Here is a 128,668-nt window from a genome sequence, read left to right on the forward strand (position 1 = left end):
TACATCAAGGTCGACTGTTATTTCATCAAGAAGAAGGACCTAGATAACCAAGGAGGCAGACTAAGATACATTAGGAGATGAGATTATTAAAAAATAAAATAAAAATAAGACACATCATACATGATTATGAAGAACTTACCCATAATGAGGTGTGCATAAAGAGGAAAAAGAAGAAGCTGTGCATAAAGAAAAAAAGGGTGGGAAAATATTGTGGTTGTATTCAGATATCAATACATTGTGGAAATACCTTGAATGGCTTGAGAAGACCCATACAAATTTGCACTCGTCTTCTCTGACCATCAGATGCTTTGTGCATCCTCCATGATAGATCAATATCGAGTACCTACATTATTAAGGAAACAAGTTCCATAAAGAAAACCCTGGCATTGGGCAACAGCACATTGTGAACTCAGAAATGCAATTTGCACAAGTATTCTCTGAACACTAGCTACATTGTGCATCCTCAGAACAACAACTCTGACGCCTGAATTTTTAACACAACAAAACAGTGTTGCTCAATCACACAAAGTAAAATTAGTGTCTCTACGATCTAGGCTACAAATATTTACAAAAAACAGCACTGAATGAAACTATTGACTTTTACACCCAAGCCAATGATATGAGAAGATTTAGAGGCATAAATCTGACACAGGATCCCGTCCCACCTAACAGCTTGTATAACTGACCAAATTGAATATCAGGGCAATTTTTTAGGAAGTTGCATCACAATGAAAGAACACAGAGCATTATACCTTGATCAACTCAGCTCTTCTTTTCGGATCAATCCCGGCAACTCCATAGATCATTTTTTCTGCAGAAACATCCATTTGTATTGGAACCTCAAATCCTGCAAAAGCGACTTCTCGCCTCCACTGCAAAAGAATAATTCCCAAAGAAAACTAATTTAATCTGATTACAAGATGTTCTCCAACCTATCCAAGTAATGGTAACATAAAATTGCCGAGCACAATTGGGCATGTAAATTCAGGTTCAAATGAAATTGTACATGAACATAATCGAGCAAGGATGGATGAAAGTTGCGAAAAATATAGGATTACAAAAGCTTGTATGTTTTAATCTTTGGAAACTTTGCCTGAATGTTCAAGTAAAATTTGGTATGTTGTGTAAAATTTAGCATGTGCGTGTGTAATGGAAATTTGGATGAGTTTGATCCCAGATGGATTGATGAATTGCCTACATGTGTCCGGTAAAAATTGTTATGCCAGATTTTCATTGAATTATCCATGTGACAATCAAATAGATTTAGTATACTAGCCAATCATGCACGTTTTCCTCAATATCTAATTCAAAAGACCAAGAACGTCTAAGTAAAACTCACAGGTCAAGCCACAAAACAGATTAATCAGCTTTATTAAATAAATTAAAAAAAAAAATAACAGCATATGTTTTATGGTATAACGCATAAATTTTCTAACACAATAACTAAATAAATGAAACACAAACCTCGCCACCAAGATAGCTGAGATCACCAGAAGAGGTCAACGAGGTGTCATGAAAAGCCGATCTTCCAAGTACGCGTACCATATGGGGTTCCACCATGTGCTTCCCACCCAATATCTTCAGAATTGTAGTTTTACCTATATTAACAATTAATAAACACACGCACAAACCATCAGAGTTTTCATTCAGAACCGTTCTAGTTAGGTTGCTAATAAAATGAGATGAAGGGAAAAAATCTCTTGGGACTTTATTTTGCTCCGTCTACTGAACAACCAAATAGAGGCCAACGAAATTCTTCTTTCTATGATAGAATATAACCATTTTGCAAACGAACAATCGTATTGGGGGCTCAATTCTGTCCATCTCCTTGCCGATTAAACCCATTCCAAATTAACTACAGAATGTATTGACTCAGTGATATAGCTTTGATTAAATTGTCTTCAGTTTTGTCAGCAACCGATGAATCAAACAACAATCTGAGCTAAGGATCGTATATATAAGTATATTGCAGAGAAAACCCATTACAATTTAACGATAAGAAACATTAACCTTGATTTAAAAAATTTTCCTTATTTTTGCATAAACCAAACGGAGAGAATAAAGAAAACAGAGTATGAAAAGAAAGCTCCGAAGGTGGAAAACAAAAGGAAGTGAAACGAACCAGCGCCATTGGATCCTACAAGGAGGCAGCGATGACCAGCGCGAAGGGTTAGAGAAAAGCCGTCAATAAGAGGAGTGGACCCCGGCGGAGGGTGGCCGTCGATTCCGGGGTACGTGAACCTCAAACCGTTGATCTCTATCGTTGGCTCGGAAGTTTCATCCTCACCCATTGCTTCAGAGATTGAGTTTCAGAGAGAGAGAGAGAGAGAGAGGGAGTTATAGGGGGCGAAGTTAGGGGAGTTTGGTGACTCGGTGGGTGGGTGAGTAAGATGCAGAGAGAGGGAAGCGATGTAGGCGAGGCGTGGCGGAGTGACATTCACTTGTCAAAACACAAGCGGATCCCATACGTGTAATGCTTCCATCCACAGTTGAAGAAGTGAAAGAGGTCAAAGTCAAACTCTTGGTAAAAATTAGGAATTTTTTTTTGAAAAAATTATTAGAAACACAAAAGAGATCTCACAAATAGACGGTAGTACGTTAGTTAAGTTCATTTTTTTAATTCAATTTCTTCATTCTCCCTCGTGGCCCCAGTTCCCATCTCTCCCTCCTCAACGTTCCACTGTATTCCCAACCAAACCCTGCATTTCCATCCCCGTTCATCAGCTCCAATAGTAGATCTAGTAGGTCTCCAATTGCAAATTTAGTTAATTGGACTCTTAATGCATATAGATGTCATATGTTTTTTGTTTTGTTGGTTCTAAAACAGTTGCTATGATATGGCTTTTAGTTGTGATACGATGGCATTTGGGGTAGGGATCCGAACGGTAAACTAAGCCACTCGCCCGCCTATCGAACGGAAGGGGGTAGGGACAGGGTGCGTAAGAAAAACTGACTCCTTGCCCAAGTGGGAGTAGGGTGTGGGAGGGGTGACTGCTTGCTCATGTAGGGCGAGTAGCAACCCTAATAGAAATGTTTAGTCTACATGCTTATCTTACACAAGATAGTTTACACACTTGTGTGGTTTAATATGATCTATTAGATTTTAAGTTTTTTTTTTTAATAGTAGATATGTCGTATTAAATTAAATCACGTTAGCGTATAAACTTCATTTTGTAAGATTTACATGTAAATCTAGCACTTCTAGTGAACAAATTAGCATTAATATATTAAAATTAATCATATTTAGGAAGAAAAAATGCCTCACCCACCTCTGCCAGTTTTTACAAAATCCACCTGTCTAAGTCCACATGAAGCAGGATTGGTTAGGAGGCCTCATTGTCCAATCCTACACTAATTTACTTGGAAGGGCTCATTTATCTTCACAATACGAGCCCAATGATACTGAATGAGGCCCATTCAAGGGAGCTCTTGGATTGAAAGACCATGGGCATACCGTACGCATGCCACCACAAAATCGCACCACCTAAGGAGATCAATATGGTAACCATCACCAATTAAAGATATTATCTCTTAAAGAAACAACAAGACATTCGCTTGCGATATGGTAACCCCTTCCTTTATCAAATATCTCGGGAACATGATAATAAAATCCTCGAGATTTGGGGAAAATTAAACTATCCTTATCAGCAATAAGTTACATCTATATAAAGAGCCCGTATTAGAAATCCAAGGTAACTTTTTGATCCCTCATTGCAAGCCAATAAATATATTTCTAACTTAGGCATCGGAGGTGCACCATGCACATCGAGTCACCATCGTTTCTTGTCACAGGTTTGCGGTCGAGATCAGTTGGCAATGAAACATGTCCAAATTAGTGGCGTCGTCTGTGGGATCTGTACAAAATTTCTAATGACATCTCAATGTGGTTTTCACATGCCTGCTACGACAAGCTCCCACACAACCCGTGACCAGGAAACCACTTTAACAAATATGGAAGCACGACTTTTGGAGATTGAAGAACAATTGAGGAAGATGGGTGTAGCAATGGAGGCTCTCCAGCAAGAAAATGAGAGCCTTAGACAGAAAGAGCAAGAATATAGTGAGGGTGCCATGCCAAACCACATAGCGAACAACCAGAGGGAGAGGCATACAATGCAGGTGGAATGAATACTGAGGAGGTGGACAAGAAAAAACTGCACGACAAACTGCACAGTCTGGTCGATAAATATGAGGAGATGGGGGGGGGGCTCATCCTCGATTGACCAGGTGCTCAACTACATAGATTTACCCTAAAGAGCATAGGTGATGATCGTACCGCTCCTGCCAAAATTCAAGGTCTCGCAGATAGAGCTATACGATGGGTTCTGAGATCCAGTAGATCATTTGGAGAATTTAAAGCACACATGACCCTTCACGAATTCCCCAGAGAGATAGCATGTCGAGCTTTCCCATTGACGTCGAAGAGTTGCCAAGCAATTCCTGAAGCAATTCATGGCTAGCAGGAGGTGAAGACGACCTGCAATATACCTCCTGAGCATCAAGTAGAAAGAAGAAGAGAACCTAAAGGCACAACTCACTCAGTTCAACAAGGAGCGATTAACCATTGATGATCAAGACGGGAAAATTACGTTGGCTGCCCTTCTGGGGGGCATATGACTTTGAAGCTCATTCATGGTAGAGTTAGCATAGAGGACCCCGTCAATATAGATAGTTCATGGACAGAACCGATGACTTTGTCAATGCCGAAGACACACTACAAACCCTAATTACACCACAAAAGGTAGAGATGAAGGAAGAAGGTAAGGACCCTTAGAGATCGAGCGACTGAAGAACCTAGGAGAAAACTGGGGGAAGCCAACATGACAAAAGGCTAGAAAGGCGAGCGCCTCATCGCGAACGTAGTCCAAGATTCACTCACAACAGTCTAGTCACCGAACCAAAAGGGAGGCGACCAAGCGAGAAGAGGGAAATTTTCTTGTAACTACCATCATCCAGACAGTCACTGGATGAAGGACTACTATAAGATGAAAAGAAGAGTCAAAGAGTTGCAGGGAAGCTGCGAGTTGGAGCGGTTGCTTGCAGAACGTTCGAAGCCCCTGAAACAAGCACTTGGGTGGAGACGGAGAGAGATTGAAATGTCTGATGAAATAAGAGCCCATAAAAGCAACGACCAACAAGGAAAGATGATTGAGACACCCCTCGCCAGAACCCAAGTCACAGTGAGGCACCTTTGGGGGAAATTCGAATGATAGCAGAGGGTTTGTTGGAGGAGGGACCTCTGCATCTAGCAGACAAGCGCATGCTCGTAGGGCAAGATACGAGGAGGTTTACACGACAGACAGACCTCCCAAGCAACCAAGGCGTAAGAGCTCGAAGAACATCTCCTTTGGGGAAGAAGATTGCGAAGGGGTCCTGTACCCCCATGATGACGCACTAGTAGTAACATTGCTGGTCACCAACTACACTACTAGACAAATTCTGATCAACAACGGAAGCTCAGGTGACATCCTATTATGGGAGGTCTTCACCAAAATGGGTATTGATCCTAGTAAATTGAAACCATCACCCATGCTGCTAAAAGGTTTCTCCGGGAATGTGGTACAACCCCTAGGCACCATAACCCTACTTGTCATAGCTAGGAAAGGAGCATACATTGCCACTACCATGACCGACTTCCTAGTAATCAGAGCCCCATTGTCCTACAACACTATATTAGGGCATTCAACCTTGAATAGACTTAAAGGTGTCACTTCTACCTATCATTTGAAGATAAAGTTCCCGACAAAGGTAAGAGTAGGAGAGGTTCGCAACGAGCAAGCCCTAGCTCGGGAGTGCTTTGTGCAAGAGCTTAAGTAAGGGGGGTGGATGTCTATACCATGGAAAACTAGAATTAGGGAAAAGTCCCACCCTCGCCAGCTGTCCTCCTTGATCGTTATGTGGAAACGAGTGATGAAGAAAGCTTGTAGCAAGCAGAAGCAAATGAGCTACTGAAGCTAGTAACGCTACACCCAAAACAACTGGAGACTACAACACAGATTGGGACCATGCTCCATCCCAAGATTCGAGAGGCATTGAAGCAGCTCCTGGTCAAACATAAGGATGTGTTTGCATGAAACTATGAAGACATGCCCGGGATAGACAACGCAATCATCGAGCATCACCTTTGTGTTGACTCTGCCAGTAGGAAGGTCTACCAGAAGAGAAGATCGTTTAGTACAGAGAAATATGCGGCCATAGCCGAAGAAGACGATTGATTGCTCGTGTAGGATTCGTTAGAAAGGTTCACTATCTCGAGTGGTTGTCCAATATTGTACTAGTATAAAAGTCCAACGAAAAATGGAGGATGTGAGTAGACTTCATTGACCTCAACAAAGTGCTCTCAAAGGACAGCTTCCCACTACCACAGATTAATTTGATTGTTGACTCTATGGTGGGACATCGGATGTTGAGCTTCATGGACGTTTACACGGGATACAATCAGATCCAGATGAACCTAGAAGAAGAGGAGAACACCTCGTTCATAACAGACCAAGGATTGTATTGCTATCAAGTCATTCCCTTTGGGTTGAAGAACGTTGGTGCAGCGTATCGAAGACTCATGAATCGAATGTTCAAGAGGAGATTAGATGAAGTATGGAGGTTTACGTCGACGACCTGCGGGTTAAACGCAAAGAGCCATCCCAGCACTTGGAGGATTTGAGGGAAACCTTTGCCTTGTTATGCGACCGATTCCTTTGTAAGGTGACGACCACTTGCACGAGAACTATCATGCATCACTAACAATCGGTCAATATGGGCCCTCGTCAACAGGGCCTCCATCCAAATAGCTTCTTGGTTGTGCTTGACCTAGGAATAAACCCTCTCAACGAGGACTTACTCTGTTGAGAGAGAGTAACGGCTATCACTGTCGGCGAATTTTTTTGGCACTGTTTGGCATTAGAATGATGACTTTCAAATCTAGTGAGAGGATATTGGGGACGAGAATGAAAGCTGCAAATATTGCCTTCCAATGCCCTGACCAAGTGGGTAGGAAGGAACTCCCAGACAGTCAAATCAGGATACTCCAATAGGTTCCAAAACCATTCTCCAAGAGTTGCAACAACACATTATAATTCTCCAAGCATTAGAGTGAAGCTGAGCTGATGCCAACTTCAAGTAGTCAAGAACGTCATGCACTGGCTGACAAAAAGAGAGCCGTAACCCATGAGAAAGGGCATAGGTTGTGAGGGTCACCTTCTCAGCAAAGCCTTCGAAGTCGAAGGACCCTTGGGGAGGAGATTTAAGAACCATTGAATCAGGGATTCCTCAACTTCCTGAGGTCGGCTATAGTGAGGACAAACGACCAATTGTAACCTTCATAATAGGGCACGTTGCTGACAGAGGAGGACTCTGGTGCTAACGAGGACTTCGTAAGAGGGCGTGATCCATGAAAAGGTAGTCAAAGGATTTTCTGGTGAGCCATTGACACAAACAATTGATACGAGGAGGAGAAGAATTTCCCCTATATGGCACGGATTGGGAAGTCCCCCTTCTCGCCCTCCTTACCAAGAAACTCCCATCCTTGGCCAAAATAAAAAAATAATTTTTTTTTGTCACTGTGTGGCATTAGAATGACGGCCTTCAAATCGAGTGAGGCGATATTGAGGGCGAGAACGAAAGCTACAAAGATTGCCTTCCAATGCCCTAATCGCATGGGTAGCAAGGAACTCTGAGGGCAGTCAAATCGGGGTATTCCTCTCAAGCGAGTTCAAAAACCATTCTCCAAGCATTAGAGTGAAGTTGAGTCGGCGTCAACTTCAAGTAGTCAAGAATAGGGGTGTAACCGGTCCGGTTTTGGACAAAATCTAAGACTGAACCGGAATGTACCGGTTTTGTATTTTTCAAAACCGGTTACTCTCCTAAACCGGTACTTCCGGTTTTACCGGTTTCCGGTCCGGTCCGGTCCGGTTTTTCAGTTTTTTTAAGACTATTGGTATAGTTATAAGTTATATATTAGTATTAGTTATAAATTATATATTTAATATTAGTATTAACTATAAACTTTTAGTATTAATTATAAGTATAACTATAGTCTATAGTCTATATTAGACTATTAGTATTATTTATAAACTTATATATTGTATTAACATTTAATGTATAAATTTATAATTATACATTATATATAAAACTTATATATATTAATATTTAATATATATAATATTTTGTATAAAACTTATATATAAAAATATTTTTTTTTTATATTTTTTTTATCAACCGGTCCGGTTCGGTCCAAAAAATCCCTAAACCGGAACCGGACCGGAATTGACTGGTTTTCACATTCTAAGAACCGGTCCCGGACCGGACCGGTTCAAAACCGGTAAAACCGATCCGGTCCAGACCGGTTTTCTAGTTTGAATTTACACGCCTAATCAAGAACGTCACGCAACGATTGATAGAAAGGGAGCTGTAACCCATGAGAAAGGGCACAGGCAGTGAGGGCCAGCTTCTCAGCGAAGCCCTTGTAGTCGACGGCCCCAGGTACATCGGGCCACCATCTTTTCTTGTTACAGGTTAGTAGTCGAAATCAATTATTAGTGGTGAAACATGTCCAAAACATTACTGATAAATCTTTCTATATCCTAATTATTGTTTTAAAGTTGAATGGAAAATATTTTTTCAAATTAACATTTATGAAATTCAAATAATTAATATTTATCATATATAATAAAATAGCAATTCCATAAAATGGGTAAATAATGGCTAGGATTCGAAGAAAGCCGCCTACTGTTAGAAATGTCTATAGAAATTAAATAAACTGATTTATTCTCCACCAAAATCACTTAAAAAATGATCTCATGACTACTACATAAATAGTAAAAATAATCATTAGAACACTAATACTTTGCCATTGTGAACTCTCTAATTTTTCTTCATGCATGGGATATTGGTGTTTGATTGACATATTCAGCTGATCTATTTATGTATTTTGATGTTGCCACGGATGGATAATCACAAGCTTATCTAGTGATAGGCAGGCAGGCCAACACCTTTATTTGCAAATTTTCAAACGTTATTCTTTCATTTTTCATTAATACCAAAAAAATAATGTTTCACCAGTAATTAGCTATATTTTAAATTATTCAAGAATTTAATATTATGTAATATATATATAATTTAATATATATTTTTTTAGTCATAAAACGTGGCCATCCAAGTCTTCTTAGATAGGCGATTGATGTTTAGACATTTTAATAATCAGTCCCTGCGTGTGATGCCGTGATAGGTTTTGAGTAGTAATGCGCTGTGTGGTAGGTGAAATCAGCGATGATCTCTTTTCTTGATGGTTGAATCCAATCTAACAGTAGGACTTTTATGAAAAAATGAATAGAACAGAAAGAAACAGAGAGGAGCTTCATTGTCTCCGTTTGATCACATGCAGCTTGCTTCATCGGTAGGTTCATTTATCTGTCCGACAGTTTGAGAAATTAGAGACAGACGGCGACCAAAAGCGAAAGCGTATGCAGTTTGGGTAAGGAAAACACTCACCATGATCACCTTCTTTTGCTTTCTACTTCTTGAATTTGTTCGATAATCTCGTATTTTAATTTACAGCTTATTGAGAATCATTAATTTTTTATTTTTTATATCAAGAAATTACTAGGACAGAATGATAATTACTAGATGATGATGAATGATATTTTTTTTTTTTTTATATATTTTTAGCGCGCTAGGCTTAATTACTAGCTGCATGCAACCCAAGAGCAACATCTTTCAAATTTTTTTTTTTTAATTATTATAAAGACGAATCAATCATATTGAAATAGATTATCGCTTTATATATGATTCATCTCATGTACGCGAACGTACTGTTGTTCGGAGAGCCATTTGCTTTGCATTAATTAATGCCATTCACTGGATGCTCAGAATAAACAAACTCAAATTAAGCTCAATGTTATCCCATCCGTGATTTACATGATGTCCAGTGAGATATCAATATTCTCTTTGCATTCAACATTTGATTGCTTGATTTGGAATAATTTCCGATTTACTGTATGAAAACAAGTTTGGTCAAATAGGATCTAGACTAGTTTTCCATTTTTTTAATTATCATATTTCTTTTTGCTATATGGACTGAGAATGGATCAGCAAAGTAGAAAAGTAGAGGAGATTAACAGTATTTTGTGCGATGAGGTGATCTCAGATAAGTTGAGTTGATTTGTGATTTGTAGCATTTTGTGTGTTCCATTGATCAGATGTGTTTGAATGTATGAAATAACTAGGTTGAGATATGTTTAAATTTTTATGGAAAGTTGCTTCCCTTTATTCTCTGAAGCTAGAAGTAACACTTTCTGTGAATATGTATCTGATCATCATGACTATCGTGATTGGATGATCAAGTCATCTATTAATTCTTACTTATCTTTCATGCATCCATTTTACCATTAAATTAAGTGGTGAAGCTAGCATTACTTGGAGGGCATAACTTTAATTTTGATAGTTTAAAGTGCATATTAAACGCGTGTTAGTTATATGACCTAAAATTCAGCAGTAATGGAACATTGCAGAAAATTGTATAACGGCATGGAGACGATTTATCAGAACACTATCGCTTTTGAGCAATGGCGTTGTCTAGATGATGCACATGTTTCTCATAGTGGATTTACTCCTTTTAGTAAGTACTGGGTAGAGTACTACCCGTCCGGTATTAGCGAGATGAGTGGCAAGCAGGTTAGGTTACCCGCCCGCCCATATACGTAGTGTAGAAGGTTAAAAACCTAATTCTCTCTTCTTTCTCCCTCAATTTATCCTGCTCACAGGGCTGCACCTTCTCGCAAGGTACGTTACCCTTCTCAGCTTCTTTTCTTATTCAAGTACTTAGTCTTAAATTGGCCCATATTTTTATAATATAATTGTATTGTAGTCAGTACTGAGTCATAATTTGTGTAAGCTGTAGGCCGGGAGCTGGAAGCCAATTAATTAATTCAGAAGATTAATTGTGAGATGGAGAAATCAACTAGAAATCAAGAAATTCAACATAAAGTGGAAACTGTCACAAATGGAAATCAAAATCATGCTGAAATTCATCAATTGGATCAGGAAGCTACAAACACTTCGAGTCATGGAATTAATGGAAATCAACATAGAGAGTTGGTAATTAGCATCAAAGAAATGGCTGAAAGTTGCTTGGAGCTGCCTCCCTTATCATCAAACAAGTGTTGTATCTACAGGATTCCAACTTGGCTTCGCAAATTGAATGAGGAAGCCTACACTCCTGAGGTTATATCAATAGGGCCTTTCCACCATGGCAACAAAAGATTAGAACCCATGGAAAAGTTGAAACTGAAATATTTTCACAAATTCCTGCAGCGGGTTGACTTCAACGTGGAGATTTTAGTAAACACCATAAAGCTAAATGAAGAAAGTGTGCGTAGTTGTTATGCAGAAACCATCAAGTATAGCAGTGACGATTTCGTGAAATTAATTTTGGTGGATGGGATCTTTATTATTGAATTTTTCTACGAACTATGCCTCCAAGGACCATATAGTGTTATTCGTGAGAACCATATACTGTTAAACCCAATATCGTGGCTGGCAATTATGTTGGACTTGAAGTTACTGGAAAATCAACTTCCTTTCTTTGCTCTTGAGATATTATTCCGCCATGCACGTGTACCGATTTGTGAGCATCCTTCCTTCAATTCGCTTGCAATTCATACCTTTGAGAGGATTAACGATCAGAAATTGCATCAAAATCATGAAGCGTATGAAATTAGACACTTTGCTGATTTGGCCAGAGCATTTTTTCTTCCATCATCCAGAAAGCTGCCACCATATAGAAGAGATCCTGCTTATGCTGATCATTTATATACTGCAAGCCAGTTGGACGAGGCTGGAGTGAAGTTTAAGGTGAGCTCAAGCAAATGCTTACTTGACTTGAAATTCACCAACGGAACGTTCGAAATTCCTTGCATAAAATTGTATAATTCGACTGAGAATACTTATCGAAACGTCATAGCACTTGAGCAATGCCATTATTATACAAATAATCCACAATTTACAGACTACATTGTGCTATTGACTTTCCTAATCACCACTCCCAAAGACGTGGATTTACTTATTAGAAAAGGAATCATCATTAATGGGCTTGGCAGCAACAATGCAGTGGCTTCTTTCCTCAATAATCTGGGCACAAATGTCCCATATGGCATCAACTCTGCTTATTGTGATTTGTTTGAAGATTTGAATGCATTCTATGAGAACCCTAATCATATTTGGAAGGCTACCTTGAAACGTGATTATTTCAGCACTCCTTGGAGAATAGCTTCTACTGTAGCTGCTGGTATCTTACTGTTGCTCACTCTCGGACAATTTATATGCTCCATCATCCAAGTTGTGAAGATGTGAAGAAGCTTTGTCCATGAAATGTTGGTAGGACATAATTATTTTACTCATCATGTTTAGAAATTAATTAATTTGTTAGATAATTGCTAGCAATAGCTTGGAAAATTTGAAGATAACATGCACAAAGATAAGTATTGTTTGAGATACTATGACTTATCTTCACTTTCTTCATCTATTAGTGCAGAGCCTTAGCTCTAAATGCTGTAAAAATACACCCTCATATGTACACAATAGAATATACGCAACACTAATATCTTCAACTTCAACACATTTTCATTCTTTACTCTGTTCTTCATTTGCTGAGTTACCGATTGCTTTGTGCTTTGCCAAACCCCTTGCATTTGATAGCACCACATGTGAGGTCTTGGATTCTATGGTGATTTCTTTGTTGTTAAGTTGTGTTTTCCTCATTTTGCTTACTCAGACAAGTTCTCAAAATGAAGTACAAAATCATAGCTCGATGTTATCCCATCTGTGATTTACATGATGTCCAGTGAATTGTGTGATATCAATGTTCTCTTTGCATCATTCAACATTTGGTGGCTTGATTTGGAACAATTTGTGATTTACTATATGAAAACAAGTTCGGTCAAAGATCAGGATGTGGACTTGAGAGTTCAATTGTTAAATTATGAACTTTTTTTCAGGAACATATACGGGCTGATATTGGACAAGAGTAAGTGATAGATGATATGAATTTCATGCAAGAAAAGTAGAGGTCATGCTATCAACCCGAGGGATTTGAATGAAGTGATTTTTGTGTCTTTGTTTCTTATTAACATACAATTTTATAGCTTTGTTGTTATAGATACTATTGGAATATTAATGGGCTTGTACTCACGAGAATTTATTTATATTTCTCTCATAATTAATTATTGTGCTATATTTCTATATAATATAATTCTTTTTTTATTGTTAATGATGGATTGGCAAAAATTACATTTGAACATAAAAAGTAGTGAGGCCATTCAAATCTTGGCTAAAAAACCATTCGAATGTTTATTATCATCTAAATTTTAACAATAAAATGTTCAATGTAAAAATATTCGTACAATTACAATATCTATTTGCATAAAGCTTTGGGGATGAAATTATTATATATTATTATTATTATTTTACGAAAAATATCTATTCAAATGGAATTATTGAAGAAATTTCATCTCAATAAACTCTGTTTGAATGGTATTGTTGGCGTTTAAACACATATTAGACAATAAAATAAATTCATCCAAAAAAAAATCCGTTCAAACGCTTTTTGAACGGGTTCAACAATATCCGTATTGAAGAAATTTTTTTGGGACGCATAAGAGTTTTTTTCTTTAAAATTCTAATTTACTATAATAGCAATTAATAAACCCGCGTATAATACTTCATCATTTTCATTCATATAAATTGTTCAAAGTCAAGACATTGCTGATAAAATGAAACGAAATAAGGGAAATAGATAGAGGGTGTAGGCCGGACCAAGTAGGGTGAGGCCCCACAAGGCTATGAATAAAGTTCACAGATAAAATTCTTGCTGTTTAGATAGTAAGATGAGATGAGATAATTTTAGATGAGTTGAATAAAATATTATTGGAATATTATTTTTTAATATTATTATTATTTTAAGATTTAAAAAAATTGAATTGTTTATTATATTTTGTGTGAGAATTTAAAAAAATTATAATAATGAGATGAAATAAGATAAGATGAATTGAGATTACTTCTCAATCCAAATGGGGCGTATTAACTTTTGTAAAATGCATCTTTTATTTTGTTTTTGAATTTATTTTTCTTTCTTATTTTTCACTCACCTCTTTTTGTAATAATAATATTTTATAACTATTTTACAACTAACTAATGTGACAATACAACTTCCTAAACATACTTAAATTTAAGATGCTCCAAAAGTATCACTCGATTAAAATTGAAAATTGAGTTGTGAAAATAATTATATAATAAATTATATGTATATCATTACTCTGTTATTTTAATTGTATCCCTAAAAAATTACAATTGAAGAAGTTATTTCCTATCTAAAATATGCGCCCCCTCAATTATAATCTTGGCACTTATATAAAAAAATATATAATCTTGGCATTGTCTCTAATTGGGGGTTCAATTTTTGCTCGTGATCTCATTTCCAAGAAGACTTGTTACAAATTACGAAGTGACTTTAGTCTAGATGGGATGCAAAATCCCCCTTTTACACTTGCCAATTGAAAATTGACACATAATATTTTCACTGACTTTCTCTTACAATGTGACTTAGGCCCAGTTTGGTTTTACAGATAGTCTCAACCCATCTCATCTAATTTCATCTCAACATCCAAATACCATTCAAACACAAACACGACCTTCAAATTGAGTAAGTTGATATCAGGGGCGAGAACGAAAGCTGCATGGGTAGTAAGGAATTCTCAGGCAGTCAAATTGGGGTACTCCTCTTGAGTAGGTTCCAAAACCATTCTCCAAGCAATGTAACAAAACATTGCAATTCTCCAAGCGTTAGAGTAAAGCTTAGCCGACACCAACTTCAAGTAGTCAAGAATGTCACGCACTGATCAATAGAAAGGGAGTCGTAACCCATGAGAAAGGGCACAGGCAATGAGGGCCACTTTCTTAGCGAAGCCCTTGTAGTCGACGGCCCCAGATACATCGGGCCATGCACCATCTTTTCTTGTCACAAGTTAGCAGTCGAAATCAATTATTAGTAGTGAAACATGTCCAAAATATTACTGATAAATCTTTCTATATCCTAATTATTGTTTTAAAGTTGAATGAAAAAGATTTTTTCAAATTAACATTTATGAAATTCAAATATTTAATATTTATCATATATAATAAAATAGCGATTCCATAAAATGGGTAAATAATGGCTAGGATTCGAAGAAAGCCGCCTACTATTAGAAATGTCTATAGAAATTAAATAAACTGATTTATTCTCCACCAAAATCACTTAAAAAATGATCTCACGACTACTACATAAATAGTAAAAATAATCATTAGAACACTAATACTTTGCCATTGTGAACTCTCTAATTTTTCTACATGTATATTGGTGTTTGATTGACATATTCAGCTTATCAATTTATGTATTTTGATGTTGCCACGGATGGATAATCACAAGCTTATCTAGTGATAGGCAGGCAGGCCAACACCTTTATTTGGAAATTTTCAAGCGTTATTCTTTCATTTTTCATTAATGCCAAAAAAATAATGTTTCACGAGTAATTATCTATATTTTAAATTATTCAGAATTTAATATTATATAATGTATATAATTTAAGAATAATGTTACTCATCATCTTAATTTTTATCATCTTCTCATCATCCCATGATGTAGTATTAGATGATTAGAGATAAGTACTTATTATATTTTAGTTGTAAATTTATTCTCCACTGTCATATCATGAGATGATGATAAAAAAAAGACAATGAATAAATTTTCTCACAATTTAATATATATTTTTTTAGTCAGAAAACGTGGCCATCCAAGTCTTCTTAGATAGGCGATTGACGTTTAGACATTTTCATAACGAGTCCCTGCGTGTGATGCCGTGATTGGTTTTGAGTACGTAGTAACGCGCTGTGGTAGGTGAAATCAGCGATCTCTTTTCTTGATCGTTGACTCCAATCTAACAGTAGGCTTCTATGAAAAAAAGAATAGAAAAGAAAGAAACAGACAGGAGCTTCATTGTCTCCGTTTGATCACATGCAGCTTGCTTCATCGGTAGGTTCATTTATCTGTCCGACAGTTTGAGAAATTAGAGACAGACGGCGGCGACCAAAAGCGAAAGCGTATGCAGTTTGGGTAAGGAGATTAACACTCACCATGATCACCTTCTTTTTCTTTCTTTTTGAATTTGTTCGATAATCTCGTATTTTAATTTACAGCTTACTGAGAATCATTAATTTTTTATTGTTTATATCAAGAAACGAGGAAATTAGAATGATAATTACTAGATGATGATGAATGATATTTTTGTTATATGTTTAGCTAGATTTACTAACTGCATGCAACCCAAGAGCAACCTCTTTCAATTTTTTCTTTTTTATTATTATAAAGACGAATCAATCATATTGAAATATCATTTTATGATTCATCTCATGTGAACCGCGTGTTGTTCGGAGAGCCATTTGCTTTGAATTAATGTCATTCACCGGAGGTGGTGCTTAATTTCTACTTATAACTTACCGGCCATACAGTAGCATCAATTATCTTTTATCTTATTCACTTAATTTGATTTTGTAATTATCATCAGACTATTCATCTAATCTGTTCAAGACTTAGCCATGCTGCCAAGGTCTTTTCGATCAATTGACAACACTTTGATTTTTCACTAAAAGAACCAAGGATCCAATCTCCTTGCTCAATATATATATAGAAAAAAACCTTAGCCGAGCGTTAGCGAATCTATCTAGATTCTCATAGCGAGGTGCTTCTGAGTTAGCCAAGCAATGTAGTAGCGCCCATTATCATGATCATCCAAGTACTTAGTTTTAAACCCGTCTATACATACATATATACATACATAGTGGCTTTTCTGACCCTAGCTGATCTAATTTCATGCATGTTATGATTGGCCATTTTTATCATGTGTAGTTCATCAACTAATGATCAACTCAACTCGTTACATACAAAATTGATGCATGCCTGCTTGCTTATTTGGGTATTATTTTTCTAGCTAGGCCTATATATAATATGATATGATATGCAGGTTAAAATATTACTTTTAAAGACTGATAATGTGGTTTTTGGTCATGGTGGGTACGCTTAATTAATTTGTTTGCTGTTAAATAAAAATTAGCATTAACGTACTATTAAGTTGCCCACAAAATTAATTGTCCTATATATAGATTTTTTAATCGATCTATTGTAGTCACTCTTCTTTGTGTAAGCAGGCCGGGAGGAAGCCATTAATTAAGAAGCTAACTGTGAGATGGGAAAATCAATAAGTGATAATCAAGAAATTCAACCAAAAGTGGCAAGTACTGCTTCAGTACTCACAAATGGAAATCACAATGCTAAAATCTATCGAAGGGAGGAAGTAAACACTCTTAGTAGTGGAAATGGAAATCAGCATAGAGAGTTGGTAAATAGTATCAAAGAAATGGTTGAAAGCTTGGAGCCTCCCTCAATATCGCACAAGTCATGTTGTATTTACAGGATTCCAACCTCTGTTCGCAAAATGAACGAGGAAGCCTATACTCCTGAGGTTATATCGATAGGCCCTTTCTACCATGGCAGCAAGATATTAGAACCCATGGAAAAGTTGAAACTCAAATATTTTCAGAGATTCCTGCAGCGGATTGACTTCAACTTGGAGATTTTAGTAAACGCCATAAAGCTGCATGAAGAAAGTGTACGTGGTTGTTATGCAGAAAGCATCAAGCTTAGCAGTGACGATTTCGTGAAACTTATTTTGGTGGATGGTTGCTTTCTTATTGAGTTTTTCTATGGATTATGCTTCCAAGGATCACAAAGTGCTATTCTTGAGGACCATATACTGTTAAACCCAATATCATGGCTGGCAATGATGTTGGACTTGCAGTTACTTGAGAATCAACTTCCTTTCTTTGTTCTTGAGATATTATTCAGCCTTGCATGTGCACCGGATGGTGAGTATCCTTCCTTCACTTCACTTGCCATTGATTTGTTTGAGAGATTTCATGCTCAGAAATTACCTCAAAATCTTGAAGCGGATGCAAGACATTTTGCTGATTTAGCTAGAGCATTTTTTCTTCCATCATCCAGAAAGCTATTGCGACAAAGAAATTTTGCTGGTGCTGATCATTTATATACTGCAAGCCAATTGTACCAGGCTGGAGTGAAGTTTAAGGTGGGCTCAAGCAAATGCTTACTTGACTTGAAATTCACCAGTGGAACGTTGGAAATTCCATGCATAAAATTGTATAATCAGACGGAGACTAGTTATCGAAACGTCATAGCATTTGAGCAATGCCATTATCCATATGATTCACATTTTACAGACTACATTGTGCTATTGAGTTTCCTAATCAACACTCCCAAAGACGTGGATTTACTTATTAGAAAAGGAATCATCATTAATGGACTTGGCAGCAGCAATGCAGTGGCATGTTTTCTAAATAATCTGGGCACGAATGTTGTATATAATGGCAGGAACTCTGCTTATTGTGATTTGTTTGAAGATTTGAATGCATTCTATGAGAACCCCAAGCATACTTGGAAGGCTACTTTGAAACGCGATTATTTCAGCACTCCTTGGAGAATAGCTTCTACTGCAGCTGCTGGTATCTTACTGCTGCTCACTCTCGTACAAACTGTATGCTCCATCATCCAAGTTGTGAAGATGTGAAGAAGCTTTGTGCTTGAAATTCTGGTAGGACATAACATTTTATTTTACTCCTCACATTCAGAAATTAATTTGTTAGATTGCTAGCAACAACTTGGAAAATTTGAACTAACATGCACAAAGATAAGTTCTATTTGAAATAATACGCCTCATCTTCACTTTCTTAATCTATTTGTACAGAGCCTCAGCTCTAAATGCTGTATAAATACAACATAACATACACTGCACTAATATATTCTAACTTCAGATAAATACATGACCCTCATATGTACTAATATATTTTAACTTCAGAATAAGCAAGGCCGTCTACGTAAACTGTTCGACGCAATGCCTGAACCAAGGTTGTGTACAACATACGCTCAAAATAAACAAACTCAAAGCTCAATGTTATCCCATCCGTGATTTACATGATGTCCAGTGAATTGTGTGATATCAATATTCTCTTTGCATTCAACACTTGATTGCTTGCTTTGGAATAATTTCCGATTTACTGTTTGAAAACAAGTTTGGTCAAATAGGATCTAACTGGCTTGTTTGGAAAAAGTTTTTATTCCAAAATTCTTATCTCATCTCATCTCGTCCTATCTCTTTTCCAAACACTACTCAAATACAAATATTTTCAATCTAAGTTTTACAACTTTATCAAGCTAATCATTACAACTTTTCCAAAATTTCAAATAAAAAAAAAATTCAACTTTTTCAAATCTCTAAACAAAAATAATATTATAAACCATATTCTAACAATATTTTAACTTTATAATATTTTTTATTTAACTTTTTCTCTCACCTTTCTCAAAACCCAAAACATACTCAACTCAAACTATCTCACAACTATTTACAAACTATTTTACTATTATTCATAAAATTCTTATCTTATCTCACTCTCCAAGCATTCCATTTTTTAATGATGATTTTTCTAAAAGGTTATATGGAATGAGAATTGAGCAAAGTAAGAGGAGATTAGGGTGTGTTTGGGTGCTGAGGTGATCTCAGGTGATTTGAGTTGATTTGTGATTAGAAGTGTTTTGTGTGTCCCAATTAGAGATGTGTTTGAATATATGAAATAGATTGAGATATGTTTAAACTTTTATGAAAAGCTGAAAAAATTATAAATTTCATCAATAATTAATTTAAGATAAATTGAGATGAGTTTGATCCGATACATAGCCTAAGCTAGTGATAGATGAGATGATGTAATGACCCGGCCCAGCCCAAGTATTGGAGGTAAACATTGCCTGAAGTGTTCAATGAGTTTGATTTGTTATTCACACTCTCCCTATTTCATTTCCTCCGTTCACCTCATTCTCACCATTTCTCTCTCTCTCTCTCTCTCTCTCTCTCTCTCTCTCTCTCTCTCTCTCTCTCTCTCTCTCTCTCTCTCTCTCTCTCTCCCCTGTGATTTACGTTTTTCGCTTCACTCCTCCACCTTCTCCTTTGATTCTTGGTGTCATTGTCCGACAATTGAGGCCATACCATTAAGCCTTCCTCCATCCCTTTCTCTCCTCAGTTTCTCACTCCTCTCTCTGTGTCTCACGGTTACTCCCTACACCACAAGCCGCGTCGTCACTACACCACCCCATGTTTTCTCTACGTCGCCAGTAACTCCTCCTGGTCTACTTCTCTTTAACCATATGTTGCCCCTTTGTCGGTATCGCAACTCTGTCTTGCTAGCCCACAGCCAAGGCAAAACTAGTAACCTTGTAAACAGTGGTGGACCTATGTTTATCTAAAGGGGCATGGTCCCCCAAAAGTTTTGAAAAATCAAAATATACCTAGTTTTTAATCATAATTTTATAAATATAGAAAATGACATCCCAAAAAATTTATAATTTCCATGTGCTCTTCAAATTTTTATAAAATTCCAATATACTTAAAAATGTCGCTCCAATTGTTTTTTCTATATTCCCGGAATGTCTTATAATTTCTATATATTATTTATTTTTAAGAGTATGGTCTCACCAAAATTAAATCAAAACTAATTCTAGGAGAAATAATAGACATATTAATATGGATCCCAAATTTTTTTGTTATACAATATTAGGCTTCTTAATATGGAATCCAAAGTGAAAATATAAGAAAAATCATTTAAGGTTGGTGATCTATATAGAAAATAGTTGGGAGGTTTTGTCCTCTAGAATTCATTGAGCAAAAAAAAAAACTTATTTGATGTCTCAATTATAGTATTATATGCTTAATGTGACACAAAAATATCTAAAGTGTACATGACACTTAATAAACTAGCTTACTAACTAGAATGAAAGATAACATTCTAAAAGATCACTTTATAGTTTCTATGAATTAAATAAATTTCAAAAATCTCATTACAAAAATAATAATGGATGAATATTATTTCATGAAACATTGTCATAAAAAATCCGAAACATATATTAAGATGTTGTATTTTTAGAATTTTATTTCTACGTGTATATTGTAAATTATCGATATCTAATTTTATATATAGTTATATTTTTATGATTTTTGAATCTCAATGTGTCACACACTAGAACATTTGGGCCCCCTCAAAAAAATTGTTGGTTTCGCCATTGCCCTTACAAGGGACAATTTGTCTCCACCACAACCTAACCACCAAACCAGTTGCACTGATCCTCCATGAAACACACCTCACTGCTTGCCATGTTGCGACCTGCAGTGGAGCCACTGTGAGTCCCCCATCATTGCACCAAGCACTTCCTCCATCAACAACCCCTACTTTACACCATAGAAAATAGAGCAGCGCTTATTTCCTCCACTATAAACGCAAACCACGACAATTCCTCGTCCATGTCAAACAACCCCAACCCACAAGAAAATTGCCACAAACCACCGTGCGCTACCGTGTTTCCGTGACCCAGACACTTGTACAAACACCCACACCCTGCCTAACCTCCTTTAACAGTTGCAAGATGGCCATACTACGAAACCAAGACCGCACCAACGTGCACCCATACCCATTATAAACGTTAACAAGATTATGGAATGTTCTGCTCCCTGGAGCAGTGCAATGTGTTTTCTTTATATAGATAATTGGTACAGTCCTATACAGTGTGAATCAAAGCTGTAAAAATATGAAAAAAATAAAAGTTGTACAAAATATGGACAATATACACAACATAACATTCTCCTATGATCACAGGTCAAGGTTCCCATAATCATCCAAGCTATCCCTTAGAATCAGCCTTGTCTTTAGCATCTGATATGGTCTGATTGCCTTCTTTCACAAGAACGTTGAGTTTGGTACGAAGAACGTGGCAACAAGTGGCTTGGTAAGGTCATCAACAAGCTGGTCTTTGCTAGATATGAATCGGACCTCTAGTGATTTTTGATTGACCTTTTCCTTGACAAAGTGGTAGTCAATTTCTACATGTTTAATCCTTGCATGGAAAACTGGCTTGGCAGTGAAGTATGTAGCACCAATGTTGTCACACCAAAGTACCGGGCGTTTGGAGAGGAAGATACCAAGTTCATGAAGTAGTGATTAAAGCCATAGGGACTCTGCAGTGGCATGGGCTACAGCACGATACTCGACCTCTAAGCTAGAGCGAGTAACCGTAGGTTACTTCTTGGAACTCTAGAAAATTAGGTTGGGTTAGGTTGGGGTCGAAGTAAATACAGTACCCAGAGGTGGACTTCCTGTCATCGAGGCACCTTGCCCAGTCGGCGTTTGAGTAGATTGAGAGTTGAGTGGAAGGGATGGGTCGAATAATAAGTCTGAAATCAATGGTGAACTTCATGTACCTTAAGATGCGTTTGACTGCGGTCCCATGTTCATTAGTGGGTTTGTGCGTGAACTGACTAAGCTTATTAACAACAAAAAAAAAATATTTGGCTGTGTCAAAGATAAGTACTGTAGGGCCCCAACTATGCTGCGGTAGAGAGAGGGATCTTCGAAAGGAGCACAAGTAAATATAGATAGCTTCTATGATGAAGACATAGGAGAAGACACTGGTTTTGCTTCAAGCATGTCGGTATGTTGAAGGATAGTCATTATATATTGTCGCTATGACAAGAACAACCCTTCACTACAAATTCTCGGCTCAGGGTTGTAATGAGTTGAGAGATGGCAGTAAGGACCTGGTAATGAGGATGTTGTCCACGTAGACCAAAACAAACAATGTGATGAAGCCGTGAATAGAGACAAACACAGAGGCGTCCGAACTGGAGTTGACGAAGCCGAGGGCAAGGAGATGTTCACTAAGTTTGGAATACCAAGCTCATGGCACATGTTTTAGGCGATATAGAGCTTTTTGTAGTTTGCAGACATGAGTAAGAAAGTTGGGATGAACATACCCCACTGGTTGACTCATGTAGAGATCTTCAGACAGAACCTCGTGAAGAAAGTCATTTTGGATGTCGATTTAGAGAATAGGCCATTGATTACAAATAGAAATATTGAGGACTAGCCGCACAGTAGTTGGCTTGACAACGAGTGAGAAGGACGTGTGTGGGCAAGTCACACGATGTTGAATACCAATGTTTCCAAAAAACTTGTGGAGAGAGCGGTATTCCCCTCCCCAATCAGTTTGAACGGATTTGATCTTGCAATTGAAAGTACGTTCAACAAGTTTTTGAAATAAACAAAAAACATGATAGACATCTGATTTGTTGGGGATAGGAAAAAGCCAAGTGTACTTACTAAAATGATCCACAAACGAAATGTAACATTTATTCCCATTTGTAGACATAATAAAGGAGGGTCCTCAAACATCCAAAAATATAAGTTCAAGAGGATGATTAGATTTAGACATAGAATAAAAAAAATAGAAGACGATGGCTCTTTCCTTGTTAACAAGCAGAAAAAATGTCCGGTATTTTATTGGATGAAACTGATAAAGAAAATTTAGAAATAACATGTTGTGCAGTCTTATAGGATGGATGTCCTAGTCGAGAGTGACAAACTTCAATTGGAACACATTGGCTAAGATAAGTTTGTGGTGTGGTGGAGGAGGTCACGGTGTAAGGAAAGTGGTAGAGCCCGTCCTTACTCTTGCATTGTAGTAGAATTGTCCCCGGACGTTGGGTCCTTCACCAAAAAATAAGAGGCATGAAATTCAAGATAGACATTGTTATCTTTTGTAAATTGACTAATTGAAACAAGGTTCTTCTTAATTTGAGGCACATACAAAAGATGGGATAATTGAAAAGAATGATAGGGGGAAGAAAGTTTGCAAGAGTCAATATTATGTATTGTCATACCTACCCCATCACCAACTTGAATATGCTCACTTCCATTATAAGGCTCAGAATGGAGATTCAAGTTGTGAAAATCATGAGTCAGGTGGTTGGCAGACCCTGTGTCAGGGTACCAGTTGCCATCTGTAGTGGATTGCTTGTTAGTTAAATATGATGCCATGTTTGGTGGATTGCCTTGGCATGCTTTGTCGATGTAGTGGTAATATTGTATCGCTGTGTGACCGTGTTTCCAACACACTTGACAGAGAGGGTGTGAGAATGGAGGACCAAAAGAAGAATGAGATGAGGAGTTAGGTCCCCCCCCCACTTGGATGTTCGCCACGCCCACAACCTCTGGAAGAGCCATTGTTGGGAACACAGCTTTGTTGTGAGCCTAGTTGTTGATAAGTGGATTTGCCTCCTTGATTTCTGGAACCTTCATTACGTGTAGTCATATTTAAGTCAATAATAGAAGCTTCAAGTGCAAAATGGTGTTGCTCAAGGCGAAGTTCAAAGTTGAGTAGATGGCTGAAGAGATCTTCTATGGACATAGCATTAGGTCGAGTGGTGATAGCCGTTACTATGGCGTCATATGTGGAGTTGAGGCCATTGAGTACATACGACTGGAATTCATTTCGCTGAAGGGGTTCTTCGACTTCATCCTTAGGAAGTAGTTGGACATGTATTGACTCCCCTTTTTGGTGAGAGACAAAGATTGCCTCGTTTGCATGACTCGTGCCTGTGAGTGAAAGGAGAAAATTTTCTCCAAAGCCAGCCATACTATTCTGGAGGTGGTGATACCCACCATTTGCACTAGTATAACTTCAGACAGAGAAGACACCAACGTGTTCAACACGATTTACTCTTGTCATACCAAGAAGCATATTTGGGGTTGGGAATTTCTTTGGGTTCAGTTTATGAAGAGTCAGCTTCAGGGTTAGGTATATATGCAGGAGGATGAAGAGTGGTTCCATCAACATAACCATACAACCTCTGCTCGCAAAGGTAAGGGACAACTTGGGCAGTCCATAGTAGGTAGTTGCCTTTGGTCAATTTGATAGTGACAAGGCTCTGAATATTAATAGGTGTGAATGAGGAAGGCAAGGTAGAGGAAACTCTGGATGAAAGGGTGGAAGAAGTTGCCGAAGCCATAGGAAAAAAAAATGACAGTGGTCACTACAACTCTTGATACCATATAAACGTTAACAAGATGATGGAAATGTTCTACCCGCTGGAGCAATGCAATGTGTTTTCTTTATATAGATAAATGGAACAACCCTATACAGTGTGAATCAAAGCTGTAAAAATATGGACAAAATAAAAGCTGTACAAAATATGTACAATATACATTGCATAACATTCTCTTATGATCACGGGTCAAGGTTCCCATAATCAGCTAAGCTATCCCTTAGAATCAGCCTTGTCTTCAGAATCCGATATGATCCCATTGCCTTCTTTCACAATTTTCTTAATACCCATGCACACCGCTCGTGTTTCTTCCATTGCCACGCTTTGTTGAAACTTCACATCGTAATCTTGCCTCCCTCCTTCCCTCCCTCCATGTATGATCGGGTAGTGAGTATGTATTTTGTTTTGTAATTACGTGAGAATAGGCTAAGCGTAAAATATTAAGGGTCCAAGTGTTAAGGTTTCAAGTTGAAAATATAAAGTTTTATAGACACGTGTTGTAGGTGGTAGACTTAGGAATAGGTGGGGTTGTATTTCATGGGTTAAGCGTTTTGGGTAAATGGTATCGGGTGGATCTTGGGTTTGTTTTTAATCCTTGGTTCAATATGTAAACTCGACGTTTTGGACATTGAAAATATTTTAGACCTTATTAATGTGATGATTTAGAAAAATTATGTTAAATTCAAAATATTTTTGGGAGTGACATATCTGAGGGTACGAGAATTTTAGATTTTAGTGTATATATATAGGTTATTTAAGTATTACGAGTTTTTAATTGCAATGTATGTGCTTAATTAGAGAGTCATGCACGATTGGAAATTGATGCAAGTTACATGCCTCTTTACAGGCGACGACTGATATTCGCTTGGCACTATTGTAAGGAAGTGAAGAGAAGTTAAAAAGTCCACATAAGTGGTGCTCATATGCTAGACATTGGCTAAAAACAGACTGAGGTTGATTTTATGAAAAATTTGTATATTTTGTTAGGGAACATTAGAAACAATCCTAATCATTTTTTTTTTTTGCATTACTCATTGTATTAGAATAAGAAAAGAAAAATATTTTTTTTTTTATGACTAGTGTAGACATGAGCAATTTTGACATTCTTTTCTCAACTGTATAAAAAAAGTGAATATAAAATCTGAAATTTTTGTATACGATTATATTATCTGTATATATTCAACACTATGTTTTTATATGAAATGTTGCATCTGAAAACCTCTGACATGATATTCTATTTCTGCTTCCATCCCAACCTCATCAAGGTTGTAAAACTGTGCCCTCTGTTATTATGTTTGGTACCAACTTATTAGTTTTGTACGTGGTCTTTCCTATGTGCACATTTGGGGCTCCAAGAATAATAAGGGAAATATTTCACATTTTATTTCTGATCGGTTGGCCGTCAAGATTTGCATAACCCTACCACAGGAGTTAAATGTGGAATACGTTCTGTTATGATACTATTAAGTTATGCTTATGCCAAAGGACTTTTGTATATTTTATTATTGTAAATAAATGTTTATGAAGTTCGTTCTAATATTTTGATAATCTGTTTTTTTCTGCATTCTATAAATGACTCATGTTTACATACTAGTACATGATTACTACTTACTGAGTTGTTGATAACTCACCCAATTATCTCTACTATTATTTAGATAATTTTGGTATTTTAGGCAAGGACCAAGAAAAGGAAGCATGAACATGATTGGTTGAGTATAGTGGAATAAGTGCTTGAGAGGCACAAGTGGATTACATATTGGAATATTTTCCAAAGGGTACAAGAGGCTATTAGAGGATTTTGTTAAGGAAACTAGTCATTTTCTACTGATTTTGGGAAATTGATTTTGTTTTTGAGACTTTGTAGTGTTCTTGATTAATAAGACTGTAGTAGTTCATTGATGTTCTTGTGGGGGAACATATAATTTTGGTTTGAACAAATGAGTTTTATGTATTATAGAGCCTTTAGAGTTTATACGTGTATTGTTGGAATGTTATTTTAAATGACAGGAACTACCTCCTTGATCCTCTGAGTTCGGGGTGTTATAGATGAACTTCATACAACAAGAGTGAGGTCATGCTATCAGCCTATTGTGATTTTTGCATCTTTGTTTCTAATTAACACATAATTTTATAGCTTTGTTATTATTGGTAATGGGCTAGTATTCACGAGAATTTGTTTATATTTGCTCCTATAATTAATTATCTTGTTGTATTTCTATACGACAAATTCTTTTTTATTGTCAATGATGGAATGGGAAAAATTATATTTGAACGTAAATCTTGTTGTATGTCTAAAAAATCATTTGAATGTTTATTATATATATTGTTCTATCTAAATTTTAAAAATAAAATGTGAAAATAATCGTACAATTACAATATCTATTTGTAATTCCAGGATAAGTCACCATGTACGTGTGAAGCCATGATAGGTCGTGAGCTTAGATGAGGTGTTGAATATTGCAGCTTAATCAGTATGTAATGTTGTGATAGGTGAAATCATCGAAACCTCCGAATAAATCTATTTTCTTCATCGTTGACTCGTCACTCCACTCTAGGGGTTCCACTCCAACAGTATAACTATTGTGCGAAAAAAAAGGAGAGGAACTTCATTGTCTCCGTTTGATCATCACTTGCTTCATCGGTTCTATGATCTGTCTGAAAGTCTGAGAAGTTATAGAAAAGCGAAAAACGTTTGTTTTTTGAACACCACATATTTTTGCTCTGCTAGGGCTGATGTGGCATAGGAAAATTTTTGCTCTGCTAGGGTTTCTTGCATGGTTGCATGTATGGCTGTCGTCGGGGGTTGTCAAGGCCCTTCGACATTGGCAGAGGGGTCTCGGACGTTTGCGGAAATGCTTTCGAAATCCCCTCATGCTCTTCCTGAGGTGAGTGTTCCGTTTCGGCAACCAAAAATTGTTGATGGTGAAGTTTTTGTTCAATTCTCCAAGGAAGAATTGGAATGCTCGGCAGTTCCGTTTAAATTTGCTCTTGTACTGAAGTTTTTACGTCAAAGACCATCACTGGATGGATTATGACGTTCATTCTTGGGCGTTGGGGGTTGGTGAATCAACCAGTTGTTTATGCTATGAGAAAGCCTAGGCATGTCTTTGTACGGCTATCTAATGAGGAGGACTTTATTAAAGCTTTGTCTAGGGAGAGTTGTGATGTTGATGGTGTTGGTTATAGGCCATTCCAGTGGACGGTTGATTTCAATGAGGATTCGGAACCAGCCTTGGTTCAGATATGGATTACGTTACCTGGTTTGCTGCCGAACTTTTATCATGAGGCCTTTTTGAAGAACATTTCGGTGCCGATTGGTGTGTTTTTGCGTAGGGATAACGCTACTCGTTGCTCTATGAGAACGGATGGGGCCAAACTCTATGTCCTAATGAATATCTCTTAGGCTCCATTAACATCCTTTTGGCTTGGCACTCCAAAGAACCCCACAAGTTTTCTGCAAGAGGTAATATACGAGACTCTGCTAGCTTTTTGTTCTAAATGCAAGGTGCAAGGGCATAATCTATCAATATGTAAGGCATCTCAAAAAGTAGTAAAGGAAGGGAAGAAGAAGGAATTTGATAAACCAACTCAGGCTTGGATTCCTAAACCTACGACTGTTCCTGAAAATTCTGAGAAAGTTCCTAATGATCATGAGGGAGATGGCTCTGAGGAGCAACCATTGCCTGAGAATATAACGGGAGAAAGGGAACAGGTGACTGTGTTACCTTATATGGCAGTGGGGGAGGTGGCTCTAGTTCAGGTGAAGACTGTTGATGTGGATGATGGGCAAGGGGAGAATTTGAATACGTCATCTACGGATGGGTGTCTGTTGATAGGGGAATCGAGTGGGTTCGTTGTGAACGTGGATGCCGGGTGTTTCATGCCAGTGTTGGAGGAGACAGGCGTGGATTTGGTGTTGAGTTGTGGATAACAGGGGCAGGTGGGGATTGGTGATATTCTGTCAAATGAAGAAGGGGAATTGGTGGAGGATTGTTTACAAGTGGTTGTGTTTGAGGAAGGTATGGAACGGGTGGAGTCAAGGTCTGATGGTGAAGTGGGGTTGCCTCACTTAAGGAAGGAGCGGGATGGATTATCGGATTTTGAAGTTGTGAATAAGGGTGTGTCCAGAGGAAGAGTTTTGAGAAGTTCATCTAAGGCTCCAAGCAGGCCCTCGAGGCTGGACTTATGATTAGTAAAATTCTGTATTGGAATGTTTGGGGACTAGGTACTTCGAAAAAAAGACTTCGGTAGTTATTAAAGATGTATAAACCAAAAACTTTAGTGGTAGCAGAACCTTTCCGAGAGGAGGAACATATATTTTGTTGGAAGAATATGTTGGGGTTTCATGAATGTTACTCAAATGCGGCTCAGTCAGGCAAGGTGTGGGTGTTTTGGAATGAGGAGTATCAAGTCGATATACTGGGGGCTTCTAGTCAGCAGATTACCTTGTTAATAAATTCATCAATGGTGGTTTCGATAGTCTATGCAAAATGCTTATATTTGGATCGTAGAGCTCTGTGGACTGAGCTTCTTACATTTAGCTCATTTCCATTTCCACGTGTTGCAATTGGTGACTTCAATGTTATACAGAATAATGGTGAAAGACGCCGGGGTCATCGTTACCGGGTGCTATGGAGGATTTCTATACGTTCATTGAGGAAGGGGGTCTAATTGAGGTACCTTCAAGTGGAAATACTTTTTCCTGGTGTAATGGTCAGAGGGGGAGGGCAAGAAGTTAGGCTAGGCTAGATCGTGCTCTTTGTTGTGTCAGATGCTTGGAGTTATTACCATCTTTGTTGTTGAAATATTTGACCTGTAGAGCGTTGGATCATGCGCCTATGTTAATTGGCATGTCAGTTCCGAGTGAAAGATATGGTCCTTCTTTATTTAAATTTCAGCAGATGTGGACTTTACATGATGATTTTTGGAGATGCGTTACTAGTTCCTGGCAGGAGAGTGCAGGTGGCACGGGTCTATGGCGTCTTGCTTGTAAGTTAAAACATCTAAAGGGGGTGATTAGGAGCTGGAATAAGGAGGTCTTTGGATAGACTGGTGAACGTATAAAACATCTAGAGGCTAAGGTGGAAGAAGGTGAGGCCCGATTGCAATAAGGTTTTTCGGATGAGGCGGAAGCAAAATTTACTAGTGTAAAAAATTGAGTTGTCTTCTTGGCTGAAAAAGGAGAAGTTACGGTTGGCACATCAAATAAAATCTACATGGGTGGAGCATGGGGAAGTGCATGCTGGGTTCTTCAAGGCTTTGAAGGTGCAGAAAATTAATGTGGTTAGGGAGATGCGTTTGAGTGATGGTCGTGTCTTGGCTTCTCCAGAAGCAATTCATGATATTGCTGCTGTGGTGCATTATGAGGAGTTTCTCAAAGAACATACGGGGCATGATATTCTGGAGTTATCAGGTCTAGTTCACCAAGAGGTGGTGGAGGAGGAAAATAATATTCTTTGCAGAGTGCCTTCGGAGGAAGAAATAAAGAGTGCCCTATTCTCTATTCTCGTAGATAGTAGTCCGGGGCCGAATGGGTTTGGATCGGGATTTTATCAACATTGTTGGGAGTTGGTGAAGTCAGATGTGAAGGAGGCGGTTTGTGATTTTTTCTATGGTTCTCTGCTGCCTAGGTTCTATACTTCTTTATTTATTGTTTTAGTGCCAAAAGTTTCTAATCCCTCATCTTTTGAAAAATTTAGGCCTATCAGCCTTTGCTATGTGGTGTACAAAGTTTTTTGTAAAATATTCGTGGCTCGATTAAATCCGGTATTAAGTTATATTATATCGTTGGAGCAAGGTGCATTCCTTCCTGGTCAAAGTATTTTTGAGAACATAAGTCTCACTCAAGAGTTGGTGCATGATTTAAATAAGCCAGTTCGGGGGGGAAACATATTGATGAAAGTTCTTATCCCATGTGTTAAGTTCTTTTCATTTTTTGGCAAAAGTTTGTCAATTGATCCTCCAATGTGTTACTACACCATGGTATTCGGTGGTTATGAATGGGACAGCTAAAGGATATTTCAAGAGTGGTAGGGGGTTACAGCAAGGGGACCCTCTTTCTCCATACTTGTTCATTCTTGTGGAGGAAGTTTTCTCTCGACTTCTTAAACAAGGTTTTGTGGTGAGGGGAAGATCGGTAGTTTCACGCAGCCAAGAAATGGACCATTTATTTCCCATTTACTCTATGCGGATGATATGGTGATATTTGCAAGTGGGAGTAAACAATTGGTTCAAGAAATTAAAGCTATTCTTGGTTTATATGCCTGGTGGTCGGGACAAAAAGTGAATGCGTCAAAGTCATCAATTTTCTTCTCTAATAAAATTACAGCTCGTAGGCGGTGTGAATTGTTGGATCTAACAGGTTTTTCTGAAGGAAAATTTCCGGCTAAGTAGTTAGGGGTGCCAATTATATTGGGGAGAATGAAGGGAATTTATTTTGAGGAGTTGGTGCAACGTATTCGGCAAAGGATAGAAGGGTGGAAAGTTAAGTTTCTTTCTTCAGGAACTCGACTGATTTTATTGAGAAATGTTCTATCAAGTATGCTGGTACATTGCTGACTGTCACTAAGGTGCCGAAATCGATTATTGCATAGCTACAAAGAATGCTTAGCTCCTTCTTTTGGGGCTCGGTTGATGGTAAAGCCAAAAGAAAATGGGTGAGATGGGACAACATTTGTAAACCAGTTGATGAGGGGGGCATTGGTTTGAGGAATTTATTGGATGTCCAAAAGTCTTTGCTTTTGAAGTTTGCATGGAATCTGATTAATACAGAATCGTTGTGGACAAGGTTTTTCAAGTCCAAATATGTGAAAGGGCAACATATTTCTCTTGTGTCTCATTCGAAGGGCACTTGCTTTTGGAAAATGGTGATGAGTGAAGTGAAGGTTGTACTAAAGAATTCTAAATGGCTAGTCAGGGAAGGCCATCTTTCTTTTTGGAGGAATAAATGGATGGATTTTGGTCCATTATGTGATCATCAGAGGGTTGTGGCAGATCTGAATTTAATAATTAAAGACTGTATGGAAGGAAATCGATGGGATGTGGATAGTTTAAGGCAACTAGTAGGGCAAGAAAAACAGGAGTTAATTGTGGCAAAAGTTCCTAGAATAAGAAATGGAAATGATAAATTGGTTTGGATGGGAACACCGGATGGGTGTTTTACATCAAAGAATGCGTGGAGTCTTGTTCGTGAGGTGGCTCTGAAATCTCAATGGTTTGAGTGGATCTGGCATGCGGCATTACCAAAGAAGATTTCAGTGCTAATGTGGAAAGCTCTATCCCATAGTCTTAGCGTGGATGAGAGAATTAGGCGGCTCGGGATTCCGATGGTGTCTAAGTATGAGTGTTGTACACAGAGGGCATTGGAGGATTTGAATCATGTTCATTATGGGGGAGAGATAGCTTCGGCTATTTGGAAAGTTTGCTCTCATGTTCTAGGTGCCTCATACATAGTTAACAGGTCATGGAGAGGAACGTTTGAGGCTTAGTTTAGACGTTCAGCGAGGTCGTCGACGGTTGGGAATTTACTTGGTCTTATTCCGAGTATCATAAAGTGGAGTTTGTGGTGTTGGAGATGTTCGGCTAGAATGGAGGGAAAGAAAGATTCAGTTGGTGTGCTGTGGAGGTCTTTCAAAATTTGGATCAACTGGGTTGGTTTAAAAATAAAGGAGAGCTATCGATTGGGGCAGAGGGATGTTCAAATACTTACGTTGCTGCAGCTGTCGATTAAGATCAGAAATAAGGGAAGAGTCAGAGCAGTTTCTTGGCATAAACTAGTTACTGGTTGGGTTAAATTGAACACTGATGGAAGTTGTGTACAAAATCCAGGTGAGTTGGGCACTGGTGGCATACTGCGAGACGAACACGGAAACATGAAGTTTGTGTTTGCTGCAGGTTTGGGCAGGGGGACTGATACGCAGGCGGAGCTTCAGGCTTTATTAATGAGTTTACGTAAATGTCGTGCTTTTGGGGTTGATAACATTATTTTGGAGCTTGATTCTTTATGGGTGATTAATTGGCTGAAAGATGGGAAGTGCAGCTTATGGTATCTGGAGGATTTTTGGGAGGAAATTAGTGGGATTTTATTAAGAACAAATTTTCAGTTTCAGCATGTGTTCAGGGAAGGAAATAGGGCAGCATATTTTCTGGCTAGGATGGGAAGTAGTGGATGTAATGAAGAATGGTTTTCAGTAGAGGACATTCCAATTTCGCTTAAGGGAATCCTCCGGACTGATTGCAGCGGCTAACCATATTTGCACAAGTCTAAGAAAGTGGGGTGAGGTTCACTGAGTTGATGCTTTACTAGTTGAGTTATTTTTGTGTTTATTTGTTGGCAGTCTAGTTGTGTATAAGGTATTCTTCCGCCAAAAGTGAGGTTTTTTAATAAAATGGGGAGGGGGTTAAAAAAAAAAGCGTTTGTTTGGGTACTGATCAGGAAAACATTCACTATCACAATCTTTTTCTTACAAAATAAATTATGCCATGTGTATGTGGTCATGTGAGTCATGTATTGAAGGCGTGGGTATTATTTGTCTAGGTCTATAAATAAGGTATGATATGGTTTACTTTTAATGACTGATAATGGAGTTTTTGGTCATTGTGAGTAGGCTAATTAATTTGTTTGCTACTTGACTAGGCTTATTTTAATTCATTTCTTTTAAAGCCGTTAAATATTGAAAAATTAGCATATATTAGCATTAAAGTACTCTAAGTTGCCCACAAAATTGGCCCATATTTTTATCTGGTAGTCACTCTTCTATGTGTAAATAGGTCGGGAGGAAGCCGGCTAGTTAATTAAAAAAGATTAATTGTGAAACTCCAACTGATTCCTTACTTTTTTTTTGTTTTCCATCTCTTGCATTTAGCCTCAACAAGGAAAATAAAATTTTAGCACTTAGTATTTACCAAATAGTGAAGTTCTCGAACTGTTTTAGGGTTTCCAACCCCTTGACAATTCCAACTTAGGTAAATCATTGTTGTTGGTGGGGCTGCTTAACAACCTCCACCATTGAGTCCTGAGTTCTGCTCCTTGCAGGTATGAGCTTGTTTTTCTGCTTCTTGACACTTGGAGCAACCAGAGGCTCCTCCTCTACCACTTCTTGTTCTCCTTTTGTTTTTTACTCACCACTACTTTAGTCAGTGAACCATTATTTGTATTTAGAGATAAAGCTCTAGTCCTTCTTTTCCAACTACTTTTCTTGGTGATCTCGTCAGCACAAGTATTAGCAGGAGTGTACTTTATAGTGCTGACTGTGCTATTGACATTTGTGCCCTCTTTTGAGATAGGAACATTATGAGGGACTAATAAAGGTGATTCAATATCCATGCTGGCAGAGAGATTGTTACTTGGTGAGGTGTCAACCTGCTGATATTCTTTGGTGCTAGAGCTATCCTTCCTAAGAAAGTTGCTTCCCATTTTGGTAAATAGCATCCTGTGAAATCTCCTTCCTTTTGGGATTTTTGTTTTGACCTTCCATACTAGAGTTGGTAGTATCATTACAATCAACATTTGCCAAATCTGCATTACTTGCCTTAGATTGCGCCTCATTTTGCTGCACATCTTGTTCCTTGCCTAATTTTTGTACCACGACTTTCTTCTCTGTCAGAATGTTGATGCCGCCATGCCTGCGATGGTGCACCTCCCATACTGCCACCATACTTTTTTGAACCAGAAGAACTAAATTTAATAGGTTGCGCTCTAAGCCAAGGGCCATACTATTGTTGAGAAGAGGCATCCATCTGCTTGTCTTTGATAACCTTGTAACAACTCCCGCCGATGTGTCTCAACACACCACATTTGAAACGTAAGTTATGCAACCTTTCATATTTGAAGGCAATCCAGTTTCACATCAATATTTAACCATCTTCCTCGTGCAAGAGGTTTGGTAATATCAATAGCAATTTTGATTCTTAGAAATTTACACCAACCTGTACCTTCTTGTCAACATCTACTTTAAGAACCTATCCTATTGCAGATCCATATGTTCTCCTGTAGATCTAATATGTTCTCCAACTTCCTTAAACATGCCTGCTAAAGGCAAGTTATGATACTGCACCCAAAAATGTTCTTGGGAGAAAGCAATATCATGTGGTGCAGTGTTGTCTTCGAAAGCTTTTAGAGCAACTAGAGACTTATCAAAGGACCACGGCCTGCCAACCATGATCTTTTTTTTTTTTTTTTTTTGTCCTCCACCTTTGAAACTCCATAAGAAACCGATTCTCCCAAATCTCTTTAAAAATAATCCAGCCCACATGTTTCCACACTTGAGACATTGTGTACCAAAAACCTTCTTTGTTCACCCCCTATATCTGATATGATCATTGCCAGAAGGTATTGCTTTCCTTTATTCTCTGAAGTTTGAATAACACTTTCTGAGAGATTAATAACGTGCTCCTCCTCCTCTGTGAGGCTTAAACCTTCCCAGAGAGTAAATAATTCTCCATCAGCTATACTACCACTCTACAGACAAGGTCTGAGAGACTTCATGTCTTTGCCAAAGATACTCAAACCTTACTCTTCAAAGAAGAGGACAGTCAAACATGCATCATGTCGAAGTTATCAGTAATTAGCTGCTATTGGAAACACTACAACAAATTTGAGATTTTGGGACGAAAAAAATTTCGTCCCTAAAAGTCATTTATTAGGACGAAATTTAAATTTCGTCCTAAAAATTGATGACTTTACAAAATTGTTTGAACGTTAAAATAACCATTCGAACAGTATTTCCTGTGACGAATTAAATCGTCTCAAAAAAATTTTCCCGTTTGAACAGTAAAATTTGGCGGAGAATTAATTTATTATGGTGGGGAAAGTTCAAAAACGTTCAACGATAATTTGTTGTGTTTGAACGGAAAATATTTGGTGGCAAATCCTGGCGGGAAGGTTTCTAAACCATTCGAACGGAATATATTTAGTTAGAACATATTCAAGCACCACATTTATAAATTCGAAGGTATAATATTAATCTCGGTACGAAACTCAAAATATAAAAAATATATATCATATATACAAATTCATTAATTAATTTTATGTAATTAATTTTAAAATATTTTAATAATTTCTTTTATGTTAAATTAGATTTTTAATTAAATAAATATTATCAACCACATATATATTAATAAACCAAATAAAGCAGATTATCAAAACACCATATATATTGTTCATAACTATAACAAAAGAAAATATAAATAAAAAATAGAAACTACAGTGTTGCGAGGTCTCTACACACATCCTCGACTGCAGCTAATTGTGTCTTTACTTGAGTCAGTCGAGTACTGAGCGTGACCTGAGTTGCATTATTGGCATTAATCGCTGTACGTAACTCATTAACCTCTGTATGTAACCCAGAGACGGTAGCCATAATCTCTGTATGCAACTCAGACATGGCAGTATGCACTGCATCAATCACTGCTGATGTGTGTACGCCGATCTCAGGACGCAATATGTCAGCCATCTCCTCGTGAATAGATGTGCGTGATGCCTCAGCCTGTGTAGATGTCTCCCAGCCGATACTCTAGTATCTTTCGGCTGTGCATCTCTCTGAATCTCAACCCTGTCTGGAACAGCCCCATGAAAACAAAATCTAAAGTGTCACGTGCTCCGTGACTAGGTGGTGCTGTTGATCGGTGCCATCGAAAATCGGGAACGCTCGGCAGGTTCGGACACGACCCCGGCATGTAGCAAAAATCGAGTGATGAGGATCCCAAACGGCAGTATATATGTCATAATGAACCGTACCTCTGATTGGATCCTCTCAAATATATAACCAACGAGGTCGATTGGGATGCCACGAGCGACCCGAATCATAAATCTCGCTCGATCCATGCCGACCTCGGTCTTGTGCTGCCGTGGGTCAATATTGTTGGCAATGATCAAATTCATGATCTTGAAGAAAGAAGATAAATCTGTCTGCCTAATACTCTTCGTCCCATCGTACACTGGAGCATCTGGACCAACAATCAAGTCTCTGACCTCATGATCAGCAAGTGTGTCGATCTCATTTGTGTAATCTGGTCCCTCGTCTTGAGACATAGCTGCATCACCTGAAGGATCAGACTCTCTAGGTGGCAGGTTTGGATAGGCATCAAGAAGCCTAGGAATACCCAGATATGCAGCGAGTCCATCCGCTGAAAATATAACAGGAGCTCCTCGGACACAGATCTTGTATGCCCCTCCATCGTCTGGGCTAGCAAGACCGAGCTCTTTATAGAACCAATATTTTTAATTTCGTACCGTACCGGCCGGTACGGCCGAAATTTTTCGTTTCGGCCGTCCGGCCGGTACAGGTACTATATATGTTCCGTACCGGCCAAAATACCTGCCGTACCGGACGGTACCGGCCGTTTCGGCCTAAATTTCGGCATGTACCGGCCTATACCGGCCTATATTTCGGCCGGTACCGGCCGATATTTCGGCCTGTGTTTTTTTTTTTTTTTTTTTCATTTTTTCAAACTAAGTTCATTTTTTGACCTCCAATTTAGACTAGACTATTTATAATTTATATGTATGTATGTATTTATATATAATTTATTCATATATAAACTATTATTTTAGAATATAATTGTTATATATATTTATATATAATTTATTCATATATCGACTATCCCGAAACGGTACACGAAATGGTACCGGTACCGAAATATTTCGTTCCAGTGTCTTGACCGGTACGCCATCCGGTACGGTATTCAAAACATTGTATAGAACTCAGTAACGATCTTAATGAAGAAAAGAAGCTCCATTCCTTCTTCTCGTTGATCTAAGATTGGTGCCCAACCACGATCATTGAATACTGATGGGAGGGAATGACCCTCACATATAAGAGCTACAAAATCAGACAGTTTTACCTGTCGCTCAAGTAAAATAGTCTGCTCTCGAATTGTTTGGATGGAAGGTTCTCCACATCTACCATGTTTACAGCCCCGATAAGACATTATTATGATCCTGAAATTTTAAAAATAAAATATACATTCAACATTAGTGATAAAATCTAATTACGACTAAAAGATTTACAAAATTATATACTATAGCAATTTAATAAATTAATAATATGCGTTCGAGCGCCTAAATATATGGTCGAACGGACCATTAAGAACGTTCGAACATTTAAAAAATGTTCGAACGGACAGGTTAAATCGTTCGAACGGAAACCAGATCTAACTCGGTCATAGAAGAGTCAACTTAGCGGCCATGAAAACACCCAAAATAGCATCGATTCTGTGGTTTCTTCGACAAAAAACATAGTACTCTTCATTTCTAAACATCCTACGGTAGATTTATGATGTTCTATGGTGACTATTGATGAGAAAATCTAATTTAAAAAAAAACAAATAAAACCATAAAATTATAAAATAAACGGTAAAATGAGTTTGAAAATACATACCTTCACTTGGGAGGAAAAGTGATTGACGTAGGTGCTGATTACGGCGGCAGACGGCGGCGATTGTAGTGCGTTCAAACGTTTTCTCGCTTTTTCAAACTGAGGGGACGGCGGCGTGAGAGAAATACCTCCCCACGATAACTTATACGTGCATAACCGTTCGAACATTAATATAAAACCGTTCGACCGTTAATATTTCACGTTCAAACGGAAGTTTTTTAAGTTTAATAAAAATTATATTAAATGTATATTATATTTATAATCCTATAAATTAATATAATATATATACTATTATAGTAGATTATATATACTGTAATATTATAATATATATTATGATAGTAGAATACTTTAAATGAAAACATAATAACTTATATGTATTTTTTTATAGTATAATAGTAATATATCGAAAAGGATTGTGGATGGAAAAAATATAGTCTCCTCTTTGGTTTTGCCTTTGGCGATTTTAGAGGTGGTGTTTTCAAAAGTTCGAAGGGAGTGTGTGTGGTAGGCCCAACGCTACGCAAGATAGAAGATTTGGAGTTTCAATGGAAACAACTACGCCTCTCTTCGGAGGAGGAGGTAGTTCTCGAGTTTCCTGTAGAGGAAGAAGAGGAAGTATTACGTAAAGGTGAACGTAGTCTCATTGGGAAAGTATGCAGTGATCGTGTTATTGGGAAAGAACTTATTTCAAATACGATGGCTAAAATCTGGAGGATTAGCAAACGGGCTGTATTCCAAAAGGTGGAGAAGAATGTTTTCGTAGTAAATTTTGAAACGCATGCAGATAAGAACAGAATCTTAGAAGGCAGGCCTTGGCTTTTTGATAATATGTTGTTTCCCCTGCGTCCTTATGATGGTAGGTTGTAACCCACTCAGATTAAGTTCGAATCTAAGATCTTCTGGTTACAAATGCATAACCTACCTCTGGAGAAGATGACAAAGGAATGTGGAGAGCAGATAGGTGCCTTTGTTGGCAAGGTTTTAGAGGTGGATGCAATGGATGATGGTGTAGGGTGGGGAAGATTTCTTCGAGTGAAAATTGATATGCCTCTGTTTAAACCTATTGCTCGTGGGAGATTTATTCACTCGACAGGTGGGAAGTTATGGGTGCCTTTTCAATATGAGAAACTTCCAAAGATCTATTTCAGGTGTGGATGGTTGGTTCATGATGATGCTGGTTGTTCTAAAAGTGGACCAGGATTTGTCATGGAGGATAACTTATCTATGCAGTTTGGTGCATGGCTTCGTGCGGAGGGGGGTACCCGTCGTAAATTACCTCTTTTGTCTTCTGTTGCAAAGGAGGGCACGAAGGAGGGAGACAGTGGTGTGGTTATGGAGGAGCATGGTCATCAGCCTACGGTGGTGGCGGAGTTGCAGTCCGTGCAGAATGAGGGTGTAGGAGGTTATGATAGTGGCAATTTTTCAGGCATGAACCTCAGAAGGGGGTTAACTACTATTCAACAATTAGATAGTGGGGGAAAGGATAAGCAGGTGCTGAATGATTGTGGATTCTGTTTTGGTAGTAGCAAGTTTTCAGGAATAAAATTCGGGAATGAGCCAACTTTACCTCAGGATTCTGAAAGTGCGGGACTTTCAAAACAGCAGACAAATGAGACTGATAGTAGTGCACATGCTACTCCCTTTAATCTGCAAGATTCTGTTGCAAACACGATACAAAAGAAGGGCCATGATGGGCTCTCACGACCTATCCAACTAGCTTCTTTGGATTTGGTTAAGAAGCCCAATAGGTTACAACACAAAGAAGGACGACCCAGAAGTCCTGTATCCCAAGTCTCAACGGACTTAACGGCTTTTGTGGTAGATACATCAACTAATCGGCAGGTAGCACAGGTGAGTGAAAGTGATCCTATTCAGTGCCTACAGACAAGGGGTGGCAAGTGGAAGCAACAAGCCCGTCTTAAAGGCAAGTCTACTTTACTGCCTACATCTCAATTTGGTAGGAAGAGATTGGTTGATGAAGATGAAGAATTGTTCCCAGATATAGTATGCTTGAAGAAAGGTAGATTTGAAAGGGATTCACAAAATGATTTGGTGGAGGCTGTGTATCAGCCCCGCCAAGCATTATGAAAATTCTAAGTTGGAACTGTCGGGGGCTTGGGAACCCCTGAACAGTTCAAAGCCTTTGCTCCATAGTGAAGGCTAAAGGGCCCAAGGTGGTATTTGTTATGGAGACGAAGCTATCAGTTCAGCGTGCAAGATTAATAGCAACAAAGGCAAGGTATGACAATTGTTTGAGGGTGGATGCTATTGGCAGGAGTGGTGGTCTTATGCTTATGTGGAAACATGATAAAAATATTGAACTGCTTAATTACTCTAGTAGGCATATTAATGTTGTGGTTTCAGATGCTTGTGGTGAGAACAAATGGCTACTTACTTGTTTTTATGGTCATCCAGAGGCTAGTCAGAGGAGACGATCTTGGGATTTATTAAAATCTTTTAAAAATGTTTTTTCAAGCTGGTGTGTCATTGGAGATTTCAATGAGATTCTCTCCAATGATGAGAAGGTGGGAGGCAGTGTGCGAAGTGAGAATCAAATGGAGTTGTTTAGACAGGTTTCAAAACAAGGACGATTACATGATTTGGGCTGGAGAGGGGAGAAGTACACGTGGAGTAATCGTCATGAAGATGCTACTTACATCAAGGAGAGACTTGATAGAGTTCTGGCTACTCAGAATTGGATCGATGGTAATAGTCAGTATAAGGTTGAATCTCTGGCAGCTATTTGTTCTGATCATCGACCTATTGTACTTGAATGGGGTTCGGGCAGTGCAGTTCAGAGCTGGGGTTCTGGCAGCTTCAAGTATGAATATAATTGGGGTAGAGAAGCTGGTTGCAGTGCTTTAGTAGCATCAGAATGGCGAAATGGAACTGTGGGGATCAATATGTTAGATACTGTGCAGTCCAAGCTAAACTATTGCAGTAAAGAACTCAAGAAATGGAGCAAGAACTTGGATAGTGAGAGAACTAAAGTCATTAAGGAAAAATCAATGTTGTTGGATCAGCTTCAACAAAATGAAGATCCGTGTTCTATGACTGCTCAGAAACAGCTTCAGAAGGATATAGATTTTCTTCTAGATCAAGAGGACATCAAATGGAAGCAAAGGTCAAAGAAACACTGGCTAGAAAAGGGGGATCGTAATACTAAGTTTTATCATGCTTGTGTCAACTAGAGGAAGAAGAAAAATTCAATCCAAAAAGTTTTCATCGTTGAAGGGGTGCTTTTGACAGAACCTGGAGAAATTTTGCTTGACTTTGGGCAGCACTTTTCTCAGGTATTTCTCTCTACTCATCCTCCTAGAGATATCATTTTGCAGTGTTTAGCAGGAGTGGACACTCGAATCTCTGATGACTTGAGACTAGATTTGGAGAGGGGTTTCTCAAGTGCGGATGTACTATTCGCCTTAAAACAAATGTCTCCTTTTAAATCTCCCGGGGCAGATGGGTTTAGTGTTGGTTTCTTTTTAAATCACTGGGATATTGTGGGAAGGGATGTATCTAATGCTGTCTTGGAGTTCTTAAGCAATGGAGTTATGCCTGCAGGACTAAATCATACTTTGATTGCTTTGGTGCCAAAAGTTAATTCTCCTTCCTCTATGAATGATTTTCGACCAATTAGCTTATGTAATGTTTTATATAAGCTAATTTCTAAAGTCTTGGCAAACAGAATGAAAAAAGTGCTGACTACGGTTATCTCATGGAACCAAAGTGTTTTTATCCCAGGTAGACTCATAATTGATAATATTATGGTAGCCTATGAACTACTTCATACTATGAAATCTCGACAAAAAAGTAAGGGGGGAAGTATGGCTATTAAATTGGATATGTCCAATGCATATGACAGAGTGGAGTGGGAATTTTTGGAAGCAATGATATTGAAACTGGGATTTGGAAACAAGTGGAAAGGTTTGATAATGACTTGTGTAAAATCTGTTACTTATTCTGTTAAGGTAAATGGGGTTCCAGGTAACATTTTTTTCCCTTCTTGAGGCCTTAGACAAGGAGACCCATTGTCTCCTTATTTATTCCTCCTATGTGCTGAAGGCCTCTGTTTTTTATTCCAACAAGCTGAGAGAGATGGTCTTCTTAAGGGTGTTGCTGCTTCTAGGGGAGGTATGCCCATTAATCACCTTATCTTTGCAGACGACTGTGTCATTTTTTGTAAAGCAAAGCAAGAGAAGTGGAATCACATAGAACATATCCTGTGGCAGTATGAGTGTGCTTCAGGTTAGACTATGAACAAGCAAAAAACGTCTATACTCTTTAGTTCAAATACTGTCACTGCAGCAAGGGAGTTGATCATTGAGTCTACAAATGGGGTACTATGTGGAAATTACAATAAGTATTTAGGCTTACCTACTACGGTAGGTAGGTCTAAGTATAACACTTTTAGATGTTTGAAAGAGAAGGTTTGGAGAAGAATTAATAGCTGGAAAACATAAATGTTATCGGCAGCAGGAAAAGAAATTCTTATTAAGAGTGTTTTGTAAGCTATCCCGGCATACACCATGAGTGTGTTTAGCTTACCATCTGTTTTGTTAAAAGAAATAGAAGCTATGATTTCTAGATTTTGGTGGAGTCACAAGAAAACAGGTAAAGGCATTCCTTGGTGGCCCTATTGGCCCTATTGGCTAAACAAGTTTGGAGATTACTTCAAGCACCAAATTCCTTGGTGGCACAAATCTATAAGGGGAAATATTTCCAAAATTGTAATATTTTGGACTCTAAGCCAGGTTATTCTCCTTCCCACATATGGAGAAGCATTTGGTCTTCTATTAATTTGGTCAAAGAAGGGGTAGTGTGGCGGGTTGGAAATGGACATAGCATTCAAATATGGCATGACAGATGGCTTCCACAGCCTCTTACATATCGAGTTCAAACCCCTATCAATAGGCTAGCTACAGACTCAACAGTGGCTGAGCTGATTGATGCTAATTCTTTAACATGGAAGACTGACTTAGTAGAAGGAGTTTTTAACTCTAATGAGGCACTATTAATCTGTAGTATTCCACTCAGTCTGAGGAATAACAGTGACCAAATGATATGGGTGAGCAATGCAAAGGGTGTTTTCTCTGTGATGAGTGCTTATTTCTTGGATTGCCTTATCAAACAACAGTCTGTTGGTGAAGCTTCAAATGGAGTGGCTATAGAAGAGCTATGGAGGGATCTATGGTAGTTACATGTCCCAGGGAAGATCAAACACTTTTTATGGAAGGCACTTACTGACATTCTGCCTACAAAACAGGTGTTACTGAAAAGACAGATTGTGGAAGATGGCTTGTGTCCTATCTGTCAAAGCAATGAAGAGAATGTTATTCATGTTCTATGGAATTGTTCTGCTGCTATGGATGTTTGGGGAGAGAGAGAGAGAGTCCTTTAAACAAATGGAGCTCTGTTTATAAGGATTTCAGATTGTTATGGTTGGACATGGTTAACAGGTTGGATGTTGTGCAGCTAGATCGAGTGGCTGTTATTCTTTACAAGATCTGGGCTAGAAGGAATTGTTTTGTCTTTAAAAACTTTTTTCATAGTCCACTTGCTTTAGTTAAATTAGCTTCGAATGAAGTAGAAGTTTTTCATGAATCTCAGGTGAGATTAACTTATGTTGCAGACAGACTACTTCCACAGATCAATGCAGTAGAATGGAGGCCACCAGCAGATCCTTTTTATAAGTTAAACTTTGATGCTGCCTTTGATTCTGAGAAGAGGTTGATGGGTATTGGCATAATGGTGAGGAACAACAGAGGAGAGGTGCTAGCCGTGGTTTCTGCTCCAAAAAGTCATGTTTGTTCTGCATTCTCTACAAAATGCTATGCACTTTTAAGAAGCATCAAGCTGTGCCACGAGTTATGCTTATACCAGGTAGTGCTCAAGGGTGATGCAAAGGCAGTAGTGGATAGTGTCAATGGATATAACAACAACCATTCCTGGCAAGGGCTATTGATTGAAGATATACAACTCTTTATGAAGGGACAAGCAGATTGGAGCTTAAAGTTTACTAAGAGACCTGGAAATAAAGCTGCTCATATTGCAGCAAAGCTAGGCATGTATCTAGATAGCGAATCAGTATGGATAGAGGAGGGCCCTCCGGAAGTTTTGTTAGTCACTTTGCTTGAGAAGCCATGTACTGTTTGATTTGAAGTAATGGAAGTATATTTTCTGTTTCAAAAAAAAAAAAAATAGTAATATATCATAATACTTTACTATCAAAGTGTTATCAAAGTGTTATATAGTACTATATGGTATGAGTTTATACTTAACTAATATATGTCATTCTATATGTTCCATTATACTTTACTATATAAGTTATATATGATACTATACAACATATATATATAGAGTATAGTTTACTAATATACTATCTTCTTATAAATTTCTCTATATTTTATTATGTGACCATAGTATATTTGAGGCTATATATATGTGAGTATATATTACTAATACATATGATAGTATATATTACTATATATATGATAGTATATATAACTAATAGATACGATCTTACAGTACTTTTCATTTAATGATGAAAAAAATTATATTTAAACATAAAGGTTATGTGTTCGAACGGTACTCGTAAACCGTTCGAACACATATGTGGCGTTTGAAAGTATGAAACAAACATTCGAACGGATTATTGCAATGGTGGGAAAACATCCCGCCAATTAAAAACTGTTGGATTACCGTTCGAACGTAATTTGTTATAGTTCGAACGGATTATTGTAATAGTGGGAAAACATCCCGCCAATTAAAGACTGCTAGATTACCGTTCGATCGTAATTTGTTATAGTTCGAACGAATTATTGTAGTGGTGGGAAAACATCCCGCCAATTAAACTATAGTATCATCTAATATGTCTATATATATTAATGTTGTTCTTTTATTCAAAGGTATAACGAAAAAAAAAAAATATTAACAAACATTTACAATAACGTTCGAACAGTTAAAAATAAAAGTTCGAACGGTTTATTTTCGAGCAAGAATAATTCAATAACGTTTGAACATACTATTTATACATTCGAACGTGAAAATCTAGGAGGGAATTCTCCCGCTAAATATTTTCACGTTCGAACGGTTAGTAAATAACCGTTCGAACATGAAATCTTCTGCAAAAATACGACAGAACCTCACAATATTTTCGTTCTCCTCCCTCATTCTCCTCCCGCGCACCCTAGCTCTCAGTGCCGAAGTTTACCCCCTTTGCGTACCAGAGGTATTCTTCCTCAAACTAGCCCCCAAACTCAAAACAATTTCCATCTCACTCAATTATTCTCAGATTACTACTTGTGGGGAGCTTCTTCGCACGACATATTACCATCTCCTTCCCTTTTCATCTCCAAAAATTTAGGTATACCTTTTATATTCTCATGCATGGTTTGAACTTAATATTTTGTAATGTTAGAAATTTGTATGCTTTGATATTGTTGTTTGTGTTGCTGTGAGTTTGTGATTAATGGGGTTTTCGGCGTTGTTGAAGACGACTGAAATCTGGAACGAATACGTTCGAACAGTTAGGATTACCATTCGAACGTATTGATTATATTCGAACATAGGTTAGTATCGTTCGAACGTAAACATTACATCAATGTATTTACATTTAGAATACAAATATATAAAGATAGTTGTAAATTATATGTACTACTAAATTTTTAAATAAAAATAAAAATAATTAGGATTTAATATCACTAAAATAGTTAATTCTAAATTAATAAAATTAATATTTAAATTAAAATACTATTAAATATTTAAATTAAAATACAAATGTATAAGATTTAATATCACTTAAATAGTTAATTCTAAATTAATAAAATTAAAATTAAAATTAAAATACAAATAATTAAGATTTAATAATACTTAAATACTTAATTCAAAATTAATAAAATGAAGTTTGTAAATTAAAATACTACTAAATCTTTAAATTAAAATACAAATAGTTAAGATTTAATAATACTTAAATACTTAATTCTAAATTAATAAAATTAAGTTTGTAAATTAAAATACTATTAAATCTTTAAATTAAAATACAAACAGTTAAGATTTAATAATACTTAAATACTTAATTCTAAATTAATAAAATGAAGTTTGTAAATTAAAATACAAATAGTTAAGATTTAATAATACTTAAATACTTAATTCTAAATTAATAAAACTAATATTTAAATTAAAATCTGGAATAAATCTTGAAATAATACCTACTAATTAGGTCTTTCTTGTATTGCTGTATAAATAATATGTTGTTATTGTTTGACATATGTTAGCATATCTTGCATTGTTTGTTCATCAAAATAAACCTTAGACCCATTCAAGAGTTATCAATCCGAATGAATGCTTGATTGATAACTCTTGAATTGTCCAGAGTGGACAGTTTGAGATTGTAAGATCATTCTCGCAAACTATAGAACTATATCTGTTGTCGTCCAACATTATGATTTTGGTATATTCATCCATTGTTCTCTGAATATGCAGTTTCGGTGATGGTGCAACGACGTGTTAATTGTCAGTGCACACAACCAAACAAGCATATTTGGAGAACTATGGGGAGATACTACCGAAATTTTGTTGGACGTGACAGATAATAGATCATAAGTTGGCGACTATGATCTTACAATCCTGAACGGGATATGGGTAATGCATTCCGCAAATATAAGGCGCGGTGTCATGAGCATTATAATAAGTTTGAGAAGAAGGAAGATGCATGCCAACATCCTTTTCAGGATGTCCGACCTTCTGGGTGAGAAAAACTTTGTGAAATGTTTGAGGATCCATCATATCAGGTATAATTAAATTTAATTATTTTACTTGTCCTATTTGTCATTTCGCTTCATAATATTTTCAATTTCTTTGCAGGAGCGAAGTTCAATAAACAAAACAAATATATCAAAATTGAAGATTAATCATCATGCAAGCTCAAGATCTTTTCATCGCCTTTCTAAGAAATTGGTATTGCTATTTTTTTCCCCCGATATAGTTAATTATTTGGATGAATCATAATGACTTTATATCTTAACACATTTATTGTAGCAAGATTCAGATACTAATTATGATCTGACAAAATTATATGCTACATCACACACTGATCGTAATGGAGAGTGGACTCATCCTGATGCCCATGAAAATTATGTAAGTATTATAACCTATTTTAATTAAATATATTAGAATATTTATGACGATATTAATTCTTTATCTTATATATGTCTAGGATAAAATGGTTGTCCTATGTGCTGAATCTGCGTCAGATCAAAATTTCTCAACAAGTGATATTGATATTTTTACACAAGTCTTGGGTCAACGTTCAGGATATTTAAGGGGTTTGAGTCGTTGTGTAAAGCCTGGTCCCTCTTCCTCTTCTTCTGGGAATGCATCTATGACTTCTATAACGCTAGAGAATGCGAATTCCAGAATCGAAGAAATGACTGCAAGGCTGCATGAGTTAGAGGCTCAATTGGCAAAACAAGCAGGTATGGAGATGCGCCTCAAACAACATGAAGAACAACAAGAAGAGTTCAGAAGACAGATGCAACTCCAAATGCAGCAGCTTATGCAACAGTATAGGCCTCCAAGCAACTGATGGCTTTTACGTACAGATTTTGGGATTATCTATTTATGTTTGCGCTTATTATAACACTTTTGTGAGTGTTAAATAGTTTTTAATGTATTTTTTCAATTATTATGAATGTCTATTTGGTTTTCTATTATTGATTTAAATTAAAGAGATTTCGTTCGAACGAACATAAAACGTTCAAACTCTATGTTCGAACGACAATAGCGTTCGAACGTTAACATAATGTTCAAACGAAATTTATGTTCTTAGAGTTCGAACGATCACACAACTTTCGAACATCATTTATTTCAGTCGTGTTCGAACATAAACCATACCGTTCGAACCCATATATCATTCGACCTGACCATTTAACGTTCGAACACAAAGATAAATTCATACCGTTCGAACGAATTCATGTTTGTTCGAACATACTTCGCAATCGTTCAAACACGTCACTGCTATTCGAACTTAAAATTGTTTCTGTTCGAACGATATTCTGGGACAAATTTCAACCATGACAAAAAGAAACTTCCGTTCGAACGTGTTCGAACGGTTTCCTTCAATTTCGTCCCAAAAGATATTTTTTGGGACGAAAGGGTGATTTTCGTCCCAAAATACATTTTGGCACAGTGATGTTGGAACGACCTCCAAAAATTTTTCTGGGACAAAATTGGGGTCTTTTGGGATGAAAATCACCCTTTTGTCCCAAAAAATATCTATAATTCTAATGGTTATATATTTAGACCTTGCACGAATCATTATAATTCTATATATTACAAATTCTCAACTTACCTATTTACACACTTAGATGTGAAAAGGATAATTATAAATTTATCTATGGATAAGCAGACACCTCTATTCGCATATTTTAAAGCACTACTACCTACTACCTACTTCCATCTTTCGTATATATATAAATATATATATATATTAATACAAATAAGTTTTATTGATCGTTGACTCCACTCTAACAGTACGACTTTTGTGCCAAAAAAAATAAAGTAGACGAGCTTCGTTGTCTAATTTGTCTCCTTTAGATCAATTGACTTGCTTCATCGATTCTTTGATCTGCAAGTCTGAGAAGTTGGAAAAGGCCTCGACGACCAAAAGCGAAATCGTTTGTTTGGGTAAGGAGAACAGCATTCAACATCACCATCTTTTTCTCATCTCTTTTTGAATTTGTTCCATAATTTCCTATTTTTATAGCTCATTGAGAATCATTTATTATATTTTTAGACTTATAATTAATTGTCACCCAACAACAAGCGACTTCTTTAAATTTTGATCTCGCGGAATCAAGCACATTGAAATAGACTATCATCTGTGAAGTTGTTGCTTGGATAGCAAAATATTTGCTTTGCATTAATTTGTATAAAGTAATTTGCCCATGCATACAGCAGTACCATCAATTATTTTTATCTTTTATCTTAATCACTAATTACTTTGATTTTGTAATTATCATCAGACTACTGATCTAATCTCATCATGATGATCACATTATCCAATTCAAATAAATCTTAATTAGCCCCGTCGTCTATATATATATATATATATGGATCTAATTCCATGCATATATATGTGCTATCTGGCCGGACCTCTTTGTTTTGAGTATTGAGATATTAATTTATTAGAATATTGACATTTTTATGTATAGCTAGCTAGTTAGTTCATCAGCTAATGTACTCAATTCGATCGTTGCATACAAAATTGATGCATGGCTTGCTTGTTGATTTGGGTATTATTTTTCTAGCTAGCTCTACAAATAATATAATTGTATTGTAGTGAGTACTCTTCTTAATTTGTGTAAGCAGGCCGGAAGCTGGAAGCTGGAAGCCAATTTATTATATAAGAAGCTAAATTGTGAGATGGAAAAATCAACAAGTACTTATGATCAAGAAATTCAACAAAAAGTGGAAACTACTTCATTAGTCACAAATGGAAATCAAAATCATGCTGAAATTCATCAATTGGATCAAGAAGCTGCAAACACTTCAAGTAGTGGAAATGGAAATCAACATAGAGAGTTGGTAATTAGCATCAAAGAAATGGTTGAAAGCCGCTTGGAGCTTCCCTTATCATCAAACAAGTGTTGTATCTACAAGATTCCAACTTTTCTTCACAAATTGAATAAGGAAGCCTACACTCCTCAGGTTATATCGATAGGGCCTTTCCACCATGGCAGCAAAAGATTAGAACCCATGGAAAAGTTGAAACTAAAATATTTTCAGAGATTCATGCAACGAATTGACTTCAACGTGGAGCTTTTAGTAAATGCCATAAAGCTAAATGAAGAAAGTGTGCGTAGTTGCTATGCAGAAACCATTAAGTTTAGCAGTGATAATTTCGTGAAATTAATTTTGGTGGATGGGATCTTTATTATTGAATTTTTCCACGAAATATGGTTCAAAGGATCAAATAGGGTTATACGTGAGAACCATATATTGTTAAACCCATTATCGTGGCAGGCAATTATGTCGGACTTGCGGTTACTTGAAAATCAACTTCCTTTCTTTGCTCTTGAGATATTATTCAACCTTGCAGATGTGCCAGTGCATCCTTCCTTCACTTCACTTGCAATTAAAGTCTTTGTGGACATTCAAGAAAATAAGTTTCCTGGAAATCTTGGAGAGCAACCAATTAGACACTTTGTTGATTTGACCAAAGTACTTTTACTTCCATCATCCACAAAGCTATTGCCACCACATGAAAGTAATGATCTTTCTAGATCAGCTGATCATTTATATACTGTAAGCCAGTTGTACGAGGTTGGAGTGAAGTTTCAGGTGAGATTATGCAAATGCTTGCTTGACCTAACAAGACACTATGCTGATTTGGCCAGAGCATTTTTCCGTCCATCATCTAGAAAGCCAGTGATATCAGATGAAAGAAATGATCTTCCTAGTGCTGATCATTTATATACTGCAAGCCAGTTGCACGAGGTTGGAGTGAAGTTTAAGGTGAGTTCAAGCAAATGCTTACTTGACTTGAAATTCACCAAACGAACGTTGGAAATTCCCTGCATTAATCCTGATAATGAGACGGAGACTATTTATCGAAACGTCATAGCATTTGAGCAATGCCATTATCCACGTGATTTACATCTTACAGACTACATTGTGCTTTTGAATTTACTAATCAACACTCCCAAAGACGTGGAATTACTTATTAAAGAAGGAATCATCATAAATGGCCTTAGCAACAATGATGCAGTGGCATCTCTTCTCAATAATCTAGGCACGTATATTGTATATGATGCTTCGAATTCTGCTTATCGTGGTTTGTTTCGAGATTTGAATGCGTTCTTTAAGAACACTAGGCATGGTTGGAAGGCAACCTTGAAACGTGAATATTTCAGCACTCCTTGGAAAATAGCTTCTACTGTAGCTGCTGTTACATTATTGCTACTCACTTTCGTACAAGCCATATGCTCCATCATCCAAGTCATGAAGATGTGAAGAAGCTTTGTGCATGAAATTCTGGTAGGACATAACATTTTATTTTACTACTCACGTTTAGAAATTAATTTGTTAGATGTCTAGCTACAGCTTGGAAAATTTGAACCTAACATGCACAAAGATAAGTATTGTTTAAAACAGTATGCCTTATTTCACATTCATCTATTAGTACAGAGCCTCTACTCTAAATGCTGTATAAATACACCCTCTTATGTACATGGGAACATACGTTGCACTAATATCTTCTAACTTCAACATATTTCCATTCTTTGCTCTATTCTTAATTTGCTGAGTTACCGATTGCTTTGTGATTTTCCAAACGCCTTGCATTTGATAGCACCACACGTGAGGTCTTGGACTCTATGAGACTATGATGATTTGTTTGTTGTTAAGTCGTGTTTTCCTTATTGGTTACTCAGACAAGTTCTATGGTTGAGAGTGTATACAAACGAGTTTTGTGTGAAAAATTTAGAAAATTTTGTGATTTACTATATGAAAACGAGTTCTGTCAAAGAGGATTTAGAGTTCAATAGTTAAATTATGATTATTTTTTTTTTTTATAGCAGGAACACTTATATTGGCTGAGAATGGAGCAAAGCAAGAGGAGATTAAGGTAGTGATAGATGGGATGAATTTCATGCAACAATAGTGGAGGTCATGCTATCAACCCGAGGGATTTGAATGAAGTGATTTTTGTATCTTTGTATCTTATTAATTACATACAATTTATAGCTTTGTTCTTATTGATACTATAGGGATAATGGGCTTGTATTCACGAGAATATATTTATATTTTCTCTCATAATTAATTATCTTGTTGTATTTTTATATAATAACTTTTTTTTTATTGTCTATTATATTTGAACATAAAAAGTGATGCCATTCAAATAATGGTTAAAAAACCATTATGTTTATTATCTATATAAATTTTAACAATGAAATTTTCAAATGTAAAAATAATTGTACAATTAAAATATTTATTGGAATAAAGCTTTGAGGATCAAATTTCTTTTAATTTAAATATAATATATTTGTTCAAATGAAAAAAAATCCGATCACATGCTTTTCTTACGGATTGGAAAATTTTTGTCCCAAAGATTCTAAACAAAACTTTTGAATTTCATCCCAAAAGACTTTTGGTACAAACTAGGGTCGAAGTTTTTTTCATCCAAAGTAATTTTAAGGACAAAATGTAAAGTTTTTGGGATGAAATTTCTTGTTCCTAAAAAGCAATTTTGTTGTAGTTGTTTTTATTATCCCACGATATGGCATGAAATGATTGATAGAGAAGTAAAGAATTATAAATATTTTTTCAATCATTTAATATTACATCTGAGATGAGAAAAGGATCATAACTAAAAAGATAATAAATAACATATTTTTCTTTAAAATTATAATTTCACTACAATAGCAATAATAAACACCCATATAAGCCTTAACAATTTTCATTCATAATTGTTCAAAGTCAGCACGTTGCTATTAAAATGAAATGATAATTGTGCAATGTGCTTAGACCATCTCGCCTTTCCTTGGAGCAACGAAGGTCAAGCAAGAAACCACGCATAGCCACTCAAAATCCCAACAAGCACACGAACTCATACTTGGAATCCATTGAGAATCCCCATAGAAATAAAAATAAAAATAAGGAAGGCAAAGGCAAAGTGAAGAGCCAAATAGTTCGAGGTTGTTTTGTCATGTACTGTATGAATTTTTTTGTGCTAACACATTTAGTTTGTAAAGGTCTTTTCCACGAAACTCCTCAAGATTGCAAGTTAAGACAAACACGCCTTAACCAGCAAACAACAAATTGCCTCAAAGGGTCAAAATATCCACTAGCGTCAAACAAAAATAAAAATTGTTTCTAAATATGGAAATACTCACTCTTTGCTCACAATAAACAGTCATATGCGACCATCTAAGTGGTCGATTATTAGGAAAACATTCAAGCAAACAAAGTTCCCAGAATTTATTTTTTTCTACAAACTTTCTCTATCATGGTTGAGTTGAAGATTCTCAAGACCTTTTTGTTAAAAATTGTTTCTAAATATGGAAATACTCACTCTTTGCTCACAATAAACAGTCATATGCGACCATCTAAGTGGTCGATTATCAGGAAAACATTCAAGCAAACAAAGTTCCCAGAATTTATTTTTTTCTACAAACTTTCTCTATCATGGTTGAGTTGAAGATTCTCAACACCTTTTTGTTAAACAAATCGACCTTAAGAATCGCAGGCATTTATTGGGTATAAAGTCAACAACCAAGAATTTAGTCCAAGGATAAGGCCAAGAATCAAGCCCAGAGATAAGGCAAGTTGACTTAGACATAAAAGGAAAGAGCTGCATAAGGCAAGTGTGACCAATCACTCCAAGGAAGGAAAGGAACCTTTATAAAGAGAGGGAATCTGTGGCGCTCTCGACCCCGCTTGTGTTTTGGGGAAAGTTGTAACATCGGGATGTTGCCCACTCGAGTCATAAACCCCTAGTACAATTTGACTACAAAGTGTGTGCGTACATGCAATAAAATGGTGTGCAATTAATTTGTAGTGGGAAAATGAAAATTATAGTCTTTAAAATCTAACAGGACCAAAAAAATTTAAACATCACCTTCCAAATAATCCATAAGTCCTAAATCTTCAACTATAGACAAGAAAATTATAACAGTCATCGCATAATAGTAAAAGCAAAAAATAAATAAACTTAATAACAAATGAAAAAAAAAAAAAAGACGCCAGTCTTTATTCCTTAGGCAGAGTTGGATCTTCATACTCATATCCATCATCTGCATCAAAATCTACAGTTACGCTAAGTGAAACCGTAGGTGGGGACACCATAATGAGATTACGCAAAATCTTAGTATGTCAAACCAAGGCTAATATTGGAAATAGATGCAAGTGGAAAAATATGAAATTATGCAATGGAAAATTATAAAGAATTATGACGTTTTCAATTTACCAAACTCAAGTATGTACCCATTTATCACATAAGACACTAAGCACCCTAAAATATCATTTTTAATTTTGAAAACATCCATTTGATTAAGGTATGCACCATGGTCTCCCCTACGGACCATATGCACACTCTGGCTCCCTTCATCACACCATGGGTAATGATTGTGTATATGATTTCGTAACAAGCGATGCCTAATTTTGCGCCCAGGATATACGTGACTAGGCATTCTCTAGCCTCCACCAGCAGAGAGGCAATGGATTCGACCCGAGAGCGTTACTATCTCACCCAAGCAACAACCCAGGGGATATCACTCAGTTTAACATGCTCCCAAGTGACCAGGATAGCTCTACCGAGATAATATCTTATCTCGGTTTAGGGTCGTGATCTACACAAAATCCATACAATCAATTTATTAATGTATGCACCATGGTCTCCCTTATGGACCATCCGCACACTCTAACTCCCTTCGTCACACCACAAGTAACGACCTTGCGTGTAACTTTGTAACAAGTGATGCCCAGCTTTCCGCCCAGCGCATATATGAATAGTCACCCTCTAACCTCCGCCAGTAGAGAGGCAACAGAGTCGACTCAAGAGCATTACCGTATTACCTGAGGCCGTTGATGCCCAGCAAAAATCCAGGACATGTCACTCAGTTTTACAATCTCCAGGTGACCAGAGGAGGTCCACTAAGATAGTGCCCCATATTGACTTGCGGTAGTGATACACGCATAGCCACAAAAATTCTTTGACCCAAAAGCCAATAGTTTTATAAATTTTAGCTTATACACATACAAAATCGAAATTTAATGACATAATTATCAATGACAGCTATAAATTATAATGCATCAAAAAATGCAACAATTTATAAGTGAATGACATAACAATTACAATATTTATTAAGACAAAAATAATATTCAAAAGCATATACAATCCCAACATCACAACCAACTACAAGTTTCAGTCCTAACACTTCACAGGGGCCTTCGGCCACCACACAAATTCATAACCAAACTATAGTTTCGATCCCAATGCTTCATAATAGCCCTCGGCCACCACTCAAATTCAAAACCAAACTGCACGATTCATAATTTCACAATTTTTTGACGATGGTTATTTTATATGTTAGTGTAATAATTACTTACAATGTAGAGGTAGGAATTCTGGATGATCGTGGCGTCCTATGCACTGATGCTGACTATGGTTGTTCTCATGCCAATGGTGGCGAGGTGTTGCATGCAAAGGAAATAGAAGTCTCAATAGAGGTGAAAGCGACAGCGAGAATGCTAGAGGGTGATGGAAGAGAAATATTGAAATAGATAGGAATTGACGGAGACATACTGGCATGAGGCGACTAAGGTTGGGATGTCATGGGTGGCGGTAGAACATAAATCACAGAGAGAGGGAAAGGGTGAGAGAGAATAGGGAGAATGCGAGCAGGAGAGAGATTGAGAGACAGAGAGGTAAGGGATAGGGTGCACAAGAAGGGAAGGCACAAAGGCATAGAGAGAGGGAGAAAAAGTGGAAGAGAAAGAGAGAGGATGGGAGAGGGAGAAAATATTTTAGGGTTTGTGTGTTTGGGGCCAAAACGTCGTCGTTTTGGTGGGGGTTAGGGTTGCCTCCCCTATGGATATTGGTTGAAATGGACTGGGCTTCACAAAATATCTACAGAGTTGGTAGACTCCATTATGCATGATGACTCCAAAATCTCCCCTCCTCAGAATGAGGGCATCTCCTTCAGCCTCCAGATCTTCTAATTTTCTCTATTGTATTGAGAGATATGTAAGACTATAAGAGACTATAAAATGACTACCAAATAAGGGTGTTACGGGATGATGTGGAGAAGACTGCATTTAGGACTCACGAGGGGCACTATGAGTTCCTAGTGATACCATTTGGGCTCACCAATGCACCCTTGACTTTTCAAGGGTTGATGAATGATATTTTTAGGCCTTTTTTTTAGGAAGTTTGTGTTGGTATTTTTGACGACATCTTATTGTATATAGTAAAAGATGGACAGAACACTTGGGGCATTTGGAGAAGGTGCTAGAAACTCTTTAGAAACATAGGCTCTATGCAAATATGTCTAAATGTAAGTTTGGGGGTGAGTGAAATTGACTATTTGGGGCATGTGATTAATCCTATAGGAGTTTTGGCCGATCCTAACGAGGTGGCAGCCATTCTGGACCACCCTAACAAGGTGGCAGCCATTCTGGAGTGGTCCTTAGAGGGTTCATTTGCTTGACAGGGTATTACCGTAAATTTATTAAATAAGATAGAAGGGTCCTTAGCCATGATCTCATTTCCGACCCCTGAATGGGTAGAAGAACTTATAGTTAGCTATTGTGAGTCAGTTATGTTAAGGGGGTAGAATGAACTGATTGCTAAACTTGAGAACCCAGAGCTATGTTAAGGGGGCATCAGTTACAGTAGGGACTGGTCCTAAAAAAAGGAAGGATTGTTCTGGTGGCTAACTCATCCTTTATGAAGAAGATCATGCAATACATTCATGACAATCCAATGGGAGGACATTTGGGGTATTTGAAAACATATAAAAGGGCTACGATGAACTTTTACTATAAGGGAATGAAGAAAGACATTAAGAAGATGATTCAGGAATGCGACACTAGTCAAGCTGTGAAGTATGAGACAATACCACCAGTAGGACTGCTACAGCCCTTACCTGTGCCACATCAAGTGTGGACTGATGTGCCTATAGATTTTTAGAGGTCTTACCCACCTCTCAAGGCTACAATGTGATTCTAGTAGTGGTAGATAGGTTTACTAAATTTTGTCACTTCATCCCTCTATCCCATCCCTACATAGCTACAGTTGTGGCCAACGCTTTCATTAATCATGTATTTAAGTTACATGGGCTGTCTAGATCTATTGTCTCAAATAGGAACCCAGTGTTCCTAAGCTCTTTTTGGAAGGTTTTCTTTTCACTGCAAGGGATTGATCTTAATCACAATTCAGTTTACCATCCCAAGTCGAATGGCCAAGCAAAAGCCCTCAATAAATGCTTAGAGGGCTATCTCAGATGTTACATAGAGATGAAACCTCAAAGATGGGCTCAATGGCTAGCACTTGCTGAATGGTGGTATAATACTTCATACCATTCTGCAACCAAACTCAGTCCATTTGAGGCTTTATATGGGTATCCTCCACCCATACTCCTATCCTATGTGCCCGCAACAGATCATTTGATCAATCATAAGAACTAAGGAACAAATCTTAAAAATTCTCAAGGAAAACCTAAAATAGGTAAGGAATTGCATGAAAGTGCAAGCAGACAAACACTGAACAGAGCGCAAATTCGAGGAACATGATTGGGTCTACCTGAGGTTACAACTATACCGACAAAGGTCACTGGCCAACTGTAGCAACATGAAGTTGTCCCCACTCTTCTATGGGCCATTTTAGGTGGTGCAAAAGGTGGGGGAGATTGCCTATTACCTGAAGCTCCCAAGCACATCTCGGCTCCACCCAACGTTCCACGTGTCATGCTTGAAAAGGAAGCTGGGTGCCTAGATCCGACCCCTAACTACTCTTCCTCTAGTCGACAGCCACGGAGAGCTCCGTCCAAAACCCGAAACCATTATGGACCGTCATATGAGGCGCAATGGAAACCAACCTATTATAGAAGTTTTAATCAAATGGGGGGAGCTACAGAGGGAGATGACAACTGGGAGAAGTTGTGGGATCTTCAACAACTTTTTCCCCACCTTGTGGGCAATGTGGTGTGAAGGAAGGGGCAAATGTTAGAACACTAAATCTCAAGAAGCTCAAATAGAAGAATTGAGGATTAGAGATACAAGTTGAGTTGAAGTTAACTGATCTGAACTTCTAAATGGCGTCGTTGCCAATTAGAGTGAAGGGCTGTGTTTTGAGAGGAGGAAGCTTCATTTGCCTTAGAAGCCTTGTTTTATTGAAGTAGAGTATATGTTGCGTTTTTTGGGAGATGTCCCAAACATTGTGTTTTGGCCATCCTAAACACTGCATTTAGTTACTGTGAGCTTTACTTTAATTTCAGTTGTCATGTTAGAGTCTTTTACTTTCTGTTATGGGTAGTGGGGCATCAATCTGTAGGGAGAGTGCCTTTGGTATATGAAGGAAATTGGGCAGAGGAATGGTATCTTTTGTCTTGTTGAATGTTCTGGATTATCCTAGAGGTTGAGCTACCTCGAATAGCTCCGATCTTTCATTGAAGTTTTATATTTCTATGTAATAGCATCCATTGTTACTCTGTTTCCTGGGTTTGTATTTTGGATTCTTAACAAGTGGTATCTTGAGTTGTCGATCCTTATGGCTGAAGGCACTCGCTACAAACTGTAACAAGAGGTTTTATAGAAACAAGTTGATGACCTCGAGGAGGGCCTACAAGAAATGAGAGACAAAATGAAACAGTTGATTGATATGGTACGCACGTTGGTGGCCAACCAGAATACTCTCCACAACAAGGACCTATATATCCTATATATATATATATAAATAAAGATGTGCCCATTCTTATCTTCATATTGTCTTCTTCACCATGGATATATATATATATATATAATATATATATACACATATATATATATATATATTTATATATATGGCGAGGGATGCTATTTATTATCCCACATCACAAATTTATATATTTTAATCTTATTTTTTATTTTTATTATTTTTTATTTTATTTTATTCTTGTTAAACTAATTGAGTTGTTCTACTTATCATCCATACACCACATATTTGTTATAAAAAAATAAAAAAAAAATTAAAATAAGTATAGTGTGTGGAGATGATAAGTAGAATTATTCGTTTTGGATTGGGTATTTGGTTGAACTCATTACCCTTATTAATTAGGTAATAGGAATGCAATTTTGATGAAGACTACAAGGAGTGTAAACATCATGATGAACCAACAGCTAAATTAATGGAACAAGATTCTGAACCAAGCATCATATACAAATCAATTCATTGTGGAAAAAATTAACCTATTAGAGAAGAAATCTTAGGTGCCATTTGGATGATGAGTTGAGATTAAAGTTGAAAGTTGACCAAAATGTTATTATAATATTATTATTGTTTTGAAATTTGAAAATTCTAAATTTTTTATTATATTTTGTGTAAAAATTTTAAAAAAAATTATAATAATGAAATTAGACGAAATAAAATGAAACAAAAATTAACTTATTAGAGAAGAAATCTTAGGTGCCATTTGGATAATGAGTTGAGATTAAAGTTGAAAGTTGACCAAAATATTATTATAATATTATTATTGTTTTGAAATTTGAAAACTCTGAATTTTTTATTATATTTTGTATAAAAATTTAAAAAAATTATAATAATAAAATGAGACGAAATAAAATGAAACGTTTCTTGTATCCAAATGGGGCTTAATCTTGGTTAAATAGTACTTTTCTCCATTTTACTGGAAGCCAAACGGAGGGAAAAAAAAAAAGTGTTACAGAAAGCTTAGGCGGAAAAGAAATGACATGTTTTATAAAGAAATGAAAAAGAATAAAAGAAGATTGTGGCCCATGCAGGTCTCGAACCTGCGACCTTCGCGTTATTAGCACGACGCTCTAACCAGCTGAGCTAATAGGCCACATGGCTCTTCTTTTCTTCAATGCTTACTCGAATGTTAACAGCTCCATTTTGCATTTGTAGTTCATGGATGAGTCTCTTTCTTTTCATCCTCGTAATTTCTCGTTTTTTCAGTATTTTCTTTCTCCAGATTCCCCTCGATATGGCAGCAATTTACAGCCTCTACATCATCAATAAGTCTGGTGGCTTGATCTTCCACAAGGTTGGTTCCTTTCTGTTTCTCTATTTGTCACACGCTAGACTTGGATATTTTTTTTTCTATTTGTTTCCCGACAAAATATTTCTTTGTTGAAAAGGAAATTCTCTTGAAGAAACTGGGTAATAGTGAGAAAGACTAGCCTTTAAGTTGTTTGAGTTCGAATCAGACTGTTTTGGATTCTTAGATTAAGGAATAATTGATTTTCTCTCTTTTTCAATTTTTTTCCAGCTACCAAGAGAGATGGGTATTATGTGTATGTGTGTGTGTGTCTCAGAAAACTTCCAATTTTCCTTGGAATCTTTGTCTAGTGAAAGAGTGGTCGCTTAGGTTCTTTCCAGGAAAATTTTCAGTTTTCCGTGGAAACTATTTCATATTATGTACTTTCAAGCCTTGCGTTTGCTTAATATTTCATATAAAAAATAATGAATTTTTTTATATTGGGAATGCGGCTTGTTTGATGAAATTTGTTTGTGCACACCTGCACGCTTGACAATTAGGATTATGGATCTGCTGGACGGATGGACACTAATGATAGCTTGAGGGTGGCGAGTTTATGGCACTCGATGCATGCGATCTCTCAGCAGTTATCACCAGTAGTAGGTTGTTCAGGAATTGAGCTCCTTGAAGCGGATACATTTGATCTCCATTGCTTCCAATCACTTACCGGTAAATTTTGATTTAATAACATACAATGGATCAAACACTGCAATTATTAAGGCTGTTTTATAGTAGGTGTTAATTTTATACAAGAAACTCGATAATGCGTCATGCAATAACGTGTTGGTAATCTCTCAAGCCTCATATGATCACCAACGTGTGTGTTAGTTACTGTGTTAAGTTTTTGTTAATAGTGTTGTGTCATCTCAAGCTTTGCTGAGGTTGTGATCTAGGAGATTTCAAGATGAAAAATTTATGCATGCATGAAGCTGGAGATATTTATTGCGGTCTAAGTCTTGCATAACTAGTAAGCCTCATATGAGTGTTGACTGGTACTTTTGTGTATCTTTAGTTACCCAATTATGCCAAGTATTTTATTTTTTCATTTTTTTAACCTATTGAAACTTAGTTTTATGAAGAAGCATTCTAGAATGTAATGGTACCTGTTGTTGCACGCTGTCATCTCAAATGTTTATAAAGACTAGGGATAATTTTTTGGGGAGAGGTTAGCCCCCTGTTGCGAGCCTCCAATGTATAAAGGGGAGGATGCCATATGTTTGAAAAAATCATCCTATGGGTAAAAGTATGCCACATAAAACAGCAAATCAGATTTGGATAAATTCTTGCCAAGGGTTTTCTTGGAAAGGACCTCAGGGTGGAAATCAATGCGTAAGGCCATGTGTGGTGGCATATCAATGGTTGTGTGGCCTCTATATGAGCAGCAAAAGATAGGCAGGGTGGATTTAGTGGAGGAATTGGAGGGGAGATTAACAATGAACGAGTCAAAAGACGGGTTGGTGAGTGCAGCTGATTTAGAGAACATATTGAGTTAATGAACTTGAAAATATGGAAACAGGTGAAAGAGAGGGTTTTTGCTTTTAGATTTGATGCTGTTAGATTAACTTCCTCATTGAATTTTGTTAAATCCATATTTTCTTTGTAATCCCCCTAATTTAGTATAAGAAGGTGGTGAATGAGATCACACATTGGTTGGGATGGAGAAGTTTTTGTAATCTACAATGATTCCAAGGTACTCCAATTATTACTTTGACTAGTCCTTTTGGAGTGGAAGCTTAGATGTGGTTTGGGTTTTTCTTGGGTTGTTACATTCTTGGTACAAATTACAACCCCCTTCATCTTCCTCGCCTTCTAGTTGGCAGTTGGCCTGCCTTTTATGCTTTTGTGCTTCTTGGTTGCAATGCATCTAGTGATGGTTCCCGTCCCTTCAATCAAATGGATTACAGTTTTGGTATTACTGGCCTTCTATAGGAAGACGAGAAGAACTTTGGTTGTGGAAGTGAGGATGAGGTTTTTATTTTGGTGCAATAATTTCATCCAAATTTTGCTTCTTTTCATTATGGTGCTGGCTACTACCATTCCTTTCATCCAAATTTGATCATCAAGAAATCTGTTGGCAATAACTCATCCAAGGTCTTCCATGCTTTTCTTTGGGGAGGAATTGGGGATGAAGCCAAGTTCCACCTTGTTAGTTGGGCCAAGGTTTGCTTCACAATCTCTTGTGGAGGATTTGGGTGTACGAGGACCTATAATAAGGTCTTTCTTCAGAAGTGGTTGTGGCGGTATCATCAGGAGGAGGTTTTGTGGAGGGATTTTGTTGATTCTAAGTATGGGAGCCTTTTTTTTTTTTTGGGTCTGCAACCAGCACAGCACTCTTGATCGACAGAATCGACCCACCTGCATATTCAACCCATGTTCCCCCCCCCCCCCCCCCATCTTCAACCCTCCTTTTCCCCTTTTCCTTCAAGCTATACTCTCGCAGCATTGTTGGCTCTCAATTTCACCAACTCGCCGTCGGTTGCCTCCGAATCTCTACCCCGCCGTTATGGTTCTCAATTTAAAATGAAGTAAAAATGTAAAATAGAATGACTGAGGAAATAGAAATGGATGTATTGTGAAATGGATGTAATCAGGAAAATGAATTAAAGAGAAAATGGTGCGTTGTGTGAGAAAAGTGAAAAGCTTGTGAAGTGTTTGATAAAATGGGAAGATGAACTCAGAAAACTCAAATTTCCATGGTCTTGGTTCTCTCACAGTCACACTCCCAACTCACTGAGCTCAACAACCTGGTCTCCATCGACGAAGTCCTCCACCTCACCGCTAGTCCCGTTCTCCGTAACTAGTCTTCCTCCCTCAACTTTACCCATGCGTTCCACAGTTGCTACAAAACCAAGACCTCGAGACTCTATACCTTCGACGGCAGCAAACAAGACTTTGTAAGTGGGTTAAAACCGATTTTGGGAGAGGGGGGCTAGGGTTTCATCTGTAGATTTTGTAAGCAGGTTGTGCGGGTCGAACCTGATCTAGAGTTAAACTCGTATTGTTCAGATCGGGTCGGGTCACTCATTTTTTTGCACAGGCCTAGTTCTGGGTACTTCAAATTTGAGGTAGGACTGGGCTCTTTCGGATTGCAAGTGAGAGCAAGAGTTAAAAAATTGTTTGAATTTAATTTTTTAATATAGTTTTTGTTTTGAAATTTGAAAAACTTGTACTTTTTTGTGTTTTGTTTGAAAGTTTGGAAAATTTGTATTAATTAGGTAATGATTAGATGAAAAAGTTGAAAATTTGAAATTGAAAAATATTTTGTGTTTGAGTGATATTTGGAAAATAAATATTTTAGAATTTTTTAGAATACCTGAGAATACATTGTTATCAAAACAAGGCCTTAAAGTGGCTTAGAATTGGGAATTAGGAACCATTGCTGATTTGTTTTCAGCTTGTTGTATGCTACGAATATTGGTAATGTCACGGAGGATAGGATGTTCTGGAGTCAAGCTAGGACTAGGAGATTTGTGGTTTGATGTTGGCTCAATCGGTTCAACATAGCAACCATTTTCCTTGGAAGATCATTTGGAGATGTAAGGTACCTCCCAAAATAGCTTTCTTTGGTTGGAATGCTTCCCTTGAGAAAATCCTTACCATTGATAACCTGAGGAAACATGGTCTTATTGTTGTAGATTGGTGTTATTTGTGTAAGAAAAATGGGGAAACTGTGGATCATTTACTATTACATTGTGAGGTGGCCAAGTTATTGTGGGATGACATCTTCAACGGGCCTGGAGTGGCATGGATAATGCCCAGAAGGGTGGTGGATATTTTGAAGTATTGGAGAGGTCTTCTGGGTAATGTCCATATTGCTGATGTGTGGAAAACGATTCCTCTGTCTTATTTGGTGCCTTTGGATGGAGAGAAATGGCTAGTGTTTTGAAGATCAGGAGCATTCCTTGAACAAGCTTAAGAGATTTTTCTTCAACGAATCAACGCTCTATTTTCTCGGGCTACTGGCATTAATTTAATGGGGCTAGTTTTCATAATTTCCTTGAATCCATTACTAGTTCTTAATTTGTAGCTAGGTGTTCTCTTTGTATAACTCATTTGTACTTGGCTTATGCCTTCTTTTCTATCAATGAAATATTATCTTACCAATTAAAAGAAAAGAATCATCCAAAACTGGCTGTCGTTATCTGGTAGTGGATTTCTTACCACCCTCAGGAGCCTTTGGCACTTAGAATCCCATGCTTTCCAAAGCACAAAAATACAAAGCTCTGACTCGCTGTTTTATGCAGCAGATTTTGAATTGAGGGAATATGAGAGTTTTGCGGATATTTCAGAACAAGGGAAATTTGAGTTTGGTTGTTTTTGAGTTGACTGATAAGAACATTTAATTTGGGGAAGATTCATCTGCTTGTATGTTAGAATGTGCTGCTCTTACTTTTACCTGGGGCGCACGTCTCTGCTTTATGGATTTCACAATATTGCCACTGGGTGGAAATGATTTTTATGTGAACGATTAGAAGTAATAGTTAAACAAGAGTTTCTTTTAGGAGTGTCTAATACCATTTAGAAGTAATAGTTAAACAAGAGTTTCTTTTAGATAGTATTTGATCTTCTTTTCTGCAAAATGTTGACTGAAAGAATAATATTACCTTCTTGGCAGGGACAAAGTTCTTTGTGGTCTCTGAGCCAGGGACACAGCACATGGAAAGTCTCCTCAAAGTCATTTATGAATTGTACACGGATTATGTCTTGAAGAATCCCTTCTATGAGATTGAGATGCCCATAAGGTGTGAGCTTTTTGATATTCACTTGACACAGGCAATACAGAAGGATCGTGTTGCCTTGACAGGCCGATGATCCGCTTTGGAACTAGCATTTGACCTGAGTGTTGTTTGCTGTTATACTCCGATGTACATTTCCAGAGCAGTATTATCTTCTTGTTTTAAACTTTTATGTAATAAGATATTTTTATACTTCAAAGCAATCATAATATATGGATGATTTTGTACTTAAAGAAATTCCTAGATGATTAAGCATGTGAAAATGTTTTAATTGGTGATGAAGAGAGTTTCTTCCTGCTGGAGTTTCTGGAAATCTTGCCTGCCCGGTTTGGATTAACAAATTCCCCAACTCATCTCATCAAATCATTACAACAAATTCAAACATGCAGATAAGTTATTTCCTTACACTCGCTTGATGACCCTCGATTGGTATAAATTCAGCTCAAATAAGAAAATTGGAAATGGTGTATACCTTTCATGGCATTGAGTTCAGCTGGTTCGAAAGGATGTTTGCATTATGATGAATCCTACCTTCACAAAAGTTTATTTTTTTTTTCTTTTCGCTTTACGTGATATGCTCATACTTGTCATGGCATTGTCATCAAATCTGTAATTAACGTTCAGATGAACGATGAACGATGAATTGAATACATGTGTATATAATTATAATAGCATGCCAACAAAACCAAAGGGGAAAAAAGCCTATCTGAATTGCCGATAGTAACAAGACGATAGATTTCTTAGAGAGAGAGAGAGAGAGAATGAGAGAGAGACAGAGACAGAGAGCAACATCACATATACTTAAATATTTGTATTTGATAAAACAGAAAATATGAAGAAACAAACAATGGCCAAGGAATGGCAAGCAGGACCCAAAAGTCCTTTAACAATCCGAATGAAAAAATAATAGGAAGGTCTTCTACTTAAAAATAAAGAAGACCAAAGCCAACCCTTAAAAAGACAATATTACTTACAAGTTAAACGTATAGGAAGGTCTTCCACTTAAAAAACAGAAAGACCAAAACCAACCCTTCAACTAAATAAAACCTACACAAGCACTAAGCGGCGGATGGGGCTGAAACGTAGTTCACGACACCAGCCTTGGAAAGCGCCGCCAAAAATGCTTGCAGGTTCTTCTGTTCATCCCCTGCTCCAGCCTCTCCTGCAGGCACGGTATTCTTGTAGTCCAATGACTCATCGTTGTATATGTCCCACCATTTCTTCACCAGCATCTTGATGTCTTCCCTGTCCATGTTCTGTTCCTCCCCAGTATACCTCCATGGCTTTGACCCCTAAAAAACCAACCAAATTCACCATTAGAAGACTATCATTCATAGAAAAAACAGTAGTTTATACATAACTCTGGGATTGTTCTCATAAAAAAAAAGTGGATACTCACAGCAGCACAGTAGTGAACAACTTTGACCTTGTCAAGCTCGATGTTCTCTGGGTGGCGCCACATCAAAGCCAGGACAAGGTTGTAAACTGGAGGGATCGGCTTGTAAACATCCCTAAAGAACATGTTCAGAAAGTCCTGCAAAAATCATAAATATATATTTGGGTTAGATAATTGATTTAATTGACTAAAAACCACTCCTGAGTCCTGAAGTTTCGAGAATTACCTGCTCAGCAAAAGGGGTAGGAGGGGTAGTTTTGACTGTCCTGAGGAGGTCACGGTATGTGGTCATGTTGGGTTCATACACAAACATGCCGGCATTGAAGTAGAGGGGAGGCTTGGGGCCTAACTCAGCAGGCCACTTGACCTTGTCTGGGCACTGTTGGCAGTAACCAACCTTGTATTGTGGACTGTGGCTCCATGTTTTCTCACAGAAGCAATCCATCACTGCATAGAAATAGTTGTCCGGGAGATCAAAGAGGTGATCTATATTCTCAAAAACTTGGATGTCTCCGTCTAGGTAGATCATCTTGCTGTACTCCACAAACTGCATTTTCCATCGTAGCAAAACTTATAATTAGACTCCACTCACAAAGATATTGAAACTCATGCGGGTAGGAAAGAAATACAAGAAATTTCTTTTCTTTAACAAAAACTTATGTCACCGTCAAGAATATTTTAGTGGTGGCAGACAATATTATCTGTCAATTTCGTATACACTTTCACAGGAACAGAAAATATATATAACAAGAGGTTAAAAAGAGGTCAAAGCTGAAGTAAAAAGATTGTTTGGTTGCACAAGCTGACAAAAGACAAGCTTGGCTTCCTTTTCAAATGAAGAGAGAGATTCAAATGATTCAAATGGATATGTTTCTAGAAAAAACTTTTTCCACAATATCTGGATGAGGAACCGAGCCGACTAATCTACTTTTATTTGAGATAAAACCAAGCCTTATCTAGAACAGAGCACAGGCCCTTGAACCCCTGGAGCACGTGTCAAACCCCACACGAAAACTAACTAGCAGTGACATAAAGCAGAAAATAAGTGTAAACCATGAAAAATTAGAAAATGAATTACTGCTAACAAAGCATGCATACCTCCCAAATACGAAGCTTGGAGTAATTGATAACGTAATATGCCATGGCAAACTGGGTTTGGTTCTCAGGTGGGTAAACCGGCTCAATCTCCTTCACTATGCAACCCTGAGACACCAAAATGTCACGGTGCTCCTCGGGCACGTCTGGCAAGATTGCCACTACCAGTGGGTACTTACTCTTTGCCTTTCTCAGGCCCTTTGCCAACCCAACCACACCTTTCACGTAGTCTCCATTACCGGCCAAGAACGTAACGTATGCTCTGGTGGGCATGATGGCGGCCTTGGTTAGCCCGGTGGTGGTGATGTCAGGAGCCATTTGAAGTTGGTTTTTTGGAGAAATTAAGGATGATATGAACAAAGACCGGGTGGGTGAACGGATTTGATCAGAAGGCTAGCTTTTAGAGTGTTTGGTCAGGAAGAAAACAGTTTATTTTTCTAGGGAAAGGAAGAAAAAGGGTAATGAGGATGAGGTTTTGTAGTTGAGAAAAGAAAATGGTTTTGTTTGTTTGTTCGAATGATGAGAAAATGTGTTTGAGAAGAAAAGGTTTGTAGTCAGAGTGAGATGGATTTGGAGGTTGGGGGTGGTGGGGGTTTATATAGGATTTTGGGTTGATTTGATTAGGTGTAATGTTGAAGATTAAGGTAATTAAATAATAAATATTAAATATATTTGTCCTTGTGACTTATCGGTAAGGTAAAGGTAGACTAAATAATTAAACGGCATCGCTTAGACTAATGTGGTTCTAAATTTATAATTCTACCCATGATGACTCACGACGTTATTTTATAAATTGCAGTAAATTAATTACTTATCTGAAACGAAAGAGAGTTTTGAGAGAGAGAGAGAGAGAGGAGAGAGAGAGAGAGTGAGAGAGTCAAAATATTGATCCGGGATCTGATCCGACGGTAAGAGAGAAATTTAAGGAATTGGGCGGTGCACGAAAGGGCAGGATAATAAATGGAGAGAATAAAGTATGAAATTTGTTGAATGAGTCAACTTTGTTCTTCTCATAATTGCCGAAACGACATGGGTTTATTTAACCGTATTTCATATGAGAAATGATACTTGCAGTCGTGAGCGTGCAGTCACCGTACAGTCGTTTTGAAAAAAGTGAATAAATAAGGGACCCATCTGAAAAAAAATTAATTTTTTAATAATAGACCCTACTCTTTTTCAAAGCGACTGCACGACGTTTGCGCATTCCACGACTGTATGTAGCATTACTCATTTCATAAAATCTTTTTCATACAACACGTGGCGTTCTCGTAGGTTGTCTTTTTGTTTAAATTATATACAATATAATCGTGGTTTTGGTAAGCGAAATGAGCCGTAAAGTCAAAACGGTCAAGTAGGGTCCACAAATTCATTTTTGCCACTTGTACTATGGAGGCAACGTGTCGGCTTATGATTCAGTGGACGGTGTCTCGCCACGTGGCTGAAACTTTTTTCTCTAGTTTTGTTAGTTGGTCTAAAAGGTAACTTATTTAATAAAATAACTAAAAAAACTATATTTGTAAAAGGGACAATGCAATACATAAATTCGTTACATAAAAGGGATGACGTTGCATGAGTATTTTTTGACTTTGACTGAACCGACCAATTCGGATTTCGGATAATATTTTAGACTTTTTTTTTTTAAATTATTATTAAAACCTCCGAAATAGCTGTAATATGACTAGGGACAGTGTTTTTGAGAATATTCCATCATAATTCTTGGAGTTCTTTTTTAATAAGCCTAGCTTTGTATTTTTTTAAAAATATATTAATATTTCTTTTATTAACTTTTTTTTTCTTTGAGAGTATTTTTTTAAATATTTCTTTCCTTTTTCACTCCTTAATTTGAGCCATTAATTTATACCCCAATCATGAAAAAGTCAACATCCAAAGATCAGATATTAACAAATGTTTGATGAAGAAGAGGAAAGAAATCCCACTAACGGCGTATATTTTAAATGAAAATATATTTATTGTGGTATGCAAGTATCATCCATTCATTTTAAGAACCACACAAAAAAATAAATAAATATAAGATCTATATAAAAAAATTATTTTTATAATGGTGAACCCCACATTTTTTTCGAAATAGATGTAAGAGTATTGCATACTTTATGACTGTATCTAATATTACAATTAAGGAAGAGAAATTTTATTTATCATCTCTACACCACACATCTGTTTTTACTTTTTTAATTTATTTTGATGCTGTAATAATGTGTCAATACATTTATTTGTTGTTTAAATTTATGTCTAATATGTTTCCCTTCCGAGTGATTGGATGAGAGACAAGTGGCAAAATCAGAACCATTGAAGTTAATAAGGCTGAAGCTATTCTCAAGTGAGGTGTCTGTGCTTGAAGCAGCCGTATTATGGATTTGACGACACTGGATCATTCCACGTGTCAACATCTATTTTATCCTATATATATGTAGCTTCTGTGTTGTAAACCTTAGCTTATTCTCATTTTGGGGCATTCGGTTGTTTGGGGCGGCTTCGATATAGAGAGAGAGAATAGAGAGGGGAAATCTAGGGTTTGTAAGGGTTTTCACTTGGAGAAAAAAATCACTGCGATTTTCTGTGGGTGAGTGAGCGTTTTGTATATACATGTGATTCTAAGGCTTCTCTGTAAAGGACACTGATTATCAATAAAACTTTGAGGCCATTCCTACCGTGGATGTAGACCATTAGGATCGAACCACGTAAATAACTTATGTTGATTCTTTCTTTCTTTTATTCTTTCTTTCTTTAATTACTGTTTTCATTATTACTCGATTTCTTGATATCTTTGATTCTATTAAAGGAGTTATGGATTTATTGTATTTGTTTGGTTCTGTCCGTGAATATTTGCTATCATATTTTCTTTTTTGAGTTCTGCATACAAGAACTCTTGAATAGATCTTTACAAAATTATAACATATATGTAGTATAAGAATGATGATCAGAACAACCAGTGACAGAAAGTTAGAGGATGGTATTGAAAAGCATGGGCCATGAATGGCTCATGAAATTGCCTCCACGAGGACCTACTACATGGATTGGTGCAACAAATGCTCCTAAAATGTAACGTCTCTTGAGATAATAATTAAAAAAATAAAAAGATAATCATACTGTCATAAGTTCATAACTATAGGGCCACGTCTTATTGCCACCAAAGAAAGAAAAATCAGGACGTGTAGGTAGAGTAAGATTAGGTAGCAGATGGATTCAGATTCGTGCCATTGGAATGTGTCTTAGGCCCGTTTGATTTTACAGATGATCTCATCTCATCTCATTTCAATATCTAAATACTATTTAAATACAAATACTTTTTAATTTTAAATTTTCAACATTTTTATCTAATAATTACATAATCATTATAATTTTCTCAAACTTTTAAATTAAATATAAAATTCAAAATTTTCAAATCTCAAAACAAAAATTATATTATAACAATATCTTAACTTTAGAATATTTTTATTTAATTTTTTTTCTCTCATTTTCCAAAATCCCATAAAATATCTTAACTTAAATCATTTCACTATTATTATTCACAAACTATCTCACTATTATTCACATATTTATTATCTCATCTCATCTTATATGTGTAACTAAACGAGGCCTTCATGTGTAAACACCTCAATGTTACACTATCTTAACACATGTTACAGACTACAATATCATATTGTATTTTCTAATAAACACCACAAAAGATGTGGATTTACTTGTCAGAAAAGGAATCATCGTTAACTAGCTTGGAGAAAACAATGTTGTGGCATCTCTTGTAAAAAATCTGGGCAAGAATATTTCATACGATGTCAACAACTTTGATTACTCTGGTATGTGTAGAGATTAAAATGCATTCTATGAGGACCAATCTATAAGGACCAATCAGAAAAATTAACCAATTTGAATCTGATGGCTCACAATGTTGAAAGATTATGATTTATTTGAGCTGAATTGAGTGACCAGTGAATTACACTACGACATTTCGTAGATTTGACTACCAAATAATCACCTACCTTGCATAAGTTTGATCTCAAGAATAGTACTATGGGATGAAAGGTCATAAACGAACTAATTCTTCCTTGACTAATAATAGTAAATTGCACGTCATTGAATGGTGGTCGAAACCATTTAGCATAGAAAAGAAGCCAATTTGGACCGTTATTTCTTAAATAATAATCACACAAAAGAAATAGCTAAACAACAGCACATGAAGAAACAAATTCTGTTGAGGTGAAGAGAAAGTTATCTTCCCTAGCAATGGTGGAATGCAACAGTCCAGCTGACCAACCAATATTGTTAATAACACGAACGGCAGCACGGGCTGGATCACCAGTCACACGGCTTCCTGCTATCTGTTCATCAAATTCTGGAAGGCTACATGCCTTTATCTTTTTCCTTCTTCTCCTCCTCAAGCCTTCTAGCTCGTCTTCTTCATCCCATAATGCCTTCAACACTTCTAGAGCTTTAAAGGAAGCGAGGCTTTAGATTGAAGAATTGAGGATAAAGCAGCATGAGTTAGAAGCTGGCACAACAAGCAGACATGGAGATATGATTAAAATAACAAGAACAACAACAATAGGAGTTCAAAAGAGAGATTCAACTCCAAATGTAAATGCTTATACAACAATTCAGACTTCCAAACAATTGATTTAATTTATAAATATTTTACAACTATTTTTGTATGATGAACACTGTTTTTTTTTTTCTTAATTTGCACTTTTGAGACTACTTTTTATGTTTATTAAACAAATTGTAATATATTTTTTGAGACTACTTTTTATGTTTATTAAACAAATTGTAATATATTTTTCAAGATATTATATATGTGTATTTGGTCTTTCATTATTGGGTTAAAAAATTCCTACTGTTTGAACAACCAACAACCGTACAAACATATAATCAATCTAACCATTCGAACAGTTACATAGAACATTCGAATGTATTCCATAATCGGCGTTTGAACAACAATCAGACATAATGAACTCTCTTCAAATGTACTAATAAGCGTTTGAATTCCTTTTGATGACGTTACATCTACATTCAAAGATTATATTTAATGTTCGAACGTCTTCTCCTAGTAACACGTTGGAAGTATAATAATCTGATTGAATAATCAACGTAATGAGTTCGAACATAGTTTTTTGTTTAACCACTAAATTTAATGTTTCAATGTTCTTCTATGTCACTACGTTCGAACAAATTTATTTCGATCAATCACTCATCCCAATGCATTCGAACATACGTTTACATTCGAACATAATGATTTGACCGTTCTACCATAAATCTGGGACAAAATTTAATTTTCCTAAAAAGCTTTCCGTTCAACTGCTATCAAATGGTTTTGTTCAATTTAGTCTCAAAAAAGCCATTTGCAAACAATGATATTGGGATGAATTTTTCATACCAAAAATTATTTTGGGACGAAATTGTAATTTTTTGAATGAAAAATTTCGCCCCAAAAACCCACATGAAGAAACTGTACGTTGTTGTTACGCAGAAAGCATAGCAGTGACGATTTCGTAAAACTAATATTGGTGGATTTGAGCTTTATTATTAAGTTTTTCTATGGATTATGCTTTCGAGGATCACAAAATGCTATTTTTGAGGACCATATATTATTAAACCCAATATCGCGGCAGGCAATGATGTTAGACTTGCAGTTAGTACTTAAGAATTAACTTCCTTTCTTTATTCTTGGGATATTATTCAACCTTGCAAGTGCACCGAATGATGAGTATCCTTCCTTCACTTCGCTGGCAATTGATTTGTTTGATAGGTCTCATGCTCAGAAATTGCCTCAAAATCTTGAAGCGGATGCAAGACACTTTACTGCTTTGGCCGGAGCATTTTTTCTTCCATCATCCAAAAAGTTGCTACGACAAAGAAATCTTGCTAGAGCTGATCATTTATATACTGCAAGCCAGTTGTAAGAGGCTGGAGTGACCCTGTCTCTTTGATTAAAAAGAGGCTGGAGTGAAGTTTAAGGTGAGCTCAAGCCAATGCTTACTTGACCTGAAATTCACCAACATAACGTTGGAAATTCCATGCATAAACTGTATAATCAGACGGAGACGAAGACTGGTTATCAAAATGTCATAGCTTTTGAGCAATGCCATTATCCATGAGTCACATTTTAGAAACAACATTGTGCTTTTGAGTTTCCTAATCAACACTTCCAAAGATGTGGATTTACTTACTAGAAAAATGAATCATCATTAATGGGCTCGACAGCAGCAATGCAGCGGCATCTTTACTATATAATTTGGGCACGAATGTCGTATATGATGGCAGAAACTCCGCTTATTGTCGTTTGATTGAAGATTTGAAGGCATTTATGAGAACCCTAAGCATAATTGGAAGGCTACCTTGAAATGCAATTATTTCAGAACTCTTTGGAGAATAGTTTCTACTGCAACTTTGGGTATCTTACTGCTGCCCACTTTGGTACAAACTATATGCTACATCATCCAAGTTGTGAAGAAGCTTTGTGTATTAAATTCTGGTAGCACATAATTGATCACATTGTACGTTCTGATGACATTTTATTTTACTCCTTGCGTTTAGAAATTAATTTGTTAAATTGCTAGCTACTACTTGAAAATTTTGAACATAACATGAACAAAGATAAGTATTGTTTGAAATAATATGCCTTATCTTCACTTTCTTCATCTATTAGTACAAGCTTGTCCAATTTATGTTGTTCTTCTTGAAATTTCTCAATATAGACCATGGATGAGGGTGGAAAACACAATGTTGAAAAGGATTGACATGCTCGGTTCACAACAACAACAACAAGTAGACTTACCTCAAGCACCAAATAAATATAGACCAGCCCCAAGAGCATCACTGCCTCTAGTTAAAATTAGAGAACCTAGCGAAAATCAAGCACCAGGAAATCGACGGCCACCAGATGGAAGATGATCGATTTTACTTCATTCCTGCAAACCGGGGAGACTCACAGCATTACACCAAGATCTCACACCATTAAATCCCAAACAAAGCCAATCAAATTCTATCCTCTTCAGTGTTCGAAAGCAAGGTCCGTTGAGTTTAGTCCCTACATCATTGGCCCATCGGTTTACCAACAAATCTTGACTCATTTTGAGAACCTATCGGGCCCTACCTTCTGCGATGAACCAAGTGGCTTTGAGATTCATGTAGGCCCAACTCCCTCTCTTAAACCAAGCCTACCAGTTGTCCCATATGTTAATGGGAAAAAAACAAACAAACAAAAACAGTCGCCACGAGTACGTAGTGCTGAGATAGGTGAAATCATAGGAAGCTCCAAATAAATCTCTTGCTTACATCGTTGGCTCGTCACTCCACTCTAACAGTACAACAATTGTACACAACATTAAAAACGGAGAGCTTTATTGTCTCCGTTTGATCATCACTTGCTTCATCGGCTCTATGATCTTTCTGAAAGTCTCAGAAGTTATAGACGCGGCTACCAAAAGGGAAAAGAGTTTGTTCAGGTGAGGAAAACACTCACCATCACAATCTTTTTCTTACAAATCAAATAATGTTATGTGTATGCGGCGTGCGATTTAGAGACCTCATAGAATCAAACAACTCTTTAAATTGTTCCATAATCTCCTATTTTTATAGCTTATATTATTGAGAATCATTTATCATTTTTTATATCAAGAAACAAGGAAAGAATGATAATAATTACAGGATAATGAATGATATTTTTGTTATATTTTTAGGCTTATAACTAACTGCATATATGCCACCCGAGAGCAACCTCTTTTAATTTTCTTTTTATTGTAAGGCCGAACCTTGCAAGCACGTATATCATCTGTGAACATGTATGTTGTTCAGATGTTTGCTCTACATTAATTTCATCCAGTACCGGAGGTGGTGTTTACTTTCAATATCATCTGTGAACATGTAGCGTCAAATATTATCTTTATCTTATTCATCACTTAATTTGATTTTGTAATTATCATCAGACTGATCTAATCTCATCATTATCACACAAGTTAGTTTTAAATGAATCATCTATATGTATGGGTCATGTCGGCCCAATTCCAGAGGTCCAAGGAATTAGCTCATGTCACCAATAATCATGTCTCTCAATACAATATAATTTCCAAAACTCCAAAAACAAAACATAAATTCATCTATTTCAGCCAACTACACAAGTTCCTCAACTGGTCCTCGCTACAATAATCCAATGAAATAACTTAACTACTCCTAAATCTCCATAAACTCCCATAGACATACTGAAATTCAACCTACCAAATAAAGTTTATCCAAAAGCAATAGTACCCTTAGGTACTCAACCCTCTATCATCAGCTAATCTTGCCCGCACTTTCTATTACTGATCACCAATTGAACTATCAAAATCAATTGAAAATATTATGAAGATAATGGGTGAGTCATCAACAACTCAGTAAGCAGAGAACATATATTAGTATGTAAACATGAGCATTTTCAGAGAGTTCAGAATGCAGTAACAAATCATTTCAGTTTCAATATGCAGATCTCAAAACGTGTAACCAGAATATCCGAGCGGAACGACATTTCAAACTATTCATATTAAAAAACCAACTGTTCATATTCAAAGACCATTTGGCATAACATGATTGAACATCTTCATCTTATCATATCATTTCATATCGTAACGTATCGTATCGTATCACCATATCATATCATATACCATGTTTAATCTCTGTGGTAGGATTGTACTATCCCTGACGGTCAAACCAGGTAGTATCAGAATGTGAATATTTCCTTTATTCATTCTCGGAGTCTCGAGTGTGCACATAGGAAAGAACACAAAAAAAAATCACTTTATTTCCAAAGTGGATGCACTTATATCATAGAAATTGGTACCAGCCATATAACAGAATCAGAGCTATTGTATTAGAATCAGAAACATAATCAAATACAGAATCAGAATATCATGCCAAAGATTTTTCATATGCATATCATATCAAATAGAGTGCTAAGCATGTTCATATTATTTTCACATAATCAAAAATGGATTTAGAATATCTTCATATAACATGCACAAAATTTCCAGATTTCATATTCAATCTTTTGCACATTTCAGAAACAACATGTCAAAATATTGTTCATATCTACACCAATCATGGCAGAAAACATTTTATCTTTTATACAAATCATGAGTAATGCAGAACACATATCTGAGGTTGTTTTCACATTTCTTTTCAAAACATTTCCTTTCAAAACATATCATGAACATTTTCATAAATCAACCTCAGTTCATTTTCCTTTTATGCAAAGTTTAGTATAAGAACCCCGCTTACCTGACTCTTCAACTTCTCTAAAAAAAATTCTCATAGCCATAGCAATGTAAAGCAAATTGATCGTCACCTGGACATAATCAATAAATACCATACGTTAATACAAATAAACCGGTGCATCCAAAATGAACGTCACAAGACTCACAACTAAACGACTCTACGACAACAATCCCATGTTTCCAAATCTTCTAACTATAACATCAACATACTTAATCCATAATAATGCCTTGTTCCCAACCATGGCACAAGCCTCCACGCTCTTACATTAAGGGCTCGTTTGGTTGTTAGATTGCACTCAGCTCAGTTAAGTTTGGTTCAGAAGACCTCTTCTAACATCCAAACACTAACTCTCAATTTATTAAGCTCATCTTAACTTAAAACCTCTTTATACATGGGACACACGACCTTTTTCAACTCAGTACATTTTTACATGTGGGACCCATAACATTTTTCAACTTCCCATAAATACATCTAAACTCATCTTACCATCCAAACACATCTAAACTCATCTTGGGTGAGGCTCACTGCACCATCCCAACTTACTATTATTCATAGAGAACTCAACTCAGCTCAACATCCAAACGCAGCCTAATACTTTAGCCCAAACTCTTCAATTCCACTTTACTAAGCACAATGACAAGTCAAACAAACAGCATACACTTAACTCCCACCACGTCAGGCAATTAGACAGCCCATACTCCGGACATCTACAACCCACAAACCAACAAATAAAACACCACAAACAGTCCCCAAAATCACTTGTTTTAAAACAAGCCACCACCTATTTCATCTCAACACTAATTATTTCGATCACAATCACAACGCCCAATTCATAATTTCTCAAATTCCAATAATTTCACACAGCATACAATCAAAATCATGACTACACAGTTTCCCAACACTTCGTACCATATATCACAATATCAACGTCAAGTCCATAAATTTCACAAACCCTAACTACATCAATTTAATATAATTCAAGACAGGGAGCTAGAAGTTATACCAAAGTTTGAAAGGCAGCAGTGTAAAGATGCACGATGTCACGAGCAGGGTGGTGAGCAGTGGAACTCCATGCGATGGAACTAATTGGGTCATAGTGGTTCAAACGGAGGGCATGTAGTGGATCAGCCTGGTGGCAAGGTCAATAAGAAATGGAGAGGGTATGGGACAGAAAGAAAGAGGGGTTATCACACCACCAAACAAAATCCTAGAGCGAAATGTAATCTTCGACGACCAGGAACCTAGTTTAGAGTTGTCGGCATTAGGTAATCACCAGAGCAATCAATCTCGGGACAAAGGGGTGAACGGAGAGATAGAGAGAAAGAGAGCCTCACCAGGGTGACAGCGAGCACCAGTGTACGCTAGCGTCGTGTGTTGGTCGTTAGCTGGGGTCGACGGGGAGGGACTGATCAACTGAGAAATAGAGAGGTGAGGGGGAAAATCGATGAGAAACCGAGGTTTGAGGAAGCAAGAAACAGAGGGAGCGAAAGTAGACAGAGGCATACCACTTACAGCATCGAACGGCGAGTACCGGCGGCGGTGGCGTTTCCATAATGGTGCCGAGTGACTTGGTACGGAGAAGAGAGAGAGAGAGAGAGAGAAACTGAGATGAGAGATATTGTGAGAATGAGAAGAAACGGGAAGGGTAAAAATGGGGAAACTGAAATGATGGGGAGGAAAGAAACACGGGGAGAGGAATGACAGGGAGGGGAGGAGAGGGAATCGGGAGCGAGAAAACACCCACCCCAAAGGAAACGTTTCCTTCCTTCAGTGGGCTGGGCTTTCTAGTGGGCCTGGGCCTCGGGTCTGGGAGTTATATGTCAATTATTTTCAAAGGCTATAATTTCTGACCGGCCTGATCTAATGATTCTATGCATGTTATTGGAGATTCTGGACCTCTATTGATTGAGATATTTAGGATATCGACATTTTTATGTGTAGTTCCATCAGCTAATGCAGTACTCAACTCGTCACATACAATAAAAAAAACTCGTTACATACAAAATTGATGCACCCAACCCCACTTACCATCCAAATTGGGTTCTTGATACCGCCGCTACGCATCACACGTGTCTGCATCAATCATGGTTTAACTCATATGAGTCATGTGAAGGCTTGGGTATTATTTTTCTAGGTCTATAAATAATGTATGACATGGTTTAATTTACTTTCAATACTGATAATGAGGTTTTTGGTCATGGCGACTAGGCTAATTAATTTGTTTGCTTGTTTATTATGATTTTTTTAATTCCACTGTAGTCACTCTTCTTTGTGTAAGCAGCCTGGGAGAAAGCCAATTAAAAGAAGCTTTGAGAGATGGAAAATGCAAATCAAAATGCTGAAATTCACCCACGGGAGGAAGCAAACACTTTGAGTACTGGAAATGGAAATGATGATCAACATAGAGAGTTGGTAAATAGCATCAAAGAAATGGTTGAAAGCTTGGAGCCTCCCTCATTGAACAACTCATCATGTTGTATCTACAAGATTCCAACAGGTATTCGCAAATTGAACATGGAAGCCTATACTCCTGAGGTTATATCGATAGGGCCTTTCCACCATGGCAGCAAAAGATTAGAAACCATGGAAAAGTTGAAACTGAAATATTTTAAGAGATTCCTGCAGCGTATTGCCTTCAAGGTGGAGATTTTAGTAAATGAGATAAAGCTGCATGAAGAAAGAGTGCGTGGTTGTTACGCAGAAAGCATCAAGCTTAACAGTGACGATTTTGTGAAACTAATTTTGGTAGATGGGAGCTTTATTATTGAATTTTTTTACGGCTTGTGCTCCCGAGGATCACAAACTGCTATTCATGAGGACCATATACTGATAGACCCAATATCGTGGCAAACAATGATTTTGGACTTGCAGTTACTTGAAAATCAACTTCCTCTCTTTGTTATTGAGATATTATTCGGCCTTGCGTGTGCACGGCGTTTTGAATATCGTACATTCACTTCACTTGCCATTGATTTGTTTCAGAGGATTCACTCTCGAAAATTACCTCAAAATCTTCAAGTGGATGCAAGACACTTTGCTGATTTGGCCAGAACATTTTTACTTCCATCATCTAGAAAGCTAGTGCCACGACATGAAAGTAATCTTGCTAGAGCTGATCATTTATATACTGCAAGTCAGTTGTACCAGGCTGGAGTGAAGTTTAAGGTGAGCTCAAGCAAATGCTTACTTGACCTGAAATTCACCAACGGAACGTTGGAAATTCCATGCATAAAACTGTATAATTCGACGGAGACCAGATATCGAAACGTCATAGCATTTGAGCAATGCCATTATCCATTTGAGTCACATTTTACAGACTACATTGTACTATTGAGTTTCCTAATCAACACTCCCAAAGACGTGGATTTACTTATTAGAAAAGGAATCATCATTAATGGGTTTGGCAGCAACAATGCAGTGGCATCTTTACTCAATAATTTGGGCACGAATGTTGTATATGATGGCAGGAACTCTGCTTATTGTGGTTTGTTTGAAGATTTGAATGCATTCTATGAGAACCCTAAGCATACTTGGAAGGCTACCTTAAAACGCGATTATTTCAGCACTCCTTGGAGAATAGCTTCTACTGCAGCTGCTGGTATCTTACTGCTGCTCACTCTCATACAAACTATATGCTCCATCATCCAAGTTGTGAAGATGTACTGAAGAAGCTTAGTGCATGAAATTCTGGTAGGACATAATTGATCCCATTTTATGTTCTGATAACATTTTATTTTACTTCTCACATTTAGAAATTAATTTGTTAGATTGCTAGCTACAGCTTGGAAAATTCAAACATAACATGAACAAAGATAAGTATTGTTAGAAATAAATGCCTTTCTTCACTTTCTTCATCTATTAGCACATAGCCTCAGCTCTGAATGTTGTATAAATACACCCTCATATGTACAGAACATACACTGCACTAATATCTTCTCATTTTAGCACATTTTCATTCTTTACTCTATTCGTCATTTGCTGAGTTACTGATTGCTTTGTGATTTGCCAAACGTCTTGCATTTGATAGCAACACACATGAGGTCTTGGGATTCTATGGTGATTTCTTTGTTGTTAAGTTGTGTTTTCCTAATTGTCTACTCAGACAAGTTCTATAGTTGTGAGTGTATACAAACTGTTCAATGAAATGCCTGAACCCAAGGCCGTTTACAACCTACGCTAAGAATAAACAAACTCATAGCTTGATGTTATCACATCCGTGATTTACGTGATTTTTGGTTAATTGTGTGATATCAATGTTCTCTTTGCATTCAACATTTGGTTGCTTGGAAAAATTTGTGATTGACTATATGGAAGAAAGTTCGGTCGAAGAGGATCTAAACAGTTCCATTGTTAAATTATGAATTTTTGTGCAGGAACGCTTATATGGACTGAGAATGGAGCAAAGCGAGAGGAGATTAAGCAAGTGATAGATGAGATAAATTTCATGCAACAAGAGTGGAGGTCGTGCTATCAACCCGATAGATTCGAATGAAGTGATTTGTGTCTTTTTTTCTTATTAACAAACAATTTTAAAGGTTTGTCCCTATTGATACTATGGTTTGTATTCTCGATCATTAGTTTATATTTGTTCTCATAAGAGCATTCACATCTCATGCCCCAAATCACCACTTTCCCTATAATTTGAGGTTTATTTTAAGATTTTGATCAAAATACTCCCTACATCTTAGTTCCTATTTTATGGAAAATGTTTAGGGATGAACAGTGATTCCCCAAATATAAGGAATCACTATTCATCCCGGAAACTATTTTTTATCAATATTTTATTCTAATACATAAAATAAATTCTACTTCCAATCATCTACAATTTCTCTCATACTCATAGTTGTTATAGCTTTAAATAATAACTTTAAAAATAATTTAATTAATTACAAAAATATAAAAAATTAATTTTAAAAATATTATCATATCCACAAAAAAATAATTTAAATTTTTGTTTAAAATATTCACTAGAGTAATAGTTCAAAATATTAAAAAAAAATATTGAGTAGTTAAGTTTGTAAATGGAAGTGAGAAAAAAGTAATAAATAAATAATAGAGAAATATTATTTTAATATAATAGAGAAATGATAGTGAATCGGATGTAGGAAGCTTTTGAAAAATGAGTAAAATTTAGAGAAAAAATTTTGGGGAATGTACTTTTTAACTAAATTAATGGAAATTTTATGAAAAATGGGATGTGAATGCTCTAACTAATTATCTTGTTGTATTTCTATGAAAAATGCTTGGTGTCTTGACAAAGCATCCCAACAATGGGTCCCGACACCTTCTTTCTTAACATAGTGGTTAAGTAAGTGTTTTTTTAATAATATTATGAATTTAAAAAAAATGTTTAAGAGGAATAAAAAATGTCAAAAAAAAAAAAAAAGAAGCCAAATGAAATTGTCGGTGACTTTTCTATATGATAAGTTCTTTTTCATTTTAATGATTGAATGAAAAAAATTACATTTGAACATAAAAAGTGAGGCCATTCAAATATTGGTTAAAAACCCATTCGATTGTAAGATTATAATATCTATTTGCATATATAAAGCTTTGGGGATCAAAATTTGTTTTCTTTTAAATGAAAAGTACTTGTTCAAATAGAGTTATTGGTGCTCGAACACATATAACGGATGAAAAAAATTTCATCCTAAAAAAAATCTATTCGATTGCTTTTCGAACAGGTAGAAGAAATTTTGTTACGAAGAAATTTTTTTTTTGACAATTTTGAATTTTTTCTTAAAACACTTTTTGGCACAGACCTTTTGGGTCAAACTAGGGATGAATTTTTTTTCGTCTCAAATTAGTTTTAAGGGCGAAATGGAAGGTTTTTGGGATGAGAATATTCATCCTTAAAAAGTAATTTTGTTGTTGTGGCTTTCATTATCGCTCCATTATATGTATGAAAATTGAAATGATTAATAAATAAGTACAAAATAATAAATCACTTTTCAATCATTTAAAGTAACACAATAGATGATGAAAGGATCACAATTAAAAAGAAAATAAATAATATTATTTTCTTTAAAATTATAATTTTACTATAATAGCAATTGATATACACACTTTATAATCTTACTTGACCTGAAATTCACCAATGGAACGTTGGAAATTCCATGTATTAACCTGCATGATTGGACGAAGACTACTTATCGAAACATCTTAGCATTTGAGCAATGCCATTATCCAGATGATTCATATTTTACAGACTACATTGTGCTATTGAGTTTCCTAATCAACACTCCCAAAGATGCGGATTTACTTATTAGAAAAGGAATCATCATTAATTGGCTTGCCAACAGCAATTCAGTGGCATCTTTTATCAATAATCTGGAAAAGAATATTCTATATAATACCTGGAAATGTGCTTATCGTGGTTTGTTTCGAGATTTGAATACATACTATAGGAACACTAAGCATACTTGGAAGGCTACCTTGAAACGTGATTATTTTGGCACTCCTTGGAAAATAGCTTCTACTGCAGCTGTTGTTACCATATTGCTGCTCACCCTCGGACAATTTATATGCTCCATCATCCAACTTGTGAAGATGTGAAGTAGCTTTGTGCATAAAATTCTGGTACGTAGGACATAACATTTTATTTTACTCCTCACGTTTAGAAATTAATTTGTTAGATTGCTAGCAACAACTTCGAAAATTTGAACATAACATGCACAAAGAAAAGTATTGTTTGAAATAATATGTCTTATCTTCACTTTTTTAATCTATTAGTACAGAGCCTCATCTCTGAATGCTGTATAAATACACCCGCATATTTACAGAACATATACTGCACTAATATCTTCTAACTTCACCACATCTTCATTCTTTACTCTGTTCCTCATTTGCTGATTTACTGATTGCTTTGTGATTTTCCAAACACCTTGCATTTGATAGCACCACACGTGAGGTCTTGGATTCTATGGTGATTTCTTTGTTGTTAAGTTGTTTTTTCCTCATTGTTCTCAGAATAAAGTACAAAATCATAGCTCGATGTTATCCCATCCATGATTTACATGATGTCCAGTGAATTATGTGATATCAATGTTCTCTTTGCATCATTCAAGATTTGGTTGCTTGATTTGGAACAATTTGTGATTTACCATATGAAAACACGTTCGGTCAAAGAGGATCTGGACCTAAGAGTTCGATTGTTAAATTATAAACTTTTTTGCAGGAACATATATACCGGCTGAGATTGGAGCAGAGCAAAAGGAGATTAAGCTAGTGATACATGAGATGAATTTCATGCAACAAAAGTGGAGGTCATGCTATCAACCCGAGGGATTTGAATGAAGTGACTTTTGTGTCTTTGTTTCTTATTAACACAGAATGTTATAGCTTTGTTGTTATTGATACTGTTGGGATAATGGGCTTGTATTCATGAGATTTTTTTTATATTTTCTCTTATAATTAATTGTCTTGTTGTATTTCTATATAATAACTTCTTTTTTATTGTCAATGATGGAATGGAAAAAATTATATTTGAACATAAAAAGTGAGGCCATTCAAATATGTTAAGAGTATCTTCAGCCTCAAATGGAGGCCTAACTTTAGCCTCAGATGGAGGCTTAACTAATAGCCTGACTAAAGGCCATACGCAGCTGGACACCAATCTGCATCTTTGGAAAGCCAGTTGACTCTTTCTAGTTAATTCTTTCCTTATTATGTTTGTACACTTTCCTTTTCTGTTTATTGTAATCTTCTCAATTTTGGATATCTTGCAATCTTCTTATTTATGGAAATACATGTATATATACAGCAATACTGTTCTGTAAAAAGATAAGTTTGAGTGAATATAAAAACTTCTCTTTTGGTCCATTTTTTTTAGAACCCCTCAGGGTTTAACACCTATTTGTTTTCTTACTCGATGTTACTATATCGAATTCTGGTCTGTATTCCAACTCCACCTCTTCCTCTTCCACCCTCTATATGCCTAGTATCACTTTTTTGGGGAGAGGCGAGCCCCCTGTTTCGAGCCTCCAATGTATAAAGGAGTGTTTGAAAAAATCAGCAAATCATATTTGAATAAAATCTTGCCAAGGGTTTCCTTGAAAAGTACCAAGGAATGTTTTTTTTCATTATTATTTTTGAGCTCCAACGATAGGTTGAAGCAATGGACTCCACAGGTGAGAAGGTACTAAATCGGGGGACAGGTTCCTGCCTCACTCAAGGTGGAAATCAATGCTTAAGGCCGTGGGGGGGCATATCAATGGTTGTGGCCTCTATATGAGCAGCAAAAGATGGGCAGGGTGGATTTAGTGAAGGAAATGGCAGATTAGCAATGAACGAGTCAAAAGAGGGGTTTTGCCATTAGATTTGATGCTGTTAGATTAACTTCCTCGTTAGATTTCGTTAAATCCATATTTTCTTTGTAATCACACATTGGTTGGAATGGAGAAGATTTTGTAATCTACAATGATTCGAAGGTACTCCAATTATAACTTTGACTAGTTCTTTTCAGAGCGCATGCTTAGATGTGGTTTGAGTTTTTCTTAGGTTGTTACTTTGTACAAATTACAACCGCCTTCATCTTCCTTGCCTTCTGGTTGGCAGTTGGCCTGCCTTTTATGCTTTTGTACTTCTTGGTTGCAATGCATCTAGTTATTTCAGACATGCAGATAAGTTATTTCGTTACTCTCGCTTGATGACCCTCGTTTTGCATTATGATGAAACCTAACTTCACAAAAGTTTATTTTCTTTTCTTTTCTCTTTACGTGATATGCTCATATTTTTATCATCTCTACCATACTTGTCATGGCATTGTCATCAAATCTGTAATTAACATTCAGAAGAACGAAGAACGATGAATTGAATACATGTGTATATAATTATAATAGCTTGCCAACAAAACCAAAGGAGAAACCCAAACAATGGCCAAGGAATGGCAAGCAGGACCCAAAAGTCCTTGACAATCCAAATGAAAAAATAATAGGAAGGTCTTCTACTTAAAAATAAAGAAGACCAAAACCAACCGATACAATATTACTTACAAGTTACATGTATAGGAAGGTCTTCCACTTAAAAAACAGAAAGACCAAAACCAACCCTTCAACTATATAAAACCTACACAAGCACTACGCGGCGGATGGGGCTGAAACGTAGTTAACGACACCAGCCTCGGAAAGCACCGCCAATAATGCTTACAGGTTCTTCTGTTCATCCCCTACTTCAGCCTCTCCTGCCGGCAAAGTATTCTTGTAGTCCAATGACTCATCGTTGTATATGTCCCACCATTTCTTCACCAGCATCTTGATGTCTTACCTGTCCATGTTCTGTTCCTCCCCAATATACCTCCATGGCTTTGACCCCTAAAGAACCAAACAAATTCACCGTTAGAATACTATCATTCCTAGAAACAACAGTAGTTTATACAAAACTTTGGAATTGTTCTCATAAAAAAAAAAAGATACTCACAGCAGCACATTAGTGAACAACCTTGACCTTGTCAAGCTCGATGTTCTCTGGGTGGCGCCACATCAAGGCCAGGACAAGGTTGTAAACTGGAGGGATCGGCTTGTAAACATCCCTAAAGAACATGTTCAGAAAGTCCTGAAAGAATCATAAACATATTTTTGGGTCAGATAATTGATTTGATCAACTAAAAACCACTATTGAGTCCTGAAGTTTCGAGAATTACCTGCTCAGCAAAAGGGGTAGGAGGGGTAGTTTTGAGTGTCCTGAGGAGGTCATGGTATGTGGTCATGTTGGGTTCATACACAAACATGCCAGCATTGAAGTAGAGGGGAGGCTTGGGACCTAACTCAGCAGGCCACTTGACCTTGTCTGGGCACTGCTGGCAATAGCCAACCTTGTATTGTGGACTGTGGCTCCATGTTTTCTTTCAGAAGCAATCCATCACTGCTTGTCATTGGCATTGTCATTGATATGTGGCCAAGATGTTCATTTTATGGGAGATACAGTTTCCACTCACAACTAGGAAAATAAAAAGAGACCAAATTCGAAGAGAAGTTATGTCTCATCTGCAATCATTGCATAGGAATTTATGACCATTGGGCTTCATTTGATTGTTTAGAGCACCACATCCAGATGCTTAGGTGAGGATCTACCCTTGTTCTTCTTGGCCAATAGCACATATATGTGGAAGAAGCAAGCCTTAGTCTGGGACCGTAAGTGTGGATGTTTTGAAGTGTTGTTTTGGTTATTGTACCAAAACAAAATATATTATTAATCACATATTACTATATGCTTACAATTCAAATTATATAATAATGCAATTCAATTTAAATGAGATATATATGCCTACAGAAATGGTAAACATGCATATGAATATGATGACAGACTCATTGGATAATGTTTTGGTCAAGATAATTAAAACATGTATTGTATTAACACATACAAACTATTTTCAAACTGTTTGATACAAGATAATTTTTTTTAACCATTCTGCTCATTATCTTGAGAAATACTTGTGTTCAGTCCAATATATAATTTGTGACCAATGCATTATTCTATTTGGTTGTTGCTTTGAAGGTGATGAGAGGTTACTTGTTGCAGAATACATGCCCAATGATACATTAGCAAAGCATTTATTTCACTGTAAGTTTGTTGAACTAACTTTTTTTTTATGTTGTTGCATGAGTCTACACTATATGAAATCCTATATGATCCAGTAATAGCCAAACCCACTACTCATGAGTTGAAACATTTAAAAATAAATATTTAATTCGTACCCAGGCTCAGAGATCTTGATTTCCTAATTTTATTACTTATAAAAATATATAAATATTTAATTCTATCTTTCTACATGCTACAGAAATAATCATTACTATCTTTTGTATAAAGTAGCATGTTTATATAATGATGTTTTGTATGAAGGAGCTCAAGAGAAAGGTATAGAGGAGCATGCTTTTCAAGTACTGCTTCTCATTTTGCTGAAGACCAATGTAAGGAAGTGGGTTTATGCATTTCGTTTTTTTCATAAAGTTGGTTCAAATGCATTATCAGTGTCTTTTTACATGTTAAAATAATAACCTTTTTGGACTTTTGCTACTTGAGGCTTGGATTAAGCATGAAGCTCTCTCACTCCACCATGCTCTGTTATCACATGCATGGTTTTTCATTCAAAATAAACCAGAGTTTGTCCCAATATCTAACTCTAACACTAATTAGCTAAGAGTACTAAAGGCTATGGCCATGGAAAGAAGGAAATCCCAAAAGATGGAAAAAATTAGAAAAATGTACCTCTCGGATTGGAGGTTGGATGGAGGAGAGCCAGAAGACGGCACCAAAAATGCCTTGCGGACTGGATGCTGGTGGACGTCTGACAGGTTCTTCGGAGGAAATGAAGGCACAAGCTTTCTTCGTTGGGGTTGGGGATTTTCGAGTTCTAACTCTGCAAAGAAAATGAGTAGCAGGGGGATGTTGGGTTGAGTAGCAGGGGAGAGAAGTGGGGATGTTGGGCGGGAGATAACTTGTGTTGTTGTTATTTTTATTTTTATTTTTATTTTTAATACGAGTACTGCTAGAACCACCGTCCGCTCTAATATGTGTTTTTTGATATGTTTTTTTTATAATTATTTTTTATAACATTTTTCAATATTTAAAAAAAAATAAAATAAATTTATAATATTATTAAAAAATACTTCTTTAATCATGAAATAAAAAAATTATTAAAAAATAATTATTTAATCACGAAATAAAGAAGTATTTTTTAATAATATTATGAATGTTTTTATTTTTTTTAAAATATTTAAAATTATTAAAAAAAATTATATAAAAATAATTGTATAAAAATACATGATAGAGCCTGGCTCTATCATTTTCCATGAAATAATTTAATAAGGATAAGTTACCACGTGTGATGCTGTGATAGGTTTTGAGTTTAGCCGAGGCGTTGAATATTGCAGCTTGTCCGGTATCCAGCTACCATCCAAGTCAAGATGTGAAGCTATCCAATCACATAATTTACGAAGTTACTTTGGGATATGCTTTGTATATACAGAGTCAATTGTCAGTTTATTTTTTTATTCTTTAGCCTACAGTCTCAAACATGTGGATGCTTTTATTTAATTAAAGAAATGAAGTATACGACATTGATCACACCTTTCTTTTCTCTGCTTTTCAAAATCAACGAAACCTACGGTAGATCTCTTTTCTTGATCGTCAACTCCACTCTAATATGAGTACGAGCGTCTTTGTCTCCGTTTTCATCACTCGACTTTCTTCATCGGTTCTTTGATCTGCAAGTCTGAGAAGTTAAGAGACTGCGGCGACCAAAAGCGAAAAACGTTTGTTTGGGTAAGGAAAACATGATTCGCCATCACCGTCTTTTTCTTTCTTTTAATTTCGCCATCATTTAAATACTGCAAACCAGTTGTACAAGACTAGAGTGAAGTTTAAGGTGAGATCATGCAAATGCTTGCTCTCACCTTAAAAGACAAATTGATTCTTTTTTCTTTACCTTTATTTTTTAGAGCACTTTCATTGGATTAGTTAAAAGCTAAATCCAATTAATATTTAACTATTAAAGAGTAAAATATGCTCACATTGGATTAGTTAAATTCTAAATATTTGGAATTTAGCTACAGTGACTTTTAAAAATTTTTCCAAATTTAAAGGTTACTATATATACATCAAATACATATTTTATTAATTATTTCTCTCTCCCTTTCTTTCTATCACATATTTTATCACAATTAATATATTAATTTGACTTAGTGATATATTAAATTAATAAGAACATTATTATTAATTAACATATAATAAGTAGAATAGTAAAATATGATAAAATTAAAAAAAATTAATAATTAAAAAAATTAAATATTTTTGAAATTAGTTGTTATTCATTACCATATAATGAATAAATATATAATCTAACGTGGAGATTTAACGTGAATAATCAAAACTAAATTCATCTTATATTATTTTATTATTATATAATGAAAAAATAGATATTCCAATGTAGAAATTTAAGTGAATGAAATAGTTAAAAGTTAAATTTTTCTTACATTCATCAAAACTGTCATTTAACTTTGACTAATCCGATGAGAGTGCTCTTATTCCTTTCATCAAAACCCAAGTCATTTCATTTCTTTTTCTTATGAAAAAGTATACTTACAACCGTAAATTGTATAATCGCCGCGTAATCGTTTTGAAAAAAATGAAAAAAACATAAGACCCATATGAAAAAAATTAATTTTTTAATAGTAGACCCTTCTTTTTCAATGCGATTACGCGGCGGTTACGCACTTCACGGTTGTATGTAGAATTACTCTTTTCTTATTCCATGACTTTCTCCCAAGATTTCTCTATTCTCTCCTTCCGGATATTCAGCTCTCCCAAATTTGCTCCAGTTAGTCTTTCCTCTCTTCCTATCTTATACTTCTCTCTGTAATGAAAAGAATTGTATAATCATATAGATAAAACTCAATTTTGCCCAATTTTGGGCACAACTTTGAGAAATACCTAATTGCATTTCATAATTCTATTTTTTCTTTGTCCTAGCTTTGGATCATTTTGCCGCCACACCTAGCCAACCTCTTCGAGCTTGGTCTAATATTCCTTTCATTCAGGTATAATACCCCTCCAAAGTCTTAACTTTGAATTGGATGGAGGAGATGAATGATATTGTGTGTGATAAACTTGCTTCATTCATTTGATTTTTAGATTTGTATGGTTGTGTATTTTAGTCCTGTTTGGATTGAGAGATGAGATGAGATGGTTTTAGATGAGTTGAATAAAATATTATTAAAATATTATTTTTTAATATTATTATTGTTTTGAGATTTGAAAAAGTTGAATTATTTATTATATTTTGTGAAAAAATTTAAAAAATTATAATGATGAGATGAGATGAGTTAACATCCCTTCTCAATCTAAATGGTAGTTTTGGGATGGGTTTTGATTTCACCTTGAGGTTTATTATATTTTGGATTGGCGTTGCCAAATTGTTGGGCTCTTGTCCAGACTCCATGTGAATAATTGGGAAAGTTTTTTTTTTTTTTTTTCCCTTTAATGTCTCATTTTGCTTGATTTGGGAAATATATTTGTTTTAATTGGTTGATTTTCTGTGCTTCATATTCACAACAAAAGAAAGGAATTAGAAAACAAAAATTGAATTTTGAAGAGTAGTCGATTATATTGTGACAAAGGGTAAGTTTTGATGTGAGGGTATGTTTTTGTATGGCTTTTTTTATTATTAATTTTTTTTTTATCAATAATACATTCAAATTAAATAAAAAAATACAAGAGTAATGGGTGCCTATGATTCCCCATACAAAATCCTCATACAGTGATTTCAATGCTCGGAGGGAAAGATAAGATAAAACCGAAAGTGTTTGTTTGCTTGTTTGGGTAAGCAAAACATTCACCATCACCTTCTTTTTCTCTCTTTTTTATCTTGTTCCATTATTCTCCTATTTTTATAGCTTATAGTATTCTGCTTTATTTATTTATTTATTTATTCAGTTGTTTATACTTTTTTCAATGTTATCACGTTGTTTTTTTTTTTTTTTCTCTTTGAATTTATGTACTTCTCTGGTTTGGTTCTTAGAAGGAATTTGGGTTGTGATCTCACTGTTTGGTTGTTTTGTCAAATCGAAAGAGTGAGATCAAAGTTTAAATTTGCTAAAAAAGATACATCAATTTAATTTTTTTTGTTTGCATTTCATTGCTTTAGATTGATGACAAATTCAAAGCAAATTTGGATTGTTTCAATTGCACTACATATAAATTTCTTGAGTTGCTGATTTTTTAATTTTGATTCATTCCGTTAGAATGCAAGATTTTTTAGGTTTGGGCTATTTAGTTTGAGGTTTGTGTTTAAGGATTTTTTTCATTTCTGTATAAATCTTTAGTGATTTTTTGTTATAATTTTATATTTCTAACTGTATAAATCTTTGGTAATTTTTGCTTATAATTTTACATTTCATTCTAGAAATATTTGGTTATTTATCTATCAAGATTTCTACTTGTTGATTTATTAACGTATATAAACTTCTCAAAAAAGAGAATTTAGATGATGAGGATTTTCATTAGTTGATGGGGGTTCTTAACACAATCTTTACTATATATGATAGTGTTTAGATAAAATAAGTTATTATTATAGCTTTCCTCCATCGTTTGATGAAAATCCTCATTCATGATCTTCTTTGTTTTGAGAACAAGATTTATTTTGTATGTTATAGATGTTTTAATGCTTAAATTATATACACAAGTATCACTCGATTAAAATTGGATTGTAACCAATATTTGAGTTTGGTGGGGATCTTTTCCTCCTGATATAGCTCAAGTTATCTGGGTTGATAATCGGTTGTAAACCTTTCTTTTGCAATAAAGTTCTATTTTGATATTAAAAAAAACAAAATCTGAGTTGTGAAAATAATTGTATAATAAATTATATGTATATCGTTACTATGTTATTTTTATCACTTTAATGGTATCCCTAAAAAATTAAAATTTAAGAATTAATTTCCTATCTATTCAGAACATGTAGAATAATGTAAACATTATAATATAATATGATATTATCTGAATATAAAATTTTAGCTTCTTTTATAATATACTTTGTGTATTTTGTTTTAGTGTAAAAGATTTGAGTTATAGATTATTATTATATTGGTTACCTGATGTGTCTTTTTTTTTCGTTTCTATATTCTTTTGTATATTTCAAGATTTGATTTGTAATATAATATATATTATGTAAATATAAAATATTAGTTATTTTATAATATATTTTGTTTATGTTTGTTTTAGTATAGGAGTTAAGAGTACTTGTAAATTGTTGTTTTATTGTGTTCTTTTGATGTTATGATGGCTAAGTGGTTTGGGCTTTTCAGTTTCAGATTGGTATCTCTTAACTTTCTCAATTTGTTTAAATATGAAGTTGATTAAAATGTTGAACTGGTTTATAATTTATTTTAGGGCATCATTATATTTATATTTATATATACACGTTGGAGCTAATGGGTTATCATTTGAGTTAAGAAGATCATGTGTTTTGGTCAAATTAGTAGCTCATAGCTTTGGATCATTTTTTATTATGTAAAAAGAATGTTAGTGCAAGTTTTATTGAACCTTGTTGAGCTACAACAAATCTACTTGTTTCAATAGGCTCATATTTGCCTCACTTAGTGAGACTCTTGCTTGGTTGCTTATTTTGTTGATAGTTATTTATCAAATTTGATATAATTTGATTTGTAAGATTTAAAATTTAAAATTTATTTTTGAAATCAAGTTATGCCACGTGAATGATATGTAGTGTAAAAACTTTTAAATATTGAAAAATAATGTTTCACGAGTAATATAAATAATGACATAATGTTCTTAATATATTCACCATCACCTTCTTTTTCTCTCTTCATTTTTTTTTCCATAATTCTCCTATTTTTGTAGCTTATAATATTTTACTTTATTTATTTTTTTATTTAGCTGTTCACACTTGGCATTTTCTATTTTTATATGTCTATATGTAATATATATGATATGGTTAACTTGCTTTGAATGCCTAATAATGGGGTTTTTGTTCTATATCAATTCCATTTTCTCCATAAATTTTTCATTTTTTTCCAAACAGGGTACTAGTATGAGGATTACCTTGATTTCTCACACGCCTTTTCCTTCTCTCTGAATCCTCTTTTCCTCTCCGACGCACTGCTTATTCTTCTTCTCTATTTGAGTGACAAAATCAGCCCCTATACATTCCGTTTTGGACCCTGAGCTCATACCATTTAAATTGAAGATGGGCCCTCAACTATCCTCTTCTCATGACTGGCCCATAACTTATTGTGGCCCATCCACATCAAGAGGAAGGTTATTTATTATTTTTTATTTAAAATTTTAAAAAAATTGTAATGATTAATTTTAAAAAATTATAATAATTAGTTCAAAAATATTTATATCTAAATAATATTTGAAAATAAGATGAAATGAGAATTTAAGGATGAAACCTATTTTCAATCAAACCCTTCGGACGGCGGATTCCTTCTTCAAAGTTCAATTAAGTATATATTTTCATAATGCAAAGTTACCGCGTGTGATAGGTTTTGAGTACGACTTTTGTGCCTAAACAAAAAACAAAAAAATAAAAAATAACAGAGAAGTTTTGCTCTTGCTATTATTTTTTTAGGTCTATAAAAAATTAGAAATCATATTTGTAATCGTGAGTGTGTAAGTACCGTGCAGTCGTTTTGAAAAAAAGTAAATAAATATGGGATCCACTTTATAGAATTAATTTTTTAATAGTAGATCCTATTCTTTTTCAAAGTGACTGTACGACGTTTACGCACTTCAAGACTGTACATAAAATTACTCTTAATTCCTTTCTTTTAAAGTTGTTAAATGAAAAAAATTAGCATTAGCATTAAAGTACTCCAATTTAAGTTGCCCACAAAATTATCCCATATATATATGTATATATATTTATATAATTCTACTGTAGTCAGTACTGTTCTTTGTGTAAGCAGGCAGGGAGCTGGAAGCCAATTAATTATATAAGAAGCTTAATTGTGAGATGGAAAAATCATCAACAATTCAACAAAAAGTGGCCGCAACTACTGCTTCAGTACTCACCAATGCAAATCAAAAAGCTGAAGAAACTCATCAAATATTAGATCAGGAAGCTGCAAACACATTGAGTCGTGGAAATGGTGGAAATCAACATAGAGAGTTGGTAATTAGCATCAAAGAAATGGCCGTTGAAAGCGGCTTGGAGCTGCCTCCCTCATCAAACGAGTGTTGTATCTACAGGATTCCAACTCATCTTCGCAAATTGAATGAGGAAGCCTACACTCCTCAAGTTATATCGATAGGGCCTTTCCACCATGACAGCAAAAGACTAGAACCCATGAAAAAGTTGAAACTGAAATATTTTCAAAGATTCCTGCGGCGGATTGAGAACTTCAACGTACTAGATATTTTAGTAAACGACATAAAGGTGCAAGAAAAAAGAGTGCGTGAATGTTATGCAGAAACCATCAACCTTAGCAGTGACAATTTCGTGAAACTAATTTTGGTGGATGGGAGCTTTCTTATTGAGTTTTTCTACAATATATTAAGCTCCCAAGGAAGCGATGGTGTTGTTCGTGAGAACCGTACACTATTAAACCCAATATCATGGCCAGCATTTAAGTTGGACTTGCAGTTACTTGAAAATCAACTTCCCTTCTTTGTTCTTGAGATATTATTCAGCCATGCACGTTTAGCAAATTATCGATTACATTCCTTCTCTTCGCTTGCCATTTATTTCTTTGAGGTGACTCACGGTCAGAAATTGCCTCAAAATCTTGCAGCGAATGCAAGACATATAGTTGATTTGGTCAGAGCACTTCGTGTTCCATCACCTAGAAAGCTATTGTCAACACATGAAAGTAATGATCTTGCTAGTGCTAATCATTTATATTCTGCAAGCCAGTTGGATGAGGCTGGTGTGAAGTTTAAGGTGAGCTCTACAAGCAAATGCTTGCTTGACCTGAAATTCACCAACGGAACTTTGGAAATTCCATGCATCAAACTGTATAATTCAACAGAGATTATTTATCGAAACATCATAGCATTTGAGCAATGCCATTATCCATATGATTCACATTTTACAGACTACATTGTGCTATTGACTTTTCTAATCACCACTCCCAAAGACGTGGATTTACTTATTAGAAAAGGAATCATCATTAATGGGCTTGGCAACAGCAATGCAGTGGCTTCTTTCCTCAATAATATGGGCACAAATGTCCCATATGATGGCTTCAACTCTGCTTATTATGATTTGTTTGAAGGTTTGAATGCATTCTATGAGAACTCTAAGAATATTTGGAAGGCTACCTTGAAACGGGATTATTTCAGTACTCCTTGGAGAATAGCTTCTACTGCAGCTGCTGGTATCTTACTGTTGCTCACTCTCGGACAATTTATATGCTCAATCATCCAAGTTGTGAAGATGTGAAGAAGTTTTGTCCATGAAATGCTGGTAGGACATAATATTTATTTTACTCATCATTTTTAGAAATTAATTAATTTGTTAGATTGCTAGCAACAACTTGGAAAATTTGAACATGACATGCACAAATATAAGTATTGTTTGAGATACTATGACTTATCTTCACTTTCTTCATCTATTAGTGTAGAGCCTTAGTTCTGAATGCTATAAAAATACACCCTCATATGTACATAATAGAACATACGCAACACTAATATCTTCAACTTCAACACATTTTCATTCTTTACTTTGTTCTTCATTTGCTGAGTTACCTATTGCTTTGTGCTTTGCCAAACTCCTTGCATTTGATAGCACCACATGTGATGTCTTGGATTCTATGGTGATTTCTTGGTTGTTAAGTTGTGTTTTCCTCATTGCTTACTCAGACAAGTTCTCAGAATGAAGTACAAAATCATAGCTCGATGTTATCCCATCCGTGATTTACATGATGTCCAGTGAATTGTGTGATATCAATGTCCTCTTTGCATAATTCAACATTTGGTTGCTTGATTTGGAACAATTTGTGATTTATTATATGAAAACAAGTTCGGTCAAAGAGGATGTGGACTTAAAGAGTTCAATTGTTAAATTATTAACTTTTTTGCAGGAACATATACGGGCTGAGATTGGAGCAGAGTAAGTGATAGATGAGATGAATTTCATGGAACAAAAGTGGAGGTCATGCTATCAACCCGAGGGATTTTGAATGAAGTGATTTTTGTGTCTTTGTTTCTTATTAACATACAATTTTATAGCTTTATTGTTATTGATACTATTGGGATATTAATGGGCTTGTACTCACAAGAATTTATTTATATTTTCTCTCATAACGATAAGTCAGCACACGTGTGATGCCATGATAGGTCTTGAGTTTAGATAAGGTTGTTAATATTAATAATGCATGCTTGGTCCCGCATCCAGCTACCAAGAGTAATGTTGTGATAGTGAAATCAAGGAAACGTCAAATAATGATAAAACTCTGTACGTTCTTGATCGTTGACTGAGTCCATGCAGGACTATAAACAACGAGTCTACGACTTTTGTGGAAGAAAGAAAGAACAGAGATCGACAAGCTTCATTGTGATCTCCTCGCTTCATATCAGTTGATCTTACTGAGAAGTTAGAGACGGTGCGCGGTGGCCAAAACCGAAAGAGTTTGTTTGTTTGGGTAAGCAAAGCATTCACCATCGGTCCATCACCTTCTTTTTCTCTTTGTTTTTTTTTATTTTGTTCCATAATTCTCCTATTTTTATAGCTTATAATATTCTGCTTCATTTATCTTTTTACTCAGCTGTTTACACCTTTTTTTTTTTTTTTTTTTTATGTTATCACGTTGGTTTTTTTTTTTTTTTCTCTTTGAATTTATGCACTTCATTGGTTTGGTTCTTTGAAGGAATTTGAATTGTGATCTACTGTTTTGGTTTTTTTTTGTCAAATCGAAAGAGTGTGATCAAAGTTTAAATTTGCTAGAAAAGATATATCAATTTAATTTTTTTAGTTTGCATTTCATTGATTTAGATTGATGAAAAATTCGAAGCATATAAATTTCTTGAGTTGCTTATTTTTTAATTTTAATTCATTCCGTTAGAACACAAGATTTTTTTGGTTTGAGCTATTTAGTTTAAGGTTTGTGTTTGTGGATTTTATCATTTCTGTATAAATCTTTGGCAATTTTTGTTATAATTTTATATTTTATTCTAAAAATATTTGGTTATTTATCTATCAAGATTTCTGCTTATTAATTTATTAACGTATATAATTTTAAAAAGTAAATTTCATGTTTCATCATGTATGTTTTTGACGATCTTCTATTTGTTGTAATTCCTTTTTCCATTTTTTGATTGTTGTATGATCTATTGTAAGAATAAAATAAAAAATAACATTCATTATTTTACTTCTTCTCAAAAAAGAGAATTTAGATGATGAAGATTTTCATTAGTTGATGGGGTTCTTAACACAATCTTTACTGTGATAGTGTTTAGATAAAAGAAGTTATTATTATAGCTTTCCTCCATTGTTTGATAAAAGTCCTCATTCATGATCTTCTTTGTTTTGAGAACAAGATTTATTTTGTATGTTATAGATGTTTTAATGTTTAAATTTACATCATGATATTTATTCAGAACATGTAGAATAATGTAAACATTATAATATAATATGATATTATGTGAATATAAAATATTAGCTTCTTTTATAATATACTTTGTTTATTTTGTTTTAGTGTAAAAGAAAATTGAGTTATACATTATTATTATATTGGTTACCTGATTTTTTTTTTTTTTTTGTTTGTATATTCTTTTGTATGTTTCAAAATTTGATATGTAATAAAATATATATTATGTAAACATAAAATATTAGTTTTTATAATATATTTTGTTCATTTTTGTTTTGGTATAGAAGATATGACTTATAAATTATTGTCTTATTCTATTGTTTTGATGTTATAATGACTAACTGATTTGGTCTTTTCAAAGTTGATATCTCGGAACTTTCTCAATTTATTTAAATATGAAGTTGCTTAGACTTTATATTTATCTTTTGTATTGATGGATAAAATAATTTTTTTTATTAAATTATTCACACTTTTTTTAATATTATCACGTTGGTCGCCCCTCTAACCTTTAAAAAAACTTACCTGTGCAGTACCATCAATTATCTTTATCTTATTTACTTAATTTGATTTTGTAATTATTGTCAGACTGCTCATCTAATCTCATCATGATCACCCAAGTTAGTCTTGAGCCACGTCTATATGGATAATCTATATATGTGGGTTAATTATTTCAGGGGCTTTTCTAACCATAATCTAATTCCATATGAAAAGTGATACAACCACAAATTAACAAGTTTTATAAAATTAATTCACAAATTGATATAACATTATGTGATACGTTAGATCTACTTTATAATAAAAATAATTTTATAATCTGATATACCAACAAAATTATTTCAATTTATAAATTTATTTTTATATGATTCATTTGTAACTAAAGCATTTTCTGTTCTATAACCTATTAATATTTTTAGCTATACATGATATAAGATTTGGGAAAAAATAAAATAGTAAAATAATTATTAAAACACATACATTTTATAATTGTGAATTCTCGTAATTTTTCTACATGCGGAGTTTTTGATAGAAATTTTCAACTTATCCATTTACACACTTTGATATTGTGAGATGGATAATTATAAGTTTGTCTATAGATAAGCTAGCATCTCAAATTTTCAAGCATTACTTTTTTCCATCTTTCATTAATATAAAAAAAATAATAAATGAGAAGTAACCTATCATTTTCCGCTCTCAACACATGACACTTTTGTTTTTTTCGAGGACAGCCAGATTCCTTCTTCAATGATTGATGTTAACTGTTAAAATACTTTAATATGGATTAAGTCACCCCGTGTGATGCTGTGATAGGTTTTGAGTTTAGCCGAGGTGTTGAATATTGCAGCTTGTCCGGTATCCAGCTACCATGCGTATATGAGTAATACTGTGGTAAGTGAAATCAACGAAACATCCGGATAGATCTCTTTTCTTGATCGTTAACTCCACTCCAACATGAGTACGAGCGTCTTTGTCTCCGTTTCATCACTCGACTTGCTTCATCGGTTCTTTGATCTGAAAGTCTGAGAAGTTAGGGACTGCGGCGACCAAAAGCGAAAGCGTTTCTTTGGGTAAGGAAAACATGACTCGCCATCACCGTCTTTTTCTTTCTTTTAATTTCTTCCTTTTGTTATTGTTTATAACTTATTGATCAGAATCATTTATTATGTTTTTAAAAAAACTTATTATAATTATTTATTATGTTTTTAGGCTTACTCCATGCATGTGTGCTATCTGGACATCTTTGTTTTGAAAATTGAGATATTAATTTATTAGCTAGAATATTGACATTTTTAAGTATAGTTAGTTTGGCTTATAATTCATGTTTTTTTTCTGTATTGATAAGTTACAGCTGTAACTTCGATTTATTAATAAAATGAAGCCTATTTCTATAAATAAAAATTAAAAAAAATTTAAAAAAAAAAGGAAAAAAAAAAGTTCATCAGCTAATACATTGATCAACTCGTTGCATACAAAATAAATGCATGGCTTGCTTGTACGTTGATTTGGGTATTATTTTTCTAGCTAGGTGATCTATAAATAATATATAATATGATATGTTTAATTTACTTTTAATGACTGATAATGGGGTTTTAATTTGTTTATTTATAGTTGCTTTACTAGCTGGGTACTTATTTTAATTCCTTTCTTTTAAAGCCGTTACATGAAAAAAATTAGCTAGCATTAGTATTAAAGTACTCTTATAATTAAGTTGCCCACAAAATTGGCCTATATTTTTATATAACTCTATTGTAGTCATTATTCTTTAATTCTGTAAGCAGGCCGGGAGGAAGCCAATTTATTACATAAGAAGCTAAATTGTGCGATGGAAAAATCAACAAGTTATGATCAAGAAATTCTACAAAAATTGGTAACTGCTTCATCAGTCACAAATGGAAATCATAATCATGCCGAAATTCATCAATTGAATCAAAAAGCTGCAAACAGTTCGAGTAGTGGAAATGGAAATCAACATAGAGAGTTGGTAATTAGCATCAAAGAAATGGCTGAAAGCAGCTTGAACACTCCCTTATCATCAGACCAGTGTTGTATCTACAGGATTCCAACTTTGCTTCGCAAATTGAATGAGGAAGCCTACACTCCTCAGGTTATATCGATAGGGCCTTTCCACCATGGCACCAAAAGATTAGAACCCATGGAAAAATTAAAACTGAAATATTTTCAGAGATTCCTGCAGCGGATTGACTTCAACGTACTGGAGACTTTAGTAAACACCATAAAGCTGAATGAAGAAAGTGTGCGTAACTGTTATGCAGAAACCATCAATTTCAGCAGTGACGATTTCGTGAAATTAATTTTGGTAGATGGGATCTTTATTATTGAATTATTCTACGGAATATGGTCCCAAGGATCAAATAGTGTTGTTCATGAGAACCATATACTGTTAAATGCAATATCGTGGCTGTTAATTATGTTGGACTTGCAGTTACTTGAAAATCAACTTCCTTTCTTTGCTCTTGAGATATTATTCAGGCTTGCAGATGTGCCAGTGCATCCTTCCTTCACTTCGCTTGCAATTAAGGTCTTTGAGGCTAGAGAAGATCAGGAATTTCCTGGAAATCTTGAAGAGCAACCAATTAGACACTTTGTTGATTTGAACAAAGCATTTTTTCTTCCATCATCCAGAAAGCTATTGTCACCACATGAAAGTAATGATCCTGCTATATTAGCTGATCATTTATATACTGTAAGCCAGTTATACGAGGCTGAAATGAAGTTTAAGGTGAGATCATGCAAATGCTTGCTTGACCTAACAAGGCACTTTGCTAATTTCGCCAGAGCATTTTTTCTTCCATCATCCAGAAAGCTGCTAGTGCTACCGGATGAAAGTAATGATCTTCCTAGTGCTGATTATTTATATTCTGCAAGTCAGTTGTACGAGGCTGGAGTGAAGTTTAAGGTGAGCTCAAGCAAATGCTTACTTGACCTGAAATTCACCAACGGAACATTGGAAATTCCATGTATTAACCTGCATGATTGGACGGAGACTACTTATCGAAACATCTTAGCATTTGAGCAATGCCATTATCCACATGAATCACATTTTACAGACTACATTGTGCTATTGAGTTTCCTAATCAACACTCCCAAAGATGCGGATTTACTTATTAGAAAAGGAATCATCATTAATTGGCTTGGCAACAGCAATTCAGTGGCATGTTTTATCAATAATCTGGAAAAGAATATTTTATATTGTAGCTGGAAATGTGCTTATCGTGGTTTGTTTCGAGATTTGAATGCATTCTATAGGAACACTAAGCATACTTGGAAGGCTACCTTGAAACGTGATTATTTCGGCACTCCTTGGAAAATAGCTTCTACTGCAGCTGCTGTTACCTTATTGCTGCTCACCCTCGGACAATTTATATGCTCCATCATCCAACTTGTAAAGATGTGAAGAAGCTTTGTACATGAAGTTCTGGTATGTTGGACATAACATTTTATTTTACTCCTCACGTTTAGAAATTAATTTGTTAGATTGCTAGCAACAACTTTGAAAATTTGAACATAACATGCACAAAGAAAAGTACTGTTTGAAATAATATGCCTTATCTTCACTTTTTTCGTCTATTAGTACAGAGCCTCATCTCTAAATGTTGTATAAATACACCCGCATATTTACAGAACATATACTGCACTAATATCTTCTAACTTCACCACATCTTCATTCTTTACTGTGTTCTTCATTTGTTGATTTACTGATTGCTTTGTGATTTTTCAAACCCCTTGCATTTGATAGCACCACACGTGAGGTCTTGGATTCTATGGTGATTTCTTTGTTGTAAAGTTGTGTTTTCCTCATTCTTTACTCAGACAAGTTCTCAGAATAAAGTACAAAATCATAGCCTGATGTTATCCCATCCGTGATTTACATGATGTCCAGTGAATTATGTGATATCAATGTTCTCTTTGCATCATTCAAGATTTCGTTGCTTGATTTGGAACAATTTGTGATTTACCATATGAAAACACGTTCGGTCAAAGAGGATCTGGACCTAAGAGTTCAATTGTTAAATTATAAACTTTTTTGCAGGAACACATATACCGGCTGAGATTGGAGCAGAGCAAGAGGAGATTAAGCTAGTGATACATGAGATGAATTTCATGCAAGAAAAGTGGAGGTCATGCTATCAACCCGAGGGATTTGAATGAAGTGATTTTTGTGTCTTTGTTTCTTATTAACATACAATTTTATAGCTTTATTGTTATTGATACTGTTGGGATATTAATGGGCTTGTACTCACAAGAATTTATTTATATTTTCTCTCATAATTAATTGTCTTGTTGTATTTCTATATAATAACTTCTTTTTTATTGTCAATGATGGAATGGAAAAAATTATATTTGAACATAAAAAGTGAGGCCATTCAAATATGTTAAGAGCATCTTCAGCCTCAAATGGAGGCCTAACTTTAGCCTTAGATGGAGGCTTAACTAATAGCTTGACTAAAGGCCATACGCAGCTGGACACCAATCTGCATCTTTGGAAAGCCAGTTGACTCTTTCTAGTTAATTCTTTCCTTATTATGTTTGTACACTTTCCTTTTCTGTTTATTGTAATCCTCTCAATTTTGGATATCTTGCAATCTTCTTATTTCTGGAAATACATGTATATATACAGCAATACTATTCTGTAACAAGATAAGTTTGAGTGAATATAAAAACTTCTCTTTTGGTCCATTTTTCGCATGGTATCAGAACCCCTCAGGGTTTAACACCTATTTGTTTTCTTACTCGTTGTTACTATATTGAATTCTGGTCTGTATTCCAACTCCACCTCTTCCTCTTCCAATGCTTAAGGCCGTGGGGGGGCATATCAATGGTTGTGTGGCCTCTATATGAGCAGCAAAAGATGGGCAGGGTGGATTTAGTGAAGGAAATGGCGGATTAGCAATGAAAGAGTCAAAAGAGAGGGTTTTTGCCATTAGAATTGATGCTGTTAGATTAACTTCCTCATTGGATTTCGTTAAATCCATATTTTCTTTGTAATCCCCCTAATTTAGTATAAGAGGGTGGTGAATGGGATCAGACATTGGTTAGAATGGAGAAGTTTTTGTAATCTACAATGATTCGAAGGTGCTCCAATTAAAACTTTGACTAGTCCTTTCAGCGCGCATGCTTAGATGTGGTTTGAGTTTTTCTTGGGTTGTTACATTCTTTGTACAAATTACAACCGCCTTCAGCTTCCTCGCCTTCTGGTTGGCAGTTGGCCTGCCTTTCATGCTTTTGTGCTTTTGTTATTTCAGACATGCAGATAAGTTATTTCCTTACACTAGCTTGATGACCCTCGATGGGTATAAATTCAGCTCGAATAAGAAAATTGGAAATGGTGTGTACCCTTCATGGCATTGCGTTTAGCTAGTTCGAAAGGATATGTTGCATTATGATGAAACCTAACTTCACAAAAGTTTATTTTCTTTTCTTTTCTTTTTACGTGATATGCTCATATTTTTACCATCTCTACCATACTTGTCATGGCATTGTCATCAAATCTGTAATTAATGTTCAGACGAACGAAGAACGATGAATTGAATACATGTGAATATAATTATAATAGCTTGCCAACAAAACCAAAGGGGAAAAAAGCCTATTTGAATTGCCGATAGTAACAAGACGATAGATTTCTTAGAGAGAGAGAGAGAGAGAGAGCAACATCACATATACTTAAATATTTGTATTTGATAAAACAGAAAATATGAGAAACCCAAACAATGGCCAAGGAATGGCAAGCAGGACCCAAAAGTCCTTAACAATCCCAATGAAAAAATAATAGGAAGGTCTTCTACTTAAAATTAAAGAAGACCAAAGCCAACCCTTAAAAAGACAATATTACTTACAAGTTAAATGTATAGGAAGGTCTTCCACTTAAAAAACAGAAAGACCAAAACCAACCCTTCAACTAAATAAAACCTACACAAGCACTAAGCGGCGGATGGGGCTGAAACGTAGTTCACGACGCCAGCCTTGGAAAGCGCTGCCACAAATGCTTGCAGGTTCTTCTGTTCATCCCCTGCTCCAGCCTCTCCTGCAGGCACAGTATTCTTGTAGTCCAATGACTCATCGTTGTATATGTCCCACCATTTCTTCACCAGCATCTTGATGTCTTTCCTGTCCATGTTCTGTTCCTCCCCAGTATACCTCCAAGGCTTTGACCCCTAAAAAACCAACCAAATTCACCATTAGAAGACTATCATTCATAGAAACAACAGTAGTTTATGTTGACCGATTCTCATGCAAGTGAATAAATTGACCGATTCTTGCTCATGAAGACGTTCGTGAGTGGGAGTCTATCATCCTAAGAGTCCTTTAAGTGGTCCAACACTCCTCTATCAATTTAAATTGATCCCATGAAAATAGGATCACGTGGGACACGTAAACACCAAAATTTGATGGGAATTTCGGCTATAAATACATGTGTTTGGTCTCCAAACTCACTCACTCAATTTCCTTCTGTAATACACCATCTAAATAGAGTAGAAAAGAGTTTGGAAGAGCCAAATACAGTGAGAAACGTAACTTTTACAGTGAATTGCATCAATGGCTGGAGGAAAGATTTCTTGGTGTTAAACCCTTCAATTCTCATTTCTAAAGTGTTATTCCGCATTAGAGAATTTTATTTAAGTCTAACAGTTGGTATCAGAGCATTAAAAACCTATGTCGGGTCTATGCCCTTTGTGCTTATAATTTTTTATTTTTTATTTTTAATTATATGCAATGAGGATATTTGTTTAAGTGTAATGACAAAAACGACACGTCGTTTTTCAATTGATGAAAACGACATGTCGTTTTATTCGGTAGTCGTTTATCAAGCATGAAGATAAACGACATGTCGTTTTGAATTTCAGTAAAACGACATGTCGTTTAAGAACTGTGTCTATTTTAAGGATATGGGAAAAACGACACGTCGTTTTTTCCTTCTAGAAAAACGATCTGTCGTTTACATGGTGCAATGTAAAAAAAAAAAAGGAAAAAAATTTTTTTTTCCCATTTTAAATGGCTTGAATAGTGGGTTTTTGGGTCTATGCCCTTTGTGCTTATAATTTTTTTATTTTTTATTTTTAATTATATGCAATGAGGATATTTGTTTATTATGCTCATATTTAGTTTGCATGAATTGATTAATTTTTTACTTTTTACATGCAATTTTTTATGAGTATATAGTTTAGAGCATGAGATTAAATGTTATGCATAATATTATAATCTAGATTGTACAATATTTATGCTTATATTATGAATCTTTTGTTCATAGTTATAACATGTGAATATTAGTTAAAATTATGTAATTTATAATATTAAGCTAGTCTTATGCAATTTAAATGTCTAGTGATCCATATAGTTTTATGTTAATTAGAGAATAGACACAGCATCTTTAATTAAGTAAAATTATAATGATTGATTAGGATCACATAAGGAATATTAGACATTAATTATAATTAATTATGCATAAATATAATAAATTTTATCCCATAGGAATTTTTATTATATTTATATTATTAATTAGGATAAAATATCAAATTATTCATAAATTACCCATAGGAATTATGAATGAAATAAATAATTTGATAGTTTTATCATAAAAGTTTAAGATAGAATACACATCAAAAATATAATATACCTTTTAGAATTATGAATTAAGTAATTATATTGATAAACATCTATCATATGGATTAATTGGATCTACTGGTATTAAAACTTTAGCCCACAGGCAATTTTATGTCATTAGATTCAATTTTTAGGCATGATTTACATTGGTAAAACATGAATATTTATTTAGGCCTCAATTTTAACATAAACATGTAATCTATATGCAGTTATACAACTTACAAATTTTTCAGATATTCGTTATGATATCCCTGAACTTAAGGGAGATAACTATAAGGTCTGGAATGAGAGAATTCTTCTTCATTTTGGGTGGATGGACATAGATTATGCTATTAGGAAAGACGAACCACCAGCTGTAACTGACACCAGTAATGCAGCAGACATCGCACTTTATGAGCGATGGGAGCGATCTAATCACCTAAGCATGATGTTCATTAAAACTAGAATATCAGCTGGTATTCGTGGTTCTGTCGATCAGCATGAAAAAGTCTGAGACTTGCTAAAAGCCATTGATGAACAATTTGTCACTTCAGACAAGACATTAGCAAGCACCCTAATTATGAAGTTCTCATTCCTAAAACTCACCAGTGTGAAAGGTGTGCGTGAGCACATAATGCAAATGAGGGACAATGTGGCTCAATTGAAGAAACTCGAGGTTGAAATGTCGGAGTCCTTCCTGGTGCACTACATCCTGAACACACTCTCGCATCAATATGGACCCTTCAAAATCTCTTACAACACACATAAGGATAAATGGTCAATTAATGAACTCATGACCATGTGTGTTCAAGAGGAAGGGAGACTGATGATGGAACAAGGTGAAAGTGCAATGCTGGCAACGCATGGAAAGGGCAAATATCAAGTCAAACTGAAGGGAAAAGGCAAAATACCTCCCCAAGGTGGTATTAAGAAAGATTCCAAGTGTTTCTTCTGTAAAAAGAAGGGACACATGAAGAAGGAATGCGCCAAATTCCAGAAATGGCTTGCAGACAAAGGTAATTCGACATCACTTGTTTGTTATGAATCTAATATGGTTAATGTCAATATTAACACATGGTGGATTGATTCTGGATCAACAATCCACATTTTGAATTCTTGCAGGGTTTGCAAAACCTAAGGAAGCCAGTGGGAAGTGAGCGAAGCATCTTATCAGGAAACAAGATGGCCTCGCATGTGGAAGCTGTTGGAACTTGCTATTTAATTTTATCTAGTGGTTTTGTTTTAAAGTTAGAAAAGACCTTTTATGTTTTAAGTTTTTCTAGAAACTTGATTTCAGTTTCAAGACTACTACCTTTTGAATATTCCTTTAATTTTTCAAATTCATCATTCAGTTTATTTTATAAATCTGATTGTGTTGGGAATGATACTTTTTCTGATGGTCTTTACTGCATTAATTTACAAAACAATACCACTTATGATTCAATGCATGTTCACACTGGCACTAAAAGATGTGTTATTAATGAGGATTCCTCTAAATTATGGCATCGGAGATTAGGCCATATCTCCATAGATAGAATTAAAAGATTAGTAAATGAATGGGTACTTAATACTCTGGATTCTACTGATTTTGAGACTTATGTGAACTGCAAAAAGGGAAAGCAGACCAACAAGTCAAAAAAAGGTGCCAATAGAAGTTCAGACATATTAGAGATCATACATACTGATATATGTAGTCCAGACATGGACTCATATGGTCAGAAATACTTCATCTCTTTTATAGATGATTACTCACGATATATGTATCTCTACATGCTTCATAACAAGAACGAAACATTAGATGCCTTTAAAATCTTTAAGGCTGAAGTAGAGAAACAATGCAGTAAACAAATTAAGATCGTGAGATCAGATAGAGGTGGAGAATATTATGGTAGATACACAGAGAATGGACAAGCACCTGGGCCATTTGCAAAGTTTCTTCAAGAGCATGGGATTGTTGCCCAATACACCATACCTGGTTCACCGGACCAGAATGGTGTAGCAGAAAGAAGAAACCGAACATTATTGGACATGGTGCAGAGTATGCTTAGCAGCTCCAATCTTCCAAAATCATTGTGGGCTGAAACACTATAGACGGCAGTGTATATATTAAATCGAGTTCCAACCAAGGCTGTTTCTAAAACTCCATTTGAATTATGGAAAGGTTGGAAACCGAGTTTGCGACATATGCGCGTTTGGGGATGCCCGTCTGAGGTGAGAATTTATAATCCACAAGAGAATAAACTAGACCCAAGGACCATTAGAGGGTATTTCGTTGGATATGCTGAAAGGTCTAAAGGTTATAGATTTTATTGTCCATCTCACAGTACTAGGATTGTGGAATCAAGAAATGCAAAGTTTCTTGAAAATGATTTGATCAGTGGGAGCGATCAAACCAGGATCATAGTTTCTGAGAATGATCATTCAGAATCTCAACCTTCCACTTCAAGTGATAGATTGGTTATTGTTTACAACACCCCTCAAGTACCAAATGGTGTTGAACTACCAATCATTGATGTTCCACAAGTTGCTGACAACACTCTAGTAGATCAGGTAGTTCAAGAGTTGCCAACAACTTTTGAACAACAAGTTGAACCACATACTACTTCTCAGGAAGATGATGGTGCAACATTAAGAAGATTTGTTAGAGCAAGGAGATCAGCAATTCCTAGTGACTATGTTGTATATCTGCAAGAATCTGACTACAACAGTGGAGCCGAAAATGATCCCGAGTTATTTTCACAAGCCATGAGTTGTAAAAAATCAGAATTATGGTACAATGCCATGAAGGAAGAGATGAATTCCATGAAGAGTAACGAAGTCTGGGATCTTGTTGAGTTGCCTAATGGTGTAAAAGCCATTGGATGTAAATGGGTCTTTAAAACCAAAAGAGACTCATTAGGCAACATTGAGAGATACAAGGCAAAACTCGTTGCTAAAGGATTCACTCAGAAAGAAGGAATCGATTACACGGAGACCTTCTCTCCCATATCTAAGAAAGATTCCTTGCGTGTTATTTTGGCATTAGTAGACCATTTTGACTTAGAATTGCAACAAATGGATGTGAAAACAACATTTCTCAATGGAGATCTAGAGGAGGAGGTTTACATGAAACAACCTGAAGGATTCCCCTCTAGTGGTGGTGAGCAATTGGTTTGCAAGCTCAAGAAATCCATATACGGTTTAAAACAAGCATCTCGCCAATGGTATTTGAAATTCCATAATGTAATTCCATATGTGGATGACATTTTGCTAGCAACCAATGATAAGGGTTTGCTGCATGAAGTGAAACAATTCCTCTCTAAAAATTTTGATATGAAGGATATGGGTAAGGCATCTTATGTCATTAGCATTAAGATCCATAGAGACAGATTTCGAGGCATGTTGGGTCTATCTCAGGAAACCTATATTAATAAATTTTTGGAGAGATATCGGATGAAGGATTGTTCACCAAGTGTAGCTCCCATTGTGAAGGGTGATAGGTTCAATTTGAATCAATGCCCAAAGAACGACTTTGAAATGGAACAAATGAAGAACATTCCATATGCTTCTGCAGTCGGAAGCCTAATGTATGCTCAGGTCTGCACAAGACCTGACATTGCATTTGCTGTGGGAATGTTGGGACGATATCAGAGTAATCCAGGTTTAGACCACTGGAGAGCTGCAAAGAAAGTAATGAGGTACCTTCAAGGGACCAAAGAATACATGCTTATGTATAGACGAACGGACAATCTGGAAGTAATTGGCTACTCAGATTCTGACTTTGCTGGCTGTGTTGATTCACACAAATCAACATCAGGATACATATTTTTTATGGCCGGTGGAGCTATATCATGGAGGAGTGTCAAACAGACTTTGACTGCCACTTTCACTAATGAAGCCAAGTTCGTCTCTTGTTTTGAGGCTACTTCACATGGTGTATGGCTTAAGAGTTTCATTTATGGGCTTAGAATTATGGATTCAATCTCTAGGCTATTGAGAATGTATTGCGACAATTCAGCTGCTATTTTTATGGCTAAGAACAACAAAAGTGGGAGTCGGAGTAAACACATCGACATTAAATATTTAGCCATAAGGGAACGTGTTAAAGAAAATAAAGTGGTCATTGAGCACGTGAGCACTCAACTAATGATCGCTGATCCTTTGACTAAGGGCATGCCACCGTTGAAATTCAAGGATCATATAGTGAATATGGGACTTGGTTCCATTATGTAGTTTTTCATTGTATGAACAATGTTATTTTTTAATGAAATTCTTAATCATTTTGATGTTCTTTTCTCATATTAATATGCACCTTAATTTATTTTTGAGAAAATTCATCTGTATTGGACAAAGAATAAACATAGGGTTTATTCATTAAGAAATTGTTCCCACATAAATTGTAAAGAATGAATACATAGTAATACATGGAAGGTAATACTCGTCATTAGAGGACCTATCGCCATGATTCATGTATTTATTACTTAAATGAAGATTATTGATGGGTTTAAGATAAAATCTTAAACTAGGAGTGTGGACCAAGTGGGAGAATGTTGACCGATTCTCATGCAAGTGAATAAATTGACTGATTCTTGCTCATGAAGACGTTCGTGAGTGGGAGTCTATCATCTTAAGAGTCCTTTAAGTGGTACAACACTCCTCTATCAATTTAAATTGATCCCATGAAAATAGGATCACGTGGGACACGTAAACATCGAAATTTGATAGGAATTTCGGCTATAAATACATGTGTTTGGTCCTCAAACTCACTCACTCAATTCCCTTTGGTAATACACCATCTAAATAGAGTAGAGAAGAGTTTGGAAGAGCCAAACACAGTGAGAAATGTAACTTTTACAGTGAATTGCATCAATGGCTGGAGGTAAGATTTCTTGGTATTAAACCCTTCAATTCTCATTTCTAAAGTGTTATTCCGCATTAGAAAATTTTATTTAAGTCTAACAGTTTATACATAACTCTTGTTCTCATAAAAAAAAGTGGATACTCACAGCAGCACAGTAGTGAACAACTTTGACCTTGTCAAGCTCGATGTTCTCTGGGTGGCGCCACATCAAAGCCAGGACAAGGTTGTAAACTGGAGGGATCGGCTTGTAAACATCCCTAAAGAACAAATTCAGAAAGTCCTGCAAAAATCATAAATATATATTTGGGTCAGATATTGATTTAATTGACTAAAAACCACTCTTGAGTCCTGAAGTTTCGAGAGTTACTGCTCAGCAAAAGGGGTAGGAGGGGTAGTTTGAGTGTCCTGAGGAGGTCATGGTATGTGGTCATGTTGGGTTCATACACAAACATGCCGGCATTGAAGTAGAGGGGAGGCTTGGGGCCTAACTCAGCAGGCCACTTGACCTTGTCTGGGCACTACTGGCAGTAACCAACCTTGTATTGTGGACTGTGGCTCCATGTTTTCTCACAGAAGCAATCCATCACTGCATAGAAATAGTTGTCCGGGAGATCAAAGAGGTGATCTATATTCTCAAACACTTGGATGTCTCCATCTAGGTAGATCATCTTGCTGTACTCCACAAACTGCAATTTCCATCGTAGCAAAACTTATAATTAGACTCCACTCACAAAGATATTGAAACTCATGCGGGTAGGAAAGAAGAACAAGAAATTTTGTTTCTTTAACAAAAAATTATGTCACCGTCAAGAATATTTTAGTGGTGGCAGACAATATTCTCTGTCAATTTCGTATACACTTTCACAGGAACAGCAAATATATATAACAAGAGGTGAAAAACAGGTCAAAGCAGAAGTAAAAAGATTGTTTGGTTGCACAAGCTGACAAAAGACAAGCTTGGCTTCCTTTTCAAATGAAGAGAGAGATTCAAAGGATTCAAATGGATATGTTTCTAGAAAAAACTTTTTCCACAATATCTGGATGAGGAACCGAGCCGACTAATCTACTTTTATTTGAGATAAAACCAAGCCTTATCTAGAACAGAGCACAGGCCCTTAAAACCCCGTAGCACGTGTCACAACCCCACACGCAATTTAACTAGCAGTGACATAAAGCAGAAAATACGTGTAAACCATGAAAAATTAGAAAATGAATTACTGCTAACAAAGCATGCATACCTCCCAAATACGAAGCTTGGAGTAATTGATAACGTAATATGCCATGGCAAACTGGGTTTGGTTCTCAGGTGGGTAAACCGGCTCAATCTCCTTCACTATGCAGCCCTGAGACACCAAAATGGGCACGTTCGGCAAGATTGCCACCACCAGTGGGTACATACTCTTTGCCTTTCTCAGGCCCTTTGCTAACCCAACCACACCTTTCACGTAGTCCTCGTTGCCGGCCAAGAACGTAACGTATGCCCTGGTGGGCATGCTGCCGGCCTTGGTTAGCCCGATGGTGGTGATGTCAGGAACCATTTGAAGTTGGTTTTTTGGAGAAATTAAGGATGATATGAACAAAGACTGATTGAACGGATTTGATCAGAAGGCTAGCTTTTAAAGTGTTTGGTAAGGAAGAAAACAGTTTATTTTTCTAGGAAAATGAAGAAAAAGGGTAATGAGGATGAGGTTTCGGAGTTGAGAAAAGAAAATGGTTTTGTTTGTTCGGATGATGAGAAAATGTGTTTGAGAAGAAAAGGTTTGTAGTCAGAGTGAGATGGATGTTTTGTGTGGAGGACTTGGAGCTTGGGGGTGGTGGGGGTTTATATAGGATTTTGGGTTGATTTGATTAGGTGTAATGTTGAAGATTATGGTAATTAAATAATAAATATTAAATATATTTCTTCTCGTGACTTGTCGGTAAGGAAGAGCTCGTGCTACCAATTAAACGGCATCGCTTAGACAAATGTGGTTCTAAAAAATTTATAATTCTACCCATGATGACTCTCGACGTTACTTTATAAATTGCAGTAAATTAATTACTTATTGTAAAATCCACCAATTGGTCCTAATAGTTTGACTACACTTCTCAATTTTAAGAATAATTTTTTTGGTTAATAAAAAAATCATAAAATAAAGTTAATGACAAAGAACCCAAGTCATGATAAATTGTATGATTTTTTGGTATAAGCGAAGTGTTAGAGATATAAAAGAATTACATAAAAGTAGATATACAAATTGACGTGATTTCATATAATTTGTTAGATCTATTTTACGATTAAAGTAATTTTACAATCTAACATACCATATTAAAATATATTACTTTATAAATTTACTTTTATATAATTCTTTTGTGGTTAGAGTATTTATCTAAAAAGAAGAAAAACAGTTTTAGGAATTCATGTATTTTGTTTAGGGTATTATAGTATTTTTCTTTTTTGAGGAATAGTAGAGTATCCTATTATTGGATTAGTATCTCTTTTATTTTCAAAATATAGGACATAGAGTACTGAATTATTAAATAGCATAAAAGAATTTCAATGACATTTGTTGCTGTCTATATGAATTTATCTAAAACATTAAATATTTAATAAATTTTATAAAAAACATTACTTCATAATGTATATATATTATTCACTCTGATAAAACCTCAATTAAACAAACAGATAGCGAATTTTATTTATTTATTTATTGAAGATATTTTAAACCTCATAATATATAAAAATATAAATATTGATAGATAGACAGTCTTATATATGAATCTCATAATTTTTATAAATATAAATTTTTTTTTAAAAAAAATACATATTTTACCGCTGCACGCGAAACTCCCACGAACTTAAGGCACGTAGAACGAAACTTCGACACGTGGCGTTCTCGTAGGTTGTCATTTTGTTTAAATTATATACAATGAATAATCCTGGTTTTGGTAAGCCAAATGTGCCGTAAAGTCAAAACGGTTAACTGTTAAGTAGGGTCCACAAATACATTTTTGCCACTTGTACTATGGAGGCAATGTGTCGGCTTATGATTCAGTGGACAGTGTCTCGCCACGTGGCTGAAACTTTTTTCTCTAGTTTTGTTAGTTGGTCTTAAAGGGTAGGTAACTTATTTAATAAAATAACTAAAAAAACTATATTTGTAGGGACAATGCAATAAATAAATTCGTTACATAAAAGGGATCACGTTGCATGAGTATTTTTTGACTTTGACTGAACCGACCAATTCACTTTGGATAATATTTTAGACTTTTTTTTTTAATTATTATTAAAACCTCCGAAATAGCTGTAATATGACCAGGGACAGTGTTTTTGAGAATATTCCATCATAATTCTTGGACTAGCATTGTATTTTATTTTAAATTAATTAATATTTCTTTTATTAACTTTTTTTTCTTTGAGAGTATTTTTTAAAATATTTCTTTCCTTTTTCACTTCTTAATTTGAGCCATTAATTCATACCCAAATCGCAAAAAATTCAACATTGAAAGGTAAGATATTAACAAATGTTTGATGAAGAAGAGGAAAGAAATCTCACTAACAGGGTATATTTTAAATGAAAATATATTTATTATGATGTGCAAGTATGGTCTATTCTTTTTAAGATCTATATAAAAAAAAGTGAGTAAATATAAGTTCTATATAAAAAAATTATTATTTTTTAATAGTGAATTTCACATTTTTTCAAAATAGATGTACTAATATTACATACTTTAAGATTGTATCTCATATTACAATTGAGGAAAAGAAATTATATTTATCATTCCTACACCATATACCTATTTTTATTTTTTTATTTATTTTGATATGTAGTATAAAAATAATAAATAAAATAACTCGTAAAAGAAAGTGAGAGAATGGTATTGAAAAGCATGGGGGCATGAATGACTCATGAAATTGCCATGGGCAGCGACTGAAGCCAAGGCAGCTATTTGTTGGAATGATTTAGGAGAAGCTATCTTTACAATTACTGATTTCATATGCAGTGTGAGTCCAAATTTAGGATAAGCCAATGCAACCTTGATGGTAGTGACTGAAGCAAAAAAAATAGGTCTGTAAAAAATATTATTAGAAGGGGATTCAAGCACCACAATAGAGGCAATATATCCAACCTTGCTGTTGTACAAGGAGCACGAATCCAATCATAGGCGACATCAATCATCATCTCACTTCTTTTAAAGAATGGAAAGTTAAGAAAATACATCGTTCATTAAATCGATGCGTGCACAACTTGGCGCAATGGACAGCGACGACGCAAGCTTACGGCAATATCCCTTTAATCCAAATTATTCCTTCTCTGCTGTCCTTTCATAGTAGAAAAAATCTACCTCTGTATAATTAAATGTCGGTCAAACAACTTATGATGTATTAATTTATTTGGTTTTATCTATAAAATATTAGACTTCTTGAGAAAAAAAATAAAAAAAAAAAAAAAGAAGAAGAAGAAATTGCCTCCTCGAGGACCTACTACATGGATTGGTGAAACAAATGCTCCTAAAATGTAACGTCCCTTGAGATAATAATTAAAAAAAAAAAAAAAGATAATCATGCTGTCATAAGTTCATAAGTTATAACTATAGGGCCACGTCTTATTGCCACCAAAAGAAAGAAAAATCAAGACGTGTAGATAGAGTAAGATTAGGTAGCAGATGGATTGAGATTCATTCATCTCATTTCAATATTTAAATATTATTAAAATAAAAATATTTTTTAATTTTAAGTTTTTAATATTTTCATTTAATCATTATCTAATTATTATAATTTTCTCAAACTTTTAAATTAAATATAAAATTCAAAATTTTCAAATTTCAAAATAAAATTTATATTCTAACAATATTTTAATTTTAGAATATTTTTATTCAATTTTTTTTCTATCATTTATCAAAACCTCATAAAATATCTAAACTCAAATCATTTTACTATTATTCATAAACTATTTAATTATTATTCACATATTTATTATCTCATCTCATTTTATATGTTTAACCAAACGAAGTCTTATAGTTTTTATCCGGTCTTTGTTAGTTGTTGTATCACATCCATCCTCAAAGATCACACTCAAATTCATGTGTAAGCTTAATGTCTCTTCAAGGGAGGGAGAGATAGACAGGAGTTTGTAAAATTGTTTGGATTCAGAATTCATCTCAACTCAACTCATCTCATCTCATCGTTATAATTTTTTCAAATTTTTAAACAAAATATAAGAAACAATTCACCTTTTTCAAATTTAAAAATAAAAATAATATTATAACAAAATTTTATTCAACTACTCTCAAATCTCAATTCAACTTATTATCAAAATCTCCCCTTGTGAATCTAATAATATCAACTCAACTCACTATTCTAATAATATTGTTGCGTTTGTGAATCTTCGGACAGTATTAAATACTGATCAATACTATGTAATTATATCCACTTTATGCTTCTATATCTATTATGCATGCTAGGCTCTCAAGTTTGGAAAAAAAATTCGAGAAGATCTTATTAATCTTGTTTATACTTCATTAATATTCATTAAATGTTGTTAGGCCCGTATCTATTATTTTAAATATGAAAATAAATTTAGTGTAAAAATCAATACCAGATTTTTAGCATTAAAGAAGGACCCATCAATGTAATATATTTTTTTTTTTATAATAAGAATTTCATTCCAGGCTTCAAAATAAAGTGCTTACAAATTAGAAAGATCTAGCCAAATATAGTGAGATAGAAAAGCAGGGAAAGACCCCATCCATATTTCCACATCTGAGATTGGCCCATGCATGTCTTGCCAGGAAATGAGCAACCTGATTCTCACCTCTAAGCACATGTTGAATTTGGTGATCTTCAAAATGACCTAGCAAATTCCTGACTTCCTTTAGTAAGTTACCTTGAATTGATAGTGAGTCTTCATTAGTAGACAGTGCTTCCACCATAAGTAAACTATGACTTTCCAACACAGCTTTCGTAACACCCAGATGCAAGCAGAATTGTAGACCTCGGAACATGGATAGCAACTCCACTGAATCTGGTTCATTGATCTTATGCTCAGCCTTAACTCACAGCCATAAGTACTTCCCCTTTCTCATTCCTTAATACAGCACCCACCCCAGTTTTCCGATGGTCGAAAAAAAGTGCAGCATCTACATTTAGCTTACAGTAACCTGGTGGGGGAGCCTGCCAACAACCTACTTTTTTCATAGCAAAGCTTTGAACAACATCTGCTGGGAAAGTCGGTATCTTCAAGTTGATAGCATGGTTTGCAGTCGTTATGGGATCCAACAGAAAGTGTTCAAAAATCCACTTGTTTCTCCTGTACCAAAAAGCCCATGCAATTAAGAAAAACCTGTCCAGTAAACCTTGCTCCCCTCTATGTAATAAAAACATAACTACATCAATTATTGAGTTCATGTCATGCAAATTTGATAAGACAGGCAGCAACGTTCCCCATGCAACTCTAATGTCAAGGCACTTCAACACAGCATGAGATGCATCCTCAGTAGGATAATTGCAGAGATCACATGCAGTGCTTTCAACAACTCTCCTCTTCAACAGGTTCTGTTTTGATGGAAGACTTTCCATACAAGCTCTCCAAGCAAACACTCTAACCTTGCTAGGAACCCTCATTTTCCAAATAGCTTTCCACATCTTCCGCTTGTCATTTGCACTTGAACTCTCAGCAACATCTTGATGAAACAGAGAGTTGAAAAATCTGTAACCACTTCTCACACTATAGGCCCCATTCTTCTCATACCTCCACATCCACACATCTTCATGTTGACCCGGGCTGAGGAGGATCCTCATAATATCAGAAACTATCTTTGGATTGAAGAGAGCTCGAACTCGTGAGATATCCCACCAGCCTGTTTCAGTATTTATTAGAGAATCTACCTTTGCTGAGAGATCCTTTTCTTCACTACCATCTGACTCCATAAGTAAAGATTGATGACCAGCCACCCAATTATCTTGCCATATACGAGCAGTAGCCCCATCCCCAATCCTCCATTGACACCCTTTAATCAACAAACTCCTAGCTTCCCAAATTCCTTTCCAAGTATAGGATGAGTTATGACCCATATTAGACTCAAAAAAAGAAGTACATGGGAAATATCGTGCCTTGAGCAGTTTATGGACTAAGGAATCTTTATGTTTAAGTAACCTCCAAGCTTGTTTGGCTAGTAAAGCCATATTAAAAACCTTGAGATTTCTAAATCTCAATCTCATTCCACCCCTATACTTAGAAACACACAATTTATCCCATGCTACCCAATGAATTCTCCTCTCATCATCTCTTTGTCCCCACCAAAATTGAGCCATCATCTTTTCTAGGTCTCTACACAAAGTAATGGGCAGCTTGAAACAGCTCATAGCAAAGGCTGGGATAGAACAAGCAACAACCTTGATTAAGATTTCACGGCCCCCTTGATTAACATTTTCTACAAGAAGCTATACAAGAGCTTGGCAGATGGAAAACCGAACAAGAGATCAAGCAAACGGAAATTCAAATATTATCTAGATAATTAGGAAATTCAACAAAAAACAGCAACAAATGCACCAATGATCACAAACGGAAATCAAAATATTGAAATTGAATATTATCAAAGGGATCAAGCAAACACTTGGGACTAGTACTGGGAATGACAATCAACATATAGAGTTGGTAAAAAAACATCAAAGAAACGTTAGAAAGCATGAAGCCTTCCTTATCAAAAGCGGAGTGTTGTATCTACAGGATTAGCATATATCAATATATATATAGGGCCTTTCCACCATGGCAGCAAAAGATTAAAAACCATGGAAAAGTTGAAAGTGAATACTATAAGAAATTCTTGCAGCGCATTGACTCCTAAGTTGAGAGTTTAGTAAACACTATAAAGAAGCATGAGAAGGTGTACGTCGCTGTTATACAGAACGCATCCAGCTGATTCAAGATGCTTCACTACGTCTGATGCTACACTAGAATCTTCTGGAATTACTTAAACTAGGTTGGTGCCTACCCCAGGTTGAAATATTATGACATACAAAATGTAAGAAACTCTGTTTGTAATGTGCAATGAATCCCAATGCACGCCAACTGCTTGAGAATATTCTCAAGTTTGTTAGGATCTTGTGTGTATATATACTTCCTGTACAAAACTATCGAATTAATAAGAACTACAAATATTTCAAAAAATTTTCCAAATGTGTATATATACTCTTTCTCAAGCCATAGCATCCCGCACTTCTCGTGACCTCTAGGTTACTCTTGAAACAATGTTCACTTCCAATCTCAAGCAAAAATTTTCCAAATTCATCATCAGCTTACAAATTCCAAAAAATGTGCTCTCTCCGTAACTGACTATTATCGCAAAGTTCGCCTTCACTCCGACACCATGACAGCCACTGGTGAGCCACTCCGCGACTCGAAAGTCGTTTCCTATTAACTAAATGGTCTCAACTCTGACTATGAATCATTTGTTGTCTCTGTTACTACCAGATCCATTCCTATAAGTTCAGCTGAACTATTTAACCTCCTTCTCACATTTGAAAGTCGTGTTTCCGTCACCTCCATCCAACACGGTCTTCTTCCTACTCCCTATCAATCTCATTACCCCATTCACTAATCACAGTGGTAGCCGTGGTGGTCGAAACAGCTATCGTTGGGGCCAAAATACTAGCCGTGGTGGTCACTCTCGTGGTGGCTGCTTAACTCAAGCTTTTCAATCCTCTTTACAGTAGCTCAACAAACCAACCTGTCAAGTCTGCAATAAGGTTGGTCATGTTGCCTTGCAATGCTATCATCGCTTCTACCAAGCTTACCAATTTGAGCCCCCACAATCTCTCTCTGCTCACTACTCCAGTTCTCAGTCTCTCTCCAATCTTCAGTGGTACCCTGACTCAGCTGCAACGAACCACCTCACCTCAGATCTCCAAAACTTAAATCTCTCCATGGAACCATACCTTGGTCCTGAACAAATTCGAGTCGGCGACGACACTGGACTCTTAATAACACACATTGGTGATTCTCAAATCTCTACTCCCACTTCTAATTTTTTCCTTCGAAAATTATCGTGTTCCTCACAACACCAAATCTAGTTTCTGTCCAACAATTTTGCCGTGACAACTCTGTGTTCTTTGAGTTTCATGAGTCTAATTTTCTTGTGAAAGACAAAAGTACGAGAACTCAGTTATTCTGAGGACCGGCACATAATGGCCTCTACTTGTTTCCTCCTCCAGTCTCCTCAAAGCCAGCCCCTGTCACTCTACTTGGTGAATGAACCACTGTCGCTCACTGGCATCATTGCCTGGGTCATCCAAATCTTTGACTTGTTTCACAAGTTCTGCGCACCAAGTGCTTGCCAATTATCCCATCTCAACCTGATTTTTTCTGTTCTACTTGTCCTCTTGCCCAGTGTCGCCAATTACCGTTTAAATCTTCTGTTAATCGGTCCTAAGGACCTTTGCAATTAATTTTTGTGGATGTTTGGGTCCATCCCCTTATATATCATGAGATGATTTCCGTTATTATATTGATGATTATAGTCATTACACTTGGTTTTATCCTCTTGCGTCAAATGGTGATACACATCCATTTTTCTTTCCTTCCAAACACATATTGAACATTTATTCAATACTAAAATCAAAAGTGTTCAAAGTGATTGGGCCGGAGAATTTCAACCCCTCACCCAGAGAATCTCAAGGAATTCCTCACCATCTCACTCATTCTCACACTCACCAACAAAATAGCGTGGTCGAGAGAAAGCATCGTCATTAGTTGAAACGGGCCTTGCCTTTTTAGCAGCGGCTTGTCTTCCCTATAAATTTTGGGCCAATGCATTCCAAACTACAACTACTTAATTAATTTTCTTCCCTCTCCATCCTTTAAAAACAAATATCCCATTATCTTCTCTATAACCAAGAACCCAATTACTCTTTAAAGTTTTTGGATCCGAATGTTAGCCCAATCTTCGGCCCTACAATAATCATAAAATAAATTTTCAATCACTCCCTTGTTTTTTTCTTGGTTATAATCCCTCTCATAAACATTATAAATGTTTTCACCTTCCATCAAACAGAATGTACATCTCTCGTGATGTACTTTTTAAGGAAAATTCATTCCCTTATGCCCTACAAATTCTGAACCCACGCACACCATCTTACCTGTTTCTCCACATCTATTCTTGGCCCATCGTCGATTTCCACACAAAATAGCCCATCCTCACACCCTAGTCCAATTATCACATCCAGCCCTTCCTCTCTATCTCCATCTTCTTCTTCAACCTCAACTTTGATGATTGCATCTGTAAGACCCACCTCGACATCTCACTCTTCTTCACCTTCTCCCACCTCTAATCCACCATCAATCCCACCCCAATCTCCTATTGTTACTCGATCCTAGACCAACTCCTCTCGCCCCAAATTGTTTTATGATGGTCAAATCCCCTACCCTCCACCTCACCACTGCCTCAACTCCTCTATTGAAATCTCTGAAGAACCCACTTCCTACACCATTGCTTCTCGGTTTCCTAAGTGGTTAAATGCAATGACCTGTGAATTTTAGGCCTTGATTCAGAGTCGAACATGGACTCTAGTTTCCCTACCCCTTCCACTAACATTGTTGGTTGCAGGTGAGCTTTCTGCACGAAGCATCGCGCCAACGACACTATTGAACGATGCAAGGCACGTCTCATTGTCAAAGGTTTTCATCAACAGTAGGGCATTGACTATTTCGAGACTTTTTAGGCTAGGTTTGGGTACTAAGAGTACTTCATGTACTCTCAGAATATCTCACTACTATTTATTATTTTATTATTATCTTTCACCTATTTTTTACTATTATTCAATATTTTATTATTACTTTTTCATTACGTTTTCACTACTATTCACATAATACCTGAGGTACTCTCACTACCCACTATAGTCTAACCCACCATGATTCGGTTAGCTCTCTCTCACCGTTTCTAATGGCTAGTCCCTTCTTCAACTTGATATTCAGAAAGCATGTCTTCATGGCGATCTCACTAAAACTATGTACATGCCACAACCTTTCTTTACAACAATGGGTTGCTTCAAATCTCATTGCAAGCAAGAATCCCATCTTGGATTATGGATCCCCAGTGCCGAGCAACATTAACCAATATATGAACTCCACGAGGTTGATCTTCTCAAAACAACTGCCGAGGTCGTGGAAATATTGAATCTCATGATGTCAATCACTTTCTTAGTTGCAAAGCTTGCAATGCTCATGTAACCTCAAGAAAACTTTAATGTGTTTTGGATGGATGCTTGAAATAAGGCATCATATGAATCATTTGGTGATATTATAACGTTTGACATAATGTATTTTTCTTTTTGTATATCTGTAACATACTAGTCTTGGATTTATGGCATATAAGTAAATCTTCTAGTCTTGGAACTTTTGAAGGACTATGACTGCAATATTAACTACTATCCTGGTAAAGCAAACGCCGTAGCATATGCACTTAGTTGAAAGTCATCCTCTGGCACCCTCGCTACGGTGTTTACTCCTCAGAAGCATATACTACTAGACATGGAGCGAGGAGGCATTGAGGTAATCCAGGACACTCAATCTAAGATGAATAGTTTGACCCTAGGTTCAACATTGATAGATCAAATTAAGCCCGCCCGAACAAGTGATACAAAATTGATGAAGATTAAAGAAAAAGTAGCAAAGGGTAAAAGACTTGATTATCTAGTATCAAGTCATGGCACCTTGAGATTTAGGGGAAGATTATGTGTACATAATGATAGAGTAATCAAAGATTTGATTTTGAGAGAAGCTCATCGTTCACTCTACACAGTACATCCGGGGAGCACCAAGATGTATCGGGATCTAAAACAACACTATAGGTGGAGTGGGATGAAACGAGAGATAGTGACATATGTAGCACAGTGTCTGACATGTCAACAAGTCAAAGCAAAGCATCAGAGACCCTCAGGTATACTTCAGCCACTTCCTATACTAGTGTTGACTTGGGATGAGATCAGGATGAACTTTGTTTCAGGGTTTCCGAAGGCATTAGGAGGTCAAGATGCAGCATGGGTGATTGTTGATCGACTATCAAAATCAGCCCATTTTATTCCTATTCAGATGACGTACTCCGTGGATAGACTGGCAGAATTACATGTTAGAGAGATTGTCATATTACATGGGATACCATCTAAGATCATCTCTGACAGTGATACCCGTTTCACTTCAGTTTTTTGGAGGAAGGTACAGAAGGAGATGGGAACTCAACTGACTTACAGCACGGCATTTCATCCTCAGACAGATGGTCAATCAAAGAGGACAATTCAGATCCTAGAAGATATGCTTAGAGCATGCGTGATGGAATTTAAAGGTAATTGGATTAAGTATCTACCCCTTATTGAGTTCACATATAATAATAGTTACCAAGAAAGTATTCAGGCAGTGTCGTAAGAAGTTCTCTATGGATGTAAATGTAGGTTGCCCCTCTACTGGGATGAAGTAGGAGAGCGGAGGATATTGGGACAAGAAATTAAACAAGACATGTGTGAGAAAATATCAATTATTAGAAAGAAGCTCGCCATAGCACAAGAGCGACAGAAGAAATATGCGAACCAACGACGACGAGAATTAGAATTTGATATAGAAGATAAAGTACTCTTGAAGGTTGCACCGATGAAAGGGATACTGCGTTTTGGTAAAAAGGGAAAGCTAAGCCCGAGGTACATAGGCCCTTTTGAGATCTTAGAAAGAATAGGTGTTGCAGCCTACGGACTAGCACTTCCACCTCACCTGTTAGTAGTGCACAACGTGTTTCATGTCTCTATGTTATGGAAGTATGCCCCGGATCCCACACATGTTTTGGAGTATGAGCCTCTTTAGATTCGAGACGACCTCAGCTATGAAGAAATTCTAGTGAGAATATTAGCACAGAAGGTCCAAGTGCTACGACACAGAACTATTCAAATGATCAAAGTACTTTGGAGTCACCACAGCGAGAGAGAAGCCACTTGGGAACACTAGGAAGACACGAGAGAGAAATACCCTGACTTATTTAAATGAGGTACGTTCTATCTCGAGGACGAGATTTTCTTTTAAGGGGGGAGATTTGTAACATACTAATATTGGATTTAGGGCATATAAGTAAATCTTCTAGTTAAATTTTTTCTATTATTATTATTATTATAGTTTTATCAGATTTTATATTGATTATTTTAATAATTTCTATTATAACTTTTTTGTTTGAAATTACTAGGGTTTTGTGTTATTTTTTTAATTCTAATAACTATTACTAGATTTTATCAGATTTTACGAATTTTAGTTTGAATTCAATTCTTAGTTCCTCCTATCTCCACCGAACCTCATCTATTGATTTTAGCCCCTGAAATAAACACTATAAACCTCCAAACTCATACGTCTTTCAGTATTAGTTGTTAACATTCTAGTGGAAACCGACTCTGATGATGAGCAATTTCTCCACTCCGCACGTCTCCACTCCCATGCACATGCACGTCTCTACTCTTCTAGGTTTCCTTTTATTTTTTTTCTCAATCTTCTACATTTATAAATTTCTTTTACCCCTTATACGAGAAGAGAAAACTCGAAGCCATGAGCCACCCCATTGCTGAACTCCTCCACACCATGAGCCTTCCCCCACTCTCAACCACCGTGCAAGGCCAAAAGCCTCCCAAACACAGTAAGCCTCAGACCCACCCTCTTCACGGAACCATTTTTGGTGAACCTCTATTTTCCACGTCCAAAAACAGAGCCGTCGCCCCTCCTCCACGGTAGCCACCTCAAGAGATGCCGAACTACCTCTCTGACGACACAGAGTTTGCCGGCCATCTTTTTTTGTCGCACCCACTCCCTTCCGGTAAGCCCTCGACCGCCGCCAACCTCCTCTCCCTCTCGGTTGTTTTCGGTTTAATAGAATTCTCCCTCTTTAATTGTCGCTTTCTCTCTCGGCGTCACACCTCCCTGCCTAGAGGACCACCCAATCGCGCCGCCGTGACCCCTGCCAGCCACCCAGAGCCACTGCACATCAACTTCTTCTTTCGCCGAGTCCCCTACCTCGCATGCCTCTAGTCGTTGCTCCTTGTTCTCTTCACAATATAAGTTGCTTCTAGGTCTTAATTTACTAAGTGCAGTGAGATTACTTTTACGTCCTTTTAATCCCTTCCCATAGTATCTTGAAGGAGTGTTTTAAGTATAATTATATTTATCACCTTAGGTTTAAGTATATGTTAATTATTAATATTATTAGCATGTCATTTTAATTGAAGTTGAGTTTAATATTTCAAGTTGAGCTTAATTTTATTAAATAAATATATTAGTCAAATGCTCATTTTATAAGAAAGTATTGAAAGAATTTGAAATATGTTTTAAAATATATTATTGAGCCTAATATTTTGTTAATATTCCTTTGTCTATTTAGTAGAATTTTAATAAATTATTATGTTAAGAATATTAAACAATATTAATATTTATTAAGTTTCTTATAAGATTTAATAATTTTGTTAAGAAAGGAAACACATTTTAAGAATTGAGGTTTTTATTACTTATTTTAATAGAATTGATCATATCTCAAAGTATTATACTAAGTTATATTTTGAAAGTGAGAATATGCTATTAGTATTGTAAATAATTTAAGATATCAGTATTTATTGATGTTTGTGATAAACAAAATATTTATTTGATTATGTTCTATGATGTGGATTTAATTTAGTAGGATATTTGTACATATTGTTCCCAAACAGATTTAGTGATAGTTACTATTGCATATAAGTGTCGAGTTACGAAGTGATATTCAAAAAGAAGCGCAGCGAAGTAAGTAATTTGATCACAAATTAGGATCATCACAGTTCAGCTTATATATAAGTATTATTCAAGTCAATTCATTTTTAGCCATTATTTATGCATCACTCATGTCATATGCAAACATGTCATCGAGCATAGCATACGATTATATCATTCCACATCATGTTTAAATTCAAAAATTATAATTATGTATGTAATATGTCATACATCTCATGTGTATAAAACACATAACCTATCTTAAGTTCAAGTATAAGATAAGATGAGATCAGTTAATTAGATGGTCATTTAGATACATGGTACCAATGCAATTCAGTTTCAGGGTGGATGTGCAAGTCACAGGCTCAAGCGTGTTCCACCATAGTATGTCAAAATACTATTAGTGGCTCCCCTTGCAGCCGTGGGACTTGGGGCCGGTGCACAACCTCGCACATAGGGTTAAGTGTGTTGGCCAGTCAGATAAATCAGTTAAATCAGATAAATTAGTCAGATCAATAAGTTAATTCAGTTAAATCAGTCATGCATAGCATAAACATCAGTATGAAGAGTCATGAATTTAAACTCTCAGCATGAAAACTTTTATGAAAGCCTTATATTTATTATGTTTACGTTGTGATGGATTTCTTGCTGAGTCTTCGACTCATTTTAATTTGTTTTCATGTTTTTAAGCACCTAGGTGAAGATAATTAATACGAGCAGACAGACCAGGATTAGAAGGAGCAGTTAATTTTAGTTTCAGACTTTTTAAAATAAAATTTACTTTTATGACATGAAGTTATTCAGTTTATTCATTTAATATTTTTGGAAGACATTTTATTAGAAATTTTTCTACAAAATAAATTCCTAATTTCATTTATGAATTATGAGATCTCTTGTCGGGTTTATTTTATAACAAATACGTGACACTTCTAGTTTATGGGAATGGGGTGTTACAGTATCTTACCCATTTATCTCTGATTAAATTCAATAAAAAAAAAGATGGTGTTTCGTGTGAAGAAAATCTTCTTTTTTTTTTTTTTTTTGTGTGTGGTTATTAATGTCAGTTATAATTTCTGAATCTCAGATTTTGGAGGGGCTTGTTAGAATCTTCAAAATCCCCTTCTAGGCATGTGGTAGATCGTGTTAGATGTCCAAATCTTGACTGACATTCTCTTCTATAAGAGGCTCGTTTCTAAAGTTATTTGGCCTACAGGTTGTATATAGAAATAAATCTTATGTATCAAACTGTTTAAAGAGGCTACAACTCACCCATTCCTTTATAAATATTCTACCTCGTAATTAGCATAGCCAAAACTAAAAATGCTTCTCATTTTAGTTGATGAAAACTACCAAAGTGCATAGCCGAGCTACCCTCTGCTGCATGGTAGTGGATTCTTTACTTCCCTAGTGCACTAACCACATGGTAATTAATTATTATTATGGTAATTAATTAATTAAATACACTATCCACATGGTAGAGTTGAGAAATTATAAAGTGTTAATTAAATACATTAATAGATAGGGTCTTTTAGCTGCAAAAGAATCTGTCAAATGGTTAACTTATGTATCTATCCAAATGGTATATTTTAGATTGCAACATTTTAGATACTTCATTTATTAGATACAGATTTGCCATGTCATGTTTATTATTGACCAAATGCCTACAATAAATACTCACAGGTTTGGTATCCATTACCATGCAGAAAATCTAAGAGATTTGCACTTTTATACCAAGAGCAAGGTTATAGTAGAGGATTTGCTCTCTCTCTCTCTCTCTCTCTCTCTCTCTCTCTCTCTCTCTCTCTCTCTCTCTCTCTCTCTCTCTCCCTGCCTTTTATATGGATTTAGAACCCATATCATGAAATATTCAACCAATTTAGTATAGTGAACTTGACTTCATTGGATTTCCAGATTTTTTTTTTTTTAAATCAACTTACAACATGAATTCATGGGTTCAATTCTCTATAGTCACCATCATTATACAATCATATTTACAGAATATTTTTTCTTTTTCGTTTGTGTTTAGTTGCTAGTGATTTTGGTCTTTTTTTAGTGTATCTTAGGATATATGGGAAGCACAATTACTAGATCATGAAATGGCGAAGCCCATATGCATATGACTGTTCATTCGACCTGACCTGACTCGAGAAGGCACACTTCCAACCCAACCCGATCATGTAGCATTCCGTTTGGCCGATTAGCTGACCCAAAAGTATGTCGGGAAATCGGGTATTCCGACCAGACCTTTTTTTTTAATTTATAAAAAAATAATAATAATAATTTATTTATGTGTGGTAATAATCTAAAAAAATTTGATTACCATTTTATACAAAAATTTGAATACATAAAACAAAATCAATATACAAATTAAGAAATCACTTAAAAGTTAGCATAAGTATAAAAAAAAGTAATAATAATAAGAAAAAGAAGAAGAATGATTGAAAACATACTAAGGCCTCGTTTTTTTTCACAGCTATTCTCAATTTATCTATTTTTATCTCATCTAATCATTACAATTTTTTTAAATTTTTATACAAAATAAAATAAACAATTCAACTTTTTTAAATTATAAAATAAAAATAAGATTAAAAAAATATACTTTAATAATATTTTATTTAATTTTTAATTTTTAATTTTAATCTTAACTAAACTTATCTTATCTTAATTTATCTACAAAAATAAAGGAGAACTTAGAGACATACATACCGCCAAACAGATATAAGGTACAAGGGAGCACGTATTTTTTTTAGAAATAATTTGTACAAGTCTCAAATAGACAAGTCTCATACAAGTCCTTGTAAAAAGGTAGACCTCACCTTAAAAATGTGTAAAAAAAAATTATTTTTTATTAGTAGAACTCATTATTTTATAAAATATTTATATAAAATTTGTCCATTTAAGATTTGTATTTAGTATTATTTTTTATTTTACCATAAATTATAAACTCTTGCTTTTTGGCAAGTTGGGATAAGGGTATTAAATTATGACATTCTTTTTGGACGTACGGGGCCCACATGCACGAAACTCATTATATATAGTTGTAACTTGTGTGTCAGAGATTACAAAAACATTGATGTTGCTTTATGAAGAGCGTTGAAAGTTCGTGTAACGGGTAATGACCAATATCGAACCATTTCATATGGAAAAATGCGGAAGCTGAATTCATTTCCCGTTTAACGTTTCGGGTCGGTTAAATATGATCGGGTCGGGTTGGTTCCACGGCTTATTTGTTCAGCCCTACTGATATGCAATTGCTTGTGGGTCACTCCTTTTGCTGTTATTCTTAAAATGTTGAACTGGTTTAGAGTCTT

General features: G+C 35.7%; 11 protein-coding genes, 1 non-coding gene and 2 pseudogenes across 19 annotated transcripts in view; 8 read left to right on the top strand and 6 right to left on the bottom strand.

Annotated features, from left to right (window-relative positions):
• LOC108987765 (ABC transporter I family member 20-like) overlaps nucleotides 1-2,443 on the bottom strand; it is a 3,409-nt gene extending 966 nt beyond the window's left edge. Inside the window, exons 1-5 of the mRNA XM_018960770.2 lie at nucleotides 2,123-2,443; nucleotides 1,465-1,598; nucleotides 753-872; nucleotides 248-343; nucleotides 1-39 (exon numbers count right to left, since the gene is read on the bottom strand). The exon at nucleotides 1-39 is cut by the window's left edge and continues 114 nt beyond it. Of these exons, the coding sequence (XP_018816315.1) occupies nucleotides 1-39; nucleotides 248-343; nucleotides 753-872; nucleotides 1,465-1,598; nucleotides 2,123-2,291 (558 nt within the window). The 5' untranslated portion in view covers nucleotides 2,292-2,443. The remainder of the gene's footprint in view (nucleotides 40-247; nucleotides 344-752; nucleotides 873-1,464; nucleotides 1,599-2,122) is intronic.
• A 1,508-nt stretch (nucleotides 2,444-3,951) lies between these two features.
• On the top strand, nucleotides 3,952-5,817 carry LOC108987721. Its single transcript, XM_018960700.1, has 2 exons — nucleotides 3,952-4,106; nucleotides 5,217-5,817. Exons 1-2 carry the CDS (start codon nucleotides 3,952-3,954, stop codon nucleotides 5,815-5,817), a joined length of 756 nt encoding a protein of 251 aa, XP_018816245.1.
• A 3,451-nt stretch (nucleotides 5,818-9,268) lies between these two features.
• On the top strand, nucleotides 9,269-13,137 carry LOC108987739 (UPF0481 protein At3g47200-like). 3 transcript variants are annotated; one of them, XM_018960731.2, is made up of 4 exons: nucleotides 9,269-9,469; nucleotides 10,490-10,776; nucleotides 10,895-12,369; nucleotides 12,990-13,137. In XM_018960731.2, the coding sequence occupies exon 3, from the start codon at nucleotides 10,942-10,944 to the stop codon at nucleotides 12,343-12,345; it is 1,404 nt and encodes a 467-aa protein (XP_018816276.1). In that variant the 5' UTR covers nucleotides 9,269-9,469; nucleotides 10,490-10,776; nucleotides 10,895-10,941; the 3' UTR covers nucleotides 12,346-12,369; nucleotides 12,990-13,137. The 3 variants fall into 3 exon arrangements, with proteins under 3 accessions (XP_018816276.1, XP_018816273.1, XP_018816274.1); XM_018960728.2 differs by having other exon boundaries at nucleotides 10,490-12,369; XM_018960729.2 differs by having other exon boundaries at nucleotides 10,506-12,369.
• Nucleotides 13,138-16,005: 2,868 nt separating this feature from the next.
• LOC118343655 (UPF0481 protein At3g47200-like) lies at nucleotides 16,006-25,904 on the top strand. 2 transcript variants are annotated; one of them, XM_018960727.2, is made up of 3 exons: nucleotides 16,006-16,138; nucleotides 17,230-18,689; nucleotides 25,867-25,904. In XM_018960727.2, the coding sequence occupies exon 2, from the start codon at nucleotides 17,268-17,270 to the stop codon at nucleotides 18,663-18,665; it is 1,398 nt and encodes a 465-aa protein (XP_018816272.1). In that variant the 5' UTR covers nucleotides 16,006-16,138; nucleotides 17,230-17,267; the 3' UTR covers nucleotides 18,666-18,689; nucleotides 25,867-25,904. The 2 variants fall into 2 exon arrangements, with proteins under 2 accessions (XP_018816272.1, XP_035549330.1); XM_035693437.1 differs by lacking the exon at nucleotides 25,867-25,904 and having other exon boundaries at nucleotides 17,230-18,829.
• Nucleotides 25,905-49,816: 23,912 nt separating this feature from the next.
• LOC108987717 (UPF0481 protein At3g47200-like) lies at nucleotides 49,817-51,406 on the top strand. Its single transcript, XM_018960695.2, has one exon. The coding sequence runs from the start codon at nucleotides 49,817-49,819 to the stop codon at nucleotides 51,404-51,406; it is 1,590 nt and encodes a 529-aa protein (XP_018816240.1).
• Nucleotides 51,407-59,878: 8,472 nt separating this feature from the next.
• Nucleotides 59,879-59,952, bottom strand: TRNAI-AAU. The gene has a single exon. It is a non-coding gene; the product is annotated as a tRNA-Ile (tRNA).
• Nucleotides 59,953-60,018: 66 nt separating this feature from the next.
• On the top strand, nucleotides 60,019-65,165 carry LOC108987743 (trafficking protein particle complex subunit 4-like). The gene is made up of 3 exons (XM_018960734.2): nucleotides 60,019-60,153; nucleotides 60,648-60,816; nucleotides 64,763-65,165. The coding sequence occupies exons 1-3, from the start codon at nucleotides 60,022-60,024 to the stop codon at nucleotides 64,957-64,959; spliced, it is 498 nt and encodes a 165-aa protein (XP_018816279.1). The 5' UTR covers nucleotides 60,019-60,021; the 3' UTR covers nucleotides 64,960-65,165.
• A 514-nt stretch (nucleotides 65,166-65,679) lies between these two features.
• Nucleotides 65,680-67,946, bottom strand: LOC108987740 (galactinol synthase 2-like). Its single transcript, XM_018960733.2, has 4 exons — nucleotides 67,378-67,946; nucleotides 66,506-66,826; nucleotides 66,283-66,417; nucleotides 65,680-66,175 (listed from the first exon to the last, which is right to left on the bottom strand). The coding sequence occupies exons 1-4, from the start codon at nucleotides 67,690-67,692 to the stop codon at nucleotides 65,942-65,944; spliced, it is 1,005 nt and encodes a 334-aa protein (XP_018816278.1). The 5' UTR covers nucleotides 67,693-67,946; the 3' UTR covers nucleotides 65,680-65,941.
• A 3,499-nt stretch (nucleotides 67,947-71,445) lies between these two features.
• LOC108987744 lies at nucleotides 71,446-78,328 on the bottom strand. Of its 3 annotated transcripts, XR_004802216.1 has the most exons (5): nucleotides 78,141-78,328; nucleotides 77,970-78,048; nucleotides 77,639-77,764; nucleotides 76,639-76,705; nucleotides 75,352-75,702 (listed from the first exon to the last, which is right to left on the bottom strand). XR_004802216.1 is itself a non-coding variant. In XM_018960735.2 (2 exons), the coding sequence occupies exons 1-2, from the start codon at nucleotides 77,728-77,730 to the stop codon at nucleotides 71,553-71,555; spliced, it is 378 nt and encodes a 125-aa protein (XP_018816280.1). In that variant the 5' UTR covers nucleotides 77,731-77,757; the 3' UTR covers nucleotides 71,446-71,552. The 3 variants fall into 3 exon arrangements, 1 of the variants encoding a protein (XP_018816280.1); XR_004802217.1 differs by lacking the exons at nucleotides 75,352-75,702; nucleotides 76,639-76,705 and adding an exon at nucleotides 71,446-71,821; XM_018960735.2 differs by lacking the exons at nucleotides 75,352-75,702; nucleotides 76,639-76,705; nucleotides 77,970-78,048; nucleotides 78,141-78,328 and adding an exon at nucleotides 71,446-71,838 and having other exon boundaries at nucleotides 77,639-77,757.
• Nucleotides 78,329-78,951: 623 nt separating this feature from the next.
• LOC118349224 (UPF0481 protein At3g47200-like) lies at nucleotides 78,952-80,301 on the top strand. The gene has a single exon (XM_035692849.1). The coding sequence runs from the start codon at nucleotides 78,952-78,954 to the stop codon at nucleotides 80,299-80,301; it is 1,350 nt and encodes a 449-aa protein (XP_035548742.1).
• A 5,411-nt stretch (nucleotides 80,302-85,712) lies between these two features.
• Nucleotides 85,713-86,494, bottom strand: LOC108987742 (annotated as a pseudogene).
• A 7,614-nt stretch (nucleotides 86,495-94,108) lies between these two features.
• Nucleotides 94,109-95,207, top strand: LOC108987716 (UPF0481 protein At3g47200-like). Its single transcript, XM_035692850.1, has 2 exons — nucleotides 94,109-95,035; nucleotides 95,190-95,207. The coding sequence occupies exons 1-2, from the start codon at nucleotides 94,109-94,111 to the stop codon at nucleotides 95,205-95,207; spliced, it is 945 nt and encodes a 314-aa protein (XP_035548743.1).
• Nucleotides 95,208-96,612: 1,405 nt separating this feature from the next.
• LOC108987737 (UPF0481 protein At3g47200-like) lies at nucleotides 96,613-102,583 on the top strand. 3 transcript variants are annotated; one of them, XM_035693661.1, is made up of 4 exons: nucleotides 96,613-96,737; nucleotides 98,991-99,247; nucleotides 99,933-101,619; nucleotides 102,232-102,583. In XM_035693661.1, exon 3 carries the CDS (start codon nucleotides 100,003-100,005, stop codon nucleotides 101,593-101,595), a length of 1,593 nt encoding a protein of 530 aa, XP_035549554.1. In that variant the 5' UTR covers nucleotides 96,613-96,737; nucleotides 98,991-99,247; nucleotides 99,933-100,002; the 3' UTR covers nucleotides 101,596-101,619; nucleotides 102,232-102,583. The 3 variants fall into 3 exon arrangements, with proteins under 3 accessions (XP_035549554.1, XP_035549553.1, XP_018816269.1); XM_035693660.1 differs by having other exon boundaries at nucleotides 99,956-101,619; XM_018960724.2 differs by having other exon boundaries at nucleotides 99,959-101,619; nucleotides 102,232-102,582.
• Nucleotides 102,584-104,119: 1,536 nt separating this feature from the next.
• LOC108987741 lies at nucleotides 104,120-112,157 on the bottom strand (annotated as a pseudogene).
• Nucleotides 112,158-128,668: the final 16,511 nt, after the last annotated feature.

The sequence above is a fragment of the Juglans regia genome, chromosome 8, assembly GCF_001411555.2.
Source record: "Juglans regia cultivar Chandler chromosome 8, Walnut 2.0, whole genome shotgun sequence".
In the NCBI taxonomy this organism is placed as follows: Eukaryota; Viridiplantae; Streptophyta; class Magnoliopsida; order Fagales; family Juglandaceae; genus Juglans; species Juglans regia.

Coding starts and splice junctions, on each gene's coding strand:
- LOC108987717 (XM_018960695.2), top strand. CDS start 49,817: ATGGAAAAATCAACAAGTACTTATGATCAAGAAATTCAACAAAAAGTG.
- LOC108987740 (XM_018960733.2), bottom strand. CDS start 67,692: ATGGCTCCTGACATCACCACCACCGGGCTAACCAAGGCCGCCATCATG. Junction 66,827..67,377: donor CCAAGCTTCGTATTTGGGAG/GTATGCATGCTT, acceptor TGGAAAATGCAG/TTTGTGGAGTACAGCAAGAT. Junction 66,418..66,505: donor CTACCCCTTTTGCTGAGCAG/GTAATTCTCGAA, acceptor TGATTTTTGCAG/GACTTTCTGAACATGTTCTT.
- LOC108987737 (XM_035693661.1), top strand. CDS start 100,003: ATGGAAAAATCAACAAGTTATGATCAAGAAATTCTACAAAAATTGGTA.
- LOC118343655 (XM_018960727.2), top strand. CDS start 17,268: ATGGGAAAATCAATAAGTGATAATCAAGAAATTCAACCAAAAGTGGCA.
- LOC108987739 (XM_018960728.2), top strand. CDS start 10,942: ATGGAGAAATCAACTAGAAATCAAGAAATTCAACATAAAGTGGAAACT.
- LOC118349224 (XM_035692849.1), top strand. CDS start 78,952: ATGGAAAATGCAAATCAAAATGCTGAAATTCACCCACGGGAGGAAGCA.
- LOC108987743 (XM_018960734.2), top strand. CDS start 60,022: ATGAGTCTCTTTCTTTTCATCCTCGTAATTTCTCGTTTTTTCAGTATT. Junction 60,154..60,647: donor GTGGCTTGATCTTCCACAAG/GTTGGTTCCTTT, acceptor CTTGACAATTAG/GATTATGGATCTGCTGGACG. Junction 60,817..64,762: donor TTGCTTCCAATCACTTACCG/GTAAATTTTGAT, acceptor CCTTCTTGGCAG/GGACAAAGTTCTTTGTGGTC.
- LOC108987716 (XM_035692850.1), top strand. CDS start 94,109: ATGGAAAAATCATCAACAATTCAACAAAAAGTGGCCGCAACTACTGCT.
- LOC108987721 (XM_018960700.1), top strand. CDS start 3,952: ATGGAAGCACGACTTTTGGAGATTGAAGAACAATTGAGGAAGATGGGT. Junction 4,107..5,216: donor GCGAACAACCAGAGGGAGAG/GCATACAATGCA, acceptor GAATGATAGCAG/AGGGTTTGTTGGAGGAGGGA.
- LOC108987744 (XM_018960735.2), bottom strand. CDS start 77,730: ATGACCCAATTAGTTCCATCGCATGGAGTTCCACTGCTCACCACCCTG. Junction 71,839..77,638: donor CTGCTGCCTTTCAAACTTTG/GTATAACTTCTA, acceptor TTCAATCTAAAG/CCTCGCTTCCTTTAAAGCTC.